General features: G+C 40.0%; 8 protein-coding genes across 14 annotated transcripts in view; 6 read left to right on the forward strand and 2 right to left on the reverse strand.

The window, feature by feature from the left end:
- zgc:110329 (uncharacterized protein LOC550500 homolog) overlaps positions 1-7,044 on the forward strand; it is a 14,060-nt gene extending 7,016 nt beyond the window's left edge. The window contains exons 6-8 of the mRNA XM_053481324.1: positions 3,241-3,291; positions 3,720-3,836; positions 5,667-7,044. Coding sequence (XP_053337299.1) covers positions 3,241-3,291; positions 3,720-3,836; positions 5,667-5,993 — 495 coding nt within the window. The 3' untranslated portion in view covers positions 5,994-7,044. The remainder of the gene's footprint in view (positions 1-3,240; positions 3,292-3,719; positions 3,837-5,666) is intronic.
- A 27,753-nt stretch (positions 7,045-34,797) lies between these two features.
- Positions 34,798-57,863, forward strand: slc4a5a (solute carrier family 4 member 5a). Of its 3 annotated transcripts, none has more exons than XM_053480567.1 (23): positions 34,798-34,865; positions 35,029-35,189; positions 36,185-36,337; positions 36,595-36,690; positions 37,058-37,113; positions 38,558-38,715; positions 39,435-39,522; positions 39,619-39,773; positions 40,198-40,326; positions 40,641-40,815; positions 40,932-41,065; positions 42,259-42,530; positions 44,221-44,282; positions 44,598-44,789; positions 45,791-45,904; positions 46,209-46,370; positions 47,713-47,891; positions 49,116-49,188; positions 50,021-50,089; positions 50,780-50,953; positions 52,722-52,868; positions 53,149-53,204; positions 57,620-57,863. In XM_053480567.1, exons 1-23 carry the CDS (start codon positions 34,813-34,815, stop codon positions 57,861-57,863), a joined length of 3,102 nt encoding a protein of 1,033 aa, XP_053336542.1. In that variant the 5' UTR covers positions 34,798-34,812. The 3 variants fall into 3 exon arrangements, with proteins under 3 accessions (XP_053336542.1, XP_053336540.1, XP_053336541.1); XM_053480565.1 differs by having other exon boundaries at positions 57,701-57,863; XM_053480566.1 differs by having other exon boundaries at positions 44,248-44,282; positions 57,701-57,863.
- Positions 57,864-58,549: 686 nt separating this feature from the next.
- Positions 58,550-63,697, reverse strand: ogfod2 (2-oxoglutarate and iron-dependent oxygenase domain containing 2). Of its 2 annotated transcripts, none has more exons than XM_053481695.1 (7): positions 63,380-63,697; positions 61,032-61,088; positions 60,570-60,680; positions 60,381-60,480; positions 59,935-60,059; positions 59,412-59,669; positions 58,550-59,303 (listed from the first exon to the last, which is right to left on the reverse strand). In XM_053481695.1, the coding sequence occupies exons 1-7, from the start codon at positions 63,491-63,493 to the stop codon at positions 59,049-59,051; spliced, it is 1,020 nt and encodes a 339-aa protein (XP_053337670.1). In that variant the 5' UTR covers positions 63,494-63,697; the 3' UTR covers positions 58,550-59,048. The 2 variants fall into 2 exon arrangements, with proteins under 2 accessions (XP_053337670.1, XP_053337671.1); XM_053481696.1 differs by lacking the exon at positions 63,380-63,697 and adding an exon at positions 62,983-63,358.
- A 366-nt stretch (positions 63,698-64,063) lies between these two features.
- Positions 64,064-66,872, forward strand: zgc:113436 (uncharacterized protein LOC503528 homolog). Of its 2 annotated transcripts, none has more exons than XM_053481693.1 (8): positions 64,064-64,342; positions 64,834-65,027; positions 65,114-65,225; positions 65,309-65,450; positions 65,543-65,597; positions 65,685-65,924; positions 66,032-66,148; positions 66,276-66,872. In XM_053481693.1, exons 1-8 carry the CDS (start codon positions 64,174-64,176, stop codon positions 66,528-66,530), a joined length of 1,284 nt encoding a protein of 427 aa, XP_053337668.1. In that variant the 5' UTR covers positions 64,064-64,173; the 3' UTR covers positions 66,531-66,872. The 2 variants fall into 2 exon arrangements, with proteins under 2 accessions (XP_053337668.1, XP_053337669.1); XM_053481694.1 differs by having other exon boundaries at positions 64,176-64,316.
- Positions 66,873-69,772: 2,900 nt separating this feature from the next.
- abcb9 (ATP-binding cassette, sub-family B (MDR/TAP), member 9) lies at positions 69,773-78,329 on the forward strand. The gene is made up of 11 exons (XM_053481293.1): positions 69,773-70,723; positions 70,975-71,089; positions 71,461-71,591; positions 72,911-73,116; positions 73,248-73,445; positions 73,560-73,688; positions 73,772-73,960; positions 74,084-74,257; positions 74,411-74,570; positions 75,479-75,615; positions 77,071-78,329. Exons 1-11 carry the CDS (start codon positions 70,096-70,098, stop codon positions 77,371-77,373), a joined length of 2,370 nt encoding a protein of 789 aa, XP_053337268.1. The 5' UTR covers positions 69,773-70,095; the 3' UTR covers positions 77,374-78,329.
- A 2,917-nt stretch (positions 78,330-81,246) lies between these two features.
- vps37ba (VPS37B subunit of ESCRT-I a) lies at positions 81,247-95,553 on the forward strand. Its single transcript, XM_053481117.1, has 4 exons — positions 81,247-81,575; positions 88,144-88,315; positions 92,182-92,264; positions 93,463-95,553. Exons 1-4 carry the CDS (start codon positions 81,471-81,473, stop codon positions 93,904-93,906), a joined length of 804 nt encoding a protein of 267 aa, XP_053337092.1. The 5' UTR covers positions 81,247-81,470; the 3' UTR covers positions 93,907-95,553.
- Positions 95,554-99,206: 3,653 nt separating this feature from the next.
- ppp3cca (protein phosphatase 3, catalytic subunit, gamma isozyme, a) lies at positions 99,207-127,905 on the forward strand. 3 transcript variants are annotated; one of them, XM_053481066.1, is made up of 14 exons: positions 99,207-99,793; positions 104,483-104,680; positions 106,012-106,136; positions 111,294-111,405; positions 112,067-112,212; positions 112,756-112,895; positions 113,384-113,461; positions 113,600-113,694; positions 114,139-114,264; positions 116,548-116,625; positions 116,887-116,971; positions 118,083-118,180; positions 120,944-120,970; positions 125,120-127,905. In XM_053481066.1, exons 1-14 carry the CDS (start codon positions 99,739-99,741, stop codon positions 125,272-125,274), a joined length of 1,518 nt encoding a protein of 505 aa, XP_053337041.1. In that variant the 5' UTR covers positions 99,207-99,738; the 3' UTR covers positions 125,275-127,905. The 3 variants fall into 3 exon arrangements, with proteins under 3 accessions (XP_053337041.1, XP_053337042.1, XP_053337043.1); XM_053481067.1 differs by lacking the exon at positions 120,944-120,970; XM_053481068.1 differs by lacking the exon at positions 99,207-99,793 and having other exon boundaries at positions 104,646-104,771.
- A 786-nt stretch (positions 127,906-128,691) lies between these two features.
- The window catches only part of LOC128509811 (zinc metalloproteinase-disintegrin-like batroxstatin-1), a 17,717-nt gene continuing 3,255 nt past the window's right edge, over positions 128,692-143,153 (reverse strand). Inside the window, exons 2-22 of the mRNA XM_053481657.1 lie at positions 142,510-142,592; positions 142,356-142,429; positions 141,534-141,612; positions 141,353-141,429; positions 141,091-141,271; positions 139,695-139,757; positions 139,386-139,457; positions 138,246-138,415; positions 137,856-137,937; positions 137,267-137,397; positions 135,683-135,860; positions 132,952-133,041; positions 131,629-131,824; positions 131,438-131,543; positions 131,138-131,294; positions 130,749-130,829; positions 130,593-130,665; positions 130,382-130,508; positions 130,206-130,290; positions 130,013-130,105; positions 128,692-129,856 (exon numbers count right to left, since the gene is read on the reverse strand). Of these exons, the coding sequence (XP_053337632.1) occupies positions 129,821-129,856; positions 130,013-130,105; positions 130,206-130,290; positions 130,382-130,508; positions 130,593-130,665; positions 130,749-130,829; positions 131,138-131,294; positions 131,438-131,543; positions 131,629-131,824; positions 132,952-133,041; positions 135,683-135,860; positions 137,267-137,397; positions 137,856-137,937; positions 138,246-138,415; positions 139,386-139,457; positions 139,695-139,757; positions 141,091-141,271; positions 141,353-141,429; positions 141,534-141,612; positions 142,356-142,429; positions 142,510-142,592 (2,234 nt within the window). The 3' untranslated portion in view covers positions 128,692-129,820. The remainder of the gene's footprint in view (positions 129,857-130,012; positions 130,106-130,205; positions 130,291-130,381; positions 130,509-130,592; positions 130,666-130,748; positions 130,830-131,137; positions 131,295-131,437; positions 131,544-131,628; positions 131,825-132,951; positions 133,042-135,682; positions 135,861-137,266; positions 137,398-137,855; positions 137,938-138,245; positions 138,416-139,385; positions 139,458-139,694; positions 139,758-141,090; positions 141,272-141,352; positions 141,430-141,533; positions 141,613-142,355; positions 142,430-142,509; positions 142,593-143,153) is intronic.

Genomic DNA, 143,153 nt, shown 5'->3' on the forward strand with positions numbered 1-143,153 from the left:
CCACAACATGGCAGTAACGGTACTATAGTAATGGGGAACTACATCAAGAACTTGACAGTAGACAGGAATGCAGAGAACGTGTCCACGATCCTGAATGATGGACTCCTGAATGAATTTGAGAAAACAGTTTTGGGAAACATTGGGAACAGACCAGAAAAATGCATAGTTTGGTCATTGAGCCCATATTGTAAGAAATAAGTTGTGGACAACAGTAAAGTCTGCAGATGATGTAATGGTTTTTAAAACATAGCGGTACAACAAGGGGCATCTTCTGTACAAGTTTAGCACTTTAGCACAATGGTAGAGAACAGAGGCAAAGAAATAAGCAAATAACCAGAAAACCTATGGTTGAGCAAAAACGGGCGTTTTTCACATTAGCGCCTTAGGATTATTTATGAGAACACTTGACCCCAAAGTCCGGTTCATTTTGATCAGTGAGAACACAATTGCTCCCTACTCAGAAACCGAGTCAGCTTGAAAAGCTTCGGTGATCTCGAATGATACAGCGTACTTGGGCACAGATCTAATCAGCGCTTCGTCGGTCTGCTTCGAAATTGCTGTGCACAATCTCATCTTCTGACCTACACAGCCATAGCTTATAAAGCAGGACGGCACACAAAAGCATTGCTCTTGACATTTTTTGCCCCAAAATATCAATAATATTAGGAAAGGTTAACTTCCTTGTTCTCTTCTTCTCTCGGATTTAATGACTTACAAACCACCTGTGGACACGAGCCCCTTTTCTATATAGCCAGATACAAGTCAGTAAGGGCTTTTTGTCTGCAGACAGAAAAGAGACTGTTCTTTAGCAAAGAACTACTACTTACATGGACTACTATGTCCTGTCTATTTCTACATCGTACAGCTGATGGGGTTGACAGACAGTTTTTCCTACCTTTTAAGATTTTAAGAGCATGGTCCTCTGTTTTAAAGACAAATAAGACAAGGGTGCTTATGGGTGAATCATCCATTCATTTCAGCAGGAACTATGACATTGAAGATGGTTTAAAAGTACTACCTAACCATGCTTGGGGGGCACGGAGGTTCAGGGCTTCTGCACAAGAACCGCAAGACACCACAGCTGACAGAGTTGTATTTAGTTAGTTTGAAAGTCAAGTAAACTCTCTAGTCGGTGTGAAAGAGTGGAGGTTGCTGGACTTGCTAATGCCAGCCACTTTCACACGATGCTGCTGGAGGTCACAGCTAACCTGAGGCCACACACACAAGTACAGTAGATCATATTGATTCCAACGTAGCTACAACTAGACTCACAGTAATGTTCAACACACTAAGAACTTTGATACAGAAGTTTGGTTAAATTCCGACTAAGAACTTTTTCATTTTCGGTCTTAAATATTCAGTTGCACAGAACGAAATGATCTGCATGCTCAGTTTTTACTGCTAGCTTCCTGGGAGGCCTGGGAAACTAAAATGAAACACAGTGGATCACTGAACCCAGTGATGCAAAAAAGGCCAGAATCTAAATAAAATAAATTCTAAATAAGGTCTGCTATGTAAAACAGACTGCAGGATCTCTGTGTGGTTTGCGGGCTGGTTGGAGGTTTATGTTGTGTAGAAAACAAATCATTAATCTTAAGCTTTTTAAAGGATTTTATATTCTGTAGGTGCTACTTATGTTTTTATAAGTTAAGTTAATTTATTTATATAGCACATTTAAAACAACTGATAGTTGACCAAAGTGATTTACATAGCAAAGCCAAAAGAAGTAAAAAAAATAAAATAAATAAAGAAGAAGCTTATTGTACAATTTACTTTTAGACCAAATTATTATAGCGTTTTTAATCGTATTTGCGTATTTATCTATTTTTTATTCGTGCATTTTCCTGTGCATTTATTCAAGTAGGTATTTAAAAAGTTCTGTTTATTTGGAATGAAATGAATGTCACATTATGAATAGTTAAAAAAATTATCTTGCTCTCTCTCTCTCTCTCTCTCTCACGGATAATAAGCCTGTGTCATGCTTTCCGGCTGCTAATGCACTGCTTCTGAGCAGAGAGTGGAAACGGGAGGGCAGGCCGTTAGAAGCGGAGCACTCTGTCGATGTACACGAGGCATGAATGAAGATGAAGAATTGCAGCCCTGTCTCTCAACCTCTCTCTCACTTTCGGCCCATCATCACTTCTCTCCAACAGAGTAGAAACCTGCATCATGGAATTTTAGATAGCACTGCTGATACAGAAATTCTGCTAAAGGAATCAGTAAAACGCTTGATAGTCCAGTACCTGACACACATGCTAACACATCGGTTTACAGATCTAGTAAATCTGTTACACATCACAGAGATGATCTTGGTTTTAGAAAAGTCTTTTTGTGACAGTCGAATCTGTCGTGCTAAGGAGCATGACAGGTTGTCATGTGACCTGATTCCAGCCAAGACATCAGCACATGGTGTAGGAGGTGAAGACAGACCAGGTGGAGGAACGCAGGTGTGATAAGAAGTTCTGGCAGCCATAAAATTAGACACGTTCTTTTCAGATCAGAGATCACCTTCACCTGTCAGAACCGCACCAAAATTGAATCGTCTAAACAAGGAAAAAAAAAGAAAGAAGACACTCTCTCTCTCGAGGGTGTGAGGTGAAGCGGAATCACAAGGCCTGGGGTGTGAAATTGATCCCAGGTGTGAAATGTAGTGACATGAAGTGGAAAGTGTGTGTGTATGTGTGCATGTGTTTGTGCAGTTTTGCTTCTTCCTAAATTATAGATACCAAATTTAGAGTTCAGCAGCCTGAGCTGTTTATACTAGAGTGCAAAGGTTTTTACTCCCATAGATACTGGGTGGAAAATGATTTTATTTAATGTGCACAAAATTAGGGAGGACCCTGTTATTACGAATGAACTGTGTATAGTGTTTCAGTGTCTTTTCTCTATTCTCCATCTATTTATGATTGTGGTAGGTTTAAAATCCACACTTTATACACCTCGCCTTCACTGTGCAGCGAATAACAAACCTAACACAGCTGCATGTGTCTCGTTCTCACTAGCTACAACCTCCTAATTCTAAGAATAATGTGTGCCGAGCATGACGGCGCGTGACGTGAAAAATGTGTAAGTGGGGTCACTTCATTGTTAACCACAAAACCTCACTTTCTTACATACAGACATGAAGAATGTAGAAACTCAGGTCGACTTTCAGGGTTTTGTACTTTGTTGGAGGGGAGGAATTGGCATCCAGGAATAATTCAGTAGTAATGTGTATGTTTGTGTGTGTTTCCTTTTCAGCCTGGAGAAGTGGTTAACACATTGTGCGGCTATAAAGCTCTTACCAAACAGGTACGTACGGTTCTTATTGTCCTGAATCATACATCCGTCTCGGAACAGACGCTTGCTTCATCCGTCAGGAAAAATTGCATTTTTCGGTTCAAAGAGCAAACATCACCACATCAGTAATGATAATCAAGCGGTCTTATTCCTGCACACTTCCCGTGACTCATAGCTTTACGCCCGCCACCTGTTTATTATCTTTCTTTCCAAGGTCTGATAGTTTGCTGGCAAAATCACGGGACGTGTATTTACAATTTCAGCCACAGTTATTCCCGACCCCGAGCTTTGTGAGGTTATTTATTCAGGCAAATTGTAGCATTATTACAGGCAGTGTCTCAATTTTGACATCACGCAGAGCTGTATTGTGTGATACTGTCTAACGAAAGTTGTTCAGTCTGGAATCATTCTGCCATTTTTATCCCCCTCCCCATGCACAGCGTGAAGATTTGGCCGATATCATACACGTGCGTGGATGCATTCATGCTGTGAACCTGTGGATGGGTGACAACATCGGGGCCACGATAGGAATCTGCTGTGCCGTGGGTTTGCCCCAGGTTAACCATCTCTCTTCTGTTATATACTTCTTAATTTTAATTATTTAATTGTATAACAATTTTATGTAATCAATTTCTGTTTTTTTATGCACTATGTATCGTTGGGGTGTGGTCGTTTATAAGAAGTGGGGTTATGTTCAAATATAATTTTTTAGAAACCTGTTGAAAATTTGGAAAAAACTGATTCATTTTGTTTTTCTAATGATAATTAGCTGGGTTAAAAAAAAAACATGGCAACCGTTAGCCAATCAGGAATCTGCTACCATTAACCAATTTTATAGCCACTTAACAGTGTATTTTAGCTACCCTAATGAACACCTGATCATCTTATACTCCCTGTGACTTCAGTGTCCTTAGCCATATTAATCAACTTTACTGTTGCCTCAAAGCTTGCAGGCAGAATTCATCTCGGAAACATGTTGGACTTGAACCAGAACCCTGAGTTCCACCAGCCCCTGTTTGAACACCTTGTTTTGGAACATGCGGTAAAATCTGACATAACTGCACTAAAACTGCACTTCTTTTACATTGGGAAATTTTGTGGTTATGACTATACATGGCAATTTGGGCAGGATGTACCGCTGGAACAGAAACATTCCCTAAGCTGAAGTCTGAGAACATGTTGCCTTGGTCCCTATCAGGAAACACGTTCAAACTGACCTTTTCAAGATGCCACTCTGTCGAGTTAATTTTCTGTTCAGCTGACACGCAGGCCTTTTATTTTAAAACCACAAGACTTCAGCAGCCCTGGGAGCTGGTGGCACATTTTCCCCACTAGAGGTTTCTCAGAAATGTAAAAAACTTTAAGCATGGTTCCACTTTTTAAGTGTTTCAAGCAAAAGAACATTTAAGTAGCTCAGAGACAAGTACCTTCACAATAGCAGCCCAGGAAATTTATTGCAACTTATGAGGTTTGGTGATGTTTTTAACAAGTTGTTTTTACAAGAACAACAGTGGCCCTTCAGGAACCTCTGGGAGATTTTACCTCAGAACTTTTTATTACTTTGGGCATCTCACAAACTTTAAGGTCACTTTTATCACAATAAAAGTGATTGGAACACCAGGAAGCTTTCTAGCAGATGGAAAACTTCATTGCCATAAGAGCTTTCACAGACGATCAGGAACTGTAGGCAAGGTGTTCTCACAAGAACTTTTTAGGCACATTTTCCCCATAAGAACCTTTTAGCGGTTTAAGAACTTTCAATCCCAATTTAACCACAAGAAACAAATAACGACCCATGATTCCAGACAGGAGGTTCTGCACATCTTTTTGTTCCTCTTATCTGTCTGCTTTGCACAAGCTCATTCCTTTCCTCCACTCTCTCTCTCACTGCTTATACAAAGGCAGGTTAGATACCGTCAGGGGCAGCAGCTGGTGCCCTCAGCCCCATTAACGCTCTTATCCACCAGGTGGGTCTATTCAGTGAGCGAGATCCAGTGCTGACATCATCAGCAAGCTGCCTTACCTAAAAGATTGGAGTCATGCAGGCCGCGTTCGTCTGTTTTCTTTATGACGACGATCCTTTGATCTAATAAAGAGATCAAAGGCGCACATTTAAAATATACCAGCCGGGGTTTGAGAAGTCCTGATTTACATAATGGCACAATATATATATATATATATTTTTTTTTTAAATATTTATATACTTTATTTTTTTATTTTATTTTATTTTTTTAGAAAATTTAAAAAATGCAATTTTTTAAAATTTATTTATTCTAACCAGGAACTGTTAGAAGGGTGGAGCTTTCTATATAAGCCGAACTTCACTTCAATGCAAAGTATGCTGAAACTTTTAGATCAGTTCATAACTGCATCCATCTTCCCTTTAGTTTCTGGGCATTGTGCTGAGCTGCGTCTTCTGGAACCTTCTGGTTGAGATGAGCGAATCCGGGGACATGGTCGACTTCAAGGTACTCAAGAAGGCTGGCTACAACTACAGTGAGCTGGACCTGTCCGGTGCCGGCTGGTGCATGTGCCTGCCCCGTGTTGGTGGGTACCTGCCCATACCTCACGCCGAACCTGAACTGGTGCCGGAAGCAGAAGCCCTGAATCTTGATCTCGATTCTGACCCTGTGACCTTTGAGCAGATCCAAGCTGAGATATCCCTCAGCCAGTCGAAACAAGAGCAGCTCGGAATGGACGAGGTAGACAATTAAGTCTAGAGATGCATCTCCTTCACCTGGTCCTTTAATTTAATTGTGATTTGGTATTTATTATTTTTTTCAGGTTGTGTATGAGGAGCAGTAGCTCTTTTATTGCACTGTCTGGTCTTGCACTACACACCCGGTTCAAAAGAGCCTAATTAATTAGACACTGTGTATTTCCTCAACTAAGCTCTCATGTAACATAAAGGATGTGATTTTTTTTTTAAAGATTTTTTTTAAATTCCATTTTAATTGTAAATTTTAAAATTTTTATCTACACAAAATAGATTTTTTTTTTAAATAGACTTGTTGGGTTTAGCGTCTTGTGTTCCTCATGAGCTCGGATTCGTAAAACAAGGTTATTCCTATATGTGGTGACTTTTTGTGTAATGCTTTGTAAATGATGTTGGAAAAATTTGCGGTGGCGAGGTCATTGATTTGGCGCTAAGACTCAAAGTTGATGTTCTCTTTGCTTAAAACATTTACATTCATTGATTTAGGGTGTTTTTTTAATTTGGATTTTAATTCAATTTATTCATTTTGATTAGAGACCTTTTCTAATTAAAACTTATACCAGACAATCGGTTCAAAACCAAGCTTATTTGAAATAGCAAAATCCGGTTCTTCCTACAAAATAAGTCACGTGATAAATCATTTTGAACATAAAACTCAGCACAAAGGGGTCTGCAGCAAACGCTGTCTTCAGGGGAAGGCAGGACAAAATAACAGCTTTTTCTCAGGGTGTCGTTCTTGACAGTCCACTACCACCTTTTGTTAATAATAAGGGTTTGAGTTTGAAACGTTGGTCTAGATCCAAAGTAGCAAACGTCACTATTTTGTGTTTTTTTTTTTTTTTTTTTTTTTGGAAAATGAAAATCTAATTGCTTATGTTGTAAAGAACGTTTTTCATGGTCACTACTTGAACATAAACATTCCTGATTGTTTGACTATCAAATCGGTGCTAATTTCGGGATCAGTATCTGTCATCAAATGCTGGGAATACCGTTTGCGATGCATATTATGTATTATACAACAGTTAGTGCAACCGAGTAGTCTGATTAAACAAGAGATGATGACAGATGGATAAATAGATGAGTATTTTATTGATCCTAATTTTGGAAATTTCCAAAATTAATTGCACTAATAACCATTTTATCAAACGTTTTAATAACTGCTAATTACACTAACTGTTGGTTGCAGCGCAGGTCACAGTAGGTCTGTATGGTCCGCAGAACTGAGGAGAAAGCAGCTGCCTGCCAAAACCTACTATTAAAAAAGGCCCACTTTCAGCAAGGACACACATCTGATAACACTGTTATTTTTAATAATAATTTGTCTACTTTATAACTGCTTCTAAGCTGTTCCGTTTTGTCTCCGTGTTGTTTTATTCATGGTTTAGATAAGTTATAAAGCTCACTACCTTCTAACACTGGGCTAAATCCCAAATCCCTCTGTAACCCCTAAGTACTTAGTGTGTGGAACAAGGGATTATACACCCTACATATTACACTATCTTTTAATTTAACACTATTTGGGAGTTAATCCTGGAAAGAGAAACTTACTAGATTGTCTCTATAGTCTCTTTTGATCGCCATAGTTTATTCTTCTCACCTTTTGTCTACATAGTACCTGTAAGAATTGAAGCCTACTTTCATCTCTGTTAATCACACTAACTGTTGGTTGGCAGCTCCGCCAGACGCGGTTCATTAGTTCTGCCAGTCACTGAAGGCTTCGCGTTGGTGAAGCAGAATAACTAATTAAATAAGCAAACAAAACAATCTGTTAATAGAGAATGCTGTTTGTGGAACTGTTCTATACAAGCAATATCTCCCTCGAGGCTGCGCCCTTGCACCCTAGGATACAGCTGTGCTGATATCCAGCACAACAGCTCTCCTTCTCGTGTTATATTGCTTAATTAGAGCTGTGCCATTTAATTCAGTTTAAGCAGTGTTTGGCTGCTGAGACTTATTTAATAAATCACTTCATTGGTTTTTGATTCAGAGTCGATTCACACTGGAAATAATGTAGGTAAACTTACAGGGATTAAATTGCAGTTTAAGTCCCCTAAAAATATAGCACAGCACTTTCATAAAATACAAACCGTTTTTCTTTATCCACATAGTTGTACAGTGTCCATATGGTTTTGCAGGATTGTCGCTTTGTCTTCTCCTTTTAAGTCTTTGTATTTTAAGGTGGCAGTGTTGCCCCTACCGGACTGTACAGTGGAGCAGAAGATCACAACAATCAACAACACAACCTACACAGCATTTTAAAGTTAATTAGATACTCATAATTTTTAATACTTAGCTGCATGAGACAAACGATACTGTAAACTTTACTGCTATTGAATTAAATTGAATCGAAAAATGCCAAGCCCAAACATGAAATCGAATCAAATTCGACAATTTATAGTAGCGTTTCTTTTTCTTTTATTTTCCCTTTAAGAATGTAGGCCTGCACCAAGTTAGTAGCATGTATGGTCACTTTGGCCAGTAGGTTTACATACAAAGTAGGCGGCACCTACTGTATTATAATGAACGATCAATTTTTATCACACTTATTGCCAAGATTTTCACGTTTGCTAGATGTACCGTAACATCTCATGAAACACCTTGTTTTTGTAAGATCTTAAATTAGGAGTTGGATGTGACACTACTTTTCCTGTCTACAATCTTGCGGATATAAACTGACAGTAATTCAAGGACAACCTTTTGCCTTAGACACTACTCTTTTTTTTCTTTTTTTAATCTTAGGCTATTTTTTAATAGCCCTGATTATTTGCAAGTGTTTTTTTTTACATTATTTAAATTTAGGAGAAAATTTGTTTATATAATATGTCTATATTATATAAATATGTTTATAATTAGTTCATGTTTATAAAAATGCTGTTTGTATTTGTGCTATGTCCGTTAATGTACTGTAACCTCAAGGGCATGTGCTTTTGAAGAATACAAACGAACAAAATAATTGAGACCATAATCGGCTTTGACGACTGTCGTTTGTAGACCTTTAAAACGTTTGAGACATTTCTTTTTTTTTTTTTTTATAAAAACACATGGACAAAAATAATAAAGGAAGTCAGACAAGATGTTTGATTACAAACAAAGTTTTTGTGTCAATTTCTGCTTCAAGACCCTTACGGTTCTTCATTTCCTGAAATCTACAAACATGAACAAACTTTTGCAATGTTCCTTTGCCATCACGTACAAACTTTTATTTTTTTATGGTTTGTTAGACAATGCTCTAAAAAAGAATAAAAAACCAACATGCTGTTTAATGCAAATTTCTAGGTTTGCTGGATAAAACTAATACAGCCATGGGAAGAAACGTTATTACCCAGGAACACTAATTCTGTCCAAATATGGAATACATATACATAAAAAATATAAGATTTTGTTAAATATCAGCCTATATTCCAGGTAGACAGTTTCGTCTCATACTCACTACATTATTCTTGTCATGCAGCCCAAAAACTGAAAAAGCCAAAATAGTTAACGACTGTAAACCATGCCTCAGATGATCGACTGCAGTTGAACAAGGACGGAATTCTACATTAGTTCTCTTTTTTTTTTTTTTTTTACCCATATTGTTGCTTTAAGCTTGTAGCTGAAGACGGATCTATTCTTCACCACTCGGCTTATGAAAATGTCCTTGCCAGTAAGCTCTCGAGCATGTTTATTTCTCATTATGTACAAGACAAACGGATGCCCTCCTAGTAGTTTTCTGCTCTATAACAAAGACCGTAAGGACCCTACAATCCTACTGCTGTGTGCAACGTGTGTGTGAGCTAAATTTAAACAACCACACAATCTAAATATGGCTTTCTTGCAACGTGCATGACGCTGAATTTAAAACAGCACCGGTACGTAAGTCCGACAGAATGAGTGGGTCCCTACATAAAGTGCGGTCGTGCTCGCTGCCTACTTGAACTCAGTTACATTTCAAGTGCACGCTCTCTTGGGCTCGGAGGAATAACAAGTGTTTCAACTGGAATAATTATAGCTACGACTGGGAATGAGACATGCAGCCAAAATGGTACTCTATTCACTGAGAACAAGCCATAATGATGATGAGAAGCATGATTTCACTCTTTTTGGGAGGAATTGGGAAACAGTAACTGCTGGTCATTCACCTGTTTATTCCCGCTCCATCTATGTGATGGTATGAACTGGTTTTAGTCCACTTGAAGTAGATGGAACGTGTATCAGTGTTGCGCAAAGAAAAGCACTTTCAAGCTTGCGTACTCCCTGCTGTTTTGTATCAGCTGTCCTGCTCCAGTACTGCAGGTGGCGCTGTTAAAATTTCATGGCATTTTTCATAAATATAGTAAGAAGACAGACCACGCAAGAAAAAAAAAAACAATGTTTTCCATTGCAGCACCTGATTCTTACAGCTGTTCAGAAACACCTTTAGGAAGATTATTTTGCTCAAAACTGGACATTATTTCTATTTTTATTCCACTATTTTATTTTCATTATAATTTTTGCTTGTACATTTAAAAGTCCTTTACATCTAAAGTTTAGTTCCATATTTCTCTTATATTTCTAATTAGTAAATTCTCTTATTTCTTCTATTACACACTGAAACTCCCTTTTTAAATCTTGAGGTCACATAAGTATTTCACTTCATTGAATTTAAAAATGAATATAAACACACACCTGAAGGAAATCCTTGGAACAAATCGATCAGTGCATGTCTGGTTTAGACTGACCAATCAGGTTTGAATGGTAATTACAAGCTCAGGATTGAACCTTGGAGCTCTGCGGAGGAAATGGTAGCTACTGCACCACCAATGCTGTTCCCTGTTTTAATCCCACTTATACCTGCATTTGAAGCCATTACACGCATGATGTACTGCACTCATCTGCTCTTTCAGGTGCCTCTTGAGTCACGTAATAATGCTGACTTTGCAATTCAGGAAAATGTCACAGACTTCCTGTCTTGCTGGAAAGAGCAGCAATGTTTCCGATGAATCTTCTCATCAGACTGTAATCATCCATGTGGAAGCACAAAAAAATTGCTTTTGGTTGTTTGGTTTTTCACTTTCTGATGATAGAGCTGAAACCAAGACAAGGACAAAGAAGATGTTTAGGAGCAGCCCATGTTTTCCCAGCATATTCTGACATTATAACCGCTGTATACAGTCACTTTCTTACCAGCTTATCTGTTTTCACTCTCTTGAAGTTCATAAACCAAAAACAAGACAAAAAACACAGCTTGTTACCAAGACACTAGTGCTTATTTTTAGGCAATCAGGACAAGAAGTCTGGTTAGAACAAAATAATATCCCCTTTAAACCCAATTATGTTCAGGGCAATACAAGACATTTTCTACTTGTTCGGAGGTTTTACTAGCCTGCATGTCTGACAAACAAATCAAGCAAGACCTTTTTTTTTCTTTTTCTTTTTTTTTTTCAGTTTTCCATTATCAACTGATTTGTTGTGTGTATATTCAAGTTGATACAAAAGTTACAAGAAGCTGAAGAAGGCTAGGTTAGGCGCTATCGATTAGCTGCCTGTCCTCGCCTTCTAAAAAAACAGATGCACTATATCTTCATATTAGTCATGTGTAAAAATTGATATTGCTGAACAGGCTAAAATTGAGGATATCATATGTGAGGTAACACTCTCATATCCACACACAATGGATCTTTTGTTACTTGGCTGAAAAAATGTTGTGCACCAATTCTATAGTACGTTATCATTACTGTCTGGGTATTTGTCCTGCTTCAGCATGCAATACAAGCTAGTTTCAGTCAAATTAGCATCACAATGTGGCTCACTCACTCATCATCTAGAGCATTTTATCCTGTATTCAGGGTCTCGAGGGCCTGGAGTCTATCCTACTGTAGCAGACTCGGGGTATGAGGCAGGGTACACCCTGGAGAGAGTGCCCATCCATCACAGCACACACACAAAATTTGGAAATGCTAAAGAACCTAATCTGCATGTATTTGGACTTTGGAAGGAAACTAGATTACCGAGAAAAAAAACCCAACAAACAACAGGGACAACATGAAAACTCGATGATGGGAATCAAACCCGGGCGGGAATCGAACCTGAAAATAACCAAAGAATAAAGGAACTGAACAAAGAATACATTTTAAAATAGTAATATTTTTTAGTAGCTAGTAACAGCTTCTGGTTTTCGCTTCCTTAAAATATTTCTGAAAGGCGAAAAGAATTTGTAAAACCATGCATGCAGTCTGTAAGAGTTCTCAAACCGGTGCTCAAACTTGCCCATTTCACAGCGGTGATCCAGTGCTAAATAATTCAACTAACTATTAGTTCCTTATCCTACAGAAAGCATTTTTGCTAATTGAGGTTTCTGGAGGACTTTAAATGCCCTGGACCGTACCCCCACTCTGAGTGCCATGTATCTGACACTTAGAGGTGACTTGGAGATATTGCCATGACTGCAGTAACAAAAATAGAAGCAGGTCAGACTAGGTATAAGAAAGGATCCATTGACTGCCCTTGCTTCTGCTGAAAGCTTTTGTAAGCCAAAACACAACTCAGATGTTAGGATTTGTTGTGTCGAGATGTAAAGGAAGGTTCTGCCCTTGGTATGGTGCTTCATTCAGGAAGTGGTGTGTTATTGTTAAGGGATGTGTAAGTGCGATGCAAAGGTACGCTAGGCTAGACCATTTCACAAGTGCATGAATGATTTTAATCAATCTCACAACTAAACATATGTACTGTATGACAATGTGTCTATAATGGCATGCCCTGAAGTGTTTGATTAAGTCCTGACACACTGCCTGGACAAAAAAGCAAAGTCTCACAGTTTAATATTTCACTGGACAAGCTTTTCCTCTGATTAAATCCAATCCATGCATGAAAATGATGTCTCATGCTCCCTGAACCACTTTTTCACAATTTGGGCCCAATAAATCCTGGCATTGGGCGTCAGCTGACCCTAATTTTTGTCACATACTGTAACATTGCTGAACCTAGACCTGGCCAACAGAAGCAACCCTAAATCATAATCCTACCCCAACAGGCTTGTATGGTGGGCACTAAGCATGATGGGTGAATCACTTCATCCGCCTCTCTTCTTACCCTGATGCATGCATCACTCAGGAACAGGGTAAATCTGGACTCATCAGACCACATGACTTTTTCTTCCAATGCTCCACAGTCCATTTTCTATTAGTCTCACTTATTTCACTAAGCATTTCAGTGACCTTCTGTTACGCTCATTCAGGATGTTTTCGCAACCATATTTCATCCTTAAAGAAAATGTGTTTTTCTGTTCTTTACCCAATTTTATTACTTTCATAAATCTCCTTAGTTGTTTTCTTTGCTTGATGCAGGACAATAATTTGACCCTTATGAAACAGAGTAACATTTTTGCCACGATCACAGGATATATCGTCTGACATGGTCGTTTAGGAAATGAGAAGCTCCTTACTGCATCAGTTTAAGTTGAATAACTTGTTACAGTTGAAACATATTAATCACTGCAGTACTTATACAATAGAAGCTTCTTAGCTATTTTCTTAGTTATATCCTATACTGTATAATGACTTTTTAAGGCCAGACAGTGTACAGTATAATGACTTTTTAACCAAAACATCTCACTAATTTAATTTGAAACTTATTACAGTACAAATCATATTACTGCATTAAATCAAGACTAGATCATGTGTAATTAATCTATCTTCATTGAACTTGCACCAGCTGAAGACGAGAGGCTTCTGAAGTAAACATTTCACTCAAGCCAGGGTAATTCCAACATTTAGGAAGCCCAGCATGTGAATCAGGCTACACCCATGCTTGCTTGATTAAAACATCTTTTGCTTGGAGTTCCTGGGCACGCTTCAGAAAGTCCTCTATTTCACGGTCTGCTGGCTGAAGGAGGGCTGTTCTGTGGAGAACACCACACCAGACACCAATATATGAACACTAAACAGCACCAGGCACATGTAAGTAAATAAACAGGATGGGATAATGGGTAGAACTCAGACCAGCAAAATTGCCAGAAAATGGGCCTAAATTGCATGCCTGGTTATGCATCAGTGTGCACTTCATTCCTTTTTTCAGCCTCTTCACCGCAAATTATGCCTGACTTCTTCCGAAATTTCACCCAAGCTTGTTTTGCAATGTGGCTTTGGAGAGGCATCTTCATCTGATTATTCCTGGCTCGAGTTGTTTTAAATACAGTTTTTTGCTGCATTAAAAAAATAGTTACAGTTGTGTTCAAAAAAATAAGGGTTCCAACATTACTAACCAGATCAATTACTGATCGATTTTTGGAAATTACATTTCTACAGTACCTGGCAAATACTTTTACTAGTAGGTGTAGTAGAGTTGTGACATGTACAGTATGCTGCTGATTCTGTATAACTGAATCAATGATTAAAAGTGTTTAAAATAAAGGCAGTGTGGAGTTAAATTAGTGCGGTCATTCACTCACTCACTCAGTCTTTACTCATTGTCTGTACTACTTTATCCTGTATTCAGGGTCGCTGGGGGCCTGGAGCCTATCCCAGGAGACTTAGGGCACAAGGCGGGGTACACACTGGATGGGGTGTCAATCCATCACAGGAAAGGTGGCCGTTCATTCTATGAGATACATTGTTCAGAAAAACAGCGAACTTTGATTAAAAAGTTGACTGGAGAGGGAAAAACATAAAAATGTAAGAAAATGATAGGCTGCTCAGCTAAAATGACATCACTGCTTTGAAATGGTTACCAAAACCAAATGCAAGAAAATAGAAAACTACCGTGCAAATGGATTGAAGACGCAGCCAGTGATCAGGGTGATCAATGAAGGTCTAAAGTTACCTTGCTGCAACAACCCATGGTGACAATTGTGCTATAGAAGAACTCAGTTACTGAAGAACTCAATTACTGGCTGACAGACAAATGACACAACATTTTGTGGACTAATGAGGGCAATATTGTTGGCTAGATCGTTTGTCAGATGGCCCCCAAACACTGAATTCAAGCCACAATACACGTAAAAGAAGACAATGGAGCATGGTGGCACAAGCATCATGATATAGGGATGTTTCTCACACTATGGTGTTGGGCCTATTTATCACACCCCAGGGATCATGGATCAGCTTAAATACATCAAAATACTTAAAGAGGTTTTATGCCTTATGCCGAAGAGAAAATGCCCTTTAAATAGGTGTTAAAACAAGACAACGACCCCAAACACACCAGTAAGCGAGCAGCATCTTGGTTCCAGACCAACAAGTTTGACGTTACAGAGTGGCCAGCTTAATCCCTGGACTTAAATCCAATAGAATACGCGTGGCGCAAGATTTCTGAGGCAAAATCAAGAAATGCATAGGATTTGTAGTATATAGTCCAATCGTCATGGGCTGGAATACCTGATCACAGGTGAGAGAAGTTGGTCGACTCCATACAACACAGATATGAAGAAGTTCTCAGAAACAGTGGGTATAAAACGAAATGTTAGTTCAGTGATTCACAAGAAAGCCAAATCTTCAAACATTTTCAGTTTATACAGTAAATTTTGAGTTTGTAAAGAAAATTGTTAACACTGCTCTTTTTCCAACAGTCTAATATTCCTTTTTGTAAAGTGTATATAGGCTACCATAGTAGTTATATTTTGATTTAGAAAACAACGAGCAGTGTTCTCAAAGCATTTGCATGAATGAAATTAGATGTTATTATAAGAATTTTGAGGTTAACTCACTTTTAAACACACTGCTATTATTTTGAACACATTTGTAAACTTAAGAATCCAGTCTGTGATGTAAAAACAGAAGAAATAAATTGGCACCAACGAGTGGGATGATGATAAATAGATGGATGAACATGAAGGTTAGAGTAAGTGCTGCGCATGCAGACTAGCTCTCAGGTTTTCTGAAAAATATCTTCAAGTCTTATGAGGATTTTAGGTAACTCCATTGTGAGGACATCTGGGCTTGTAGCATTCGTATACTGTATCTTTTCCTATATTTTATGAAGACATCCCCAGTAGGTCTTTAGTTCTGAAGATGTCTTGCAGTTATAACTGTGCCAACAGGGAGATTTACAGTACAAGAGTGCATCAATATACAAAAGAGTGGTTAAATGTACAAGCTAAATATTTGGACTCTCAGCAGCTTGTGGTTTTCGGTTCATTAGATATTTCTGTTAAATACATGGGTGATTAAGCTGCCACTTCTGTACCTCCGTTCCCACTTTCATGTAAGCATTTGGCAGACGCCATTACCCAGAGTGACTTTTATTATGATTTCATTATATATCTGACCAGTTAAGTGTTGAGGGCCTTGCTTAAGGGCCAAACAGTGACAACTTGATGGCCATGTGGTTTGAACCTGGGACCTCTTGAACCATAGTCCTTATAGACCACTGTGCTACTACCACTGACCACTACTTGATGTTTAAGCTGGCATCTGAGACATCAATGATGACAAAGATGTTGCCATAAAAGCTGAAGGGATGACTGAGGTGACACCTGGACCTGAGGAAAGGATATAACTTTAACTTTACAATACCTTCCTGTGAAAAAGCAGACTAATCTGAACTGCTTTATAAAACCACATAGCAGGCACACAGAGCACCAGGCTGTAGAAATTACTCTAATCTGATACATGATGATAAACATGAAGCTCCTTATTTTATTTTTTTTCAGCTCTAATGTGAATTATATCGATTACATCATTTAACAGATATAAGATAATGGCTAGTTTGCTACTTATGATATGAAACCAGATACTGAAGCTAGAGTGCTGTCCATGTACTATGTGGATTTCTGGCCACCATTGGCTCCAGTCATAGGAGATTTTGAACCTTTATGCCACCAGGATCTCTGGGTTCTTCCCAGCTCCCAATAAACTGAGAGGAAAGGATTTGGTGAATGTAAATTGAAGGTGTGAATGTGTATGTGCATGGTGTCCTACAATGGAATGGCATCCTATTTAAGGTGTATTCTCACCTCACACCCAGTCAGTCTTTAAAACTCTTAAGAGATTAAATAAAGAATGATGATGGTCTTTATGCCAAATTACACTCCTGAGCCTCGGTATCATCGGAAATCCAAATGCAAATGATGATTTAGTTATCCAAACCCATGATTAAACCAGGGATATATATTATAGGAGAGCAATATTCCACAATGCACTAATAACACATAATGTATGTGAATCATATATAAAGAGTATATATACATACATATATACAGTTCTGTGCAAAAGTTTTGAGATGAATTAAATTAAAGAAATGGAAACAAATATTAATATTAACAAATAATACTGTAACAGGCTGCAAAGATACGATTTAAAAATTAGTTGTTTTGAGTAACAACCTCAGCAGCAACCTCATTTCCCCTCTCGTCTGTTCCAACCACTCAGCATCCAGCATCACCAGTACACTAATCACTGGTCTGATCATCTGTTATCATCTGCACCTGTTTCTCATTGGTTCATACCTCAAGTTACTGTAGATTTTTTTTCATGTTTGATTGTTTCATAAGTCACTGTGTGGCTTAACAAACAAAAATACATTCCTCTGAAACTCCTCTGAGAATTAAAAAGTTCCCTCAGGAAGCCTGGAGAACTATTCCTTAAAAATACACACAAAAAAAAAAAAAATTGTTTGGGTCTATGTAAAAAAGTTTGAAAGCAAAATATGAGGGAATGAGTGTGGCACAAGACTTTTTCAAACTGCATTATAGTGGGTTTAAATGGTGAAGATTTCCCCGCAGTATGGAACTGATGAAGCCTGTCATATGAAAGTCCATTACCAAGATTTAGAATTCTCTTGGTTTCTCAACAGTTCTTTATACTTTTGAGGACCCAGAAGAGCATTGCTTCTTTTATTTAACAGTTCTATTATTTCTGTGTTAAAGGGTTTTATCCACAATCTTTAAGGCCCACAATAGTAGGACAACGCCTTAAAGTGTGTCACGTGGAACCTCTCTTTCCTCAAGACACTTATGAAAATATGGATGACAGAGCTTTCAGAGTCAGAAGGAACTAGACTCGAGTGAGACCAACCAGTCAGTCTGAGAGTTAAGAAGAACAGGAAGCTATGACCAATTATAAAAGACAGATGGGGTGCCGAGTTTGGGAAGCCAGATGGTTCAGAGCCAGATTGATCATCAAGCAGATGCATTTTATTTGCAGGAAGTGTTCCACTTTCTAAACAATGGAAACAGAAAGCGGGATTACATGTAATAGCTGTGGCGAATTCACAATCAGGAAAAGGAAATGGAGCAGCATGGGATCATTAAGTGTCTTTGTGGCATCACCAGGTCAAATGAGCTTACTCTGTTCCGCAGTTTTTATGCCTTTAACTAATTCCGTCCTGAGCAGAGCCAATGCCGCTTCCTCATTCAGTTTGCTACGGGGGTGTTGAGGTACAATTTAAAAATGACTTATATGATGATGGCTTTGCCTAGTGTGTGAAAACAATGCCTAGTGTATTCAGCGGTTCTCTGCACCATATATCGGTTTAATGAAGAAAAACTCTTGTGCGAGACTGATGGTTTAATATACCATGAAGCCTGTCCTCTTCTCTGTGAATGAGCCGTGCCTGGGAATTAGCACCAGAGAACCTTGTTAAAAATGCAATTTGAAAAACATCGAGAGATGGAGACAGAGAGGATGAGAGGAGAGAGGATGAGATAATGATTAATGCATTGTTATATTCTACACGGAGACCGCTGTTAAAAATTAAACGTCGCCGCGCAGTATTGAATCTGTCCTCACTAGGTTCAATTCGCCTGGAAATATTCAATCTGAAGTCCTCAGCACCGTGTATCCTCATCTGATGATCTTTCACAGCAGTGTCCTAACATCTAACGTCCGAGTCAACAATAAGGAATTGGATTTTGCTCACACCACCAGGTTTTGCCTGCAAACTTTAACAAATTCCACAGTTGATGTTAGTACTGTTAATCACAGACCCTATTAATGAGACGAAAAAATGCACTGAGGTGACAGTTCACTCAAAATGGGATAGCATCACAATTCCTTTGTTTTGGTCCAAATTGAGAGGTGCTAATAATATGAACTAGAAAATCCTGGCAGGCAGAGCGATAGAGAGAAGGGTGAGGGGGTGGCGAGAAAACTCTGGAATATGTCAACCTGTCAAGCAAGAATAAGAAGCAGCTCCGTCTGGAATCTTTTAACCTGGCAAAGTCACCACTGTTCTGATCTCCTGCTTATAGTGGCACTGGCAGTGTTAGCATTGTTGATCAGCAGTATAAAGTAAAAGTATCCTTATGGACAAATAATGGCTTTATATATTGAAATGAAGACAAAAACATTATATTTATACTTTGAATTGTTTTATTGAAACTTTATATATGTTTATGAATTATACATACACTTCTAGTTTGTCGGTGTGCTCTGATCCATTTTGTTTGAACTACATTAACATATAAGCATATTGTAAAAAAAAAAAAAAAGAAGTAGATATATTCAATTAAATTTAATATACAGTTTTATGAAGTGTATTGTATCTTATATATTAAATATAAAATTACAATTTATATTGTAAGGAATTTCAATTCCTAATGTATTTTTCAATATATTGTGATATATTAATACAATATATCGTTCTGTATATTGTGAATATATTTTTGAATATGAATATATTTATTTTTCTGTCAATTGTTAGTTAGTATCAGTTAGTGTTGCCACGAGAAATATTAACATTATAAAATCTTTTCAATTTACCAGTAGATCAGAACCCTAAATCATTTACCATATTGACAGTTCATGCCCTGTGTTCTCTGGAATAGGCTCCATGTTCCTCCTGATCCTACAGAGGCTAAGCGACATAGATAATCTATGGATGTATGGATGGGTGTATGGAGGGATGGATGGATGGATGGATGAAGGGATGGATGGAGGAATGGATGGAGGGATGGTTAATAGAGCAAATTTCTTGCTTGTGGGTTGCCAGAGGTTGGGGGATTGGGCAGTGTAATTTCCGGTACAGCAGTGACCTCTAAAGTGAAGTCATACAGAAGGTCATTGCAGCGAGCCATCTCTTAGTGATGTCAGCTTGAATGGATTGGATAGATCTGATTCTTTGAATGGATAAATCAGCTTCCTGAATGTTTTTTTTTTTTTTTTTTATACAGGGATAGGGATTTTTTAATAGGAATCCACAAGGAGTTTTTAAGAGCTGCCACAAAAGGACTAAATAATTGTTTCTAGGAGACATAAAGCACTGCTAAATAGCTCAACGTTGAAATTCGTCATAAAATTGTTACATCTGATCTGCCATTTTCTAACACAGACTTCGAGTAGAGTGTTTTTTTTTTTACATTATTAATGCATTGTGATTTTTCCAATTGAATATTAATGCACATTATACTGATATCCATCCATTATCTTCCATTATTAACTGGCTTTGTTTGTGTGTGTTTGTGCATGTACGAGCTGTCAAAAACTGGAATTTCGCTCACGCTCGATGACTGCTAACACTCCTATCCCAGCGTGATCCACATTTCCAGGCTGAGGTGTTGATGCGAAATCAGCCCGAGGCTGCCACAATGGATCCGCTCATCGACAAAGCCATATCCATTTGTTTAGATAAATGAGTCCTTGTAGATCAGACGGGAAGTGACCCTCCGAGCTCCATGCAACGTTCTCTCATTAACACCTCCTGGGAGTTCTCAGGATTCATATAGCTGCTGGAAATATTCTTGAAATGTTGCAGCGAATGGGTTTGGTGATAATGAAGTAGGATAAGTGCGGCCATCTGTGACAGGAAACACATGTGCTGATGTAAGCACGAGTCCAAATGACATTTAAAGTGCCATGATAACATTTGTGTGTTAAATATTGACATTTGTACAATAGAATTGTCGAATCTGATTGGCTGTTAACAGCTCACATGGTAGACGCTTTATATAATAGGCCTAACAGTAAATGCTGTTTGATAATCAATAAAAAATGAAACTCTTCATAAAGTCCTATAACTTTGTTGTTGATTGTTTTCCCATAATCGCACATCCTGCTTTAGTCCTTACATACAGAATGTCAAAGAGACACAACATAAACAAGTAAGGCGATGATTTATTTATTAAATATCATAATAGAACTGAAAAGCCTATGGTCACACCACACACACACACACACACACACACACACACACATATATATATATATATATATATATATATATATATATATATATATATATATAAATGTCCCAATGTTCAATTTGCCTGAATCCCAGTTTTCCACCTATTGACTCATTCACTGGTCCATATCATTGACCGAGAGCTTGTTAGCATGTGCAGATGTGTGTGTGTGTGTGTGTGTGTGTGTGTGTGTGTGTGTGTGTGTGTTTGAATGGAACAGAGTGCTCAAGTTTTCCCTATGTGGACTTCTAGCTCTTTTAGTCCCTTTCTCCCAAGCTGCATTCATGAAACCATTTGATTAGTGAGAAATCTCTTTTACTCTGTCGTTCAGGCTCTTCAGGTGTAACCAGGTAAGACGCCTTGCTCGAATTATTTTTCTTGTGTGTGTGTCTGTCTGAGTGTGTATGTGTGTAAATTTAGGAATTTCCAATATCTAATAAATTTCTAGGTAATAAAAATCACCGGTGCCGTCGTTTCACTCCCGGGCGTCTCTGTGATGAGAAAAACAATAAATTTTAAACTTTTTTTTTTTCTTTTTTACGTATGGGAAGAATCGTTTACTGCTTAAAATCCATTAAAAATTGATATAGTTATTGAACGCTGAATTTTTGTACTTATTTTTTCTAAAGCAATAAGTCACTCAATGATATGACTTCCTGACTGAGATCTCAGATTCACAGGACTTTATTAATCCCAGAGAGAAATGGCTTTGCCTTCATACGGTTGCTCACTGTTCAAAAAGAAATGAAAAAAGAAAGCAGATTAACACAATTCCAATTACTGTACAAGAAGGAAAAAAAATTCTGAAAAATAATATGAAAGTGAGGATTAAAGTTTACGGCGGCGTTATACAGCAGAGTGATTGTGAAGTGAAAGAAAATGACGGATATTGTGTATCATCATAGCTGAAGGCTCAGTGTGAGAAAGACAGACTACATTAAGGTTGACAGTGTACTAACAGTGATAAAGTGCAGTAATTGGACATTGAGTCTTGCACGTGAATATTGGTCATAAATAGATTTATTGACAAATGAGGGAAAAGTCAGGATTGTGAGCACTTTCAGTTGTACAGAGTTGTACAGTTTAATGGGCACTGAAAGAAAGGATCTCCTGCGATGCTCGGTAGAACCTCAGCAGTGATCAGTCTTTGGCTGAATTGGCCAGCACGCCGTGTTCTGACCGAGATGTTTTGCCCAGGATTGATTGGAGCTTGGATTGGACAGCATCCTTCTCACGGCCAACACAATGAAGCTTGATGCCACAGCCGGCCCTCCTGATTAATTTGTCCTATTTTATCTACACTACAGACCACATAAAAGATCATACTCGCGCTTATATACAGAAGAAGCCTTTCTGGAGTGGGTTAATTGGGAAACTTTAGACTTCAAACTGTGTATTTGGGTTTTTGGATTTGTCAGGTCGAACAAAAGTTATCACTTTTATAAATGAAGTTGCAAAAATGCAAAAACTCATAAAACAATCCTATTATTATTATTATATTTCTGTCATAGAAACAACCGAAAACAACCATAGAAACTTGTGATTGTGCTTTTTCTTTGCCTTTGTGACAAAGTTTCAAATGTTTGGAAAAATTGGTTAAAATCAACCAACCAATTTTCCAGTTTTTTTTTTTTTTTTTCATTTTAATTAAATTTTCATTATATTGCCTATTTTATGCAAAAAAATTTTTTTACTTTATACTTCACAATACTGGGACATATATATATATATATGTTTATTTATAACAGCAAAACACATAATGGATAAAATGATCTGAGCTTCAAGGGCTACTTACAGAAATACTAATACTCCAGAAAGAAACATATTTTTCTGCATATCTATGTGACAGAGTTACTATTTTAACATAATTGAAGTCTATGTTAATGTATGAGGCTAGAAGAGATTGATACTAACAAGATTTGACATTAATTAAGTGAATAGCGAGCAGCACTGTTAGTCCCTTTAATTACTTCAGTAGTTAAATTAGCTAGTTGCTACGATTGCTACTCTGTATAACACAAGTGAATTAGTCTATACAATTAAACACTTTAGACTTCAAACTGTGCAGGCATGCAGAATATAATAAGGTTAAAACAAGCACCAAAACTTTCTAATTATAAGCGTTTTAAACTAATTAAAAAAAACAACAACAACAAAGAAAACCCAACGTTTTATAGTCCTGAGACTCAAACCAAAAGAGAAGGGTTCACCACTCTTTCGCTCCGTATGTTAGGTAGTTGACGTCTAATCTTAGTTTAACAGGTGTGCCCACTCGAGACGCTTAAAAAAGAAGCCAGAGGAATCTGGCATCTGTTTCACAGGTAACTGTCAATCACTTTGGTGCGCTAATTTTTTTCCTGCTTTTCTGTAAGCAAGGATTAGTGGAAAGGTTTAGTTCCTGTCCTTCCCATGTATGATGGAGATAAGGTTATGGTATGGTGAGCGATGGTGTAAACACTAATGTTTAGATTAGAAAATCAATGCACTTTTGTGTGATCATCATTTGAAAAGTAACAGTTTATTTAAAATATAGAAGTAAAACATAAAAAAGGTAATGGAGTATTTGTAATTTATCACTTTCCACCTCTGGCCAGAAACACCCTTATCTGTGATGAAATCCTACATCCCAAATCCCTCAAGTATGTTTTTTTTTTTACCTTAAAACATTTCTAGAATTCTATTAGAAAAAGACTTAATACGAGGGTGTATTTCAAAAACCAATAAGTTTTTAGTGTCATGTTTGGAAAATGGATTTGAAGGTTTAATACCTGGAGATTGAGTCTATATGAATATTAGATTATAAAACATCCTATATGTTCAAACTATTTGATTAGTTGTAGACTGGCCAAGTACAGCGCAGTAGATTTATATTACCACACTTAGGTCCAAGTGGCCTTTGAAGGCTGTAAATGTCATCGTGTTTCACTGTAGACAACAAAAGCTCCCATGGTACACATTTCCACCTTGAAGTGTACAAGTATAAACTCAGTGCAAACAAGCTGTCATGCTGAAAATAATGCATTGAGCTGTAAGTCAAGGAAAAAGTCGCAGTTCTGTAAGTATGGCTGAAGAAAATGATGGTCATGGAGCTGTTGATGATTAAAAGCCATGTGACAAAGCCACGATGTCATTGCTCTTATTCTAGAAGTCATATCATCCTTGATGGGTGAGCCCATGATTCCCTCCACTGGTTTATTATCCATTTCTAGAGAACATTCGAGAACCTTTCTAGAACTCTTTATAGTCCTGGGGGGGTTGTCATTTTATAATTTTGAATTGAAGTACATTTGGGAAATTATTCTAAAAGAGGAATTAAAGTAAAACCATGAGAATAACAGAACATTCTGTTACGAGAGTAGAAATCTCCCTTTATTTCCCTCTATTATCCGCTGCTACGCTAATGCACTTATCCCAGGGTTTTACTAGTGCTTGGACACCATCAAGGTAGAACCCATGACCAGACTGTCCGCTTTATGTTTAAAACACTGGCCTTCCAAGAAACACCTTTAATGACCCAAACAGGTTGAAATGTCTTGGAGCGATAGGGTTGATGTAGTGTAGGACAAGAATCAACCGTTCCGCTGGCTGAAAGTTAGCATGAACAACTGCGGTGGGCTCCGAAACACCTCAGCCTGGATTATCATTCATGTATGGACCACCTTCACCGTTTAAATGTTTTGCTGCAGCTGTAAGTCTCACCACTGTACTGTGTTTATAAATGTTAATCAGTTTATTGCTTTCATTCACACGCAGTTTATTCACAAGTCCCTTGTTTAATCACAAGTCCCTTGTTTGATCCCGGCCCCACAATGCACTTGGTGCATTTCGCTTTTATGTGCAAACAATTCATCGATGTCAACCACAGGCACGTTTGTGACTTTATTGTTCTCAGCCATTTAAGTAAAAAAAGATAACAGTTCAGGCTCCAAGAAATCTGTCACGCCGTTTGAGAGGAAGTGAGAAATACAAACCGAAGGCTTTATGACTCATTGATTCATGACTATGTAAGAATTCTGATCGATGCTCGCTTCTTCATGGGGGATTGAAAGACGTTCAGGCGTCTGGTGAGAGATGCGAGTGCAGCAGTTTCAAACAGGAACATCATCAATTAGGCCCCTCTCGGCACCTCCGTATCTCTTTCTCTTTGTGTGGCGCTCTCTGTGGCAGCGGGACGCTGATCGATGATGTGACAGTATGAATTACAGGCCAGGAAACTGACAAAGCAAACCCGACCCAGTGCCAGAGCCAAGCTGTTGATGCCTCAGCACAGCTGCCAACATGCCTACATCCCCAGTGTAGGGTCAATGAAGTCCATCTCTCTATCTATCTATCTATCTATCTATCTATCTATCTATCTATCTATCTATCTATCCAACCATCCATCCATCCATCCGCCTTCCTAATCTCTGAAACTATAGCTACAGTACACACTAGCTGAATGCTAATAGCTAGATGTCACAGTACAAACCACAAATGAGATCTGGCATGTGTCCCGAGCTGCACAAGGTTCTCACGGGGAGTTTAATCACATGTGTTTCCTCCGAGCCTCAGCAAGTTTAATTATTTTAAGTATTGATAAGAGATACGACAGGAAGCCATGAGGCAGATCAATACCACACACTCACACACACATCATAAAAAAAATAATGATTCTCTTTCTTTCATTCTTTCAGTCAGTAAATTGTTATATATTGTGATCTGAATAAAAATTTCGAGTTGTATTCAAAACACCATCTTTTAAATGGATTTCTGTCTAACGGAAACAAACCGTGATGGAATAATGAAAGAATCATTAAAAAATGGGAAATGATATTTAGCCTAAAACAATGCACGACATTTTGATCAATGAACTATTTATTTATTTATTTATTTATTTATTTACTTACTTACTTATTTTACTTGCTTCTCTCTCTCTCTCTCTCTCTCTCACGCACTCTCTCTCTCTCTCTCTCTCAGAATGGACCATGATAGAGGGATGAGGAACGGTCCTTCCCGCTATGATGAAGAAGGTGATGGTTTTTGGTTTTTGCTACACACATTCATGAACACTTTTGGGGCCCGCAGTTAATCTTACGATTAGGATTAGCTCGTACACACATCCACAAGCCTTATGTTGTCTGTGTGAAGGTTTAGACACTGATAACACACACTCACATAATATCTGATTACGCAATAAACCTGAATAGTAAAACCGATGATGTTATTTTGTCTACTCATGTGTATGATGACGTCGTGGGGACCCTCTAGATTTCTCGGCACCATAATCACCCTGAACAGGGTTCCAATCCATCACATGGCACACACTTACTGTACACACACTTACTGTACACACACTTACTGTACACACACCTACTGTACATTCTCATTTACACACAATGGGCAATTTGGGAGCGCCAATTAGCATGATCTGTACATCTTTGGACTGTGGGAGGAGACTGGAGTACCAGGAGGAAACCCTCCAAGCATGGGGAGAACATGCTAACTCCATGCACACATACTAGAGGTGGGAATCGAACCCAGACCCTGCAGGTGCAAGGCAACAGTGCGAACCACTGAGCCATTGTGAGGCAGAGTTTTGTTTACATAACAACAAAATCAATCAAGAGGATTTATATGGGAGGATAAAAACAATTAAAATCAAATAAGAACATAAACATTGTTGACCACATAGGCTTAGTTTAGAGTTTTACCGATGTATAATAAAACACACTAAGCTCAGTGATCGATATCCAGTTTCTTAAAGGCTAATTATTTTAGTGTGTAAAAAATCCATTTAAGAGCAGAATCATAATTCTTTCACAGCCGAGAGGACGCGTTAACCTTCGTGCCGATCTGTTTATTCATCTAAGCGATACCTGCCGCATGCACACAGTTTAATGAGATGGGTTTTGCTCGAGGCAGTCCCGTACAGCTGTCCCCTGGATCTGATACCAGGTCTCTCCCTCACGCCGTGCATCATGTTTCAGGCACAAGTTTGATGAGAGTTAATTAGACAGTGAGAACCTGTCTTCATGGAGGAGAGAGACCACACTGGGTTGTGAAGAGCTCCTTATCAAAAGAGAATTCCTTCATCTGGTCATGACGTGAAGTGATGAAAAAAACATCACTGTAGCTGGAGCATGAAATTACCAGTCATGGTCGATGTCTGGGTGCTAATCACTGGCGACAGTTACCAAGCCAGAGACCTTTATGAAATATTGATACATAAATTGTGCTGTGGATTATTAGTCATGTTGCAGAGCCATTATGTTTGCTATTTGTTTGTCTTTTATCTGGTGTTTGTTCACACTGGCTTTTTTTCTGTGATGTTTATTTGTCAACTCTTAGTATATTGTTTTTTTTTTTTTTATTATTTTTTTTTTTTTACATTTGTTTGGTCGGAGCATCTTGACGTTTGTTTGTTATATCAGAAATCAATGCGCCTCTTTTTGGGGATCGGAAACTTTAATCTAAGTTTTCTGTTTATTCTTTGTTAGACCTGGCAGTCATTTGTTTATTATTTTAAGAATGTACTTTGATAGCCTGATCAAAGTCCATTCTTACTTATAATGATGTAAACGTAATTTTTTGTTGTTGTTAGATCTTAGTGCCTTTACGGTGGTTGTGTTTATTAGATCCACGTGTCATTTGTTTTGTCTGTATGTTAGTTTGTTTGTATGTGTTTCTTGAGTCTGTATCTTTTTTGTTTGTTTGTTTTGTGCTTATTAGATCTTAATGTCTTTTGATTATTACACCTTGTGTAACATTTTTTTGTGTGTGTCTATTATATCTTAATGTCATTTGTTTGCTTGTTTGTGTTTATTAGATTTGTGTTTCTTTTGCTTGTTTGTTTTGTTTTTTATTAGATTTTATGTATTTTGTTTGTGTTTATTAGATCTCAAACTTTTTTGTTTGTTTTTTTGATTTTGTCTTGTTGGATTTTTTTCTTTTATTATTGTTGGGTCTGAGTGGATTTTATTCAGTTTTTTTTTTATCCTAGTCTTTTGTTTGTTATTGTTGTTAAGCATTCTGATGTTTTTGTCCTAAATGTGCACTTTAAATGTCTTTATCCTTGATTATGGGCGTTTCTGTGTCCTATATCTGCTTTTGCTTGCTGTCCCGCTGGGTGTTATTTGTTAGCAATTTTTTTTTGTGTTTAAGTTGCGTTGTTTGTTCTCAACATCTCTCCTTGTTGTTTCTACTTAATCTTTACTGATTTCTATCTGCAGATCATCAGTCCATTTATATCGGTGTACCGGTGCCACATGGCTACAGGCGCAAACGTCGCCGGAGGCACTCGTCCATCTCCAGTCATGACATCACGGACATGGAGAGAGGCGTGCAGCATGATCAGCGGCGTCACGAACGCTATGAGTCAGAGGACACTGAGCGCTACGATCCAGAACAAACAGAGCACAGCCTTCATCCACCTGACGTCAGCCGCACTAGTAAGTGGCTTATTGTGGGGAAAAAATCTAAAACATGTTGAGTTCTATAGTAGATAACACACACTCACACACTCAGACGTTGCTATATTATATGTACGACGGTGAATCAAAATATTATCTTCACTCTGGCTTTAGAAGAATTTATTCAATAATAAAAATTTAGTCAAATACATCATTTTCTTCGACATAATCTCCTTGTTTTTTCAATACACTTTGTCAGTCTGTTAACAATCTTTTGTATTCCCTCATTTAAAAAAAAACCTTTAGGCTGAGCTGTGAGCCACGAATCCAACGCTGTCTTCATTTCTTTATCACAAGTAAATCTTAATCCTTGTATAGCTGCTTTCAGGGGACTATCAGGACTATAGGGAGGATGCTTTAACACCTCAAACTCAAAAAAGCTTTTGCGAAGTGTTGACAGTGAGTGCGGAAGTATGCAGACATGCATCATTGTGCAAGATCACACCGGCCTTAGATAGTAGTTCTCTGTGTTTAATCTGATGTTTAGGCTTCAGCTCTTCAATAAGCGTCTCACTGTAATAAGGACTGTTGATTGTTGAACCTTTTTCCTGATTATGTTCCAGTACTGGCACTTGAGAATCCCAGAAAACTGTAAACATTTACTCTTGAACGGAAAGCATTGAGAAGACAGAACAGAAGTTTTAATATGACCGGAGTGCAGATTATTTTTGACTTATGCTCGTCTATACTTTGCTATTAGCCTGGTATACATTCCAAGGAGACAGCATGTATGGTTGCTAAGTAGCGAGCTGTGATGATTCATTATATGAACCCGGAATGGACGGTAAATTAAAAATATAAGGTTAATTACCAAGGTGTATTTTGTGCACAGCGGATATTGATGACATTTCCGTGGTGCTGTACAGGCTCATAAAACAAAACTGTTACCTACTGTGAGCCTCAATGGGGTCTGTCTGAGGCCATTATTTCTAATCAATTCAACTAATAAGAATATATTTAGAAAGGAACTAATAATTATATTTTTCTCATTCTGTCCCTCAGGAATTTTAAAATAAAACTAGGAATGGTTCATTCTTGTCTTATTATTGCGTGTCACGTAGACCCACTGATTCTGTATTGAAATTACTAACCATGTCTCATTTCTTAGCAATATAAATCATATTCATGTAGACACAGGCTTTAAATGTAAAAGAATAAAAACAATCTATTCTAGAAGACTATGTTTAGCCATGCTGGGAGGAAAAGTAGCGTTTATTGTAAAATCCACCACGTCACATTTTTAATGTTTATACCTACATTTAATGTTGTGGAGAATTGGTGAGTTGAATTAGGTCCTGTTCTTTCTTTTGGTACAGCAGCTTTAGACCCGCACTCGTTCCCTCACCAGGCTCTCTAATTCTTTTCTTTTTTAAGTTGAAAAGGCAGAAAAGCACAGCTTGTCACGTCACTAAGAAACCACAAAGCATAAACTCCACTGGCCTGAAAACTTGCCCCAAACTTCTAATCCTAGTACTTACTGTCAGAGCTGCTGTTCTGGAAGGTTTATCATTACCTCCTGATCAATCAGAAACCATTCAGTTTTGTTTTAAAAGAATTAAATCCAAACCAATTTCATGATGTTAATATATATGTTGTTATCATCCATTATACCATTATACAGTTTTGTTGCGTGTATCATCAGTATTTTAATAATTTTAGACTGTCTGGCAAGAAAAGTGATTGAAGATTTGAGGTTTAATAATTTTAGATTTGAAATGAGTGCAACTTGGTTTAGAAATATCTGTGTGTTCATAAGAAAACTCTCTGTTTGTGATGCTCATTAGTTTGCTAGGGAGCATAAAGATTAGACTTTTAGGTGATGGAATAAGGTCATGTGATCTGATGAGTTCAGATTGTCCCTATACCAGAGTGATAGGCGTGTCAGGGTGAGAAGGGAAGTACATGAGGTGATGCACCCATCATGCATAGTGTCCACTGTACAAGCCTCTGGAGACAGGGTTATGATCTGGGGTTGCTTCAGTTCTTCACATCTAGACACAGTAACGTTATGTGGCAATAAAATTTGCGTCAGCTGACGACCTGAATGTACTGAATGACCTGGTTATATATGGAAAATCTATGGAGTTTTTCCTTCCTGATGGCAGGGGAATATTCCAGGACTCAGAGTGTGAAAGTTTGGTTCTGGGATCATGAGGAATGATTTTCACACATAAACTGGCCACCACATTGTGTGTGTAAATAAAACTAAAGATGAGTTTTCTATTGCCCAGGCAGTGTATAACATGTAGACAAAACTTTTACATTTCGAACTAAATTAGTAAATTTTTCATTTTTTTTTTTACCACATTTAAAAAAAATTAATTAGGCCTAATTAACTATAAAGCCTTAAAAAAGTGCAAATTGTATTCTGTGAAACTTTTTTTCGAGTATTTTGTCCTACGTTTAAAAATCAAACACTTTACCTTTATACTGTATTTACAATAACATGTTCTATAGTTTATACTTTATAGATAAATAATAGTTTTGTTAAAATAATTCCAAAAGTGTAAGAACTTCACTCTTTCAAGTCTTAACAGCAATATTGTGATAAGCATAAACTCTAACATAGTGCACTGTTATACACATTTGTACTGTAGAGTTGCTCAAATTGAAGTGGAAGACAAATATAACTTTAATACGCTCTAATGCATTTGAATGTGTTCCTGCTTTGGGCTTCGGCTGATTTCTTCCCATGCCACTGCATGCTGTACACTTAGCTGGAGTTAAACTTCCCACCTGATCTGAGCAGATTAACGGCGTTCATTCATAGGTCGCACTCATAGCGTCTGATTCTCAGGGATATTACGCCGACACTCGGTTCTTCATGTGCGAGTAATCTCTTTAACAGCATGGACAATGGAAAACAGAACGATCACGGATATGAATCACGAATGCGAAACCAATCCGGATAAAGAGCCCGAATCAGACAGCAGGGCATGGATGAGGAAAAGACTTTTTAAAAACACGAGCATGGATTTGTCCAACACATGTATAATTCAAATTGAACTATTGTCGCGCTGACGTGTATTAAAGTATAAAATATTTACCGTACAATTAGTTTCAATCCGATCCTGTTCTAAGCGCCAAGAGCTGTTATGTTATGACTGGAGGTTTTCTACCTGCCTTGTCGTGACTTCATCGCTGGACATTTTGAGAAGATGTCCCAATCGTTTTCTTAAACACACAGTCATGCTGGTAATCGATGACATGATGACGAACGCCACACACTCATGCAATACATACGGACGGATTTACAGTTTTTCTGTCACAAGAAATAATGATGGGGTTAAGTAGCTGAAGAAAACAGACTGGCTCCTTAATCTTCTAGCAAATTAGCACTTATTCCTTTGGTAACAGGAAACAAAGACAGTAATGGCTTGGTGTTTTTTTTTTTTGTTTTTTTTTTTCATTTAGGTTCTCATCAATGCAGCACTCGATGCCATTGATCCCCTCAGGCGTGCTCTTACAGCAGCACAAACCTAATTAGAGTTCACTTTGGATTGGAATCAGTACATTATGACCTAAATAGAACAAAACCCTCAACAAGCAGGTTATTAACGTTCCAGATTCAAGAATGAAGCAAATTTACATTTAAGTAGACAGTCTTTTTAGTCTAACTAAACCAGACGTCTTTCCTTTCTGTTTGTGTTTGTATAGTTGAATGTGAAGGAATTATTTTATCTTCCTCTCTGACTAACCACCCACTCGGGGAAAAAAAAGGAAAAATAAATAAATAAATAAATAAAAATAAATCTCCTATTTTAATTTCAAATTCCAATATTACATCTCTGCTTGATATTTACATTAAGGTTCTGTTTTTCTATGATTCTAAAGGTTGAGCCCATGAGCTTGGCTCTTTACCCTTTGGTTGCTTTGCTCTGTGTTTGGACTGGATTTTAGATTAAATTCTGTAACTTGTGAAAAGGCGAGACCTTCTTCTCCATGGTCTTCCCTAATTTTTATTTCTTTACACTTTAAATTCTGAAGGTGTCCAATATATGTAATAATCTCCTTTGACCAGTTGATATTGAGATGTATCTGCTACTCTATAAATCCTTCATAACAGCTCTAATCTGATGTGCTGGTTGTTAATTGGTCATTTCTGAGGCTGGTGACTCTAAATGAACGTTTTGGTCTTGCTTTCCTGGGAAGGTCTTCATGAGAGACATGAGACAAGTCATCATGGAGCTTGATGGGTTTTGCAAATGGACTTGACACAATACCGTTCTTCCAAGAACTGTTCCAGAACAGCCAACCTTCATATCTTAAAATAACAACTGACTCTTGTTGTTGTTACATAATAACCTAATTCCATGTGTGATATTTCATAGTTTTAAAATCCCCAGTATTGTTCTAGAATGTAGAAAATAAATCCATATAGTGTAATGTACTGTAAACAACCTTGGACACTCTGATCATTTTGGACAAGAACTTGCAGCTTGCTGTCAGCCGTCCCCATAGTGACCCTCAGGTTTGTCTAAAATGTCTGTGTCTTCCTGGCGCCGGGTTTGCTCTTTGCTCAGCAGAGCTCTCTGAACGTTTTCAGTCGTAATCCCTTCCTAACGGTTTGCTTGGCTCTGAGCTTTGAGGTACAGGAGGTTCATTTCTTTCTGCCTATGAATACAATCAGTGTGTGTTTTACCATAATAACAATCTGTCATGAAATTTACCGATGATATATTTGTGAGTGATATTTCTCACTACAATTTTAGTATAAATAAAATAAAGGGGGAGGGGGAGGGGTTCTGGATTATCAGACCCGTGTGTGGGTGGGTCAAGTTGCAAGGTGATTGACAGCGGCAGTTATCTGCTAACCTTCTACTGCAAGAGGAAAAGAGTGTTGGATTGACAAAGTCTGCTTCCAAAGTGCATTTTATTGATAGACTGATTGATTTTTACACAAAACTCATAAATTATTTTGAGGGGATATATTGTGTGTGTGTGTGTGTGTGTGTGTGTGTGTGTGTGTGTGTGAATGGGTGTGTGAGTGTGTGTGTGTGCTCTGCGATGGTTCGGAACCCTGTCCAGGGTGTACCCCATCTTTCCAAAGCTATTTCCCGTTCCAGCCAGTTTCAAAAGGAACACTGGTGTGGATGCAGCGCTCATATCAACAAAAGTAAAAAAAACGTAATAAAATAAAAAGTTTGTCTTGATAGTTTACTTGACAGCATAGTGTTGTATCAAAGTACAGGTGTCCTAAATTAGTACTCTAGCACAATATTTCCCAATCCTGCAAGTCTCAACCCCCTCTTTAGGCATTTCTAAAGAAAGCGCAGAGACATTTGGAACCAGACGTGAAAACTTGGCAGCAAAAGCGAATGTGTAATTGTTCAACAAGCGAAAGTTTCCCTACAAATCACAGGGTGCACTTCAGGCAAACAAGCGATGCAGCTGAGGGAATAAAAAAACTTTCTCTCTGCCTCGTTATATAAATAGAGTAACAGAAAAAGAAATGCAGAGCAAAAAGATGTGAACCGTATTGGAAACTACTCGTTTTCCTGTCACGCTAAGTGTCACAAAAAAATCCAATAACTGCAGAGTCTTTGTTCTAAAAATAAAATCAAATAAAAAAAGAACCTGCTTGTTTTCTGTCTCACACACAGTAACGCGTAAGAACCAAAGTTAGTGTATAAAAATCGGGCATCATGATGTCATTTTGTGAAATTCACGACGATCTGCTCGGCTGATAAGAAAACACATCTGGTGTGTTTAGCGGTAACGTTAGCTAGTGAACGCTGTTGTTTCATGATGTGTAGCGTATGGTAATGGATAAACAGCAGCAGAAGTATTTTAAATATTTTCACTGACAAATTAGAGAAAGACAAATAACAAATGTTGATTTATGTATTTAATCAGATTGTGTAATTACGCATACAAATGAAACAAAATAAGAGTAATTAAAAGGGAAGACAAAGCAAATCGACTATGTGCACCTGACCGCCAGCGCTGATGAAGTACGGGCTGGGTAAAGCAAAGCCTGCAGGTGTGACGTCACAATCCCAAGAACTGTAGGCAGCTTTCACGCACCTTGTCCATGAGCAGGACGCTAATTTAAAGTCTTACTTCACCAGAGTCAAAATATCAGAAACGTCTGTGAAACTGTGCTGACTCCTCCCACTAAATCATAAACAGACGAAATAAAATAAAAAAATTCCTAACAGCATGTGTTTCCCTGCTGCACGTCCATTATTCTCGGTGTGTGTTTGTCTCGTCTCTAAGTGTCCCCGGCTGCAGAGCGTCTGAGGTACATTTTAGGAGACGATGAAGACACCATGCCAACGCCCACCCTCTTCACCGAGATGGACACTCTCCAACACGAGGGGGACGAGCTAGAGTGGAGGGAATCAGCCAGGTTGCAACACACACACACACATAGAATACAAAGGCAGTGGCAGGAATTCTCCACTTCACAAACACCAGGTTCCCACTGATGATAAATATAGATAAAGTGCAGCATGCTGCCCCTTGTCTCCTGTCATCGAGTCGTGTGTGTGTTTGTGTGTGTACGTTCTTAGGTGGGTAAAGTTCGAGGAGAAGGTAGAGGAGGGCGGCGAGCGCTGGAGCAAACCGCACGTCTCCACGTTGTCTCTACACAGCCTGTTCGAGCTGCGCACGTGTCTGCAAACCGGTGTCGTGCTGCTGGACCTGGACGGATACTCGCTGCCGCAGATCGTCGGTGAGGACGACAGTGTCAGGGAGCGCTTATAAGAAAAGAAATGACCAATAATCTAGACTAGAAGATACTGTGCCTTGCATAAGTATTCATCCCCCTCTTGAAGGATTCTGTATTTTGTAGTGAACAAGAAAAGGGATTAAACTGAGATGTCTTGAATCTACACACAAGAATAGTATTGATTGCATAAGTATTTACACCCCCCTGACCCCTACCACACCCCTCTTTGGGAGTCCAAGAGAGCAAAACTGGCTAGGCTCTCTGGGTGGGAGGGGCATACTTGTCAATCACAGTAATACATGCCAGTTCCTGGTGTCACTATATTGCCGAAATATTCGGTTGCATAACATCCAATTCTTAATCCATAGGGTTTTAGTATGATGTTGGCCCCGTCCCCTTTGCAGCTATAACAGCGTCAACTCCTCTGGGAAGGCTTTCCACAAGGTTAAGGAGTGTGTATATGAGAATGTTTCACCATTCTTCCAGAAGTACATTTGTGAAAGGTGTTCACACAGGAGGTCAGGGCTCTGTGCAGGACAGTAAAGTTCTCCCACACCAAACTCGCTCAGCCATGTCTTTATGGACCTCACTTCATGTTGGAACAGGAAGAAGCTGTCCCCAAATTGTTCCCATGAAGCTGGGAGCATGAAATGTCCGAAATGTCTTGGTATGCTGTAGCATCAAGAGTTCCTTTCACTGAGGTAAAGGGGCCGCACCCAACTTCTGTAAAACAACCTTACATCATAATCCCCCCTCCACCAAACTTTACACTTGGCACAACGCAGTCAGACAAGTAACATTCTCCTGGACTCATCCATTGAATAGCCATCAGTGATTAATCACTCCAGAGAACACGTCATCACTGCTCTAGAGTCTAGTGGCACCGTGCTTTACACCACTGCATCCCATGCTTTGTATTGCACTCAGTGATGTAAGGCTTGGATGCAGCTGTTTTCATCATCTGTTTCTCCGACTTTATTTTCTACCTTTAATTTTAGACGACATCATCGAGCGGCACATCGAGGAGGGCATGGTCAGTCCCGAGCTGAGGGACAAAATCAGCTTTGTGCTGTTGAGAAAGCATCGACACCAGACCAAGAAACCCATCCACCGCTCGCTGGCTGACATCGGCAAGGGCAACTCCACCCCCAGTGAGTTGTCTCCACCTCCTTTTGTTTACCTTCTGCCCATCACACACCCCAAAAAAGGCTTGAATTTAGTAAGATAAAACATTCTTATGTCTGTAAGTGTACAAAAACCTTTAAGGATTGTGCAGGATGTGTAACTAGACAGTAAATAGGTTCTCAAGAGTCTATTCACATTCTCTTCAGTACCATATTAGATAATCAGATTGCATATTAGATTAAACCTAGAACACTTTCTTAAAGAATATGTGTGTGTGTATCAGGTCGTAGTCCAGCTCGGAGTCCAGCAGCCGGTGCCAGCTTCAATCGCTCCATAGAGGATCTGCACAGCAAACATGGAGGCAGCTACGGACGTCTTGGTACATCTGCGTTCATTCATCAAGACCAATTAAAAGGGGGGAAAAGAAACGTGACCCGGTCAAGCCCTTATATAGTTAGAAATTGATTTTAAGTTTCGGTAGCAACTGATGAGTCTAGCTTGTGTTTTGTCCATGAAATGTTAATTAAGCATACGTTCAGCAAATTAAATCATGAGTGTAATTCCTTGCAAATTAGAAAATGCATGCTTGTTTGGGTTTAAGATCAGTGATTTGACTGTTTATTCTTAGTGTTCTTTAATTCTGCATCAGTATTACAAACCATACTGTAGGAATATTAATAAGTGGTACATTTGTTGGCTATGTAAATTTTAATTATGTTAACGCCGAAGCGTTTTGTGTGTCGCAGGTCACGCCCAGAGCAGAAGTATGAACGACATCGCGGACACGCCAAGCACTGACCAGGTACATAGAGTCTTATTCATCAGCTGTGTGTATGCTGGATGGGGAGTGTCTCACACTTTGACATTTACACACACACACACTGTTTGAACAGGGACACAGGAGTTACTGCACGATTGCCATGGCAACTAGACTATTTCCTTTTTTATTTCAGTTTTCACTAGCAAACGGTTGTAAAAATTATTTATATACAGTAAAAACATATAAATAAACATTTAGTCGTCTTTTTCCCTCTATTAATTTTCATCTGCCGTTATAGCTTTAGTTACTATTGTGTCCAAAGGCAGAGGCGCCTTTCAGACTTTCGGTGCTGAATTGATTTCCAGAGGGGCGTTAAGCTTTTGATTGAATAAAACCTTGCAGCTGAAATATATACACACGGACAGGTGACAAATTAAAGGGAAAGCGGTATTTGTGTTACGAGCCAGCAGGATGGCTTTGATGCTCCTTGGCATTGAAAGCACCGCTCCTCCATATTTGCTCAGATAGTGTTTTGATGATATTGGTGAAAAGAGGGGTTGGAGGGCACGGGGTGCGAGTTGCATCATTTTCATCCACTTCAAACTGGTCAGTGTGCCATCATGCCATGTGGATGGGGTGGGCGGAGTCCTCCATGGAAAAGACCAAATATATATCTTTTTTTTTTTAAATAACTGTGTCAAATATTAATATATCATAACTCAGGTTAGACTGAAGCATTTAGTTCATAATTTAAAATGACGTAAATGTGTTTTTCAAATTCAGTTCTAATGAAATTGGTGTAACAGTCCAAAGACTTTGGAATTATGCAATAATTATGCATTTCCAAATTGCGCGTAGAATGTGTGTGTGTGTGTGTGTGTGTGTGTGTGTGTGTGTGTGTGTGTGTGTGTGAGTGTGTGGTTGCTTGTGTGCCCTGCGACTGATTGGCACCCTATTCAGAATGTATCCTGCCTCATGCCCCGAGTCCTGTGGGACAGACTCCAGGCTTCCCCGCGGCCCTGAACGGGATAAGCGCTTGACAAAATGAGCAAGTGAACGACTTTTTAAACTGATAGACAAATCACTTTCCTGAATAAATTCAATTACAATCACCTTCTTTTAGAAGCTGATAAAGCCCAGGAGAAAGCATTAGACAAAACTGGAGTACATTTGTCAACCTTTTTTTGGAGTGCGGTCAAGCAGTTATAATTAGATTCTGTGTAATTAAAATTATAATAGAAACGATTATAGGAAAAAAAGGGGTCTGTGAGCAAGATCTCCTTTTTAATTTCTAGAATTAACAAAAGAATTGAATTTATACCAAAGACCATTAATTAATTCAATCCAAAAATGAGGTGTAGTCTGTCATATCTGAAAAAAAAACAAATATGTGATATACCTGATAAAAAAAAACAAGGACAAGATGCATGAGTCATTAATACTGACGTTAATATCTGACATTATATTTGATTAATTATGACTGCAGCTAAAGAACAAGTTTATAAAGAAGATCCCCAGAGATGCAGAGGCTTCCAATGTTCTTGTTGGTGAGGTGGACTTCCTCGACAAACCCTTCGTGGCCTTTGTACGACTCGCACAAGCCACAACACTAGGAGGCCTGACTGAGGTTCCAGTACCCACCAGGTACAAATATTGACAAACCTTATCAAGATTGCACTTCCTACCAAGAACCAAATCTCGAATACCTTTAAGCACCACATTCTGTATGGTTCCAGTGCCAATGAAGTACCAAACATACCACATTTGCCACTGCATGAAGTATATAGGTAACGAGACCTGAGTAATAAATAATAAATGTGATATTTGCTAGCCAAAACCGTCTCAGAACTGGTTCTGAAGTTCTACATTCACCATTCTAAATCAAGGTCTCAGTTTCCACCATGCACCACATTTACCACTCTTTGTCAAGTCCCATTCCCCACCAAGCACTATATTCACCATTCCAGAGCAAGGTCCTGTAAGGTTCTACTTTTTCAAGGTCCAAATATCTGCCAATATACCACATTTACATTGTATACCAAGGACCAGGTACACAGTAATTACTAAGGGCATTTTCACATTAGGGACCCTTGATTGTTTTTATGTACACTTATCCCCAAAGTCTGGATCTTTATGATCAGTAAGGAAAACTTCAACGGTACAGTACACTGCTGCCCAAAATGTAATATCATAAGAATTGCTTACTATTATTAATTCTTTTCTACCAGGTACCATCATGAATTTCCTGTGACTTTTCTATTCAGAAGATTTCCTGAATATTTGGCAACAAGGAAATAAAGACCTTCAGATATTTAATAATGTATAATGTAAGTTTGGTTTTGAAATCAGTTTTCCTATCACAGGTTTTTGTTTGTGCTTCTGGGCCCTCCTGGCAAAGCCAAGTCCTACAATGAAATTGGCCGTGCTATTGCTACACTGATGGTCGACGATGTAAGCATGAATATAATCTTCTTCTACTCTAAATCAAACTCAGGGACACTACAAAATCCAGTCTTGTGTGTGTAACTCTGCAAATGCTATTTCTAGCTCTTTAGTGATGTGGCGTATAAGGCCCGGGACCGAGAAGACCTGATAGCTGGAATCGATGAGTTCCTGGATGAAGTAACTGTCCTTCCACCTGGCGAGTGGGACCCCAAAATTCGCATTGAGCCACCCAAAAAAGTGCCATCTGCTGACAAGAGGTAAAGCCAGAATACTCAGGAAAATGGATAGTAACAGGATGTAGGCTTTTAGAAATAACTGTAGTTTCATAGAAATAAAGTGTTAGCTTTCTAACTTTAAAAGTAAGCTTTACTTTTGTTGTGCTTTTGTGTTGTTTAAGAATAAACCCTCAGATATAATTTTTTTTTACAGCTTTTATTTAGACATTATACACTCTATGTAGTATTCAGAAGCAATAAAGGCAGAAAAAAAAAAACAATGCCACCTCATGCTCATTCCTGCATAGTCTAGTGCATACATTAAACCTTTCACGGTAATGACTTACTAATTGCCACTGGCATGCTTGAGCTACAAATGAGAAAGTCTGTAGTTAATGATTATCCATTTGCTGCACCATTTATCCTTCAGCTACGTCAAGTCCTCACTCCTTTTTCCCTGATTCAGGAAGTCAGTGTTCTCTCTGAACGAGCTGAGCCAGATGAACGGCGCTGCAGGACCTGGGGGCGGTACTCCTGAGGACGAGGAGATGCCCGTGCCGCATGAGCTCGGTGAAGAGCTGGCATACACCGGCAGGCGAGTTCCAATTATCACTCAGGAGTGTCATGGCAGTTAGCAGGCTTATGATGGACTGGAGGGTGCTTCAGTCTCCTTGAAACACTAAAAGATTTTGCTTGCCGATGGCATGGCTAGTCTGGAAAGTGCAGATAATTGGCGATCGCTCCAAAATGCCCAGTGAGGACAATTGTGGGCTGATAAATATAGCCATAAAAATTGAGTGAAAGCAGAATTAGAGCAAACAGAAGGCCAACATACTGTGCTGTCCTTAACTACTGCGACTACGATGATTTCCCTTCCTCTCTCTATTTGTGTGTGTGTGTGCTTGACAGATTTTGCGGAGGTCTGTTCCTGGACATCAAGAGAAAACTTCCCTGGTATCCCAGCGACTTTTATGAGGGTTTTCACATCCAGTCAGTCTCAGCCGTGCTCTTTATATACCTGGGCTGCATCACCAACGCAATTACATTTGGCGGCCTGCTAGGAGACGCAACAGACAATTACCAGGTAAACTTTCCAGAGCGTAGTAAAGTCGCTCTCCTTTTCTTTCTTATTTTGTATTATTGTGAGTCTGGTTTGTTCTAGAAGATCTTTTTCACTCTGTCTTTCTTTCTGTCTCTCAGGGAGTAATGGAGAGTTTCCTGGGTACAGCCTTAGCAGGCACAGTCTTCTGCCTTTTTGCCGGTCAGCCCCTGATTATCCTCAGCTCCACTGGACCCATACTCATCTTTGAGAAACTGCTCTACGATTTCAGCAAGTAAGCGACTCCTGAGCGACTCCTGTTTTCCTTCACTCACTTGTGTCTGGCTCTGGTCTTACCACTCGTACTATGGTATCATGAGGCTCAAAGGGAAGTGAAAATAACAAAATATTAACCGAATTATTAAATAATGGTACCTTTCCATGACATCATCTAACCCGTCCAATAACGCAGTGAAAACTCTAGTGAAAACCCACACTAACTCCGCCTCTTTTAAATGCTGTTGTTACTTTTAATGTCATAGCCTTCCCACACATATAACCAGCATCAGTTTCATATCATAAAGACTTAAAACAGAAAAACATAAACTTGCAGTGATAGACTGTATACACGCTTCGAACCCTGCGCTATAGTTTCCGACTAGGATTATTCCAAGACGTCTTTTTTTTTCCTAAGAATGAGTGTATATCCATCAGACCAGCAGGCATTCATCATTCGTCTGTCGTTGACACAGTGTGTGATGCCAGCAGCGTTCCTTCAGCCATGACTAATTCGCATCCTGATTCAATGCATTTGTTACCTGTGTGAATAACAGCGGTTCATCAGGCAAATCCACGATCTGAAGCCACTCTTGACCCGCTGAGGCGGTTTTGCTTCAAGATTCATAAATTTCACTTTGAAATGGGTTCCCTGTGGTTGTGCCACAGTATTGTTTTCACATTCGGTATAATTAATGATAAATGAGATAAATGAGCAAACTGTGAAACTATTAATATTCATTTAATGAGCTGAGACTGCCAGTCAAAAGTTTGTAAATCTCTACGATATTAGTATTGTTTTCCGCCCTGACTTTAAATGGAAGAAAAGTTTCTTTTAGTCTTTAGCTTTATTTGTCTTTAACTTAATTGTGTCATATAAGTGAAACCTATGGGTTTTAACAGCTTTATACAGGAGCTTGAAAAAATAGAAAAAATTGCCAGATTTCTATTAATATCTGAAATATCAGGCATTAACGAAAAGCTTTATATTGTCAGGAATGCAGTTATTTAATGCTATTGCATATTTAATTGTCTTTCTGTTTATTTCGTTTACTCCGCTGACAATAATTAAACCTTTAGGGTTGTTACTTGTTGCTTGGTAACTGTTGCAGCTTACATCGGCTATGACTTTTTTTTATTTTTTTATTTTGCAAACAGCATTAATTTAACTCCTAAACCGTCCTTGAGCATGTCACTACTCTCCCTTCCCAGGAGCAGCAGTATAGACTACATGGAGCTGAGGCTGTGGATCGGCCTGCACTCGTGTCTTCAGTGCTTCTTTTTGGTCGCCACTGACGCCAGCTACATCATCCAATACATGACGCGCTTCACCGAGGAGGGCTTCTCCAGCCTCATCTCCTTCATCTTTATCTCAGACGCCCTCAAGAAGATGGCCGGGTCGTTCAGTTACTATCCCATCAACACCGACTTCCAACCCGACTTCATCACTTCTTACAAGTGCGAATGTCTCGCGCCAGACACGAGTGAGTCCATTCTAGGTGCAGGGTTACAAGCATGGTACAAGTTAATCTTGAAGCTTTGACTCACAATATTCAGCCTGGAATTCAATTTATTAGGATAGAGTGTTACAGTATATGAGGTCTACTGTATATACTGTACACTATAAGGACACAAGTTTATGGCAAAATTAGACATTCTATTCAAATACATATAATTTACTTTAAAACTCAAAGTTTAGGAGTGTGTTTATGGGAATTGTGGTTGAGGTCAGATGTTGGAGGGGAAGGCCTGGCTCGCAATCTCCGATCCTGTTCATCCCAATGGTGGGGGTTGAGATCAGGGCTCTGTGTTAAGGCCAGTCAAGTTCTTCCACACCGAACTCATCAAACCATGACTTTATAGTCCTTGCTGGAATAGAAAAGGGCCTTCCCCAAACTGTTGCCACAAAGTTGGAAGCCAAAGATGTCTTGGTATGCTGAAAGCATTAAGATTGCCCTTCAATGGAGATAAGAGGCCTGACTGAAACATCTGGATTGAATAATTAGCAGGTCTAGCCAGATGCTTTTGTCCTTACAGTATAGTGTATTTTGGATCATTGAAGAACAGGGTAGAACGATGGATACCAAAGGTACCAAAGGTAGCAAATGTGTTTAAAACATATTAAATGTAATATTAAAACATATTAAATGAAATAGCTTTGCTGTTGTCATTTATTTTTATGTTAAATATGAAAAGTTAAACATGAAAAATTCGAATAAACAGTTTTTCCATATCATATTCCCAAGATTTCACTGTGAAATGTGATATCAGAATTACCAATAAGAATAAATACTGATGAATAATGCTGTTCCTGTTTGATTAGAATTACCCGTAGGTTTATAATCATTGTAACTGATTTGCATTGTTCTTGTTTTTTTGCTGCAAACATGGCCGCCGCTTTGCATGTGTGAGTATCCACATTGATGTCGTTGCTCAGCTAACGTGCTCCGAATGAAGACCGTGATCTTAAACCTTTCCCAGAATTCTCAGCTAAAATCCAAACCACTGTACAAACCCTCATTCTAGTCCTTTAGATTTCTAACCACATCCATTGGATCCTGATCAGCACTTTTCACCCTGTCTGTTTGTTTATTGGGTTCTGCCTATAGTGGGGATAAAATACTCTGGGTCATGCTGTTTGGGGAAAATAATCAATGCAGGTAACTTTTAAAACCAAAGTTTTATATTAACCATAGGTGTTACAATCAGTTTCTCAGTAAGTATGGATTTTCGTGCACTAAATGATGACGTGATACTTTTTATAAACTCCAGATGGCTAAGACTTTTGTCACTTCTGAGACTTTACCTATAGACTTTATCCTTTATTCAAAGTTTAACCTTTTGGATTTTTCAATGCCTGAAATGTATTTTTAATTAAACATAAACTCTGCCTTGAGTTGATATCTGCCTTGTGCTGACACAAATGAAATTCCAAGTTTTGTTCTTTCTTCCTTTCTTTCTTTCTCTCTCACTCGCTTGGGCATTTTACAGCGTACAATTCAAATTCCCTGATTGTATTTTCTATTCCAAGCCCATCTGTTGGCTTTTGTAGCGCACAGATGTGATGCTTTTAAACAAACACAAACGCAATTCCCATCTCAAATTTGTTTCTTTCCTCCACTCTGTTAATTCTTATCATTTTCTCTCTCTCCTTCCCTCCTCTTGTTTCTTTAGTGGCTCCAATGCTCTTCGGTGTTGTAGTTCCTGTGCTCGATAACACGTCTGCTCTCTTTGGTGTAAGTGCTTCTCTGTCTGTTTAAAAAAGCTTAAGACTTTTAATGCATGAAGGGATCGAGCCTTGCAAACTTTCAGTTCATGACTTTAAACGACTCTCATTTATATTCAAATGTAGCGAGTCTCAGGCGGTCCTGAAAGGTGACACGATGAAAGTACATCGAACTATCCTTGTGTTTTTTTGGAGTTTAATCTACTTTTTATTAATGGACCTCACGCTCACTGTCACCCCACCACCCCTCTTTCCTGTCTCATTGTCTCTCTCTCTCTCTCTCTCTCTCTCTCTCTCTTTCTATCTGTCTGTCATGTTCTTCCAGATGAATATAACAGCTCTTGACTGGAGTCAGCTCAGCAAGAAGGAGTGCCTGAAATATGGCGGCCAGCTGGTGGGAAGCTCCTGCAAGTTCGTCCCAGATTTAGCGCTCATGTCCTTCATCTTGTTCTTCGGCACCTACTCCATGACTGTGTCGCTGAAGAAGTTCAAATTTAGTCGCTACTTTCCTACAAAGGTACCAGACAAGCAGGAACGAAAAAATAAAGAGTGCATTCATCCATATGCCAAAAAGGGAAATAATAAACAATATGAATCCCATAAACCTAGAAGCCAGGACTACAAGACCAGAAGTGCAATCATCTGACATAAGCTTAACCCAAGACTAGTCCCGCCCACTTTTATTAGCAATTCTGTTCATGTATATGGAGGCACTGGAAACCTGCCAGTTGTTCATACCATGTAGATGAACACGATGGGCCACAAGAGCAACATTAAGCTGATTAGAAACCAATTACGGCTTTGCGTTCTCTAGAGGTTTCATTCTGGTGCATGGCTCAGAGTTGTCGTTTGAGCAACAAAATGCAATTATGAATTCAGAGGGTAAATGTGTACCAACATACTGAAAGTTCAGTTAGCTTCAAATGGGATGGTAGCTTCAAATGAGTCCAAAATTAAATATACTGTAATATAAAATATGGTGCCATTACTTTTGGTAAGTTCGGCAAAAGAAAAAAATTAAGACCTTTTTTTTTTTGCTTGTTTTTAAGTTTTGCCAGTTTTTGATATAAGTTTATATACAGTATGTTTGTGAATATGAATATGATTGGTCGGAAGGTCTTATTTGAAAAGTTCTCCTGCAGCTTTTAGTACAAGAGACATCCACCTTGAAAATACAAATATGATTGTGACCCACTATGTAGATGCACTTTGTCTCTGCCATAAGATGCAAATCAAAATTTATCTCTAGACCAAATAATTCCTAAATTCGTAAGCAGTGTGTAAAAAATGATCTTTCCTTTCAGACTTAAGGCCTACAGCAGAATATCGGTTTATTTATCCATGCACATGTTGGTTGCTATAGTTACAGGGATGGATAAAGTCAGATATTTGTTCGCTGAGCAGCAGGAAACACAACAATATGATAAAGAATATTTGGGCAAATGCATCTACAAGGTAACAGATTACTGAAGTGTCCTTCTATGTCTCGCTCGCTCTCTCTTTTTTTTTTTTCTTTAGTTAAGGAAGCTTATCAGCGACTTCTCCATCTTCATGTCCATCATGACGTTTGTGGGTTTGGACATGCTCATGGGACTCAAGACTCCTAAATTGATTGTGCCCACTGAGTTCAAGGTGAAAGTGGACACACACACACACACACACACACACATTATATCTTACATTCTTATAGACTGCAAAAAGAACTGCTACATCACATGTAATTATATTTAATATAACTATAGATGTATAAAATGTTGATGCTATTTCTTACTTAATATAAAAATCCAAATGTTGGCAAATTGCTTAAAAAATAAAACATATAACGTAATTTAATCAAACACTGATCGCCTTTTCTTTTGATTTCTTGTACATTGTCTGTTGACTCTCTTCATTAATAAAGGGATTCTCTGACTGTGATTTGTTTTCCGTCACGTAGCCCACACGCCCAGACCGTGGCTGGATCGTCATGCCCTTTGGGAAGAACCCATGGTGGGTTTATCTGGCTAGCTTCATACCTGCTCTCCTCGTCACCATCCTTATCTTCATGGACCAACAGATCAGCGCCGTCATCGTTAACAGGAAGGAGAACAAACTGAAGGTAAATTATTATGTTTTCCCTAAACCACACTGAAGTAAAATTTTAAAGCTTTTTTTTATGTAAATATCAGGTGAAAATAATGGACGTGATAGTAATTGCTTAATGCAAATAAAAGAGTTTTACCTCGAAAGTGAGACCATTATACACGTATATGAGAGTGGACTATATGATCGTAGAAACTTTTATGTCAATACAAGAGTGTTTTATGTGAATAAGAGAGTGTATTATATGAGTTCATGTAAATGCGAGAGTGTATTATATGAATGTGACAGTGTATTATGTGATTGCAAGAAAGTATTATATGAATGTGAGTTTTTTGTGAATTTAAATGTGTTGAATTTGAATGTAAGAGTGTATTTTATGGATGTGAGAACATTTTAGATGACTTACAGCACTGTAGCCTTGCTGTAGCCTCCAGATCCTGGGTTCGATTTAAGCATTGGGTCTGTGTGCATGAAGTTTTCATGCTCTCCCCATGCTTGATGAGTTTCCTCCATGTTGCCTGGTTTCCTATCACAGTCAAAAGACATGTAGATTAGGCTAATTGGCATTCCCCAAATTGCCCATATTGTGTGAATGCTCACTGGAAGTCCTACCATGGTAGAATAAATAGAGGTGATCCCCGACTTACAAACAAGTTCTGTTTCAGGGTCATGTTTGTAAGTCCGATTTGTTCTTAAATCTGACAAAGTGGGTCTTATATGCTTTTGACATGAGTATACAATGTAAAGTATCTATTTAAATCTGTCCCCTTTCCCCACACTGCCATCATGTGGCCAAAACCTGTAATCACGCCTGAGAAATGAATCTCACACAAATCTTACAGTGTTGTTTCTGCGCCTTTAAATCATGAGGGGAAGCTGTTTTTCACTGTATTGGACTGTGAACTCTGTTTTGTTAAGGATTTTCCAAAATTATAATTATTCACCCACATGACAGCTTTACAGAACATATTGTATATAATTGTAAATATTGGTATCTGGTGCACTGCATTTTTTGGACAATACAAGTAAAATACTTCTGTGTTTGAACCGGAAAGTCCGTTCGTATCTGCAGAAATTCATAACTTGAATGTTTGATGATTACCTGAAGTAGTCCGTGGCCTCCTTTAGTTGGACTGCAGAGGTTATTAGATGGATAACGATGAGAGTGTGTTATTTGAAAGTGAGAGTTAGTTATGTAATTGTAAGTTTATTACGTAAAAATGAGAAATTTTAAATGATGAGTACAAGCATTTTACATGAATAAAAGAGAAGATTAAGGAAGATTAAGGAGGAATAATAAATGTTTTTTATTCCAGGGATCATAACTGAATATTATTTTTTGTTCTCCTCTTGAACAGAAAGGGTGCGGGTACCATTTGGACCTGTTCTGGGTGGGTGTCCTGATGGCCGCCTGCTCTTTTATTGGCTTGCCGTGGTATGTGGCGGCTACAGTCATCTCTATCGCTCACATTGACTCACTTAAAATGGAGAGCGAGTCCAACGCCCCAGGGGAACAGCCGCAGTTTCTGGGAGTAAGGTACACACAGTCGTAATGCTTTTCTTTCAAAGTGTGTATTCAGGGTTTGGTTGGGAAAACTATGAAATAATGGATGTTGTTATTCAGCTTCAGTGGTTTTAGAAAGTATTTATTTATTTAAAAACTGAAAAAAATCATCTTTTTGGAGATTTTAATGAAATTTAAATCATAGGAGCTGATTTTTTTTTTTTTTACAGTAGTTGCGACACCAAATATTCCATTCCATCTGCTTCCAGGGAATAACAACAGATCTGACAAAACTGAACATCAGAAAATAAAAAAAAACTGGAGTAGTTTTTGAAGGACTAAAATAACGCGGATGGCGCAGTGGTGTAGTGGTTAGCACCTCCATGGTCCGGGTTCGATTCCCGGCCAGGCTCGATTCCTGTCTCTGGGTGCATGGAGTTTGCGTGTTCTCCTTGTGCTTGGTGGGTTTCCTCCGGGTACTCCGGTTTCCTCTCACGGTCCAAAGACATGTAGGTTAGGCTAATTGGTGTTCCCAAATTGCCCGTAGTGTGTGTGTGTGTGTGTGTGTGTGTGTGTGTGTCCTGCGATGGATTGGCACCCTGTCAGGGTGTACCCTGCCTCGTGCCCTAAGTCTCCTGGGATAGATTCCAGGCCCCCACAGGTTAAAGCAGTGAGAGAGTGAGTGAGAGTAAAATAACGCGGCTTGGTAGTGGACTAACAGGCAGAAAATGAAGACGTTTCTTTACTGGGTTTTTGAAAGTTGTTTGATTCTTTTTTTTAAAGGTTTCTTCTATCTATTTTTTCTCTGTTTTAAGGACATTTTCTTGCACTCAATAGAAAAGGTTAACTCTGGTCCCCTAAAGAGAGCCTCCATTTATCTCTCTGTAGGAAAAACCAAAGAACTATTCATGTCCTGTTTTTCTTTAAATAAGATTTTCTAATATATTCCGCATGCTGTTATTGTAAGATGTTCAACAGTGGTTGGTGTGATGAAGCAGAATTATTGTTAACACTCTGTACCAATGCATATTTACCAATGATCTCCATTTTTACTTGAAGTAAAAAAAAAAGTATTTATGGGTAACAAGTGCATTAATGTAATCCTGTGACTCTCAGCGCTAGTATAGAAAATGAATGCTGCACCATCTGACGAACCACAATCCCGAATTCCGCTGTGGGGTTAAGTCAGACTAAACAGTAACCTGCAGCTAGAGTTTCTTTTAGACTTTGTCTACATACTGTATCTCTGCTCTAAAGGGAACAGCGGCTGACAGGAATCCTGGTTTTCGTCCTAACCGGAGTCTCCATCTTTCTCGCCCCGATTCTGCAGGTAAGCATCCAGTATGATGTGTGTGTCTGAAACCAAAAGCAACTTTATATCAGATACATTTTCGGATAATTAATCATTTTTCATATCATTAATTTTCAAGCTTGAATTTCAAATTATTCCTTTTTATATAATTTTATATTTTTTATTAATTATATAATTATATTTTTATATAATTTTTTATTATAAATGTTCCATTTATTTTAAATGCTTTAGGTATTTTCATGTTATTTTTTTAATTATTCAATAATTTTCACTGTAATCTTTATTTATTTAATGTCAATTTTCACAAAGATTCATACTTTTTTTGCATCTGACTTTCAAACGATTTCTTTTTACATGTAACTTTTCAAATGATTAATTTCTTTTTACATGTATTTTTTTCAAATAATTACCTGAATATTAACTTGCCTGTCTCAAATAATGCTTTTTTTCGGATGACAATTCTTCAAATGATGCATTTAAACATGATCCTTTTAAATGATTTTTTATTTAATCATTTTTTAACAATAGAACTTAACGGTCTCACTCCTGGAATAACTCAAACTCTGGTAGGTTTCCATATTCATAACCTCGAATCAAATAAAGGAGTAAGTCCAGCTGGCACAACTGGGAATTAAGTGTCTCTAATCACTTTAAACTGGAAAGGTCAGCCTGCCTTTACCTGTCCAGGATGGCACGAGAGCGGATTTGGCCATGAAGACTGACGTCGGTCGATGTAGCCTGCGTTCCATTCAAGTGCAAATGTGCCATTTTATAAAACAGAGCTTTTTTTGGTCTAAAAATCAGCGTTATTGATGTGCCATATTTAGTGCAGTGGTTTTCTGTTCCTCAGTTCATCCCGATGCCTGTGCTCTACGGTGTGTTTCTCTACATGGGCGTCGCTTCTCTTGGGGGCATCCAGGTAAACAAGATGCTTTCCCTTATCATTAAAGTTGTAAAAAAAAAAAAAGATCCAAACAGAACACAGTCTGTGAACATGCACACACGTAGCTAACACTGACTTAGCCAGCTGGTGGCTAATTAATTTCCCATGATTCATCTGATTAATTTCAAATGATTAGTTAATGTTATTTTCAAATGACTTTTTTAAATACTTCAGGTAACGTAAATTTTCAACAATTTATTTTCAAAGCTGACTTTTTTAAAGGATTAGTTTTCATATTTTTTTCCCCAAATGATTAATTAACCTTCAAATGACCTTTGCAAATGATTCACTTCTACTGACTTTTTTAACAGATTTTTTTCAATTATTAATTTCCTGTCGCATCTGTTTCCTAAATGATTGCTTTTAACATGTCTTTTTTAAATGATTCATTTAAGCACAAGAAAATTTTTAAGCGATTCTTTTCCATGTGTTACTTTTTCAAATGATTCTTCAGCCAGCTAGATACTGTAAGTCCAAGATACAGTACATTAGCATCATTAATGTACATTATAATCCTGTCCGCCCAACATAATTGGTAATGAATCACGGACGTGAGTTAGCCGCTCTCACCACCTCAATGCTAGCAATGTCAAGTCCTGTAAAGTTCCGTCCCATTGGTAGCTTTTTTTGGTGAATATTTGACACATTTTTGCGTTCGTGCCGCAGTTCTGGGACAGGATCAAGCTGTTCCTGATGCCAGCGAAGCACCAGCCGGACTACACCTACCTGCGGCATGTCCCGCTCAGGAGAGTCCACCTCTTCACGCTGCTGCAGGTCGTCTGTCTCTCCGTCCTCTGGATCCTCAAATCCACCTTCCTCGCCATCATCTTCCCCGTCATGGTCCGGGTTTACTGATTTCTTCTTCCTTGTTATTTTAACATGTGCGGCTCTGTGTCAAAGTCTAATAATTAATGAGCCGCTTGTTGAGCAGGACCAGTTGAACCAGAAAGTCAGAAGAAGAATTATTCAAAATGTTGTAATATACAGTACAAGTCTATTTTCAGCAAATACTGAATCTTTTTTTTTTTTTTAATCAATTGAAAATAAATGAATCATGTTCAAGAGGAATCATGTTGACAGGTTAATCGTTTACATTCAGCACAAAAGTTTTTATGAATTTTTATTATTAAATGGTTTTCAGTTAATAAAAAAAAAAAAACACAAGGGTTTTTAAAAGATTTACATTTTTAATGTGACCTTTTAAAAAAAAAATTTGACCTCATTAATTTAACCTGTCAGTTTTTCCCATCTGACTTTTAAATGATTGCGTTTTACATGTGGCTTTTTCAAAAGCTTCATTTACTTTCACATGACATTTTCAAGTCATTTATTTCTTTATGTGGATATATATAGATTTTTTTAAATGACTTTTTTCCACGTGTGACATTTTTACATAATTCAGGTAAATGTTAATGTGACTGTTTCAACGGTTAGCACTGTCGCCTTGCACCAGCAGGGTCCGGGTTCGAATCCCGCCTCGGGTCTGTGTGCATGGAGTTTGCATGTTCTCCTCATGGTGGCTTGGTGGGTTTCCTCCCACAGTCCAAAGACAGTTAGCTTAACTGGCGTTCCCAAAAAGCCTGTTGTGTGTGGATGAGTGTGTGTGTGCCCTGTGGTGCATTCCTCGCCCAGGGTGTAAGGCTCCAGCCCCCCAAAACCCTGCATACATGATAAGTGTTATAGATGATGAGTCAGTGATTCATTTATATTCTCACGTGACTTTTTCAAGAGATTCATTTCGGCAAATTTGCCGTGGACATTGGTGGATCAGTGGTAGGGTTCTGAGTCAACGCCCAAATCCCAGCCACTGGTCGGGTCCCAAGGGGTAAAATGGGAGGGTTGTGATAGGAAGAGCATCCGGCATAAAACCTGTGCCAAGGTGTTGTGTGGATCAGTTGGTCCGCTGTAGTGACCCCTCGACTGGAGCAGCTGAAAGAACAACAATTTTGGAATTTCAATGATTTAATTATTTTTTGCATCTGACTTTCAAATAAGTCATAATGCATTCAATTCCACATGCCAGCTTTTCAAATGATTCGTTTCCACATGTTGTTTTATCAACTGAGTCAACTAATGTTAATGTGACATTTTCAAATTATTCAGGTATCGTAAATGTGACTGTAATACAATAACAATTTATTTTCAAAGCTGAATTTTTTTTAAAGGATTCATTTTCATAAATTTTTTACTCAAATGATTCATTTATTTTTAATGCAATTGATTCACTTTTACATGTGACTTTTTTAAATGATTCATTAATTTTCACAAGTACATTTTTCAAGTGATTCTTTTCCATTTTTCAAATGACTCAAGTTCAAGCTCATACATTTTCACATTGTGAATTTTACACATAACTTAGTTTTCACAGGTGATTTACAGTCATTGTCTCTTTATTTGATCATATTGACGTCTAGTTTACGTGATATAACACGTGCGATTAAATATTATGATGTAAAATGCATCATCACACAATATCACATAAATGTGAATTGTTGGTGACTCTGTTGAGTGAGAGCTGACACGCATCGTACTGTAAGTGATGTGAAATCATGGTGACGCGTTGACCCTCACCGTGTGTCCGTTGATCGAGTGTGTGTTCGTGTCTCAGATTCTGGGCCTGATGCTGGTGCGCAAGATGCTCGATGTGGTGTTCTCTCAGCACGACCTAGCCTGGGTCGACGATCTGCTGCCCGGGAAAGAGGAGAAGAAGAAGGAAAAGAAGAAGGTCAGGGGAGGAGAGGAGAGTGAGGATGAGGTAGGTTGTGTGTAGCTGCCTTTATATGTGTGTGTGTGTGTGTGTGTGTAGCAGCGTCCGTCACTTCATTCTGTTTGTTCCATCACAGCTCATGGTGTGCCCAACAGTAATAGTCCTTCAGTATACATTATGTACCGCTGCTGTCCCCTACTGGCCTGAAACACTTGTAACATTCAGAGAGCCGTGGAGCTGCCACTTTATTAGGTACACCTCATCATCAGAAGCTGTGCATCTCGACTGTTACCGTTTTTGTTTTTTGTTTTTTTGTCTCATCCTGCAGGAAAAGTTCCACCCGTACTCCGACTGCGCTCCTGCTGATGTGGACGTGGACCGCAGGTACTGTGTCCTCAAACTGCACGTCCCATACCGAGACCTCTTAGATCCCCCCGACTCGAGCTCGGAGTGGGCCGCGCGCTGTCAGCCGGGCACCTTTTACCACTGATGTGCACACACACACACACACACACACACACACACTTTTTTTCTGTTGATTTACAATATGCTTTTATATAGATTCTATATAGATTATAAGGATTGAAATGTTAGGTAAAGTGAAATATCTTCATTTTAAATATATATGTCCATATTTATTCCACAAGATGATTAAACATTAGAAATTCTTTCCATGCGCTAGTGAGCAATGCAGATAGATTCATCCAGTAAAGCATTTAAAATAATTTAACATTGCGGCATTGTTGTTTTTTATAATATAGCTATGACACCCTTGTAATGAAGTCAATCAAATCATGATTATCAAATTAATCTTATAATTAAAGAGACGATAAAGCTGATTTAGGAACCATTTACCCAGTGCGCAGGTTTTCCCAGCAGGTCTTGGTTGTTTCTTTTCTCCTCCGTCTGCCGTGTTCACTTTAAAGTCCGCTGTGTGCTTTTAGCCCGAGTCATACTGTGCAGTGTTTTTTTTAAAGGCCGACTTTCCTGACGGAGATGAATAAAAATCCCCAGCGAGAGCGACAGGGATTCTCCATTTAGACCAAGATCAAGAAGAACTTCCCATTTGCTTTAGTTAGTCTTCCTTTAAAGTGTGTTTTTGTAATGGAAATGAAGTGGGGCTAAACGGTCCGAGTCCACCACTGGAAACCGCTCATCAACCAGAAACGCCTGGCGCAGTGCAATGGTTTAATAGTAATCTGTGAAAAACACATATATGTCCTGATTTTTGGGGCTGGACTTAAAAACAAGTACATGTTATTCTGTGGCATGGGGCATTTAAAAAAAAAAAAAAAAAAAAAAAAAATTTCCAAAAAATCCAATCTTCTGATCGCTGTGCAAAAATTTTACTGGCCAAAAGTCCAATCTTGGTCATTCACTCACTCACCGTCTGTACTGCTGTATCTTGTGCTGTATATGGGTCGAGGGTTGGCTGGAGCCTGGACAGGGTGCCAATACTTTTTCTTTTTTTTTTCTCCCTAATTTAGTGATATTCAATTCCTCCCCGTCACTAGGGCGCTCCCACATTAAGGCTACTACTACCACTTAGTCTGAAGGTCTGAAGACTACCACGTGTTTCCTCCGAAGGAAACGCTATCCGCTCTTTCCGCTTGCGTGAGCTCACAGACGCCCCTGATTGGCTGTAGAGCCGTGATTAATGCTGGAGCACTAAGTACCTTTCATCCCTCCCCTCTGAGAGAGCTCGGCCAATCAGCTCTCTCTAGACCTCCGGCTGTAAAAGGTTACAGCATCACCTGGGAATCGAACTTGCGATCTCCGGATGATAGGGCGAGTGCTTTACCACTGCGCTAGTGATGTGCGGGTCATCTGGTAACCCGCGCACCCCGCGGGTCGTGTTGGGGCGGGTAAAGCAATTGTCACTTTTTTTGCGGGGCGGGTTGGGGCGGGTCATTAAAACAAAATTAAATAAAAAAATCCATGTATGTTGCGTGCAATTCCCTTATAGCCTATATTAAATATTTAGGAATATATATATAAGTTCTTTGATAAGGTTACGTCACGTGACAAGTCACGAAAGCGCCAAGCAGCTACCGCTGCCAGTCTCAACAAAAACAAAAAAATAAAAGTGAAGATGGAAGACGAGGCGCGGGAAAAATTGAGGTCAGGAATTACCATCATTAAAAGTAATGAAAAAGAAAAGTCAGTGGTTATTTAGCATAGGCTGTAAACGCTAAAGTAGAAATACCTGCCCTGCCCTATACAAATCTAAAATAAAAACTTGTTTAGCTCAGATTACAAACGCTGCTTTGTAAATGTTTAAAATGTGTATCATTATCCTGTTATTAATATGACCTGATTTATCGTTTATATCCATAATCATCTGTTGTTGCCAGTTTACAGGGCGATGTTTCCAAGCACTTTCAGGCTGAAATAAGGCTGTTCTCATTTAAATTACAATGCCTAGCATGTCTATTTCATGGTCGCGGGTGCGGGGCGGGGCAAGTTGTAAAAATAGATACAGTGGTGCGGGGCGGGCTGGGGCGGGCCAAATAATTTCATAAAAGCGGGAACCGCGGGTTGGAAAAATACCCGACCCGCGCATCACTACACTGCACACACTGCGGGCAATTTGGGAACGCCAATCAGTCTAATTTGCATGTCTTTGTATTATGGAAGGAAACTGTAGTCCCTGAAGGAAACCCACGAGGAGAACATGCACACAGACCCAAAGCAGAAATTAAACCCAGGCCCTAGAGGTGGAAAGCGAAAGTGCTAACATTACGCCACTGTGCCGGCTGTGTGGCCCAGCCAGAAGACATTTATTCAGCTCATGTAGATTCTAGGAGCACTTTGTTTTAGTGAGTGCTACCTGATATAGCTAGATCTCTCTCTCTCTCTCTTTCTCTCTCTCTCTCCACCCAGACAGCAAATGAATAATGGTCTGAAACTATTTATCTGGCACCATTTAAAAACAAATACATTAACTTTTGCAAAGTTAGCTTCCAACTCAACTCTGATGAGATCATGTCTAAAACTTGACACTTTGGCCAAATATTTAAACACCACCTAATTAATTGTGCCTCTTCTGGCGCACAGTGCACTTCCCATCGGCATGACCGGCTCCCCATGTGAGCTTTAACTCAAGCACATTTGGCTCTCCTCATTCCAGGTGGTGAATTCTGACTTTAGCCTCACAAATCCGCTCCCAGCATCTGGCTGGTGTGAAGTGGTCATCATATCTGCATTGCTGATAAACGTGCATGGTCTGGATGATAATGATGATGATGATGATAAAGTTTTTCGAGCAGGACTATAATTACTGCTAGAAAGCTGAGAAGCCGATTTTGGCCCACACCTAGGACTTCCATCTGGTGATGACCTCATCCCAAACTGGATTCCTCGTTAAGCTTAATCAAACCAAATTTCAGGCAAGATATGAACCAGAACTTTTAGGCTGGGCCACTTCTGGGCCATTTTCAGCATTTCTGCTAAATGGCTCCTGATGTATATTTCTGCTGGAGGATTTAGATTGGGAGAGACGTCATTCATTACGGCTGCCAAAGCACCAATTCCCTTCTTTAGCCTTCTTGATTATCCTTAAAACAGAAACTGCTTTTTGTTCAGCTTCCTTCGCCTCTTGACCATTTCATTTACACTGATTTGGTGTAGCAGTCGTTTGTTGCCATGGTGACCCTTGCTGGGACAGTAAAGCTCTATTTAAAGTGTCTCACAAAAGTAAGTACACCCCTCACACTTTAGCAACCACTTGATTATACAATACTTGGATATACTGTAAAGTATTAGATTTTCCGTCCTCTACATAACTCAACATACAGACAAATAGCTCAAAATAGCTGGCAACAAAAATGAGTACATCCTAAGTGAACATGTCAAAACTGTGTCCAAAGTGTCAATATCTGGTGTGAGCACTATCGTTATCTAGCACGGCCTTAATCCTCCTGGGCCTGGAATTCACCAGAGCTGCACATTGTTGCTGGGGTCCTCTTCCACTCCTCCATAATGATATCACGGAGCTGCTGGATGTCATACACGTGGCGCTTCACCACCTTCCGCTTGAGGACGTCCCACAGGTGCTCAATAGGGTTCAAGTCTGGAGACGTACTTGGCCGCTGACAAACACATGAACATGATGAATAGGTCATGTGACTTTGCATGGTTTAGGATGTACAGCTGGTATCACTTATGGTGCACTCACTTTTGTTGCCGGCTATTGGGACCATAATGACTGTACAGTATGTTGAGTTATTTTCAAAGGACAGTAAATCTACACTGTTATACAAGCTGCACATTGACGACTCTAAAATATATCCAAGGTTCATTTCTAGGGTTAGTATTCTCCTTTGAGAAGAAATGTTTGCCGAAATTAGAGGGGTGTACTTACTTTTGTGACTGAGTGTATACAATTACAGATGCAAAACACACTGAAAAATAAATGATCATTGGAGTAACGTTGATTTTTTTTAAGATAATAATGAGTAATCAGTACAAAATTCACCAACACCATTCAAGAGTTTGTCTCAATCCTACACACAATTCAAGCACAAGACGACATCGCTGTCAGTCATCATACACTAGCACACGACTCTAATACGAATCCTTTCATTTCAATGAATTCCAGTATTTTTTTTAGCTACTGTTGTTACATGCTTATTTAATGACTCCAACAGCCCCAGTTCATGACTTTTGATGTGATGATCGGACGTCACTTATAATTTAAACACTAGCGTGTTCCCTTAAACACTAAACATCCCACAAGTGTCAACAGGGGCGAGTATTAAAAACCCGTATCAGGACGCAGGGCTATTCTTCGCCTGCAGAGTTGCCGCCACACCGCTGACCCTTGACCTTTTGCCATTACCTCATTCTTCCTCTCATAACGGGGCCTCGCCGCTGCGCAGCATCACCCTGCATTTGAAGATCTCGTGCCCGGTGACGCCCATCGACCGAGGCGTCTCGTGTCCGGTGCCGCAGGTCAAGATCGAGGTGGAGTCCGAGTACGATGACACAGACACAGAGCTCAGGCACAGGAGTCACGACATGAGCAGCGAGACCACGCTCTGAGTTCGGGCGGTGGACAACGTGTGCAATTTTATGACTTTTTATGATCAAGCGCAAGAACTTTTGCGATTCGAATGTGTTCGTATTTTGTAATATCTGAGATGAATGCGTTTATATTTGTATGTGAACAATGCTATACATTCGACATGGTGATGATGTTTGTGGATGAATCTGTTCCGATTCTAATTCTTGCGGCATTATTTCTGTTTTGCTTTTCCCTCCTCAAATGAAACAATCAGATTCCACTTTAAGACTAACATGATGTACTTTGTAAATTTTCTATACATTGCTTTTGTACATAAACCCTAATATTAGTATAGTATTTTTAGCAGTAATGGACATGTGCAGGCTTTGCGGTTAAATGTATTTACTGAGAAACATTTGATTTTAATGATTCACATCAGATCGCATTTGGTCTTTAAACGACATGTACAGTTTAAAGACCAAAAGAAACATCTGTTGTTGTTGTTTTCCCCAAAACCATATGTAATGTGACAACTGTGGTTAAAAAAAATAAAAAGTGAAAAGCTGTTCTAATTCTAAGACTCCGATGAATATGAAGCCAAGCTGAGATACTTTTATTATTATTATTTTTTTTTAAACGTCACACTGCCATGCAGGATGTGTCAAGGAGTTTACATGACAATGTATAAATCCTATTATTTCCATAACAATTGCATTTAATTCAGTTTTATTTATATATCACATTTAACAAACGGTCATCGTCACAAAGCAGCTTTACAGAATGAAATATACTGTATAACGAGTGAGGAAACGATATGGTCTGATGATGATCATTATGTCCCTGAGGGCGATGGTGCTGAAGGAAAAACATCCTGAAGTGACACGTCAGAAGATTCAGAAGATTTAAGCCTTAAAGCTGTAGGAATGCGATTGTTGACTTGTTTAATGAACAAACTAAAGGAAGTTGGCAGATTTTACAAATACAATGTGATCCGAGGATTTTTGTGTTTCATTTGTTTTTGACGCAGAACCCTTTTCATTAACACATAAGAAGGTGTATACAGGATGTGACAGTTCAAATTCGAATTCAAATTTTATTTGTCACATACACAGTCATACACAGTACGATATGCAGTGCAATGCTTGCATAAAATGCAGTTTGCTTTCATTCATTGCAACTCCCACTTAATAAAGCCAAACCGCTCCTTTAAACTTTACAAACACTCAAGTTAAAGCGCACAGCCCAGCGTCCTCCTGGGTGAAACCGTCCCCGTAGCCGTCGCTAGGCTGCAGTCGTGGCGTTCGGTCGCACATGGGGCAGAGGCGGTTCCTCTGGCGCGACGCCCGCATCCAAATCACCAGGTTCCAGCGGCACCCAGATGTGATGGGCAGAGCGCCGTGCATCTGCTGTCCACGGTGGAGCAAGGCCTCTGTCACGTGGTGCTCCACTTCCACACACTCCGTCTCGCTCAAGGGCACCTGCATCATCACACACACACGTTAACTCCTTTGTAACTCGTCTTTGTAAAGTGTGTCAACACTATACTTAAAAATGTGCCTAGTGCTTTCTTGCATTTCTTTTTTTACCTGTCTCATGTCCCCGAAGTAGAGGTTGCCTTCAGTGAAGTGTTTTCCGAGTGAGAGGTTTAGAGTGACCTCAGCGTTATCGTAGTGGTAGCTGAGGTCCAGGTCTTCACCCAGCGCGTATTTCACGATAAAGGCCTTGTGGCTGTCCAGCCATTTCCCTCCGCAGTCCGGGTACAGCAGCGCGCACAGGGGCTTCAGGTACAGCTCTCTCAGCGGAGCAATCAAACCCTCGTCGAACCCGAGCTCGTTCAGGAGGATCTGCGAGTGTAAAGCTCATAAGTCCTGTGGGTTTTTTTTTATTATTATTATTTATACAGTGAATTGCTGGTCTATTATCTACAGGGAGATTCGACACTATACAGAGAAACACACAGATGACAATTAGAAACAATTATAGTAAAACCTGGGATTGTGAGTAACTTAAACGTAAGCGTTTTGCAAGATGAGCAAAATCTTTTAATGAATCTTAACTTGATAAACGAGCGAGGTCTTGAAATAAAAGCAGTATGTATAAGAAAAATACCCCGTAGTTGTTCATGGTGTTCGGTCGACCCTTTGGAGCCTCGGAGTGCTCGAAATGCTCCAGCTCTTCTAGCAGATCATTGCAGAACTCCTGTGTGAACACCGGGAAACGATACACCCTGGGTGCTGCAAACAACACGTACACAAACACACACACACATCTGCACCGTTGGTGTATTCGTAGAATATTTTTTGTTGTATGTGTTACAGTATACAATATGCACACCAATAAATCAGTGTGCACACACATTCACAGTAAACTGTATTCAAGAAAACAAAGGTGTGTACATCCTTTGGGCAACATGTACAGTGTTTCATATTTCACAGATACGCATGTTTAAGACAGTAACCGTAAACAATGTAAATAATTTTAGCATTTTTGGTTGAATTTATGGGGATGCAAACATTTGCACTCAAACTTCTTCACACCAAGACCTAAAGACATACCAGCCTCTATGGTGATGAGCTCCAGCATGCCGTCTGTGCTAGCGCCGTCTCCACGACTGTACTTCACGATTTCTACAAACTCAGGAGCCAAGTAGGATTCCTGCACAGGAAAAACGACATGTAGCATCACATGACTGTAGCCAACGCTGATTACTACATACTGCAGAGCTCCTGGTTTTAAATCTCTACCTGTAAGCTATATACGTGCTGATGAAGGGGTTTGTAAGTCTCCCTGATAATTGATTTTCTCTTTGCTGACTGTGCGGAGAGATCCCGGCGCCTCTCGACTTCAGCGCGGATCTGTGAGGTGATGCGACAATGTTAAGATCAATTTAATTCACAGCCATGTGTTCTGTCAATCCTCAAATCTGATTGGTATGGATTAAATTTTATTTTAAAAAACTGCTTTCACAATCAGATTCAAGTGATGAGAGAACAGCTCTCTTCTACGCTAGCTGGCATTTCGTAAAAAAAGAAACTTGTGTTTTTCTGTATAAATGAATAAAAAAAATACATGCTTGTAATGACAAAAAAAATTTGCTTTTTGTCATTTATAGAAAAATTATTAAGTTTGCTTTGGCAAATTAACTTTACATGCATATAATTAAACATTTCATTATTTGGGGACAAACACTTCCAGAATTGACTCACTTTTTCGAGAACAGCATTGTACTGGGTGTCAGTGGTACAACCCAGCGACTGGAGGATCTAGTATGGGATTAAAACCAGAGACAGTAAGCATTAGAAGTGTTCGCTGTTAGAAGCTTGTACAGACTGTACTTACTGTAGTTAATTTGAAATACACTGGATCTATATCATGAATTATTAACCACACAATTTCAAATATTAAATCTAGATTGTGAATCATTAGAAGCTTCCAGAATGTAAATTTTCATGGATCATGAAAGGATCCAGCAAATGAACTATCAAATGACTCCAGATAAATCCAGATGTGAGCTTTGGAAGATTCAGGATCCAGAATGTGAATTACTATGAGCTAAGGATCCAGAATAAAAATTACTGTAAGACCCGGATGTAGAATTTGAATTATTATATAAACTCATGACTGAAACAAGTGAGCAGGGAAATCTGGAATGTGAATTATTAATAACTTGAAATCTATGTGACTGGCTAAATTATTAAAAAAGCAGAGCCTGTTATGTCAACAGAACCAGAAAACAAATAATTCGAAATGATTTGATTAATAATTAGGAACGCAAAAAGCTTTAAATAGAACACCTGACGTGAGGATTTAGAATGTGAATTATATTTGAGAACATAAGAATCTGATTCATACAATAAGCCCAAATACATGTCTAGAAGCTGGCTAGAAGCTTGAGCGTATGCATTATTAGTTACCCAAAAAATCTGAAATGAAGGTAGAACACATGACACTAAGAATTAAACATTAGGATGTTCAAAATGTTCAAAAAGACCTAGAATATGAAAATCTGTTAGCCTGAGGCTCTAGAATAGATGCAGAACAAGATGTCCAGTGTATTATGTACTGTGTATGAGCAAGTACATGAATTTTAAATGACATGAGAATCAGAACTATTTCACCCGGTGATCTAGAATAGGGATAAAACCAAAAACCTAGTTATGTAAATATCTGGAATGAAAGTTATTACAAACACAAAAATAAGCAGAAATGAAACAATAGAGAAAGATGAGGAACCTGTAATCACTGGAATGTGAATTAGCAGTGACGGAAGTATGTAAAATAAGAAAAGAAAACGCAACCTAAATCTAAGGATTTAAGGATCTAGAATATAAATCGTAAGTGTCAACGGTGAGGGAAGTAGGGCTGTGTATTGGCAAGGGCCTCACGATGCGATACGTATCACGATACATGGGTCACGATACGATAAATCACGATATATTGCGATACAATACATATTGTGATATATTGCAATAGTTTGTATTAGTATGTGTGTCACATTATATTGACAACTTGATAAAGTAGGCAGACGAATTAAAATTCCAATTCCAATTTATTTTCCATCCATTCCAATTCGTTAGAACGGCACAGTGTGATTGAAGTCCATATTGTTATAAAACACAACACTTAAACATTCAACTAAAATGTATATGCCACTAAAGTTACATATAAATTAAATAAACAATTTATAAACTAAAATAAATTTAAGCAAAAAAATTTAAGTTCATCAAGTAAACATAAAACTGGAACATAATGCTCTAATATGAGGTATTCATTGTCACCAAACTGTTAGACCAAAAACACTCTTGCCTCCAAACTATTAGAAACTTAAGTGTAGTATCGATACTTGAGGTTTGACTATCGATACACTATCGTAAAAGAAATTATCGCGATAGTTAGATGTATCGATATTTTTGCACAGCCCTAGAGGGAAGTATTTTAAGTGGAACAAAAGATGCACACAAATGATCTTTAATACAACTTAATATAAACCTTAAATTATTATTATAAGAATTATGAATTATTATAAGACTCGGAATCCAAAATGTGAATTATTATAAGACTAAAAATCCATAATGTAAACTATTGTAAGACTAAGGATCCAGAATATAAAGTAAATTATTATAAAGCTAAGGATCCAGAATGTAAATAATTATAAACCTCAGTATCCAAAACGTGACCGATCATACGACTCCAGATGGATCCAGATGTGAGTTTTGGAAGCTTCAGCAATGTCACTTATTATACAGTAGATGTGAGTTATTAGAAGACTGAGGTGGCAGAGTGTGAATTATAGAACGTAAGACCCAGATGTAATTTTTATTAAAGATTCAGGTTCCAGAATGCGAATTATTATATTATTATAAACTATATATATTATAACTCCAGATTAATAAAAATTCCAGAATTACAAACGACCCAAACCAAGAGAGAGAACCTAACAGATGACTGGAGGATCTGGAATAAAGGCCCATCATATCCAGATCTTTTACAATGTTTACGTCACTGTGTTGAGATACAGAACGTTCCAGAACGCTGAGACTCCGCTCTCACTCACGTGCTGATACTCCGTGTTAAACTGCTCCTCTGAGGTGAACCGCACGTGCAGCTTGTACTGCTCTAGAAAAATGTTATCAGTGTAATAACAGCTGCACGTGCAGAATCTCTGCATTGTCGCAGCAGTGATGAGCCAGCGCGTGACACTAACCAAGTCTATTTAATACCTACATCATTATAATTATTTAACTTTTCGGCGCATATTATACGCAATAACTAAACTGTATTCACAGATTAGTAAACGTGTTTGTTTAAATAATAAGATTAAAATGTCCGGATCTAAAAACAGCTGCAGCTAAATTCACATGAAGTTGATTTGTTTTGGTCCGACATTTTAATATGTCCGAGCGGAAACATAATCACAATAATTATTATTGTCTTTTTATTCTTACACGTTATTATTTATTATTATTATAAACGTTGATAAAATGATATAGAAATAGAAAAGAGATTTCGTACAATGTGTCAATAGAATTTTCTCTCATTTATTTAAGTTACAGTAGCGTTTTAGTTAATTTTTTAGTTTATTGCAGAATCCCAAATATGTTATTATTAAGTGCACTAGTTAGTGCGCTAGGTAACAGCATTCACACGCCCTCACTCACACTTCTATAACCGTAATGCTGTGATTAGGGATCGAGCCGCCGCACTTCCTGGTCCGTCCCTCTATCTGGTCCGGGTGAAACGGTTCTGTCGTGAGGGGGAACGTAGCGGATGGTATCCGGTACTGTGTGTTTGTGTGTGTGTTGTGTGTATGTGAGTGTGTGTTGTGTGTGTGTGTGATGCGGAGGCGCGATGCTGAGTGTGGAGTCGCTGCAGGTGGCGGAGGAGGAGGTGGTGGAGTCGAGCTCCAGCCGTCTCGGTGATATCTACACACTGGTGGCTGAGGGCTGCTACCCGCGCGCCATGAACCCCGTGCGCAAGAAGAACCTGAAGCGGTACGCGCGCAAATTCACCCTGGACGGTGAGCGCGCGCGCGACTCACTCACTTAATCACTTGTAGACCTTTATTTATAGACACTGTGTCTCACTATCTGCCTGTGTGTCTATCTGATTATCTATGTCTCACTTCCTGTCTGTCTGTCTATCTTTGTGTCCCCCTATCTACCTGTCTGTCTGTCTGTCTGTCCATCTTTGTGTCCCCCTATCTACCTGTCTGTCTGTCTATCTTTGTGTCCCCCTATCTACCTGTCTGTCTGTCTATCTTTGTGTCCCCCAATCTACCTGTCTGTCTGTCTATCTTTGTGTCCCCAATCTACCTGTCTGTTTGTCTATCTTTGTGTCCCCCTATCTACCTGTCTGTCTGTCTGTCTGTCTATTTGTGTGTCCCCCTATCTACCTGTCTGTCTGTCTGTGTCCCCCCATCTTCCTGTTTGTCTGTTTACCCTCCTGTCTCTGATTATTATCCTCATTGGCTGCTTATCTCTGTCTTTGTCTCTCTCTCCCTCCCTGCAGACGGGCGTTTGTACTATGTGGGGATGAAGAAGGAGGAGAAGCGCGAGGTGGTGATCGACGCCGAGCGGAAGCGCCAGATCTTCCTCGAGTGTCACTTCAACGAGCTCGGCCACCACCTGGGACAGAAGAAGACAGTGCACCGCATCCAGAGCAAGTACTACTGGCTGGGCATCGTCAAGGATGTAGTGGACTGGGTGAGCGCATGCATGTGTTTGTGTGTGCCTGTATGTTTGTGTGTGTGTATGTTCCTGTCCCTGTAGTAACCGATGTCTTCTTTTAGATCAAAGTGTGTGAGACATGTCGGCACGCAGAGCGGAACAAAAACATGGCGCAGACGCCGAGGCCACTGAAGGTCGACGGCCCCTGGGACACCGTTACCCTGGACATAATGGGTACGAACCCAGTCAACCTTCCTGCGTGACACACAAGTCTGCACTTTGTAACTGTGTGTGTTTGTGTGTGTGTTTGAACACAGGCCCGTTCCCTTGCACTACACATGGAGGAAACACACACCTAGTCATCGTTACAGATTACTACAGTAAGTGGCTGGAGGCGTTTCCTGTCCAGAAGAGAGACTTCCTGTGTGTGGCGCGATGCATTTCGTCAACTGTTTATCGGTAAATGATAATTGTTAACTGTTAGACAAACTCTCATAATGAAATGTTCCTGTGTATCATCATTACAGTGTGTGTGTGTCTGTGGGTTGCAGGTACGGTTCAGTAAAAACCATTCTCTGCTCTCTGAACGCTGATTTCTGCGAACAGGTTTGTCTTTTTTTTTTGTGAGTAATACTTATCAACTCTCAGCATCTAGAGTTCTTTCCTGAACCATCCAGAGGTGTCGTGTCGTAGGTGAGCAGGCAGCTGAGCGAGCGCTGGGGTTTGCAGCTGAAGCTCCAGCACAACGCCCTCCTGGAGCGCTCCAACCCTCTGCTGAAGGACACCGTCAAGCAGGTGGTGGCAGAGAAGCAGGCAGAGTGGGACGATTTCATAGATCCCGTTCTGGCGCTGTTTAGGATGTCGGTGAACCCCGAGACCAGGTTCACGCCCTACTGCCTGATGTTCAACCGCAAAGCCAGCGCGCCCGGTCAGGTAGGAGGATGAGATCTGAGATCTGGATACGAGAGCGTATCATGACGGTTAAATCTAAACTGATAACATCGATAACGCTAATCCTGCCGTATCACTTTGTCTGCCAGATGAAACTGGATTTACTAAGTTATGAGCACGATGCAGCAAACGATTCCCTCAGCGAGGAGCCGGATAACAGCTTCGTCTCGTCCATCAAGGAGCAGCAAAATCAACTCCAACAGATGGTACGTACTGAGATACAGTATCTCGAATGACATGTATGTGGTGATACTTGAACAAGAGGTCCATGCAACAGGGTTTTTAGGAGTAACATGTAGTAATAGACATGAACTCGAATTCGTCTCCTTTCAGGTCTTTTCAAACATGAACTCCGCGTACAAGCAGGAAAAGAAAAGTGCCAAACGGCGAGGCAGGAACGTCTCCTCCATAACCCTGACCGTCACCGAGCCCTTGTGCCCCGCTGACGACTCGCCCTCACCCAAAAGACTGAAGGACGACCTGTTCCTTACGTTCCCTGTCGAGACGGTGATCAGCGCAGTTCAGGTGGTCACGGAGGAGGGAAAGGACGCTCTGGAGTACGTGCTGCCAGGACCTGATGTCCACTGACGGCAGCGATTAATAACTCATTAGGTCAAAGGATACAAGTGTCAGTGTATGAGAGACTGATTGTAACGGCCCGTCTCATAAGGTTCAGCTGTTTGTGACAGCATCGGCGCTTATAAAACAGGGCAGGATGTTATTTGTTACAGTCTTTTTGTATATAATGCATCGCTTCAGTAATGGCTGAAGGATTTATTTTTTTTTTGGTGGCTGAATTTTCCCAGAATCTTTTTTTTCATCATGTTGGCTTTTAGGATAATAAACACTAATGTATCAGCACTGTTTCTGTTTGCACCTTCTTTATATTTTTCTTGTGTTATTTGAAATTAAAAAGTAAAATTATGTGTCCTAATGCTCCTGTTTAATATATATACTTGTATGTATATATGCCCTGCAATAATTATACTCACTGTCCACTTTATTAGGAACAGCAGAGAAAATTTTTATCTTTTGTCACTTTGACTGTCAGATGGGTTGATATATGTATATAAAGTACAGAGTCAGCCAATAAATGTATACACACTTCAGGAAAAGAAAACTTTGTATAACTATTTTAATCCAATCTTTATTGCTATATGTTATGTGTGTTTATATTTTGTATATATGACATGATTATAATATATTATATACTATGATATTAATATAATATACAGAATCAATCCATCATAGTATTTTTTTCCTGAAGTGTCTCTCTCTCTCTCTCTCTCTCTCTCTCTCTATATATATATATATATATATATATATATATATATATATATAAAACAGGAAGATCCCATAGGAGCTGCAGTTTTGGAGTTGCTCTGAGCTGGCAATAGTGGCCAAGGCTCACTGATGCACATGAGGAGTAAAGGCTGGCGTGTATAGCCCGATCCAATAGAAGCGCTAGTGTAGATCAAACTGATGAAATGATTAATGTTGGTTGTAGTAGACAGGTGTCGGAACACACAGCACATTGGTTAATAATGATTAATTAAGTATTATGTTTATATAATATGTATTAAATAAGTATTGTTAAGTATAATTTACATTTGGACATTTGGCAGACGCTCTTATCCAGAGCGACTTACATTTTTATCTCATTATACATCTGAGCAGTTGAGGGTTAAGGGCCTTGCTTAAGGGCCCAACAGTGGCAACTTGGTGGTTGTGGGGTTTGAACCTGGGATCTTCCGAACCGTAGTCCAATGCCTTAACCACTGAGCTACCCCTGGCTAATGAAGTATTGACCTACTCAGTTCTGTTATGGGGGCAAAAGGAGGCCACACTCAATATTAGGAAGGTGGTCATAATGTTATGGATGAATTACTGTAGATTTAACACGTCTGATTGTTCCCATCAGTATAATGGTATGACCTCTGTCTTTGTCTCTCTCACTGTGTATAAATACACAGTGCTGGTCAATATTATTGGCACCCTTGGTTAAGATGTGTTCTTAGGCTTCTAATAAATGCATTTTTTATTTTTAATGTTCGCCTGACCCAGACAAACATTGTCTGGGTCAGGCATAAAAACAAAAGATGAGTATGCGGAAAAGCACCCCATGCCCACTGTGAAGTATGGTGGAGGATCTGTGATGCTGTGGCATTGTTTCACTTCCAAAGGCCCTGGGAACCTTGTTAGGGTGCATGGCATCATGACCCAAAACATGTGGCAAAATCTACACAAAAGTGGTTCAGCAGACACTAAATCAAGCTTCTATCATAGTCATCTCAGTCCTCAGTCCTTAACCCAACTGAAAACCTGTGAGGTAAGCTGAAGAGGAGAGTGCATAAGAGAGGACCCAGGACTTTGGATGATCTAGAAAGAGTGTGCAAAGAGGAAGATCAAAGATCCCTCTATCTCAGTGGCGGCCGGCCCATAGGGGGCGCTGGGGCACCGCCCTCCCTGATAAGAGGGGCTAAAAATGTAAAATATATATTTTTTACAAATTAAGTTTTTAAATTCGGTTTACCCACCAGTATGTGCCTACATGCGATATGAATAACATATACAACATTTCCCACCTAGTGACATTCATTCACCAGTGAATTTCCACAGACAGACTTGTATCGTTTCTGTCATGGGGCGCTGAGAAAAAGCGCCCCTGAGTGCAGCCAAATAGCCCGTCATGTAGCTGTTGCTAGGGCAAATTAATAAATATGCGGCCAATCAGTTTCTCAGAATTTTATGGTCTTGGGGCGCTGGAAATTCTGCCCCAAGCCGCAGAAAATACCGCGAGATTTAAGTTTTTTTTTCTTTTGAGGCGTGGCCAATCAGAGAGAGGCGCGGTCAATCAGAGTAATGATGGCGAACTTAACGAGTGAAGAGCAGTTTCCACCAAATTCGGTGAGATCCTTATTAATATACCCGTTTTAGACTGTTGTGTTACATTGCATTTTTAAAACTGTTTTTCTTTGTGTGAACCACTTTGAGATGCAACTTTGCTTGAAAGGTGATCCAGCTGATCATACCCTTTGATGTTGATTATTGTATTTGATACTCTCTTAAGCATGCATGGCGTATTATACAATGGAAATTTGTTCATTTACTTTATCTGTGAAACTGGTGATTTTGAGGAGGAGATTAAATCATTACTGTTAATTGTAATCATCGTCTGATTTTAATTCTTATATTGGACTAAGCAAAGAAATATTTTGTCACATCAGCCCCACCAGGAAAAATTTTCACCAGCCGCCACTGCATCTGTATTCTACAATCTTGTGAAATGTTATAGGAGGTGGTGCTGTACAAAGAAGCCTGTACAAAGTATTAACATCAGGGGTGCCAATAATTGTGGCACACAGGATTTCATGAAAAAAAAAATCTTAATGTAGGATTATATGATTAATGAATATATTAATGTATATTAATATAATGAATTATATTAATGAATAATTGTACTTCACACACACACATACATGTACAGCATATTGGCATATCACAATATTTTATTCTTTATATAATAAAATATGTTTTTTTTAGTTTTATAAGGATTACATAGTAATAACATACTATTACGAATATATTACAAATATAATAATAATAATAATAATAATAATAATAATAATTTCGCAATATTGTTTATTATTTCATATAATCTAATAATAACTTTAATTCCTACTTGTAATGAGTTTGGTCCTGAAAGAGCTCCTCGTGCGCGCGTGGGCGTGTCCGTTAAACGCGGAAAACGTTCTTATTGGTCAGGCTGAGCGCCGTGGGCGGAGCTTCACCACCACATTCATTTTCACTTCCGCGTTACCAAACTGCAGCCCGGAGACTCCGGAGAAGCGGCGGAGTGTGAACACAGACAGAGAGGCGCTTCTGTAAAACACCTTCCTCATAGTAACATTATTTATATTAGTACATCAGAGTCCGTGTTTGTGCGGATTAAAGGGAAGTTTGAGCATTGCGGGTTATTTCCTGGTTGTGTTGTTGTGTCTTGTCTCCAGAGAATGATCTCACACCAGATAATGACCTTGTGTGTTGTTTATTACCTGTCTGATCGCTTCGGTCTCAGCACAGGCTGATCTGATCTGATCTGATCTGATCTGACTTCCTGTCACGTGTCTTCACTCTCACGTCACACTACATCATGAGGCTGGCTGCGCTTGTTGGCTGCATCTTTACTTTTGTCCTGGTGGACATCGTGGTCTCCACCGTCCTCTACATCCAGTTTTCTGGTCCAGTTATGTTCTCGGATGACGTCCTCGACTTTGACGTCCGTCGCTCAGTGCTGGATCTCTGGGTGGTGACCCTGGGGCGTTCCTGCCTCCTCGTCGGCGCCTCTCTTGGCGTCCTGATAAACCATCAAGATGGCTCGAGACGGGTCGGGTTCCTGGACACGCCGATGGTGCTCCTCAGTCTCACCATGCTCTCGTATGCCCTCGCCAAGCTCCTGATATTCTCCGAGATGGGGGCTCTGATGCACGATCCTTGGTTCCTCAGCTTGTTCTCATGGACTTGCATCTCCGTCATAGGGTCTGTGTTCTTCTGGAAGCTATTGAGCAGGCCAAATGTTCCAGACTCTGATGTTGGGGAAGAGAGGGAGAGGTTGGTGGATGGAGGAGAAGACGAAGAGGAACATGAAGAACCGGGCGAGTTGGGTGGGAACGGGGTGAAGACAAATTCTGGGGCCACACTGGGACGTCTGCTGTCGTACTGTAAGGAGGACACAGGGCTTCTGTCCCTCGCCTTCTTCTTCCTCCTCCTCTCAGCTGTGTGTGAGTTTATACACCATGTTCTGACACCGTAGACTCCACTGAAAATTCCTCACTACCATGCATATTATATTTAATTACAGTATATTTACTGAATGAATGATGTGATGGGGTCTAATTTGCTGTAAGAAATGCTGTTATAAACAATGAATACCTTCTTTATACCCTCAAACCTCAAACAGTGCTGTGTTGTAAATAATAGATGTTACCTGATGTGAATAATTATTTGTTTAAATGTTTCTGTCTCTCTCTAGGCGAGGCCTTTATCCCCTATTACACTGGGAAAGCCATCGATGGTATAGTAATCAACAAGAGTATGGAGCATTTCATCAAACCAATGACTATTCTCACTGTATTGGCTTTCGTCAGGTGAGTTGGTATCATCAGGTATACACTTATACGGATACGTGTAGATACAGTAATTACTAATATCTAGTCTGATTTTATATCTTATATGACTAATAACTTATATAATACAACATTTCATAAGTGCATGCCCAAATATATAAACCTATTCTTAAAAATCTAAGAATTTACAAATTTCACTTTATTGCAATATTCCAAACTTTAGTAAATTTTATTTAAACGTCCCTAGATGAGACCTAGGTGACTAAATGACTCCGACTTTTACAGCTATTGTGTGACACCATGCATGATATTTAGAGAAAGTATTGGATGAGGTTCTTGGATTGAATTTTATGTGCTGTACTGTAATTATAACACCAAGTCTCTAATTCTAGTTCCGTGGCTGTTGGGTTTCGTGGTGGTGTGTTCTCATTGACATTCGCCCGGCTTAGCATTCGACTGCGGAATCTCCTTTTCCGCTCGTTGATGCATCAGGAGATCAGCTTCTTCGATGCTAATCATACAGGTTGAGTTGTGTCTTACGAGTTAAAAGCTAAGATCATGTGCTATCGTATATTGTTGTTGTTGTTGTTGGTCTTTCGGCTGCTTCCGGCAAGGGGTTGCCACAGCGGAATACCCAGTCCGCACTACAACTTGGCACATGTTTTACGCCAGATGCCCTTCCTGACGCAACCCTCCTATTTTATCCGTGCGTAATGCTCGGTAATTGTAAGAGTCAATAACCATTGAGAAACATAACAGTCAGTAGTCATATCATCACAGTCAGTAGTATCATTACAGTCACTACCAATAAGAGTAAGTATTGATAAAAGTCAGTAATCATAACAGTCAGTAAACACAGGCACCAGTAATCATAATAGTCAATTATCAATAGTGGTAACAGTCGCACTTTAAACAGTCAGTATTAATAACAGTTAGTAGTCAAAAGATTCAATAGTCATTACAGTCAGTAACTTTAACAAGCAGTAAGCATAAACACCAGTAATTATAACAGTTAGTTGTTAAAAGATTCAGTAGTCATGATTGTCAGTAGCAGTGTAAGCATCAGTAATCATAATAGTCAATCAGCATCAGAAATCCTAACAGTCAGGAGTCATAACAGTCATTAATCATTAATGTCAGTGGCAGCATAATAATCAGTTATCAAATGTTAGTATCTATAACAGTCAGTACTTATAACAGTATTCATAACAGCCAGTAGTCAAAGCAGTCAGTATTCATTAATGCCAATAGCAGCATAACAGTCAGTAATAAAAAGTCAGTAGTCATAACAATCAGTAGTCATAACAATTAGTAATAACCATCAGTAGTCATAACAATCAATAATCATCATTGTCAGATGCAGCGTAACAATCAGTAATCAAAGATCAGTAGTATAACATTTAGTATTCGTGACAGGCATTAGTCATAACAGTCAGTAGTCGATAGTGTCAGTGGCAGCATAACAATCATTAAACAAATTTCATTATTTATAGTCATTAGTCATAATTGTCAGTAGCTGAATAAGCACTAGTAATAACAACAGCTCATAGTCATTGATGTTATTGGCAGCGTAAAAGTCAGTAATTAAGTCAGTAGTCATCACATTCAGTAATAACCGTCAGTAGTCATAACAATCAGTAATTATTATTGTCAGTAGCAGCGTAACAGTCAGTAAACAAAAGTGAGTAGTCATAAGAGTCATTAATCCTAATAGTCAATAATCATAACAGTCAGTAATTATAACAGGATTCTGGAATTGTTCTAACAGGTGATATAACAGGAGCATTTTTAAGGACAACCAAATTGAAATTAGACTCAGACACAGATGTGTAATCGATACAGGTAACATCACGTCACGGCTGACCTCAGACACCACGCAGGTGAGTGACCTCATCTCGCAGAATGTCAATCTGTTCCTGCGCAGCTTCGTCAAGGCAGTCGGATTCTTCATCTTCATGTTCGGCATGTCTTGGAAGCTGTCGCTCGTCACCATCATGGGCTTCCCGTACCTCGCCGTGCTCTCCAAGCTTTACGGCGAGTATTACAAGGCAAGCGAGCAAACTTTTCACAACCTCAAGAAAAATCACAGAGCCTAAAATCCTGTGGAATCAAGGTACTACTGATCTTCCCTCTACTGTACATGTGATTTTTAAACTTTTACACAAATGTTTTCCTGCAGAAACTTACTAAGAAAGTGCAGACGTCTCTGGCTCAGGCCAACAAAGTGGCAGAGGAAACGATTTCAGCCATGCGGACGGTGCGCAGCTTCGCCGGAGAGGATCACGAGGCTGAGTCTTATTACTCCAAACTATTGGAGGTGTTCGCACTGAACAAGAAACAGGCCATAGCCTACGCCTGCTTTATGTGGTCCAGCTGTGTGAGTATCGGATATCAAGAAGCCGGATTCATCTAAAGGAATCATGAAATAATGATTTGTCAAACAACCTGGCAGACCGTACAGGTGACGTTAAACATATGGGTGTTGTTTTAGATCTCGGAGCTGGCGTTGCAGGTGGCCATCCTGTTTTATGGAGGTCACTTGGTGGTGACAGACCAGATAAGCGGGGGAACTCTCGTTGCTTTCATCCTCTATGAGCTTGAACTTGGGGAATGTCTGGATGTGAGGCACTTTACAATAACATCAGTAAATTTTTAATGTGAGAGCTGTGCTTGTTTTTGTCTCAAACTTGCTCTGCCCCTCAGAACATCGCGTCAGTCTACACAGGTCTGATGCAGGGTGTGGGAGCCGCAGAAAAGGTCTTCGAGTACATTGACAGGAAGCCCAAGCACACTTTCGATGGCCAAGTAGCTCCAGATGTGCTGCAAGGCCTGGTTGAGTTCAAGAACGTGACGTTTGCGTATCCTACACGGCCAGAGACCAGTGTTCTCAAGGTATCACATCATGTCCTACCTAGTTAAGGTCTGTTCATTGACCTAGTCAAAGTATTTAAATTTTACAGCAATACAATTAAACATTGTTGTATTGCTTCAGCCTACCTAACATTTTATTCGCAGAACGTGTCCTTCACTATCCAGCCACGGGCAGTGACAGCTCTGGTGGGTCCCTCAGGCAGCGGTAAAAGCTCCTGCGTTTCTCTGATCAAGAACTTTTATACACCTCAGGAGGGCCAAGTGTTACTGGATGGATGTCCTATTGAGAAGTACCAGCATAGCTACCTCCACTCCAAGGTGAACTCCTGTCAGAGGGGAAAAACCTTAAATGTGCACACAAAGTGGTGAAACAATATGTGGCACAAAGCCGTACTGAATCACCAAACACAAATCTGACTTTAGAATAAATACTCGTTGTATCAAACTGCAGTAATTCACTTCTTCACTCAGGTCGCGCTGGTTGGACAAGAGCCGGTCCTTTTCGCCCGCTCTGTACAGAAGAACATCGCCTATACCCTTCCAAGTGCTCCTGTAGAGGTTGTAGTCACGGCTGCCAAAAAGGCCAACGCTCATGACTTCGTTTCCAGCCTTCCCAAAGGCTACGATACGGGTGAGACCGGAGGTTTAGAACGCCGTTCAGGAACACACCAGCCTCATTTACATTTAGGCATTTGGCAGACGCTCTTATCCAGAGCAACTTACAAAAAGTGCTTTAAAGTTTACATCATTGGATACATACTTACACTGGGTTAACTAGGTTAATAACTAAGTGCCATTTATCTAAATAAAAGTTGACATTTAGGAAGTACTGTTAATAACTGAGAGGCGGCACAGAGGTGTAGTGGTTAGCACTGTCGCCTTGCACCGCCATGGTCTGGGTTTAATTTCCGGCCAGGCTTGATTCCGGTCTCCGTGTGCATGGAGTTTGCATGTTTTCCCTGTGGTTGGTGGGTTTCCTCCCACTTTCCAAAAACATCTAGTTTAGGTTAATTGGCGTTTCCAAATTGCTCATAGTGTGTGAGTGTGTGCCCTGTGATGGATTGGCACACTGTCCAGGGTGTACCCCACCTCGCACCCTAAGTCTCCTGGGATAGACTCCAGGCCCCCTGCGACCCTGAATAGAAGATAAAGCGGTATAGATGATGAGTAAGTGAGTGATAATAAAATAAAATAAAATATAAAATAAGCATTAACACTTTAGGGTGTGTTTTAATAGGGAAAACACACCAGGATCACAGGCCGCATCACAGATTTGCACATTAATAAGAAATGTGCTACAATAAGGGTACCTGTTTTAATAATAATAATCTTAGCATGGGTTCTGGCTTTAAAAATAGCTGTTGCTTGGACCCTTTTTCTGTTGTCTCAGATGGACCACTAGATCCATGTGAGACAGCTCCTAGATCCCCAGACATGCTAGAGTTACGCTGTGTTTTTTTTTGTCTTTACCAAATATCCAGTATCCTATCTGACTCCTCATCTAACGCAGTGTTAAGTCACATGTGTGCCACATTGCAGGTGTCGGTGAAAAGGGGACTCAGCTCTCAGGAGGGCAGAAGCAGAGAGTGGCGATCGCTCGCGCCCTGATCCGGAACCCAAGCGTGCTCATTCTGGACGAGGCCACCAGCGCACTGGATGCTGAGAGCGAGCACATGGTATGGATTAAGACTTTTATTCTTGTCTTTGATGTAGACATCCTGTTTGTAACAGGGTTTTAGCATTATGAAGATTTTGGGCCATTAATTTGTGAGTACTAGTGTGAGTGTCTTCAGACTACGTTTGTTTCTTTGTTTGGAGATGAAAGGAAATTCCAAAAGCTGTAAATTTTAGAATTATGGAATATATTTTTTTTTCTTTTGACAAAGACGTTATGGCCTTTGAAGACAGGAGGTGGTGGTGATGGCCACCCTTGAAAAGATTCATACGGTGAATTCAGAAAGTATTCGGACCGACTTGACTTTTTTTCAGTTTTATGTTGCACATAACTGCACAGTTGTTCAAATAGTTTTTTTCTCATTAACGTAGACTCAGTACTCCATAATGACAAAGTGAAAACATAATTTTAAAAATATCTGTAAATGTATTAAAGAATCACACGTACTGTATATGTACCACTCCTATGTTGTCTTGGATATGTACCTCATCTTGGCTGTATCACTAGAATGTTGGAAGGTGAACCTTTGGCCCATTCCTGAGTGCTGTGGAACAAGTTTTCATTTAGGACATCTCTGTACTTTGCCCTCCACCCTGTCTCCCAGTCCCTGAAAGCCACCCCCGGAGCACAATGTTGCCACCACCATGCTTCACTGTTGGGATGGTATTGGGCAGCTGATGAGTAGTGCCTGGCTTCCTAATCTTTCCTCATTGTTTCATCAGACCAGAGAATCTTGTTCCTCACAGTCTGAGAGTCCTTAACATACTTTTTTTTGCAAACTCTGAATGATCTTTCATGTGTAATAAACTGAGGAGACGCTTCCGTCTAGCCACTCGTCCAAAAGCCGAAATTGTTGGAGAGCATTAGTGATGGTTGTCACATCTCTTACTGGGGCCCTTTTCTTTTGTGATTCTTCAGTTTTTCTATTTAAGAATTATGGAAGCCACTGTGCTTATCCTAAGTTTCAGTGCAGCAGATTTTTTTGTAGCCTTGCCCAGATCTGTGTCTTGCAACAATCCTGTCTCTGAGCTCTGCAGGCGGCTCCTTTGACTTCATGGACTTTGCTCTAATACCTTATGCATTATCAGCTGTGAGTCCTTTTATAGAGAGGTGTGTGCCTTTCCAAATCTTGTCCACAGGTGGACTCAAGGTGTAGAAACATCTTAGCAAAAATCAGCCTAAATTTAAATTCTCGTTGCCAAGGTCTGAATGCTTAAAAATGCTTTTTTTTTTTTTTTTTTAAACAAAATTTACAGACATTTCTAAAATTCTGTCATTATGAGGTACTGAGTGTAAATTAATGAGAAAAAAAAAAATTTAAACAACTGTAATATCAAGCAGCAATATAAAAAAATAAAATAAAAGTGAAGGGAGTCTAAATACTTTCTGAATGCAGTATATAAAACAAATTTGTGTCCAGACTTTTGACTGGTACTGTCTGCATGCATTCTGTCAGGTTCAGCAGGCCCTGAATGCTGTGATGGAGAACTACACAGTCCTGGTTATCGCTCATCGCTTGAGCACGGTGCAGCGCGCAGACGCAATTGTGGTTCTGGACAACGGCACTGTGGTGGAGCAGGGCAGACACGATGAGCTAATGGACCTCCGTGGCCTCTACTATAGACTGATCCAGAGGCAAATGATGGGGACTGATATCACAGACGAGCCCTCGCGTCCATTTTTAGAGCCGTCTCGGCCCCGGGAACAGGAAGAGAAAGAAAACGAAAGCAGCGGAGATGAAAATGTCCCAAGATATTGATCTATTTATTCTGATTCAGCACTGAATTTGATACATGCTAACATGAAACCTACCTCAATTCTGTAAAACACTATTAGTTTGCCGCAGGTAGAAAGTAGCCCAGGTAGGCAGATTTTGCAATCAGTATCGGTTTCAAGTAAAGAACAAGCACCAGGAGATATCTGCTCTTAGATTCATGCTGCTATGAAGTAAAAGCTGTCTGTATGCACAATTACGTTAACATATTGGACAAGGCGCCATTGATTATAAGCTGTCTCAACATCCTCACAATAAACCTTGAGTATTGTCATGCTGGAATAGGTTTGGGCCTTGTAGTACCAGTAAAGTGGAACTGTAATTATAAAGCACTCCGAGACATTCTCTACAATTCTGTACTCCGAACTCATTATAGAACCACACAAGGGTATGATGGCCAGGGGTGCACATGCTTTTGCACATCTCAAAAAAAAATTGTGATCATGAGATAAAGTTGATAAAAACACTAGAAAACATTAAAAGGTTGGGGATCAGCTTTAATGTAATCTGTGATATTATAATTTCAGGTTGAAGTCCAGATATATGTCTGGCTGTAACAAAGATGAACCACTTCATTTTTTTGAACTGGAACTTTACAAAGTTTTCTTTGGTGTGACATTATATGGTAATAAATTCCACTTGATTGGTGGCTAAAGATTAGGAAATTAGTTTTTTTGTAAAGAAAACTTCTCCACCGTGTTAAAATTCAAGTGAAATAAGTATACCACTTCAGCGGTGTTATTTTAGTGGTGAAAATATGAACTAATCCCAATAAAGTTGTCCCAGTTTAACTATTGGTGAAGGTGTTTATTTACACTGAGCAAGTAGTAACGTATTTTGAAAGTAGATAATTAAATCTGGCACAGAAACAGTTCATAATATCGCTTTTACTTAACATTTTGGTAAATTTTGGTTTCATTTATGTCACAGGTAAAAATTCAGGCAGATATTTAAGTACTTGCAAATTTTTATTTAATTCGGTTCAGCCAGTTTTGCGTGAGACTGTGACAAAATCTGTCTGAATCTGTCATACATACATACAGACATAAGGACATCAAGACAGACAGACATAAAGACATACAGACTGAGATAGACATGCATGCAGACAAACATAAAGACATAAAGCATACATGCATGCAGACATAAGAACATACAGTGGTGTGAAAAACTATTTGCCCCCTTCCTGATTTCTTATTCTTTTGCATGTTTGTCACACAAAATGTTTCTGATCATCAAACACATTTAACTATTAGTCAAAGATAACACGAGTAAACACAAAATGCAGTTTTTAAATGATGGTTTTTATTATTTAGGGAGAAAAAAATCCAAACCTACATGGCCCTGTGTGAAAAAGTAATTGCCCCCTGAACCTAATAACTGGTTGGGCCACCCTTAGCAGCAATAACTGCAATCAAGCATTTGCGATAACTTGCAACGAGTTTTCTAGCATAAACCGCCTTTTTAAGGTCATGCCACAACATCTCAATAGGATTCAGGTCAGGACTTTGACTAGGCCACTCCAAAGTCTTCATTTTGTTCTTCTTCAGTGTTCAGAGGTGGATTTGCTGGTGTGTTTTGGGTCATTGTCCTGCTGCAGCACCCAAGATCGCTTCAGCTTGAGTTGACGAACAGATGGCCGGACATTCTCTTTCAGGATTTTTTGGTAGACAGTAGAATTCATGGTTCCATCTATCACAGCAAACCTTCCAGGTCCTGAAGCAGCAAAACAACCCCAGACCATCACACTACCACCACCATATTTTACTGTTGGTATGATGTTCTTTTTCTGAAATGCTGTGTTACTTTTACGCCAGATGTAACGGGACACGCACCTTCCAAAAAGTTCAACTTTTGTCTCGTCGGTCCACAAGGTATTTTCCCAAAAGTCTTGGCAATCATTGAGATGTTTTTTTAGCAAAATTGAGACGAGCCTTAATGTTCTTTATGCTTAAAAGTGGTTTGCGCTTTCGAAATATGCAGGCCGTTTTTGCCCAGTCTCTTTCTTATGGTGGAGTCGTGAACACTGACCTTAATTGAGGCAAGTGAGGCCTGCAGTTCTGCAGATGTTGTCCTGGGGTCTTTTGTGGCCTCTCGGATGAGTTGTCTCTGTGCTCTTGGGGTAATTTTGGTCGGCCGGCCACTCCTGGGAAGGTTCACCACTGTTCCATGTTTTGGCCATTTGTGGATAATGGCTCTCACTGTGGTTCGCTGGAGTCCCAAAGCTTTAGAAATGGCTTTATAACCTTTACCAGACTAATAGATCTCAATTACTTTTGTTCTCATTTGTTCCTGGATTTCTTTGGATCTTGGCATGATGTCTAGCTTTTGAGGTGCTTTTGGTCTATCTCTCTGTGTCAGGTAGCTCCTATTTAAGTGATTTCTTGATTGAAACAGGTGTGGCAGTAATCAGGCGGGGGGGGGGGTGACTACAGAAATTGAACTCAGGTGTGATAAACCACGGTTAAGTTATTTTTTAGATTTGGAGTTTTTTTTCTCACTTAATCACGTAAACCTTCATTTAAAAACTGCATTTTGTGTTCAATTATGTTATCTTTGACTAATAGTTAACGGTTTTTGATGAGCAGAAACATTTAAGTGTGACAAACATGCAAAAGAATAAGAAATCAGGAAGGGGGCAAATAGTTGTTCATACCACTGTAGAGACAGACATGAAGACATACAGACTAAGACAGACATAAGAACTTAGAGACAGACATACAGACAGACAAAAAGACATACAGACTGAGACAGACATGAATACAGACAGACAGACTGAGATAGAGAACCATAAAGACAGACAGCCATAGAGATAGACATATTGACAGAAATAATACAGACATACCAATAAATTTAGACATACAGAAATGAAGACATATAAACTTGCATACAGACAGACATAAAGACATGAAGACATGCATACATACATGTGTAGACAGAGACGGGCATACAGTCTGACAGCCAGACATGCATAAAAAAGACATAAAGACAGAGACAGACCTGCATACATACAGACAGACATACAGTACATACAGAAAGACATAAAGACATTGAGACAGACATACAGACTGATACAGACATGCATACATACATGAATACAGAATGAAAGACTGAGACAGATGCATACAGAAAGAAATAAAGACGGACATGCACACATACAGACATAAAGACATAGACAGACATAAAAAATGAGACAGACATGCATACAGACAGACATAAAGACATACATGCAGACATAAAGACAGAGACAAATATGCAGAAAGACAGACATAAACACATAGAGACCGACATACAGACAGACACCGAAACATACAGACTGGGACAGAGATGCAGAAAGACAGACATAAACACATAGAGACCGACATACAGACAGACACCGAAACATACAGACTGGGACAGAGATGCATACAGACAGACATAAAGACAGACTTGACTTAAAGAGACAGACGTATAGGCAGAAATACAGACAGACATAAAGACATATAAACATGCATACAGACAGACATAAAGACATGGAGACATATATACTGTACTTGAAGACAGAGACAGACATGCAGACTTACAGTCAGACATACATACATACAGACAAAGAAACAAAGACCTGCATACAGACATAAAGACATAAAAACATACATACAGACAGACATACAGTAGAGACAGAGACTGGTTTCCGGTCCTCCAACGTATAAAAGATAAAAAGATATGATTGATAGAGCGAGTTCTGATTGATGTACAGACGAGACCGCGCTCGTTGCTGTGAGAGCTTCAGTGTGAAACTGTTACGCACAACTTTTGGCACGCTGGTGACATCCGGGCATTTCCCCGTGTTGTTCAGGCTGAGCTCGCGGGTGTGTGCACTTTCTTTTACTGACACACACACACACACACACACACACACCCTGACACAACCACACACACTCTGTAGTGCGGAAGCGCGCGGTTTGGGACGCAGCCCGAAACCAGGACCGTGCTCTTCCGGTTGGAGAAACGCAGGCGTGTGCTCGTGTGTGTGCTCGTGTGTGTGTGTACGTTTGTGAACTTCTGAAGGCTAAGAGGGGGGACGAAGACACCCGGTCGCGCCAGAAATGGCTCGCTTCGGTACCCAGCTGAGCTCCTACTCCCTCCTTCAGCTGTCCGAACTGCTCGAGGACGACGAGAAGCTCAGCAGCATCGTGCTGGACCTGGACGAGGTGAGAGTTTGTGGGGTTTGGTTTCTCCGCTTTGCTTTGAAGCTGCGAAAACAAAGCGACAGATGAAAGACTTCCATGGTTACATTAGAGTTACTAAGTTGCGAGTTACATAAAGTCAGAACGCTGCACGCGCGTCAGCCGTTTATTCTCGTTTAATTCTTTTGTAGCACGCGCTGGTTGTCCCGGGACACATCCTGGTTGTGTTCGCTTTAACCAGCGGCTTCACTCAGGACTCTCACTCTTACTGACCCGGTCTGCACTTCTCTTTATTCCGATTTTCTTCCTTTGGGGAATTTAGTCGATTGTGCTGTGATATTATGACGTCACTTCACCCCTACAATACAAATCAAATCCGAGAAGTCAAAGCTGATGGGGGGGAAAAACACGTTTATTGAATCATCGGATGGTTGAGTGAAAAGTTTTCTAACTTAAAGATGAAAATATTTGTGAGAAACATCGCCCACATTTTTGAAATAAATATTACTACTCCTGTAGAGAGTTTCAGGTTTCGAGCCGGTAATTCCTGTTGATATTACTTCCTTAAAAACTGCTTAAGTGGTAATGTTTCAGGGAAATAAAAAAAACAACAACAACAAAACACAACAACAACAAATGGCTTCCTTAAATATATTATTTGTAGTGATATTATTTTTGGAAAATATAATTACTAGGGACGGGAATCACCAGGGAGCACTCGATACGATACCATCACGATACCTGGATGCAGCGCGAGTCATAAGCCCGGATAAAATGGGAAGATTGTGTCAGGAAGGGCGTCCGGCGTAAACCCTGTGCCAAGTTGTGGGTGCGGATGGGATAGTCCGCTGTGGCGAAGCCTTGCTTGACAAGAGCAGCCGAAAGACCAGCAACATTCTGTGTGGTAACTTTCATTTGCTTTGCGATTCTGTTAGTATCGTGATTTTGTAAACATCACGATTGTATATAATTATTTATTTATTTTTTGTTATAATTCTTAACAAACTAAGCAAAAAATTTGCTCCTCCTGCACAGGATGCTGTCTTCCCTGCCTAAATGTGAATAGGTTCAAGTGTAGTTTAGATTACACAGGAACTGCAACATTTTAACCACCTTAAATCCAAACATAAATAAATAAATAAACTTTTTTGCAATACATGAATTCATGTGAACGTCATTTCTCTAACTATGACTTTTGTACATACAGCCTCAGTAGATGTAACTCTTGTACTTTTACTTCGGTATGTATTATTTCCCTTAATATAACTCCTGTACATATCATTCACATAAATATTACTTCAGTAACTATTATAAATATTATGACTATTACCACTTTGATGTAAATATTTTTGTTTTCTTTTTGTGACTAAGGAGTCAAAACCCCTCAATTTAGGATTGATAACTGTCTAGAATTTCTTTCTGGCCATAATGCAGCGTCATTGTGGCGAAGTGTTTAGTTTCATTCGGCTGCACCGCATTTGCTTACCAAATTCATGACCCGGTCAAACCAAGCGCTCGTATGACTATCAAGACTAAAGACCCACGATTGTTCAACTGAAACTAGTTATTAGTAACAATTTCTGAGCGACGGTTGTGATTAACGTGTTTCATTTGTGCTAGTTTGCGAGGGGAATCTGCGTGCCACGGTGTGTTTGATAAGTGCTCTAGTTTTGCTTTCAGTTCTCAGGAAACATGCATGTGACACGGCCTCACACCGGGATGAGTCAATAGGTTGCTAGGTTCCGCTCGCTCCTAGACAGATGCAGATGCAGACACGAATTGCAGGGCGGATCTCGGGAGGCGTCGCCCAGGATCCCATATTTCACATTCCTGTTTTGACGTAATGTTTAACCATGAGTTCTTGACTTGTTACAACCTTATAACCACAGAACCCATAAATATGTTTACTCAACTTCCAGCCTGCAGTTTCTCAAGACAGCATGTAAACCTTGCAGCCTGACAGTCGTGCTTTGCACACCGATGCCCGGGTTTACACTTGGTTTTCGTCCAAACAGGTTCCAACTGCTCTCCAACCAACTCAGCTGTGTGTGTTTTAGGAGGGGCTTGCCTTTTTAAATAGATGTCGCACTGCAGCCAGGAGTCGGAGACTTAAGTCAGCCTAATACAGCTAATACTACATGTACAGCTTCCCTCACTAAATATAGCAAAGGCTGAGATGTGCAAAATCATGGTACATGTTACAGCCTGAACAGATGCTGAATCTTTGACCCTGAAAAGTGTGTACCTTGCACGGGATGGCGTTATCAAAGCAGAGCAAATGAAAACAAATGTGACTTATCCCAGCGTCCGGGAAGGAATTTCTGGTTTCACAGCGAGACAGCGACAAGGTGCCCTTATTCACATTTACTCTGTTTGCCCAAAGGGCTCTGATGTAAATAAAACCAACAGAAGACTAAACAAAATCTGTACATATATAGTTGATAATGTCATTATGTCACCAGTCTAGCCCCTGTGTTAGAGGTTAACACCTTAGCCAATCATGTAAACCAAAAAAAAAAAAAAAACATTGCTATGTGTTGTATTACGTAAGCGAGTCAGTTTAAAATGCGGTACTGACTTTACTACTTTTGGTTTGGAAGCGCGTCATACGCTCATCTGTCCCTGCTGAAACCCTTAAGTGACCAGTTGTGTCTTTGAGCAGCTGACACACTTGAGACATGAGGCGTAAAAGCACAGGGAAGGGAGCCAACTACGACGACAGCTCTTGCATAATAACCACTCCAGAAGAGCTGAAGCCTCAGAAAACAGAATTGTTTGCTTACGGGAAGCAGAGCCTAATGTGGAGGAAGTGTGTGTGGCTCTTTACTTATCTAACATTCCCATTTGTGCCTAGGCGTGTTCATACTGTAGCGCACTTGTTCAGTAGAACTCGTCTCAAAATTGCTTAACGCCATATTAAAGCACTTCTTTTAAGCGTGATGGTTATTTCTGTGTTACATGTGTGGGTAGATTTGTATGTAGCACAGAAATAGCCCTTGCCTTCCATGAGACCTTGTGTCTGCTCCCTCGCTTTGATTCTAGCACCTGTTTCTGAGTGGCACTAGGGTGGGTGACACCAGGATATTGTTACTGTGAAAAGTTATGTCATAAGTGTCAATACCGCAAATGCATGACTTTTTTTTATCCCCTGCGTTATGTTATGCTGTCTCATTGTGAAGGATCCTGTAAATGTAGCTACATATCCCAAGTCTGGGTCAGACTGAGAGGTCCGAGTCAGACCGCAGATTCTCTCGGGTAAGTGTCCGAGTCAGCTTGAGAGTCTCTCGGGTTACGGGTCTGAGTCAGGCCGCAGAGTCTCTCGGGTGTGTGTCCAAGTCAGCTTGAGAGTCTCTCAGTTACAGGTCTGAGTCAGGCCGCAGAGTTTCTCGGGTATGAGTTCAAGTCAGCTTGAGAGTCTCTCAGTTACAGGTCTGAGTCAGGCCGCAGAGTCTCTCGGATATGTGTCCGAGTCAGCTTGAGAGTCTCTCGGGTTACGGGTCTGAGTCAGCTTAAGAGTCTCTCGGGTATGTGTCCGAGTCAGCTTGAGAGTCTCTCGGGTATGTGTCCAAGTCAGCTTGAGAGTTTCTCAGTTACAGGTCTGAGTCAGGCCGCAGAGTCTCTCGGATATGTGTCCGAGTCAGCTTGAGAGTCTCTCGGGTTACGGGTCTGAGTCAGCTTAAGAGTCTCTCGGGTATGTGTCCGAGTCAGCTTGAGAGTCTCTCGGGTATGTGTCCGAGTCAGCTTGAGAGTTTCTCAGTTACAGGTCTGAGTCAGGCCGCAGAGTCTCTCGGATATGGGTCCGAGTCAGCTTGAGAGTCTCTCGGGTTACAGGTCTGAGTCAGGCCGCAGAGTCTCTCGGATATGGGTCAGAGTCAGCTTGAGAGTCTCTCAGTTACAGGTCTGAGTCAGGCCCCATAGTCTCTTTGCTACGGGTCTGAGCCGCTATGGGTCCGAGTCAGCTAGAGAGTCACTCGGCTATGGGTTCAAGCCAGGCTGCAGAGTTATCAAGTTGTAAATACTGTGTACTGTAATAACATATCTGTATGTTTTATCAGTGTGTTAAAGAGGTCACCTAATTCATTAGATAACAAAGATATCTTTGTTAGGTGTAGCTGTACTATCATCTTATATACTGTGACTCCTCTGTCTATATTTCAAAGAAAAACTTGAATAAATTGGATGATTTTGCTAAGTTTTTCTTTAACCCTTTTCATTACCTCTCCTTGGGTTAATGCTTGGATTGCGTCCTGCCTCACTTATACTGTAGTACGTTCCAGAAGTGTATTTTTCCAATGAATAAATGTAACCAGTTTTCTTGCAAGTCATCCAGAAACTTTCAGCCTACTAGTATCTGTCTCTAAATCCCTAGACCTAAATATACAACAAGCATTTTTGTTTCCTTTTTCTACCACACCTGACCCGGCCTATTACTCATCGGGGCATGGATGAGCTGTCTCAGGTGTGTTAGCACAGAACAAACAATGACGTAGCTGTTTTTGCTCAGGGCCGTCTAAATCTAGGCTGTCAGTCCTCATTCCTGGAAATCTGCCACCATGAGGAGTTTTGTTTCAGCCTAGCTGAGTCCACAGGATGTTGTAACTGCACTACGGAAGGTCTTGATTAGCCGGATCAGGTGTGACTCGGGTATGACTTTTACCCAAAGTAAGTTATAATTGTGACAGGATTCGACTGAGCAGGTGAAGGTTAGGGGTTTTCCTCAAAGGCTGGGATTTAAACACGTAACACCTATTATGCACCCTAAGTATGAAACCCCCCCCCCCCCCAAATAATCCCATCAGCTGTCCAGTATTACAGGCACATCACAAAGATGCAGTGTAAAAAAATCCATTACTACATCATGATATGTGTGTAAATTTCTGAATGTGCACACACATATGATGATCTATGGATTTTTGTCACACGTGATTTTTGTAATATACACACTGGTTCCTGTCTTGAGGTTTGAGTGGGAGGTGATTTGTGGAAAGCTTAAAGCTCTTATCAGAAGTACAGAGCGGTCTTGGTTCCTCTTTTTGCTCCCCACATGCATGACTTACCCGCTATTTCGCAATGTAAAAAAAAAAAAGGGGTCAATTATGAACTTGTCCTTATGGTGTCTTTGGTTTCATGCATCAATTCGTATCGAATGCACAGAGAATCCGAAACTCTGCATTTGTTTATGGATGTAAAATTTGTGTTTATCTGTTCTGCATCTGTGAACATGTGTAGGTGTGATTCGTGATTTATGGAATGTTTAGATTTCAAATGGAATGCTGGAACAAGGACATAAGGTGAAAGGTCATCTTTAAGACAAAATAAAAAGAAATTCTTATTAAATTCCTGAGAGAACTTTACAAGTGATGCGACGAGTATAAAATACAGACTTATCTTTGTTTTGCATCCTTATGCAAAGTTAAGCAGGCAGTATTTGCCTATGGCAGCGCAGTGCACCTCATGGTCGTTCCGCTATATGCAGGTCGTCTCCCAAATCCACCCGCACCTGGTGGACAGCCTGGTTGTAAGTGAAACCAAATAAATGAAATTTTATAACTTTTTTTTTATTCATTTCTTTTAGTTTTTCAGGTGATCTACATAAATCAAAAGAGTATATTTATCATGTATGGAATCTGTACATGGCCTGGGAAAAAAAAAAAAAAAAGTCCCACACTCCAAGATTTCATTTAGTCACCTTTAGCTTTGGTTACACACACACACATACACACTGTTATGACCAGTTCATGTGAAAAAATGATCCCTGATGCACCCGCTATCAGACCCGCTCTATGACAGTGTGAGTCCTGGAATATCTCCCATGCCATCAGAGAAGAAAACCTCCATAGATGTGATAATCTGGTCATTCGGTACATTCAGGTCGTCAGCTGACTTCATTTTATTGCCACATAATGTTGCTGAGTTTAGACCTGACCAACTCCAGATCATAACACTGTCTCCAGAGTGTACAGTGGACGCTATGCATGATGGGTACATCGCTTCATTTCACACTCATTTTGGCTCAATTTGGACTCAGCAGGTCACATGACCCTTTTCCATCACTCCAAAGTCCAGTCTTTATGCTCCCTAGCAAACCGAAGTTTTTTTTCTGATCATTCTCACCTAACAGGTGGGTTTCTTGTGGACACACTGCTGGTTAGTCTCGATCCTGCATTGTGTGTGTGTGTGTGTGTGTGTATAAAAATGCACTTGCTTTTATTATTAAACATGGCCCTCTCTGGTTTTTACTGTTGATATTTTTTTCCATGCAACTTCACCACATGTTTAAGTGACCTTGATTCATGATGGGGTTTTTTTTTCCGACCACATCTTCCACAAAGTTGCCGATTCAGCAATATCGTTTTAGGTTTTGTTGATGCGCTAAATGGTTCTTAAGCCAGTTATAGTCGTTTGAAATCTCCCTAGTTGTTTTCTTCGCTTGATGCACCCCAATAAATGAATCCTTTTAAAATGGCAACTTTTTTATTTGTTTTGCTTTGGGTTCAGTGTATTAACTATGTTAAAAAGTGCTATTTTTATGTGGTGCATTAAGATTACTGGGATTAGATTGCATTGTAATGTGGTGTGTGTGTGTGTTTAGGTGCAAGAGGTTCAGAAGAATAAGGAAATGATCCTAGCCAGCAACCGGAGCCTGGCTGAGCAGAACCTCCAGCTGCAGCCCAGATTAGAACTTCAGAAGAATGAGTTGACGAAGCGCTACCACAGCCTTCAGGAACAGTTCGAGGCCTTCCAGCTTCACAAGTCCACGCTAGGTGATGTTACACTCCCCGGTTACCAAAAACAAACAAACAAAGAAACAATCCCCTGGTTTCCTGCTCTCATCTGCTCAGTGTCCTCGCCAGTGTTCATCTCCGCATTGATTACTCATGCTATTCATCTTTTTAAATCTCGTGCCATCTCATGGTTCCCATGGTGTCTCTTTTCAAATGAAGTCCAAAAGTCTGAATGACGTCCATTGTTAAAACTTGTCACAGGTTCTCAAGGCTCAACCTGTGCATTAAAAAAAGTAAACAATGGGATCAAATTTTGTGTAATAATAAATGAATAATTCATGAAAAAATTGTGAAAACAGGATAGTCTTTGATATGACGCTGATGTGTTTGTAAGAGGTAAAGCCGTAATTAAATTTCCTGCCAGTGCGAACAGTTGACAAGCACTTGTACTTTTTGTAAAATAATAAGCTGCATTTTTATTTCCCTAGTTTCCCTAATTAAGAGGCTAGTGAGTTAAAGACTGTAATAAGCTTATTAATAAGTTTTATTGCCTCTGCAGCCCATACAACTGATATAAAGCCTTATCTTAGACGTATTGTATAAGAATAATTAGAGACACAGTCCAGAGAAACTAACACCAGAAACTTGATTAAGTGATACTTTGAGAAGGTGGTAACTACCATTCAGCTTAAAACTATTAGAGACAGGAATAATTATATATGATGTAATATCCCCCCCCCGACCCCAAATTGATTTATTTATTTTTTGCCCGTCCCAAGTCACCGGTCAAGTAGAAATCTTTTCATTTCTTCTCAACTCGTTCATATCAGTAATAAAATATCAGTCAGTCGAACTGGTTCTTCTGGCTTTTAGAGCTCTAAAGTATGAAAGCACTAAACCGCAAGAACCTCTCGTCCTCACTGCCTTTGTGTTTTCAAATCCTGGAGCATTTACAGGCGTTCGAGAGCGATCCGACTCAGGATCCGGGATTTCCAAGATGTCCGAGATCAGGGAGTCGTATTGAGCTCTGCACCACACCCCGGTATACCGTGTATGTATTATGAATTAGGGGAAAAAAAAAACCTACACTGATTAGCCGCGTGACGCAGCCGTTGCTAGGCAACTCGCTCTAAAACAGTTTGCTGAAACACTGTCCTCTTTTTTTTATTAGCCTTGCGTCTAATCGCAGATCCAGATAGAACAAGGATTTGTTTTCAGCTGAAGCACAAATCATAAAAAATGTTCCATGTCTTTTTCTATCCTTTTCTCTTGGGGTAAGGGATAGCTTTTAGGATGTTGAAAATGTTTTCTTCTGGATTATTTATTGCATGATATGGGAGAATCTGCTGTATACGTTATGTTGTATAATAATTAGATTTCACATGTACAGAGTTTCCAAATCATTATACCGCATATCCTCTTTGTGTGTGTTTTATTTTTTAGCGCTTCTATAACGCAGGATCAGATGACTGCCGGTATTGTAGCTTTACCACATAAACAGATTTCTCAAAGGAGATTGAATTTATTAGAAGGAGTCTTCAGTGTCAGTGCTTTGTGACAATCAGAGGAAAAGCTGTATGTTTTATAATAAAAGGGTCGGGGTCAGGACAGAGTTTGTGATTTGCAGTTTCGCTGTAACATGTGCGCTTCAAGACAGAGACACAGAGAGAGAGAGAGGGAGAGACACAAACAAAGAGCTTGTGAGCAACTAAAGCCACGTGTTTATAGCGCTATTATGATACACAAATTATGGTAAAAAAAAAAAAAAAAGTCTTTTCTACACTGAACTCAAATCTGGCCCTGGGCCTACATGGTAAAGGTACTTGCACTTACACTTTTTGGCCCTTTTATAAGATATACCCCATAAAGGATAGTGTGCATGTACCAAAAATAAAAAGTTAGGGCTGTCAATATTAACATGTTAATGCTTGTGAATTATTTCGATTTTTTTTTACGCAAGTTTGACCCAAATGGCTTCCCATAATCACAGCATGGTTACCTGACTATGTGTAATAATGGCACGTTTAACATGCTGTCTAAGATGACTGGAGAGGACATCACCAAGTGTTTGGAATAAAACTAAAGTTGTGTGCTTGAGCTACCTTCAAGGGGAACTATACGTACAAGAATACATTAAATATATGATGTGGGAGTGGTGGCTCAGGCGGCTGAGACTCTGAGCTGTTGATTTGAGAATGCAGGCTCAAGCCCTGCCGGTGGTGGGTTGCATCTGCAGTGTTGGTCCCATTCTAGAGATTTTAGTTTAAAATTTGTTAAATGTAAATGTTTGAAAAAGTATAAAACAGCATAATCTGTTTCCTCTCACCAGTTTCTCTGGTGAAGTGTGGTGGAGTGGATGCTCCGCTGTAGCTCATTTACATAAACACTAAAATGGCGCGTCTGCTGGTTCAATTCCCAGCCAATTCTCAAGTCCAGCCACAAAATGTAGGGCATCTGGCATAAAACTTAAAACTATGTGGATTGGATTGGTCCAATCTGGCACCCTGAAGGTCTCTGTGTGTTTCTGAGAACCGTGTTAACTTGTTAGACCCCTCGTTAAACTTGTAAAGGAAACCAGCCCACTCTTTCTGCGAGAGAGTCAATAAGAGATGGGTGAGTTTTTTTCGCCGGAGACTTCACACACTTTAAACCAGTGCTGGTTTGCTTACAGGCAAATCTCCCTCGAACCTGCTTTTCCGAGGAAATATTTTGAATATTCAGTCATTAACTGGGTCTATAGAAGTGTGCGCATACGTTGGGAAATGTCAGCTGAACTTTACCAGTAGTGACTCATCTGTTCATTCTGATTTCAGTCAGCGAGAGCACTGGCAGTTGGACTTGTATCCCTCCCTCACAGACCTCATTGTTAACAGATCTTCATGTGCTCGGAGTAAAATTAATAAATAAATAAATAAGAGTCTCGTACTTGATGTGCTCTGACATTCTGTATGTTATAATTTTACATACCTCGTTATCTGATGTTAAAGTCTAAATGAGTTAAAGTCTTTGCCTAGTAAATTATCACTTCTCTATCCAAAAAGGGGAAATCCGTCCACCTTGTAGACTTGCCTTCTCTGTCCCCTGCTCATTAAAACTGGGTCATGTTTGTTTGTTCGATTGTTCAGCAGTGGATTATATCCAGCGACCCGAGCAGCTGCGAGTGGGAAATCCCTTTCCCAATATCCAGGGAAATTCACAAATTCTTCTGTTAGCCTGGAAGGAGAAAGATTTCGGTCCACCCTAATTTGTTTTTCAGAAAACACTGTCCCGGTCAATTCCAGCTGGTCCATCTGAGCATTTTAAGTTAAATAGTTTTGTAGGGAGATGTGGAAACCTGATCTTGGGAACAATATGACTACATATAGTGCAACACTGTTCCTTTTATCCACTAACGGACAAAGATATTCACTGTCTTATGCTCTATTAAACATCATTTCCTTTTTTTTGGTTCTGGGTTAAGTGAACAAGAATACCAGGCTTTTAAATTTCTAATTAAGCGATGAACAAGGTCACAGATGAATATCCGACTGGCTATTATTTAAGCGCTGCTTCTTTCAGGCTTTTATTCCATTAAGTTGTCTGCAGACGTGTATGAGAAACTCAGCTGTGCTGTATCGCTGACCTGTGGTGTAGATGTTACAGTCTACACGGAAACCTGAGCACAACAACCTTGGGCTTTGTTGCTAGTCCATTACTCTGGGAATAGCACACACCTCTCACTCACTCGCTCACTCACTCACTCACTCACTTACTCACTATGTGTTAAACCACATTATAAACCTTGTTCCTGGTTTCGGGCAGATGATATTGTAGTCTCCTTTGTGGGGTGTTCAACAGTTAATTATGGTTCATAACTGCTCTCGTTGTTAATGATGGTAAATATCATTTGTTTCCTCTGCTTACAGACCACAAGTCTGGCGAAACATCCTTGGACACGTTACTCGCATTGCTGCAGGCAGAAGGAGCCAAAATTGAGGAAGAAACCGAGGTAGCCACTTCCACCCACCACTTACCACACAAGCCTTGAGGGTTTTCATCAACAGTTCTAAATCGTTTTCTTATGATTTAGGGTTTGGTCGTAGAGCTATCACAGGAATAGTCCAAGACATTTTTTTCAGCCATTAGATTCTTCTAAAAGGCAAGGGATTAATGCTGTTTTAGATAGATAGAAAATCAACGAACATGTATTTACTGCAATGTATTTCCCCTGGAGTACATTTCCACAGCTGCATGGAAAGCTTATTCTGATCACTGAGGTTATTTATGCTCATGTATGATCCTGGCGTGATGCTTGCAAGAACAACTGAGAATTAAATAAATAAATAAGCTGATATTGGAATTGGTGGCTTATTGTTTGCCACATGGAAAGCTTGGGTTAGATTCCCAGCCAATGGCCCAAACCCAGTCACTGGATGAAGGGTATCCCTTGTTTTGCTTCCAGGCCTGGGGGGGTTGCGCCAGAAAGGCCATTTTTCTGTGCCGAATTTAAATAATGCGGATCTGCCGTGGCACACCCTTAACAGCAGCACCAGAAATAACAAGAATTTGTTAGCTAAGGAAAAGTACCTTAGCTAAAACAGTATAGGGCGGCACGGTGGCTTGGCGGTTAGCACTTTCGCCTAGCACCTCTAGTGTCAGGGTCTGATTCCTGTGTCGGGTCTATATGCATGGAGTTTGCGTGTTCTCCTCGTGCTTGGTGGGTTTCCTCTGAGTACTCTGGTTTCCTCCCACAGTCCAAAGACATGCAGATTAGGCTAATTGATGTTTTCAAATTGCCCGTATTGTGTGAATGTGTGTGCCCTGCGATCGATTGGTACCCTGTCCAGGGTGTACCCTGCCTCATGCCCCATGTCTCCTGAGATAGGCTCCAGGCCCCCCACCCAAGAATACAGGATAAAGCGGTATAGACAGTGAGTAAGCGTGAATGTGTGTGAGTGTTGACCAGAGGTTCTACCACGGTCCTACAAAATTGGAATAAATACCAGGCTTACCACTGGCCTCCACGGTCCCTAGGTGGACTACAGAGGTTCCTAGATGGATGGATGTATGAATGGATGGAAAACAGTATATACTCACTTAGATTTTCAGATTTTTTTTTATAAAATTCTGACTTGACCATGATCAATAAAAAAAAAACTAACTAGTGACGTATTGACCTTTACCTAATACCCTTCCTCTTTAAACAGAACATGGCCGACTCTTTTCTTGATGGCGCTGTAACCCTGGATGGCTTCATTGACGAGTATCAGAGCAAGCGCAAACTGGCTCACCTGCGGAGGGTGAAGATTGAGAAGCTCCAGGAACTGGTGATGAAATCGCCGGCAGTTGTCCAGGTTCCTCGTTACGCTGAACCGGTCTCCACACCCGCTCCCATGCAGAGAGAGCCCGACAGCGCCCCAGTCCCGCAGCCCAGACGTGCCCCTCCGCTTCCCCCAATCGCAAATGCTCAGCCTCTGCCTCAACCAGCTCCAGTGTTGGGCAACCCTGCTGCCCCTTACCCACCAATCCCACCCCGGGTGAATCAACCCCAGCCCGGGTACCCCTCTCTTTACATGCCAGAGTACGCCCCGCCAGTGCCACAGAGAGCTGCCCCTCGCCTGGCTCCTCAACCAGGCTTCATCCTGCAGTGATCTTTCGTCCACTCGAAAAAGAAACAATCTATGCACTGGATGTCCGGCTGTGCCTTTTTGGAGGTCCTTCTGCCTGGGAATATAACGAGCAGACATGCTGAATCTCTGTGTAACTGGGGATTGTTAAACAAAGATCGTCTAGACATTTCTACAGTTTAAAAAATATATAGCGTCAGCAATGGTACCTTTGTTTTAAGTCGCACTTTAGACTTTTTTTCCTTCTGGCATTGAGATCTTATACAAGATGTCTGGCTACTCTCTCCTACGTGACTGTGTGCTTCCCTCGGCTGTGTTGGGTGTAAATTCGTCTCCTGTTGTTGTCATCGTCGTCAACTCCAGTGTGATAAGGAGCTTGCTGGAAATCAGACGGTCGAAGCTAAAAGCTGATTTGTGTATCCTGGCAATTTTATGTAACCTTTCATCTTTTTGTATCTTTAAACATTTCATACCTGGAAAAAAAACAACTGATTTATCACTGGTAATAGTGATGAAGATGTTAATGTTTAATCTTTCTAAAAATGAAAAAGAAAAACCGTTAACGCCACTAATTAACCAGCTTCTTTACATCTCAAGAGAATTTAGAAGAATCCCATCTGCTTCTGTAGGTTTTTTTTTTAAACTTGCCTGCAATATTTCCTCAATTCAGTTCCAGTCAAAGGGAAATTAGTAACGTAACAACAGTTAACCTGAAACCGAACTGGGAACTGCATTCTGTTATGTAAATTAACATGACGTTTCTTTGTCCTGTGACCTCAACTTCCTACCAGTCGGTGGAGCTGGACCTCACTGTGGTCTCTTTAACCTTTACTCCATAACTCAAGATATTTAAGTGAATTGCCTCTGCATGCAACCTGTAAGATTACAAGTGTCCTTATATACGTACTCATCCCACTCACTGCTGGTTTTGGTCGTGTCCACATTCACATGACAGATTGGTCCTGTTTGCAAATTTCAGTGTTTTCCCTCCTCTTAACACGCTCGCTTTAACATATAAGGTGCTGTTAATTAGCTCATGAGCTGAATCAGGTTTAGCGGGAGTAGGAAAACACTAAACCGTGCCCAGGGTGGGAAACCTGTGCTATATGCAATACAGCGCTGAAGCATCTTAATGTGAATCCTGATCGGCTGTCTTGCCCGACAGCGTAGGAACCTGTAGCCAGTTGAGTGCTGGATTTAAAGTGCCTATCGGTCTTAAATGTTTAAGATGTTAAACAGCACAATGTTTCATACCTACGTAGAGAGAAGAGAGAGAGAGAGCAGCTCTCGGTTCATTTGTGATCATTCAGTTACTCCAGAGCAACCTGGCTTAAGGTTTACGTATCAGAACTTATGGGAATGTTGTTTAAGGTTGTCTGTTATACTTCATGCTTGGGAAGGATTGTTCAGTGGTGTCGAGTGCTGACAGAGCCACCTCACCAGCAGCCAGCATTTCCCCAGCATGTGTATTTTTGTACATGGTTATTTTTGATTAATCTCTCAGTGTGTAGAACTAACATATGGCTGTTAGACCACAGTACACTTCTAATGTAAAATATACTGATCATTTTATTGTATTAGAATGTTGTTGTATCGATCATTTGGTCAAAGATCCTGGACTGACACATGTCTGTTTTAAGGATAATAAAGTATGTGGTTAAAAAAATTGAACATGCCTCTTTAGATTTATAAACATTATCAGATCTTTTTCATACGTCACTTTTATCACAGTCACTCAAAACAATGGCGTGCTAAAAATATCCAACTCGGCTCTGACCACCTGCCCAAACGGGCTAAGCTGGTCAAACTGGTTAGTCCATCTGTGCCAAAAAAAAAAAAATATATATATATATATATATATATATATATATATGTTTATCGACTAGGAGAAGCAATTAATCATTTCATTCTTACTATCTGGCAAAGATGGTCTAACAGTTTGATGAGATCAGCCTGGCTGATGAATCTGAACCCAGGGGAGGGAATATGGCGCCCCCTTCTGGACACAAATTCTATCTATCTATCTATCTATCTATCTATCTATCTATCTATCTATCTAAACAATAAGTTCCATCTTAATGTTAAATCACACAGGGATTATAACATGTCGGGTTACATCCATCACATTTCTAAAGGTTGCAAAAATTATAACTATATGCTACTACACTTCCCTGAATTACACAAATAATATATGAATTAAAAGGTAAATATGTTATACTTATCTATATATGGTTTTGTATTAATTGTACTGTTTGTCTTATAAATAAATAAAAATAGGTGTTTACTGAACTGTAATAAGCTATAGTAAGCACTATCTGGGTGGATCCTCGGGACACTCGGGTAATTATTTAGCACAGTATTGCCATTGCATTTCCCAGGTGCATTTCTAAATAATCCATACATAAACGCCCACACGTAGGATTACTGCCTGAACGTGTAAGCATTACACGTTCCATGCTAGACGTAGGGTTAGATTAAGCTTCTTGATTGGATAGACACTTGGATAGAACATTTCTGGTAAAGTTTTGGCTTTTATTTAGGCAAAATCACACAAACGAGACAGTTGTTCAGTCTAGAGCTGTGAATCGTAGAAAGGCTGTCGAGTTTCAGGGGTTTGAATTGAGTTTTTGGTACAGAGATTTTCTAGTCAATTCAAAGGCTGATCAAGCTAAAAAAAAGGCCAATTCCGTCCACTTGCTGATCAACTGGTCCATCTCTATTATGAATGTAATAAATAATTGTAACATTTTTAAGTCAATGTGGTGAAACTATTCATAAGTGGGTCAACACATCTTTACTATACACTGATGAGCCACATTATGGCCTAACTTTTGCCCCAAAACAGCTGTGCCTTTTCGAGGCCTGGACTTAACTAGAGCTCTGAAGGTGTGTGTGGTATCTAACACCAAGCCATCAGTAGCAGATCCTTTAAGTGCTTAAGTTGCAAGGTGGAGCCTCCATAGATCGCACTTGTGGAGTCAACACCTTGAACTCGTTATTGTGTTCCTCAAACACACTCTGTCAGGGTGCACCATCCTGCAGAAAGGAACTGCTCCCATCAGGGAATACCTTAACCATGAACGTTGTACAGCTACAATGTTTAGATTTGTGGCACGTGTCAAAGTCCAGAGCGTCACTGTCCTCCTTCGGCTCGTCTTCTTCCCATAGTGCATCCGGTTGCTATGTCTTCCCCGGGTAAGTGACACACACACCAGGCCACCCACATGATGTAAAAAAAAAAAAAAGTGCTTTATCAGACCAGACCAGCTACAGTAGTTCTACTATTGCCTCGGACTGGATGGGCCAGTCTTAGCAGTGAGCCTTGGCTGCCCATGACCCTATTGATTGTTCACTGGTTTTCCTTCCTTGGACCACTTTAGAGCTGATATTTTGGCGTTGCTCTGATCCAGTTGTCAAGACATCACAATTTGGCCCAAAGTCGCTCAAAATCCTTATGCATTTCTACATCCAACACATCGGATTGGTTGACCAAACAAGTAAAGAAAAAGCAAGTTATTGTGTGGTGCTTTGTTCTCATGTTAGAAATCAAACAGAATAAAAGAGCCAAACAGCACCAGGGGGACTTAAGCTCACAACCTTCTGATCAGTAGCCTGATGAATTAACCACAATGCTAGCTATTTTTTTTAATCTTCTCCATAAACCTGGCCTCTGTGCTGTTGAAAAAAAAAAACTGTTTCTCCCACAGTCCAAAGACATGCAGAGTGTGTGAATGTTGATCGGAGGTCTAACCACAGTCGTGAAAAGGAAATAAGTACAATGTTGATTACCACTGGTCTCCACGGTCCCAAGTTGGTCCATAGAGGTTCCTAGATAAATGGATAGAAGCACAAATTATAAGCGCTAGCCAAAAAACTACCACTATAAAATTTCAGGAAATACACATACAAATTGTACACAGGCTTTTTTTTTCTTTTTTTTTTTTTAAAGAAAGCACTTTTCTCGAAGTAACTAGTTTGAGTACTTTTCCATTGCAGAAAATGAAAACTCCTTTGTGATTCCTCATGCTTTTTTTAATCAAGACTTTTATAAATATTCTACCATCATCACTCAGCGAAGTTTGGCCTATAATCTGTTAACTACTAATACCCCTATCTCATCTACGTGGTTTTGCGCGGTGGCCGTAAGTATGGTTCATCATGTTTTACCGCAAGTTTTGACGCTGTGATTGGGTTTCCATCTTTCCGCACGTCGGTCCTCGCATAGTCAAACCGCATAGGTGAGATAGGGTTATAACAGCAGAAATAACAGAGAGGAACGGGTTATCAGGGACGGGGCTTTCGTAGGACAACTTTCACACACACACACACACACACACAAACGGATTGGGAATGACTGCTGTCTGGCTCACAGTTTACATAAATTGTCTGAATAACAGATTACATTTTTGTGGCGGACCCAACGGGTTAGATTACTCATTACATCGAAAAAGTAATTCAAGTTACTTTGTAACGCGTTGCACCCAACACTGTTGATAAGTTTGGTGTGGAAGAACTTGACTGGCCCGCACAACTCCATCGAGCACCTTTGAGATGAACTGGAACGGAGATCGCGAGCCAGGCCTTCTCGTCTAACATCAGTGCCTGACCTCATAAATGCTTTACAGAATAAATGGACATGAATTCCCACAAATATCTTGTGGACCACCATCCAAGAAGAGTGGAAGCTGTTATAGCTCACTTCCCGTCACACATATACATACACTGACACGCTCATTCACACTAAGGCCAATTTGGGAACGCCATTTTACCTGGTAGGCATGTCTTTGGACTGTTGGAGGAAACCGGAGTACCCAGAGGAAACCCGAACCGTGGGGTTGCAAGGCGACATTGCTGCTAACCACCAAACCACCTTCTGCAACTCCATATTAAATTGTAACCTGACAAATACTTTTTTAAAAATCCATATAGTGTATATACAAAAGCTTTCGCCTGTTGTTTTTCTTTTCTTTCAGAAATAAAGGATCATATTTTTTTCTGTAAGGAGAATCCCCTCTGCGGCTCAGGATTCACCTCAGGATTGTCTGTGGTTAAACAACACACAGTGTGTGTACGGAGTGCACTAGGCTGCGGGCTGTCCTGCTCTCAATAGTGCGCATGTGTAGTTTACAGAGACGCTCGAGAGAGCTCGGCGCGCGACAGGAAGGTTTGACGCGGTGACGTCATGACGTCGGGAGCTCCGACTCCGCCATGTTGAAGGAAATCTCAGAGATAAGCGTTTTTTTTTTTTTTTTTTCAGAGCTGGGAGGGACGAGCGAGCAGACGGACGGACGGCCAGCGCAGAGAGGGTAGTGTGGGTGGGAGGGTAGATAGAGCTGGAGACTGACAAGCCGAGAGGAACGCGCAGGAGTTGGACGTTCTGAAAAAAAGTGCGGAACCGGATTAACCGCCCAGAACCGCGAACCGAACCGAACCGAACCGTCTCCGTCCTGCTGGAGCTGGAGTTTAATACAGAATAACGCCGTCTCGTCCTGTCCTGTCTCGTCTCGACTTGTCTTTGCAGAGAACTGTACACGCATGACATCTCTGGACTCGGCTTCCAGGGAGACCAGGTTTCCCGCGGGAACGCGACTCGTTACCATAGCAATAAGATCGCCAATTAATCTGTCTCCTAATTACAATGCTCCTGTCACTGGGGTTCTGGACTCGGTCGCCTTTCTGACTCGATAACCTTTTTTTTTTCTTTTCTTTTTTTTCTGGGGGGACAATCAGAGCACATCTGGATACCTGAGCTCTCCTCACTTCGTGGGATAATTAATTTAATTAACAATTTCTTTATTAATTATCAATATCTCTGAGGGGAAAAATACATATACATATCTATATATACAAGCGAAGATGTCGACCAAAGAAATGAAAGAAAAACAGTCAACCACTGAACGTATCGTTAAAAGTAAGTTTATTTGCCTTAAGATTAAAATGAAAATAATAATAATAATAATAATAATAATAAACATTTTTCTCAGTTTAACCTGTTGGATTGTCTGGCTCTACTAAAATACTTCAGATTTAACTTTACTACCTGCATTAAAATATCGATATGTATATATTTTATCTAACATTTTGTGATACAGTAAAACCCATCATGTTCCACCTGCATTACTTTTTTTTCTTGATTTGTTATCTCGTTCTATAATGACACCGACTCGCCGTTTGGCACGCTTCTAGACACTCGGTGGACACCCCCTCAGACCTAACCTAGATTTCAGTTCGGTTGGGTACGCATCTTGCCTCAGAGCTGCCGGAGCAAATCCAGGGAACGAGACGATCCGTGCTTCCTCTCTCTCTCTCTCTCTCTCTCGCTCTCTCTCTCTCTCTCTGTGCCTCTTTGAGAAACCCGAATTTAAAATCAACCCCTCTGTATATCTTGTGTGGACGTCCATCGTGTCTGATTAGATGAGTTGGGGTCTTGATCTTAAACTCTGGTTCCCGTCTGTCTATAGTTTCACATTTTCTCCTTGTGTCTCCAGCTTTGTCCAGCTGCCTTAAAAAAACTTCTCAGGAGCTGGACTGGATTTGCTGAATTTCCCCAGGGTGTGAATGTATACTATTATATTCATGGTGCTCTATGATAAGTTGTACTTTTACTTTAATATTTAGATCTATTCCTAAAAAGAACATAAGGGATCTACAAAAGCCTTCACCATGCTGATGAATTACCTAAATAGCATATTCTTTATACCAAAGCCATATTCCCAATATGCAGCCGTTAACGTCAAGCATTTGGCATTGCAGTTTATGACGTGCTATCCTTATATTAAGAAAAAAATCTAGAGAGGTAAAAACATTTAAAGTTATTTTTTTAAACACCCATATCCGACATCCTGAGTGAACGGTAAGTATTTCTGCCTGGTCCCGTGGGGCGGATGCCAGCTCTTACTCGGACCTCATTAAGCCCAGCTGGCTCCCAGGAGAACGGTTCCCAGAGCTCTCCTGGCTTCCTGGAAGATTTTCACCCTTTTGGTGCTTTGAAAACCAGAGGGCTGAGTATTTCAATTACCAATAAAAGTAGAGAGAGAGGTAAGAAAAGGTGAGCAAAGAGACAGATTTGGAAAGTCAGCCAAAGGAGCCTGGCACGGTGGGTACTCGCAGGAAAGAAAGAAAGAAGTGGAATTTATTTATTACTGCTGTTTCACAAGCCAGATCCACACACTCCAAATGTAGCATTCTTGGCTTATGGTTATCAGATGCCGCTAAAGGCGTAAGCTACATGAATGTTAGATTAACTGTCTGGATTTTTTTTTTTTTTTTTTTTGTGGCTAAGCAGAAACCGTGCATGCCTCAATTAACAGGTGAAATTAAGCACTTTGTATTACACACACATCTGAGACAACACCCCACCCCCACCACCATTAAGTGTGGTTCTGCTCTTGTTTTGCCCTCCTAGCCTTTTGTGACCTCGGTTTACATTCACACTGTTCTTGTGCTGGTAGGGTGGGATTTAATATCTGAATTGTTTATGGATTTGTCTTACCAGATGGGTTTGGAGTTTAGCTTATTTGCTTATTATAAACAGTCAGTGTTGTGGTGCGACGTGCCAGTGTTCAGTTTGCCCTTTGGGCTAAAGCTTGTCCGACAGCTGAAGTCGTTGCAGGACGTCAGTTAAGAAGGACGGATTGCTGCTGAAAGAGTCGCTGTCCCCCAACCACGAGTGTTTGGACTAATAACAGACCACAGTTAAACCCAGGTGACTGTTTCTCTTTAAAATATCCAGAATTCAGGCTGGTTCTCCGAGCACATTGCCAGAAACTGGATCTGTGTAATGTACATAAACGGTTATATGCTGGCAAGACAAAGCGTTCATGCAGAACCGTCTGCTTTGGATTTTTTCTAACGCATGCATATTCATGGCCAGACTTGTTCTTCCAGCCTTAGTGCATCTATTCTTGTGAACCTCAGCATGAGAATCCTGTTCACACAATGCGAGCCCTTAAATAAACACACTGTACCTGGAATCCCCAGCTAATTGAGGCTTTGCCTAATCCCTGCTTAGAGTCCCTTTTTTCCCAGCCTGCTTTGTGGACCGAGGAGTGCTTAGTGTTTATTTTTTGCTCTCGTGCTCTCTGTGGAAGTTGAGGAGGTGGTGTGTTGGGGCAACTTTTATTTAGGCCACTTCCTGTTTAGGACGGATCGACTGATGCAGAGTGTGTGTGTGTGATAAATGGAATAAAGCTCCATGTGCTGGCTCGAGCGGTCATCTCTGTGTCCGTGCCCTTAGAGGCGCACTTGGACGACGTGCTAAGCTGTGGGTATTTATGGAGCTTGGGACTAGGCCAGTGGATACACTTCCTGTTTACAGATTTATCCTGGTGTCAGAAAGTGTTTAAAAAGTGCAATAAGGGTACTGCCCTTTGCTTTTTTTTTTTTCAGCAATAGCTGACATTATGAACTTTTTGTTGCTAATACTGTATATTGACTCCAAGGTTAGTGCTTTTTAACAGCTAAGATTTAGTTTTTAGTTTTGCAGTGAAGGCACGCACTATCTGATTTACGTTCCCCCAATATTTTCCCCCTCCTCTCTTTGGGTTTGATCTTTCCTCAAACATTCCCGGGTCAGATAACAAGAGTCTGCCGATGAACAGTTGTGAAATGTACATTGTTTCCGTAGTTAGTCACTTCATAAAAACAGCTGTAGAGAATTAAGAATTTGGGTCGAACCGGAGAACCGAATGTCACGAAACAGTGATGAATTGGTTGATAAGTGTGTATCGGTGAGCTGTGAAGCTTGAACATGGTTTGTTGGGATGCAGTGGCATTTAGAAGATGACCTTAGCCTTGGGTTGTGACCTCGGTTTCAGATTCTGGCAACAAGTGTACACTTTGGTCAGTTGCTGACTGTTTTGGAAAGATCTACATGCAAGTACTTTGGCCTTCACTCATGCTTGAAATTATTAGTGTTATTATTATTATTATTGTCTATGGTTCTCCGGTTTTTGGTAAGTTCCAGTACTAGTCCCTACCAAAAAAAAAATAAATAAAAAACTAGCATTATTATATGCCAGTCTGGAATATCTGACCTCATATAGCAGCCCAATCAGATTTGACCTGCTAACAACTCTTTTTAGATTTCAAATTTAGCATTTTATCTTTTCAGACTTAACATGCACACTGATATTCAGGAAAATCCCTGTTAAATCTCGAAACATAAACAGATATTAGACCGTCTGGGTTTAATTTGTTTAGTCTGGATCGGTGTGGAACACAAAGCCTGTTGTCGCTTCCACACGGCTCGCTGATTGACTGATTCACCAGATCGATCTTGCCTTGATTGAGACGGGAAGTACCGAGGAGTCTGACAGCGCTCAGGCGGCTTCTCGCTCGACCACGACTTCCCCTGTAATTTCCATCACGCTAGTGGAGACGGCTGACGGATCGAGGGAGTAGCTGTCAAGTGCCGTCTCCTGCGCGACTCTTGGGCATTACAAAGCCTACAAGGACGCCCTACAAATGTCAGCTGCTTCTAAAAGTCATCGGAAGAATGTCTGTAACTCTGGCACTCGTTACATCAAGCGGTCAGGATGCACAGTGCATCATTTACATTTACTAAAAATATTAAAGTCAGGTTTTGGCACAAGATTCTCTCGTTATAAAATTGGCTAGGAAGACGGGAATGTTTGTGCTGTTTATTTTTATCCATTTTTTTAATCCAAATGAATCTTAAAGTTTGCCATGCATGTTGATTTTTGGGTATGGTTCAGGTAAGAGGTTTAGGCAGAAACCTCAGAGAGAGACCGTAACAGATAGCAAAACAATTTAGAAGGTAATAAAATATAGCATTATGGATTCTACATCAGAATCCTATGCAGGAGCTTGTCTGGCTGATGCTGCACATATTTTGCTTCCAAAAGCCTGTAATACTTATTGGTTATGACAATTATTTCCAAGTGGTGGGCCAAACTAATCCAGCCAACATTTCTCCTGGCGATCTGCCTGCGGGTTTACAACGGCAGACAGGTGTTGTGTGTGGGAATCGCAAAAATATGAGACCAAACGAGTCTGGAAAACAGTTTTATCTTTTTCCCACTAACAAAATGAAAAGAGATTTGTGTTTGTCGGCCATCCGGGGGGTGAGAGATGTTTAAAAATGAGGCATTTTATCTCTGTATTAATCCTAAAATAAATATTAAGTAAATTTACAAGATACATATCTAATATACATTAAATACGTTGGCCAATTTAGAGTACTAATGCCCCATAATACAATTTTTACATTTAAATATTGCAGTTTGTCTTTAATCCTACAGGTGGCGCTCTAAACTATTCGCAGATTGGCAGGCAGCACAGCGTCCTGTGTGGTGGGAGTGAATTATGTGCTAAGTTTGTTACAAAATCCAAAAAGCAACAACAAAATCCCAATTAGTATGGAATTGGATATTCCTACAATCGTCATGTAGGTATCGTGATAATATCGTATCAGGTAGTCCATGGTGATTTGCATCCTTGATTTTAATGTCAGATTATTGTTTCCTTAAGGCTTGAAATTGGTAGAAAGTTTGCTAAATGCACACAGCCTTTATTTTGTGCCCAGTTTTTCTTCATGTATAAAGCAGCGGTTTATACAGCTTCTCTGTTCCCGCCGCAGGCGTGCCCCTCCCGCCTCACCAGCGGCTCACCATGAAGGAGCTGTTCGTGAACGGCAAGCCCAGCACCGAGCTGCTGAAGAGCCACCTGGTGAAAGAGGGCCGCTTGGAGGAAGAAGTCGCCTTGCGCATCATCAACGAGGGCGCCGGCATCCTGCGGCAGGAGAAGTGCATGCTGGAGGTGGAGGCGCCCATCACCGGTGAGAACGACCTCGACTTGTGGAAACTTCCAGTTGAATTAGAAATGAAATGAGTGACAAAGTTCTGATCAGGTTCCTTCAGACCTGTAAGGTAATTAAAGTACATCTGAGATATCTTTTAGTTATGTACAGTGAGAGTGTTTTTTGTTTTTGCCTACTAACCAATCAGGTCACAAGCTGGAACCTGTGGGAGAAAAATGACCATGGATGAGGAAGTTTAGAACGTTATAATAGTGTATATACTTTGTTATTATTCAATTTTCTTTTTTTTTTTTTGGGGGGGGTATATTTACTGTTTGATGTCTCACATGTATGTTGCATCACACTAAATCCTGTGGATTTTCAGATTTTCTGCCTTTAAAGCTACAGTGAAGTCAAGCAGCCTAATTTTTTAAAACGTAATTATGGATAATCAATCGTATTTAGGTTTTCATGTTTTTTTTGGAGACACTCTGGCCAGTGCTTTTTCTTACAGAAAAATGAAAAACAACATTGTTAGTTCCTAGAAGTGAGCTGTGATCTCAGAAGTACCACAATTTTCTGTTACTATTATTATTGTGTGGGATTGAGGTTACTTGGCAACCAGGATCAGTGTTTTAAATTGACATCAGTTATGAGTCCCCTGTTTGGTGTGCCTCTGAGCTCCCTTGCGTGCATGACTAAAATTTTTTTTATTTTTTATTTTTTATTTTTTTTACTGGATAAAGTTAAAAGCAATCTAGGATGTTCGCATGCTGCACAGTACCGCGATCCCGTCGACGCCGAGATATGACACGACATGTCACAGAGAAGCAGACAGCTCTGGAGTCTCAGAAACATAACTGAGGTGTGGGTATTTTTAACACCTAGCAGGTTCTTTACAATCCTGTTATGCGTGTTCTCCCCCCGCCATACGATGTGCTGAGATTTCTCACTGACGTGCCACACGCTGGAATGTGAGACGCTTCAGATGTGATGCGCGTTCGCCCCCGGTACCTTTTGTTGCTAAGTGACAGCAGCCTCGTCAGTCTAGCCCTGATGTAAGAAGGTGTGCGGAGGTGTGAGTCTTCACCGATTTCTTTCGACGAGCGCTTCTGTTTTTAATGCGCGCCTCAATTGACCTGTCTCGGTGATTTTTATTATTTCCCCCCACACACTGATCAGTGCAGATCTTCCCCCGATTTCTGGGAGTTTTGCTATAACAAAGGCGCCATTATGTACCATTGTTAAAAAATAAACAGCTTGATTGATGTGTGGTGTGTGTAGTTTATGAGTGTATATATTTATACCACAATATAATCCGTATATTCAGTCTTGTTTTTTTCTTTTATCATTTTATATTTGTTTTTTAGTATGCGGTGATGTCCACGGCCAGTTCTTTGACCTGATGAAGCTTTTCGAGGTGGGAGGGTCACCAGACAACACGCGCTACCTCTTCCTCGGCGACTACGTTGACCGAGGCTACTTCAGCATCGAGGTGAGCGTCAGGCGCTGTTGTGATTTCCTCGCACTGTTATTTGTTAACCTGAATGAAACTACAAAATCAATTATCGAGATTGTGTTTAATCTCATACAAGATAGAGTGCTGTTGTGATGGTTATCAGTTGTAGGCACGAGGGCACGGCTAGAGTACTGAAGATATCACAGCCGTGCTGATATCCAGCACTACAGCACGACCTCGAGTGTGATACAACAGTTCCACAAACACCATTTAGTTTTCACAAGTTTATGCATTGTTTGTTTATTTAACCTGTTATTTTGCTCCGCCAACACACATCCTTCCGCGACTCGCAGAACTACCTTACCTAGCAGAACTGGCGACTGACAGTTAGTTTAATTAACATGGGTGTAAGCAGTTTATTATATAATAAAACTGTAAAATTGGCATGTCTGTACATTGAAGTTATTTGCAAAAAAATAATTTGGGAGATGTAAGATGAGCAATCTTACATCTGTCTGTTCATCTAAAAACTACTGAACGAATTTTAATTGGGTTTTCACAGGTGTATTCGGCGGGGCTTAAGGTAACATAGAGGCTATACATCGCAATCGACACTCGGGAGGGAAAGATATGCTAGCTTGAAATTTAAATGGAAAACACACTTTAAGTTTAATGTTCATTTATTCATTAATCATAAAACAAATGAACCTGGAAAAAAATATTAGTTCATCTCAAAATTCAACAGATGAACATTTGTACATGTTTTTTTTTATACATGCTTATTAGTGTGAAATTAAATTCCACGTGAAAGAAGTTGCGGGAACAGCTAGTAATGATAATAAAAACTTTGATCAGTTGGCAACACTGTAACCATGACAATGCTTTCATTACCAGTTCTAGCTAGTCTGAGCTTCCGCCGTATCTTCTAAGATGACCACAGATGCAGGATCGTGAAACTCTAGAGATACAGATGTTGTCCATCCTTGCTGGAACCTTCTAGTACTCAGATGGAGAAAAATGGTTCTCCATGAGAAAATTGTTAGAAATTGATTGTATTGTAAATGAATGGAATTTTTGTGAAAAAAAAAAAAAAACAAGTATGGAATTATCATTTTTAAAAGACTATGTGATGATGAAACATTTCGGTAGAAAATTGATTCCTGAGCTCTGGCTGTGTTGTACACCCTTGTCTTTTTGAACCATGTATTAAAGACCAATCAATAAAGATCAGCTTAGCTGAACCATATTAAAACCATATAAACTAGGTGTTCTTTTACATGGACCCTAATATTCTACTAATAACCAGAATAATAATCAGCCAGACTATAAGCGATCAGAACAGCCTGACCTGATTCTGCCCAATGATTATGGGAGGGATGGCATGTAAACCTTTGATAATCTGTTTATTAGGTTAATATTAGCCATATAAAAACCTGATCTGATAGATTTTCTATTATTGGAATAAATATATTATTCTTCTTCCACAAATCCTGATTAATAACTCAGTGAGAACTCTCCCCCACCTGTCTGTACTTCTGAAATTCATCCACTGGCTGAGGAGGGAGCACTGATTGGTTCATTTTTCATACATAGTAAAGCATCTAACCAATCATAGACGAGACTGAACCAATCATAATGCAGAATTTGATGTTTATTTCAATTCATTTTAATTTTATTTGTATAGAGCTTTACTATAATCAAAAGAAAATTATGGAAAGGAGTATGAAACATAAGAAAATGTGAATGTGTATGAATTGTAATGGTCAGATAGTCCCTAATGAGCAAGCCGAGAGTGACGGTGGCAAGGAAAAACTTCCTAAGATGGCAATCTGAAGAAACCTTGAGAGGAACCAGACTCAACAGGGAACCCATCCTCATTTGGGTGAAACAGTGTCATACTGTGTGTTAGGAGGCTAGAAGTTACAACAATATAACAGGAGAAGTCTTTAAGTTAATATGGTGGTTATTGGAGGTTCTGGTACAAAACTGAAGGAAATTCCAGTCCTGACTATTGAGTGACTACAGTCACAAGTCCTCTGAGAGCAGCTGTCTGCATCAGTCGAGTCCAGGACCGTCTGGATCTTGCAGCAGTCAGACGACTAGGTGGACCTCCGCCTTCAAACCGCTTCATCAACCCCAAGCACTCAGTAATACAGCATGGACAAAGTGGCTGTAGATCACAATTAATGGGGGAGTATAATCCTGAAACTGGACTGGGAAATGGAGTATAATTTATAAAAATGGATTTGCCAGGAACAGCGCGGGGGTGAGGTGGTGGGCGTTCCTTGTAATTTTGGAACGGGTTCGGGTGTGAAGAAGAGGAACGACGCGTACACCTGCACAAGTCTAATCCTGTAGAACGGCTTCCGCACTCGGGCCTCGTTATCACAGCTATTTATGATCGTTTAGTGGTGTTGTGTAAGTTTGGAGAAGCGTTCGTATCCTACTCAAGTGTTAATCTATCTACATTTAAGAAGTAGCAACTGATCAGCTTTAATCACGTAACGACATCCATTTTTGACGTGCATTTCTGAAACGTTCCAATAATTTTAAAGTTACAAAAATCTGTGCTGAGATTTTAGTCTGGGAGTTCTTCGGAATCCTTCTTAATACACAGATAAACTTGGCGTTCCTGCTTGTCTTTCGTTTCCCCCTCCTGTGCTCCTCCTCACACCGGGGGTCACACCTACACACTCGTACCGAGCTTCTAGTTCCAGGAGTTCTGTTTCTTCCTCGACTGACGCACTGGGGTTTCGATCTTCCTCCTACACTTGAGGAAGATGGAGAGATGTACAGACGGATAGACAGATGTTTAAATCTCCTTCTCTTCCTCTTGCCTGGCTTTTTCGTTACCTTCCCGTCAGTCACATGAGATGAGGGGCCGGCTTACGGCCGACGTTACCTGCAATTTTCCGCTCATTCTTCTTCATGCGTAGGCTGAAGTAGCTGCTCTCCATCCAGCCCCCCCACACACACACACACTTATTCTGTCTCTCTCAGTAGCCTTGTCGTCTATTATTTCAGATGGCATTTGAATCTGCACCTGCCGTCCTTGGTTACCTCGGCAGCGCGACCTCGTCGCTTTAAGTGCAGCGCAGGAAGCTGCATGTTAATAGGATGACGAGAGGATGCTAAACAGGAGTCTAATGAGACTCCCAGAGTGTGTGTGTGTATGTATATATATATATGTGCGTTTGTCCCTGCTGTCCTGAAGAAAAGCATCCCTCGGTCCCTCTTCTTCTCCACGGCCATTTGCATTGCCAGTATTTTGTCAGCAATCTGTGAAGCTTAGATGTGTAAATTAAGCAAAGTGCTCTCTTGGGATTGGATTGTCATGTGGGTATTTTATTATTATTGTGATTTTTTTTTTCTTTCTTTCTCACACACACAATGACCATCTGGGCTATTTTAATGAAAAGAATGAGAAGATAATAGCCAAAGGAACAGAATAGTTGGACAGCAAACGTGTAACGATGGTAAATGTTCTGAAGAAGAAAAGAGAAAAGAATGATAATAAAAAAAAAAAAACTAAATAGGACAGGCGAACACAATTTGGCAGTAAAACAGGAACAGCTACATGAGAGGTGGAGAAAATAAAAAAAAAATGACAGGAACGATTGACGCTTTATCCCAAATAATTACTAGGAGCTGCCTAAAGAAGTAAGGAATCAGATTCGGTGTATTATCTGTTCTAATCCGTTGCACTGATTTATTTATTTATTTATTTATTTATTTAACACTATGGTGTTAAGTTTGCTCGTACCATAATCGTGCCTTTACTGCCAAGAGCTGGCGTGTTTACCAAAAAGACCTGGTTAACGAGTCGCTATGATGAGAATTAGCCGATACTCAGAGCCCTTAAATCCCTAAAATAAAGTCAGCGAGTCTGTAACTTCATCATGAAATCGCTCAACATTCTTAGCCTAGATAAGATTGGGGTTTGGAAGAGAGATTCTCCTATGTACAGTATAAGTGCTGCTCAGATCAACCCAGGACTTTTGATTGACACTGGCCTCCCAGGAACTCCTTTAATGGACCAAACATGTGGAAATGGTTTGAAGCGAGGTCAGGACTGTACTCTACGGGGGATGAGTTCCTAGCCGAGTTCCTATAAAGTGCAAGTGTTATTGGTGAACAACTGTTTGTACATTTACATTTAGGCATTTGGAAGATGCTCCTTTCCAAAAGTGACTTATAAAAGTTAGTCGTGAACAGTTCCCACAGAAAGATGCCTTTCTTCAACAAGTCAGCGCTGTCGCGTTTTTTTCGAACCACCTGAGCCGAGTTTGTCATTCACAGACGTACAACTTTCTTGAAAACGTTTGCACCATTCAGATGTTTTACTGCAGCAAAGAGTCTCATCACTGTACTGTGATCGAAGTCTTTTGTAAATGTCAAACGATTTTACACCTTAAGTCCTGGTTTGATTTGACCAGCCTTTGTAGATTAAGGTACACCCTGCCAATTAAGGTTTTCTTTTTTTTTGTTTTGGAGAACTAGAACCCCATTGGGTTCACTTGCCATATATTTACAGACCTACCGTGTGTCCTTTTGTATCCTTTTTGATATTTGTATCCTTAAGATAGCACAGCCAGGCCTCCGAGTGGCGCAGTGGTTAAGTGCTCGCCCTATCATCCAGAGAACGCAAGTTCGATTCCTGGGTGATGCTGTAACCTTTCGCAGCCGGAGGTTTAGAGAGAGCTGATTGGCCAATCAGTGTGCGTTACACCGCCCCCAACAGTGCGAGAGGGAGCAGGTCGAAAAAGATGCGGTCGGCAGCATCATCGGATACGGAGGAGACATGTGATAGCCGTTGGCCCTCCCGAATGAGTGGTAGTAGTAGCCTTAATGTGGGTTCCCCTTAGTGACGGAGGAATTGGACACAAATAAATTAGGGAGAAAATCCCTAGTGGGGGGGATGATAGCACAGCTGTCCAGGAGAGCAACACTGGAACTGGTCTCTCTCTTTTCTTCACAACAACACTAGTCAATCTGCGACTTAAAACTAGATAGTACTTGACTTCAGGGTGTTACCCCACCCTGCGTTGAGACGAGGTTGGTTGGCTGTACGTGTCTCTACGGAAGCAGGTGCACTGTCGCTCGACAGAATGGTCCAGGTTGTTTATCTGTGCTTGGGCCGCGTTCCCTCACGTCACAGTCTCTAACCGGTTCTATTTCTCGTCCTTTCCGCAGTGCGTGCTCTACCTGTGGGCGCTGAAGATCAACCACCCGACCACGCTGTTCCTGCTCAGAGGCAACCACGAGTGCCGGCACCTCACCGAGTACTTCACCTTCAAACAAGAGTGTGAGTGATCGCACCACACACAGAGTGATGGATGAGCCTAGACATGCTGGACACTTTAATAGGAACACCTGTCCAGGCAACCAATCATGATCCGGCATACACATGCCCATGGCACGACTTCTCTATGGGTGGAAGGGGGTTCAAGGTTAATCGAGGAAGCCACGAGTTGTAGGGTTCACACCACAGGGTTGGAGTAGATTTAAAAGAATGGGGGAAAAGCAGCAGTGGTTTGCAAGCTTGACCCATGGGCATAAAAAAGAAGAAGATCTTGTTGTTTTGTTTCTGTTATAACAAAGCGGATGATTCTGAAAGCAAGAGCAGACTCAGCATCGATAATAAGCTTAATAAAGTGCCACACATAAACGATAATGCGTCCTAATTAAGCTCGTCTAAGCCAAATTGATTACTAGTGTTACCTCCTGTCTTCCAGAGTGATAATATGAACAGTGTTGTGTAGGGAATTGCGAATAAGCTTCAGAGCAGATGAGATTTCTTAAAAAGCCTCGTGTTCTCTAGAAAGAGTCCTCGTTGTCGCATGTGTGTTGTAAACCCTGATTATACCTCTGAGAGAGACGGAGCGTCTCACGACTTTGCCTTATATAACCTCTGCGTTCTCGCGCCCGCCGGCGCTGTCCTCCCACGCCTTCTTTTGTCTTGGCAGGTAAAATAAAGTACTCGGAGCGCGTGTACGACGCGTGCATGGAAGCGTTCGACTGTCTGCCCCTCGCCGCGCTCCTCAACCAGCAGTTCCTCTGCGTTCACGGAGGCCTTTCACCCGAAATCAACTGCTTAGACGACATCAGGAAGGTAAGGCATGAAAACCGAAGGTGGACACCTGGTTCACCGTAAAGCCGTAGGAGGGAACGGGATGTTAGAAGGGAGGCGACAACAAGAATATGTTAAGCTCATGACAGACGGCGGCTGTTTGATCGATCGGTTTAATAAAGTGCAGGTCTGTGTTTATCACAGCCGTCTGAGCCTGGATAAAATGAATCACATCCAGGAAGATACATTTCCCCTCAGACGCAGATTGTTGTTGTTTTTTTTATTTTAAGTGAGCATATTTACAAGATGATTCAAAAGCTGTCTGAGCTGCCGCGTCGATGATCAAGAGTGAAGCATGAACCATGTTTAAAAATAGATTTTCTTAGCGAAATCTTGAAGCGATTTAAAGACCTACATTTTGTCCTGCGGATATTTTAAAAAAATTAAGAAAGAAATAGATCACGTTGAAGGTCTCTATTCAGAAAATGGGACTTTAATGGCTGTAGCGGAAAAAGTGAATTTTGTGCCCACGGTAAAATCTAATGGTGTGTCTATTGGTGTGTGTGTGTGTGTGTGTGTGTGCAGTTAGACAGGTTTAAGGAGCCGCCGGCGTTCGGGCCGATGTGCGATCTGATCTGGGCCGACCCGGGCGAGGATTACGGCAGCGAAAAGACCTCGGAGCACTTTAACCACAACTCGGTGCGCGGCTGCTCGTACTTTTTCAGGTGAAGACGGTGTGATGATGTGTCTGTGTCTGGGAAAGTTTATACCTCAGAACAAAAACAGAAATGATGAGCGACTTTGGAGATGTTTTTTTTTTTTTTTTAAGGTCTGTATTGACCGTGTGTCATTACGTCCTTCTAAACAACCTCAAGAGGAAATCTCAGATTCGAGCCGGGCTCCTGGAAACAAAGTGCTGACCCACAGCTGGCCTTGCCTTTTTTTTTTCCTCCTTTTTTTTCTTTTTAAATAAGTGTGTGTGTGTGTGTGTGTGTCTCACTCCCACAGCACTAACTAAATCCCTGAAGGATTCAAACCAAAAAAAAAACCCTTAAAGCCACGCTACAGGACTTTCCGTTGGATTTGTTTTTGGCATGAGACACATGTTTGGAAACCTGGTGGCGTGTGTGTGTGTGTGTTTAGTGCCAGAACCTTCATTTCAGATTAGTGTGAAGGATAGACATGACCATGTGATGTTTCTCCTCCCTGCCAGTTACCCTGCTGTCTGTGACTTCCTGGCAAACAACAACCTGCTGTCAGTGATAAGAGCGCACGAAGCCCAGGACGCGGGGTGAGAGCCTGTCTTTCTGTCTGACACTCGGGACGGTTAAGCATAATTGACATAACTGAGCTCATTTCTGTCAGCCATGTGAAACGTGTGTGTGTGTGGGGATATGTGTGTGAACATCTCTCTGGTTTCCCTTTATAGGTACAGGATGTACAGGAAGAGCCAGACCACCGGCTTTCCCTCGTTAATCACCATTTTCTCCGCTCCTAATTACCTCGACGTGTACAACAACAAAGGTAGAGCACACAGCGCTTGCAGAAACTCACATGTCTTAGCTAAACCTGGCTCGGGCTTGTTCAGGCGCTCACACTGGGCTAGGATGTTCATTTGTTTACACCGCCAGCTAGACTTGGGATTATATATATATATTGCTCTGTGCAGCAAGGTTACATCATGTACCGTTGTCATGAAGAACTAGAACTGAGGGAAACAAGATACAGTGTGTATGAATAGAAATAAGTGAATACAAATCAAGTTGGAGATGCTGGGTCGAGCTGAGCGCAAAAGTTCGGTGCACATGTTTGGACAAAATAAAAAAAAATACAACGTGGCATAATTTCTCAGAACGGAAGTTGAGTTTAAGGTTGTCAGATTTTTATTTTTTTGTTTGTTTTTTTGGTACTGATTTACTTTCTTCCGCTTTGACCCACATTGCTAACGTACCCCCACCGACCGCCCAGCTGCTGTCCTGAAGTACGAAAACAACGTCATGAACATCCGTCAGTTCAACTGCTCACCTCATCCCTACTGGCTGCCCAACTTCATGGACGTCTTCACGTGGTCGCTGCCCTTCGTCGGCGAGAAAGGTACCAACATGTTTTTGATCTACTGTAAGTACGAGGGTGAGTCCAAAATGATCCGAACTCTAATCCGCAAGTCAAATTTTTGACATGATCTCCTTGCTTTGTCCACCCGCCAGCAAGCTTTCGTATTCCCACATTAAAAAATGTTTAAGGCTAAGAGGCGAGCCGCGAATGCATCACTGTCTTCATCTTTTTACTCCCTAATTTAGTCGTATCCAATTCCTCCTCATCACTAGAGGGCTTCCACATTTAAGCTACTACTACCACTCAGTCGGGACGGCCGAAGGCTATCACGTGTTTCCTTCGAAACTATGTGACGTCAGGAGACCGCATCTTTTCGAACTGCTTGTTTACGCACTGTTTTTGCAGAGTGTCGAAGGTGTGGGAAGAAGTGGATGGGCGTGCATCATTGTGCAAGATCAAGACGCCCTTGCATAGCAGCCCTTTGAGTTTAATCCAAAGTTTAGGCTTCAGCTCTTCAATAAGGAACACTAAGGCCACTGGTAAAACCCTCCCTGGACCCACTACAATTTGCCTACCAGTCTCATTTTGGAGTGGATGATGCAGTCATATACCTATTGCAGCGTGCCCACTCTTTCCTGGATGGATGTAATGGTACAGTGAGAATCATGTCTTTTGATTTCTCCAGTACCTTTAATACAATACAACCATTTCTACTAAGTGAGAAGCTGCTCAGGATGGGGGTCAGCATATCCCCATGTGTCCTGGATAGCTGACTTTCTGTTACAGAGGCCCCAGTTTGTAGGGTTGGGGAATTCCCTGTCTGATGTGGTGGTCAATACAACAGGAGCACCTCAGGGGACTGTTGTCTCTCCATTTTTGTTCACTCTTTCCAATACAACTCTGAGTTCTGCCACCTACAGAAGTTGACTCTGCAGTGGTGGGGTGTATCAGGGATGGACAAGAGTCAGAGTATAGAGGACTTCTAGACAGCTTTGTGGCGTGGTGCACCAAAAAGCATCTGCTGCTAAACATCATAAAAACCAAGGAGATGGTAGTGGTCTTTAGGAAGTGTAAAAGTATAATTAAACCATCATGGGTGAGGAGGTTAGGGTTGTGGACAACTACAAGTACTTGGGTGTTCACTTGAACAGCAGATTGGACTGGAGGACCAACACAGACGCTGTGTATAAGAAGGGGTTGAGCAGACTTTATTTCCTGAGGAAGCTCAGATCCTTCAATGTTTGCAGGATGCTGGAAATGTTTTACCGGTTTATTGTGGCATAGTGCTGTGGTCTGCTGGGGGAGCAGCATCAGTGCCAGGCAAGATAAATAAAATCGTCCACAAGGCTGAACACATAATTGGACACAAACTTGACAGGTTGGAGACGGTGAGGGACAACTGAACACTAACCAAACTCCTGTCAATCATGGAAAATCCATCGTGCTTACTACATGATCCCAGTTCATTCTTTAAAAGACTGATCCAGCTTCAGGAAATCATTCCTACCTTTCGCCATCGCCCTGTGCAACCACTCACCATGTAACAGATGACAATAATAACAATACTTACTGTCACTTTACACACACACACACACACACACATACACTGACAATTTCCTAATTTCTTCTCGTTTTCTTATTTCCAATTTTGCACTTTTTTTTAAAATGTATAATAATTTATATAAGGTACAATTACATACTCCCCCTCTCCCTCCGTCTCCCCTTATTTGTGTAACGTTCTACAACACAATAATTTTCCTATCTATCTATCTATCTATCTATCTATCTATCTATCTATCTATCTATCTATCTGTCTGTCTGTCTGGCTATAAGCATCTCACTGTAACGAGCACTGTTGATTATTGGATCTTTTTTTGATAATGTTCCAATACTTCTGGTCCTTAAGAATCCCAGAAAACAGACAAATTTTCCAGCTGATGGTCGACTTTTGAACTTTTTCTCGATCGATAATTGAGGATGTTTCCGTTTCATACGTGCAAATCTCAAGCAGGACATCCATTTTTGCTCACACCGCAGTTCCAAATGAAATGATGTAACACGTTCACACCTGCACCGCAGTACTGGGGGGAAGACAAGAGCCTTGAACAGAAAGAGCTTATGAGACAGAGCGGACAACAGGAGTTTTAATGTAACCGGAGTGCGGATCATTTTTTACTCAACCTTGTGTGTGGAGAGTTCAATATGAATTAGCTGTTACTACGGAAACGCAAACAACCTATCGACGTGCCGAGTCAGATTCGAGAACGTGTGATGTGTTTTAAACATTCTGCACCGAGTGACTCCTGGTCTTTGTGCCCTCAGTGACCGAGATGCTGGTCAACGTGCTGAACATCTGCTCGGATGACGAGCTCATGTCAGAGGCAGACGACCTGTACGAAGGTATCTGAGACACGTATACATATTCATACACACCCATGTTCAGACACTCTGGGCAGTTTAGAAGCAGCAATCGGACTACAATGCATGTCTTAGGACTGTGGACGGAAGTCCATCAAGCACTGGGAGAACATGCAAACTCCATACACACAAACCTGGTCACGCCCACTTTGAGTTTAAATCTAAATACAGATATAGTTACACCACTGTGTGTGTGTGTGTGTGTGTGTGTGTGTGTGTGTGTGTGTGTGTGTGTGATTTCAGGTGGAGCCCCAGCAGCTCGTAAGGAGGTGATCAGAAATAAAATCCGTGCCATCGGCAAGATGGCCAGAGTTTTCTCCGTGCTCAGGTTGGTCGCTAGTTTACAAAAAAGCTTTCTTTTTGGCGAGATATGAATCGCCGTGAGAGTTTCCTATGATAACGGAATAAACTGGCTTTTAAAGGTCCTGTGTTTTAGCAAGCAACGTTTCTTAAGCAAGGTCTCAACCATCAGACTCGTTTATTTCAATCCTCCTCCAAGCGTGGCGTTTCAGTGTTTATGAAAGTACAGCAGGAGGGCTGTTCCTGTATGAGGTCACACAGGGGGGAGGGGGGTGTAATTGGCCCTGATCAATACAAAAATAAAAAAAAAAGGACAACATTTAAAAAAATATATATTTTTAATTCATTTTGGCCCAAATGTCAACATAAAAGTGCAATTTTGCATGAGAGGTTCCCTTTAATTTTCACTAGTGTGTCCCGTTTAAAGATCGTCTGTAGTTTCAGGATTACAGCCGCTCGTCCTGACATCTGCCTTAACAGTCACATCCTGGACATTGGGTTATTCCCCCCCCCTCGCTCTATCTGCTTCCCAAGGCGTAACTGTGCTGTGTTTGCGATTTTGACCATCGTCTGGCGTCTGGACATCGTTCCCTCTCACTCAGCCATCTGAGACGGGGCAGGCCTCGTTACCAAAATGGGACACGAAGTCGAAAATAGAATTTACTGTTTATAAAAGAAGAGAGCAACATAGATATATACATATACATGCACGCGCACACACACACACACACACACACACACACACACACACTCTGACATACACGGTTCTATTAGGAATAATGAAGCAGCATCAGTGAGTCATGACTGAAAGTAGGTGTATAATTAATTGCATTAGAATTTCGCTGCAGCCAGAAAAGAGGGGAGGAGTAGGTAGGAGAGGAGAGGAGAGGAGAGGAGCGGGGCGCCGGCCGCATTGCCAAACCTTTTGTCTCGTTTTTCGTCAACGATATTCAGGGTGTTCAGATTACCATTTAACCCCCCCTCCCCTTTTACTCCCATCATGCTAATTGATTCTGTTGGATTCTGTGAATGTAGTGCTAATGAGGCTCGTGTGTGCATTGGTGCGCATGTGTGTGTGTGTGTGTGTGTGTGTGTGTGTGTGTGTGTGTGTGTGTGTGTGTGTGTGTGTGATCTCTCAGAGAGGAAAGCGAGAGCGTTCTGACCCTTAAAGGACTGACCCCGACCGGGACGCTACCACTGGGAGTGCTGTCTGGAGGCAAACAGACTTTACAGAATGGTGAGTGTGTGTGTGTGTGTGTGTGTGTGTTCATTGGTAAAATATAAATTCATCAAAGCCTCGCATAATCTTGTGTTTAAACACTTGAACCATCGATGTTGTACAAAAATAAGCAATGTATAAGCAATTTCATCATATTTTTTATGATGATTATTATTATTAGTTAATATTAAGAAAATAAAAAACTCTCCAATAATATAAAGCTCACTGTAGAAATCATCCTGCTTGGGTTTTAGTCCCAAGCAGCATTGATGTTCTACTGGTAATCTGCTTGATATACCTCATGCATCCACTAGAGGGCAGATTCGAGTCGGACATTTTCAGATCATCAGTAATTCGTGATAAACGCTGAGTGATTTGGGTTTGGTTCTGGGACGCGTGCCGAGACTTCCACACATCAACTACACTTCCGGCATTTCCAAGATTGTTATTATCACGACAGTAACTCGCCATTTATGACCTCAAAAGTATTCCTCAAAATTAGTGTTTGTTTATTTTGTTTATTTTTATATTTTTAAGCACTGTTGGTATCAATGTCATAATTTTCTGCACATGTGACCGAGCATTTCTTTCTTTTTTTTTTCTACACAAAGTGGCACATGGTTATGAAGTGGACGGAATGGTTTTCTAAATGTTTTACAATTAATATCTGAAAAGCGTGGCATGCATTTTTTTTCTCAGGCCCCCTGAGTCAGTACTGTAGTTAAAGCTGAGGTTTCTCTCTACCAGATCTAGAGAGTAAAATTTTGCCCATTCTTTTTTGCAAAATGCCTCAAGCTCAGTCAGATTGGATGGAGAGCGTTGGTGAACAGCAACAGCCATCTTGCAGCAGATTTCCATTGATTTAGATCCGGACTTTGACTCGACCATTCTAACACATGAGTATGCTTTGATCTACACCATTCCGTTGTAGCCCATTATAGCTCTGCTGGAAGGTGAACCTTCATCCCAGTCTCAAGTCTTTGTAAAAGATTTTTCTTCTAATATTACCCCGTATTTGGCTCGATCCATCTTTCCATCAACTCTGACCAGCTTTCCTGCCTCTGCTGAGGAAAAGCATCTCCACAACATGATGCTGCCACCACCATGCACACTGGTAGTTTTCAGCCACACACAGTGTTGTGCATTTAGGCCATCAAAGTTCAAGTCTCATCTGACCAGAGCAGCTTCTTGCACGTTTGCTGTGTCCACCACATGGCTTGTCGCCAACAACAAACAGGACATCTTATGGCTTTCTTTCAACAATGGCTTTCTTCCTGCCACTCTTTCATAAAGACCAGATTGTGGAGAATAATAGTTGTCCTGTGGACAGATTTTTCCACCTGTGAATCTCTGCAGCTTCACCAGAGTTACTACAGGCCTCTTGGCTGATTCTCTGATAAATGCTTGATTAGGTGGACATCCATGTCTTGGTAGGTTTGCAATTGTGCCAGACTCACAATTGAACAGTGCTCTGTGAGATGTTCAAAGCTTGGGATATTTTTTTTTTACAACCTAAACTGCTTTAAACTTCTCCTCAACTTCCTTGGGCTTCATGATGCTGTTTCTTCACTAACGTTCTCTAAGAAACCTCTGAGGGTGTCACAGAACAGCTGCATTTATACTGAGATTTAATTACACATAGCTGGAATCTATTTACTTGGGGGGCTGAATACAAATGCACACAACACTTTTCAGATTTTTATTTTAATTTTTTTAAAACTATTTATTATTTTCCTTCCACTTTATAATTATGTTCCACTTTGTGTTGATCTATCACATAAAATCCCTATAGAATACATAATTGTGTGGTAACATGACAAAATGTGGGAAAGTTTAGTGAATACTTTTGCAAGGCGCTGTACTTGTTGTTGTCAAGTTATAGTGTATGAGATTTGAGTATGTTTAAGTTATATCTAAACCGCCACGTTTCCTCATATAATGTGAGTCTTGCTCTTGCACACGAACCCAACACACACTGGCTTTGTTTTCCAACTACCAGCCGCTGTTGCAGTAACCTGGCTGTTTCTGAGTGACTAAATGTTCTGCTTTGTGCACCGAATGAATCTGCAGGACCTTCTGCATGTCTGATGTAATGTCGTGTGCATGCGTGTGTGTGTGTGTGCAATCAGGCCGATTATTTTATGTTAGTGTTGTAAAATTATGATGCGAGACCTGTGTTAAAAACAGTTTGTTCAGGAAGAAAAGAACAGATTAGTGACGGTGACAGATTTTGTCCGAGCGTATACTGTAGTTTGTGTGCAAGAGGGGAAAGACACAGACTGAGACTACTTCTGGGAGTCGGATTCCATCTTTTGCTGATTACAAAAATGTCTTCTTTTTTTTCCATATGCAATATTAAACACTGTTAAATATCATAAATGTGCACAGATTAGACCAGGATCAAATAATTTATCACCAACATGAAGCTGAAATTATCCGTTTTATATTTCATACAATGACATTGGTGTTTATTTTATGTGTGTGTGTGTGTGTGTGTGTTCTTCCTGATATTTATACTATAGAAATATGACTACTTTATGCATAAAGTATTTCCTGATTTAATTGTACGCAGACAGCCCTGGTGTGAAACAAAACACCATGGAGAGAGAAATGAATGACATGTAGTGATGTACTGTATGATACTGATCTGCTTATCTACGCCATGTTCCTGTAACCTTTTTCATTTCCTCAATTGAAATCTTTTGCTTTGGCTTCGTGCTGAGATCTAACCTCAACCACTCGCTCTTTCTCCCGTCCGCTCCGGGCTTGTCGCTAACGCAGCCACGCTGTTGGCGAAGGAGGGCAAAGGTAACCTCTCCGTCCGTGGACTCGCCTGTGGTGTTTCATGTTCCCGTGTGTTTGCATGTCGTGCTGTTTTTGTCGCCTTTCCTTGTGCTGTGTGTTTTCTGTTCATGCACATAAACATACATTTTTAAAAAAGAAAGGAAGACTAAAATGGATAGTTTTTCTAGTCGGAGCTTTGCCATCTCATAATGAATGCCAGGAAAAGAAAATTAATTTGCCCATCTTTGTATTTCAGTACTGTTTTAACTCCTCCACATCTACACAAAGTCATAAATCTAACAATGATTGTTACTGCTGTTGTAACTTACAGTAATAACTGAGTGCCATATGTGTTATTATTTTATAGTATTGAAAAAATAGAAAATGCATCACAAAACAAAAGACGTGGAATTAGAAGATTTGTCCAAACAGTTGCGTCAGTCCCAACGAACAAGAACATGTCCCAACGAACAACTCCTTTCACTGTGTTGGTATTTACTAAACCAAAATGATGCCAAAAAAGAATAAAAAAATGCAGGCAATACTACTGTAAGTATGTCCTTAATGCTTTCACAAGAATTTACGAAAGTATTTGTTTTGCAGTCTGCTGGCCTGAAGCTTCCAGGTCTGTTTAAACGCAATGCCCAGCGGGAAAGACATAACCAATGGTCTTAGATAAGTAACTGTTGCTGCATGTCAATATGGAAATTGTTCTATAAGCATTTTCAAACTATTTGCAGTTCAGCATTCTACAATGTGAAAGACTTTTCACAAGTAAAAAGCACTGAAGAGCATTGCCAGTCTTCCTATTAATAGACGTCCCAGCACATTCACCCCAAAGTCAGACTGTACAATGCTCAGAGAAATAATAATAATAAAAAAAAACAACGAGCTACATCTCAGACCCTACAGGCCTGACTGAGCATGTTAAATGTTCAAGTCCATGACAGCACAATTAGAAGAAGACTGAACAAGTACAGCTTGTGTGGAAGGGTTGTCAGGAGAAAGTCTCCTCTGTCTAAAATGAACACAGAAGCGCGAGAGGACAATGATCTGAAGCAGACCAGTAACTCTACATCAGTATGGCTGAAAAATAAAAAGATTCAAGGTTTTGGATTGGCCTAGTCAAAGTCCAGACCTCAACCCACTTAGAATGCTCTGGCGGGACCTTAACCCCATTGCTGCTGAAGGTTGATGTACAAGCTATTGAATCACGGGGGGACTGTATTGCATTGTATTTGCCCAATACTGATACCTGCTACAGGGTGGCATGGTAATGTAGTGGTAAGCACTGTAGCCTTGCACTTTGCATGTTCCTCCCTGTGCTTGATGGGTTTCCTCCGGGTTCTTCGGTTTTCTCCCACAGTCCAAAGATTTGCAGATTAGATCTTCAGAAAGTACCCGTAGTGTGTGAGTGAGTGTGTGTGTGCCCTGCGAGGGATTGTCAGTCTGTCCAGGGTGTACCCCGCCTTGTGCCTCCAGGCCCCCCGCAACCGTCAATACAGAATAAAGCGTTATAGACGATGAGTGAGTGATACCTGCTATGATCAGATGATTATTCTAATTAAAGAAAACCAGTTATAGTATGAAATTTTCAGAAAAAAATTAAATCTGTATTGTGACTTCACAGTATAAACATTGCCTAGCCCTCTTAGTCAGTTCGTCTTTACCCAGTCGGGAATGTGGGATTTACATTACAGGAAATGACTTTGGTGTGTTAGGACAGTACTGAGATGGAGGGAGTGTTTGGCTCTCTTTTACATCCTCTTCAGACTTATTCACCATATGCAACCGCCTGCTCGAGCCAGCTAATTCCCACGCTGCGCGCGGATTGGTCGAAGTGCGGCGTCCTCTCTGCGCTGGTTATTTTCAGCCCGTAATCTCGTTACGTCAGCAATCCACCAGAACATGCACACACTTATCACCCATATCACACACACTGCAGACACGGAGTGTTAAGAGTGCCGCAGCAGGAAGCTCCTGACTCATCGAGCTTCTTTCTGCTTGCGCAAACTGTCTGTGTGTGTCTGTGTGTGTGTCTGTGTGTGAGTGAAGATTGAAGCCACTCGTTTACATCTCCTTTTTATATTGGACTGCATATCATTCTTCTCAGCTGTAGTCCAGAGTATTTTTTATTTATTTATCAATTCATTATTATTTTCACAGAAATAGGGCATGGACTTCCTGCTGGCTGTGCAAGAATCTTTCTGTTTTCTAAGATTTGCACTCTGATAACAACTCTGATCAGAGTTGACAGATCTGTAACCTAGGTCAAGCAGCAACAATGATCTTCGTTTTGTTTAATTTTTGAAAGGCAGACACGAAATAATAAACAAATTAAATTTAATCACACTTCTTTTGTTTGGAAATTTGGGGATCAACTCACTGTCTCCTAAAACTCAAAAACGATTCAGATATTGGCAGCACATCCTGTGTGGTAGGAGAAAATAATTTACTAGGTTTGTTTGAGATTATAACAAAATTGAAAAAAAAAATATATTATTGAATCGGGATATTTATAAAATACAAATCGTAATACAAATCAAATTGGCACCGCGATAATACAGCGCATCCGGAAAGTATTTACAGCGCTTTACTTTTTTCACATTTTGCTATGTTACAGCCAAATTTCAGGATGGATTAAATTCATTATTTTCCTCAAAATTCTACAAACAATATACCATTACAACAACGTGAAAGAAGTTTGTTTGAAATCTTTAAAAATTTATTAAAAACAAAAAACATTAAACAAAAAATCTCATGTACCTAAGTATACACAGCCTTTGCCATGACACTCAATAAATGAGCTCAGGTGCATCCTCTTCCCACTGATCATTTTTGAGATGTTTAGAGAACCAGATTGGAGTCCATCTGTAGTGAATACAGTTGATCGGTCATGATTTCAAAAGAAACACACCTGTCTATATACAGTCCAACAGTTAACTGTGCATGTCAGAGCACAAACCAAGCCATGAAGTCAGAGGATTTGTCTGTCGACCTCCAAGACAGTATCGAGCCACAGATCTGGGGAAAGGTAAATTTCTGGAGCGTTGAAGGTCCAGATAAGCACAGTGGCCTCCATCATCAGTAAATGGAAGAAGTTAGGAACCACCAGGACTCCTCCTGCAGTGGACCACCTGGCCAAACTGAGGGATTGGGGGAGAAGGGCATTAGTCAAGGATGTGACCAGGAACCCGATGGTTAGTTTGAAAGAGCTTCAGTGTTTCTTTGTGGAGAGAGATGAACCTTCCAGAAGAAAAAACATCTTGTAGCATCATGCTCAGAAAGACTTGAGGATATAATTGATGCCCAAGTTGCTACAAAAAAAAAAAACGCCTGTCATGTGCCTTCAGTCTGGCCGTGAATACTTACTGTATGTATATGTGATAAATTTGCAAAGGTTTTAAACAAACTTTTTTTCACGTTGTCCTTATGGTGTATTGTTTGTAGAATCTTAAGGAAAATAATGAATTAAATCCATTTTGAAATAAGGCTGTAACATAGCAAAATGTGGAAAAAGTGAAGCGCTGTTTTGTATCAGCTGGTCATTCCTGTCCATGCTAATTATAAACTTTTGCAAAGTAGACCTTTTTATTACAAATACTTAAAGTTAATATATTATTTAAGTTATATTAATTATAAGTTAGACTTATTTACATATATGTTTATAATAAAATAAATTTATATTAACTTTATTAATTCACAATCATGCAGGCCTACTCGCTAATATGATCTATAAAACATAGCACTGGGTGGCACTGAAGGTTTAACTTGCTAAGAAATGCTAATAAGTTAATTAAGTGATGTGTCCACCATGCTGCTTTGTTTTTGTGCTTTGTGTAAGCTGTTGTTGCATGCTCCTTTTAAAACAGGTAGTTGATGAAGTCAAATTAGTTTTTTGAGGTTATACAATGCTCTTATCTAGTAGTTAATGTTTTTAACATGTTAATGTGTCCTAGCTACTGCTATAAAGTTACAAACATTTTATGAACGTTTAGAAAATGTCAGGAACTGTCGAATTCTAGCTGAATAATACTGCAGCCGTTACAAAAGGTTTGTCAGATATCAGTATTGGAACATTGTCAGTACATCATGCAGCGATATCTCCTTCTTTAATTATGCAGGACGCGTCTTAAACATCTTTCTTGTCGTTTGTCCCCTTCCTCCTTTCAGCTATCCAAGGCTTCTCCCCGACACGGAAGATCCGCAACTTCGAGGAGGCGCGTGGCCTCGACCGGATAAATGAGCGAATGCCGCCACGGAAGGACGGCCAGCGCGGTCCAGGCACGCTCGTGACGGAAAAGAACGGCACAGACGTGACGGTGTAAGGAACGCTGCGCTCCACCTCCTTCTCCGTCACAGTGTTCAATCTCTCTCTGTTAAGCTTTACTGTAGAGAAAAAAAACAGGACACCTCCTATCGTATCGGAGAAGCCAGGACTCCTGACATGAGTCCAGAGAGTGAGGACAATTCACTCACCACTACGAGATTTCATTGTTCAAACGACATGTATTGAATATTATGTGTACGTGCTAGCAGTGTTTTCAACCATGGACGAGTCTTCGAGACGCCTCCGGATCTCTTTCCGTTCCCCCATCCCCCCCAGGGGCGAGACATTTACAGGGTCGCCTGTTTAACCCCAAATACCTTTTCTTTTTATAATTATTTTTTTTTACCTTGGTCATGTAGAAAGGGTGGAAACGATGACGGCTTTCAAAGTGTCTCATGTTTACAGTTGCTTGACCAGAGGTCATGGGAGTCCAAACTGATAAAGTCATCTTAAAATCAAGCCGGGTTCTGTTTAATTAACAGTTTACAAATTTTAATATTAATTCTTTTCACCCACACTTGACCACAAACGAACTATGTTTTTAACTACGAAGCTACAAAACATAGATTGATGACAACGTCTTTACGGCATAAGATTTTAAGTAACACGATTGTTTCTATGTATTAATATAAAAACTCTAATTGTTTTGCTATGTATTAAAGGAAGTACCTGTCGTGTTCCATATTGTGTTATTGGAAAGTAAAGCCCAAAACCAAAGATTGCAGATAAGACATGTTTGGATGGCTTTGCATTGGGTGAAGCTTTGTAACCAAGTGGACTGTGCTAAACATTGACCATGGCTGAGGCGTCCCTTTAAGGAGAAAAAAATATATATAGGAGTATCCCCAGAGCCAAAACCTTTCCTTGAAGTATTTTACATTGTGGGGTAGTAAGCAGTTACAATCTTGTGTGTTTGTGTAAAACTTTAAGAAAGCCGGTTCGTTTTTAACTCTACACAAGGCTCGCCGTGCGGTGTCGAGCCTAACCGTGTCCTCTCTTTAACACTTGCTTTCAAAGATTGTGATATTTTATACGTGTTTGTTGATTGTAATTCTGGAAAACGTTTGTAAATCGAAGGAGAAATGGGAAATGCTCCCAAGCGTTTATTCTTCACAGGGATAATATATACAGTATATATCCTGGAGGATTTTTTTGAGATATTATATACTTAATTAACGTTGATGGTACTGTATCTTAAAATATTCACATATTTGTGATACCTGCTTTCGTGCTGTACTGAAGAGAATTGTGTATGTTTTGAATTTGATCCGATTTACCAGAACGGTCTTTAAGCAGGGGCGCGCCAATCAGCACACTATACCTCCATGTTCCCAAGTGTCTGATGGGAAACCGTGTGATTTTATTCAAGCTTGGAGATGTTGTCTAGCTTTTATCGGAGTATCGTCAGCTTTTATAGTGAACTTTTTAACTTTGCTACATGAATTTCTGAAAAGCTGTGTACCTCTTGTGTCTGAATGAAGGAAACGGCTTTGTAGATTAAAAAAAAAAAAACATGAGGGAAAATTCCAGCTGGAGTTAAAACCCGGATTAGTTCCCCTTTTTGATTATTTGGTTTATATATAGAAATCAGCAAAATCTAAATTCTAACGCGTCCTAGAACTATATACTGTAGATGTTTGTCAGTACATTTGTACGGTATAACATACGATTAGATACTACTTTTCAGGTTTACAACAAACAAGCAAACAGACGGAAAAAAAATGGCTGTGGGCGGGAACACACTCACTCAGTCATTTTCTATACCGCTTTATCCTGTATTCAGGGTCGCGGGAACCTGAAGCCTATCCTGGGAGGCTTAGGGCACGAGGCAGAGTACACCCTGGACAGGGTGCCAATCTATCGCAGGGCACACACACATGATGCTGGCAGAGATAATGTCAGGGTGTGGTGTGCACCTTGTTGTTCAGAAATGGTACCTTGTCTGAGCAGCGGCTTTCTAACTCTTAGTTAGTAGCGCCTTTGTTTGCTTAAGGAATGCCCTCAATTCTCCACCGGTGCATAATGAAGCAGCTTTGGGTTTTAATCGCAGCTTTTAATTTTAATTCTTAACAAGGAAAGAAAGTAAATATATGAATTGCGGTGGAGTACCTCAGGGTTCACTTCGTGGCCCTTTAAAGATTCACGCACATCCACTTATAAGTCCAGAGCAGCCATGCCACTACAGTATGTAACTTATTGGTTTTGTTTAGTTTTTTCTTTGCTTACACCTCGCTTTTTTATGAAGGAAATGATAGACCTGTGCACTGCTTTACCCGAACTATACAGATTAAAGCGTCAGGGCCCGAGTCTCAGTGGCCCTGATTTCACTCGTGATACGTGCAATGTAGAGAATCTGTTTTTAAAGTAGATGAGGGAAATGAGTCACGTTGTGAAGGACATATTGCACACAACGACAACAGGTCATTAAAGGATGAGCGGTAACTTTGCTCAAATATTTATAAGGTGGCGGCATCAGTTTATTCTTGATTTTATCTAGATGTTCCACTGAAGAGAGAAAAAAAGAGAAATAAAATGTGTTACACTGTGTAAGTGTTATCATATTTGGTTTGTTTCATTTTGTTCTGGGTTTAAACTGGGTTTTCATCATTTGAAGTGAATATAATTTAAATTGTGCTTAAAATAAAACAATTTATAAAAAAAACATAAACCATTAAAATTGTCTTTAATTTTTTAGTACTTTTGTATCATCACTTTGACACACTTGGTGCTTCGGTGATTGACATTTCATTCAGAACATATATATAATATGTAGCACCTAAGGAAAAAATTTAGGCACCCCATTTTTTTTATTATTTTCTTTTAAGAAATCATTTTTTCGGCCTAAGTGCTTGTATTCTATATGCTTAACATATTTTACTTAATATTTTTTAAATGTGGAGTTCAGCAAAACTATATGCACCCCAGCAACAAATAATAATTTTAGTGTTTTTCTTTATTTAGTTTTTTAATGAGTACCATTTTTCCAATTCTTTCATAATGTTATTTATATGTTTTCTGTAATGGAATTAAAAAAAAAACAAAAAACAAACATTGTGCATCAATGTTTAAAAAAAATATATATATTTTTTTTATTTTTTAAATTTATTTTACTTTGACACTGCTTGGGTGTTGTTGAACATCTTATAATGCTATTTTGCTCAACAAATGTTCAAGCACCCCAGTCACCTGACCCCAGTACCCCTGCTGAAAGGACAGTGTAATGTTAAGAGCTTTATCATCCTCTTTGAGAATGAATCTGGTCAGAATCATCAAGCCAGCCAAACAAGAAATGGATTTATTTATTACCCATACTTAGTTCCCAGATTTGTGACCGGCATTTTGGCTTGACGTTATAGTGGTAAATCCAAAAGCAGTCATATTACAGCTGAGAATAGAAAAGTAGAATGCTTAGAAATGGCTTTTTAATATAAAATATACATTTTATTTAGAAAGTATTAATATCATTAGGCAGCAAATATAAATGTTTTATTCAGTAAACACTTTAGTTACTGCTACATTTTCTTTTTTAAATAAATTGGTAAAAAAAAAAAAGATTATTGAATACAGCCTCATTTGTTGCACATGTACAGTGTTTTATAACAGTATATCTCCAGTGACTCCTATTCACAGTCATGGCACTCTAGTAGGAAAATAAATAATTTGTTTATAAAGTATTTACAAGAAACAATTTGATTGAAGTTACTGTGCTATTAAAAGTGGTTTTGTTTGCCCTGAGTAAAAGTATCAGAAAATGATGGGCGATTGACCCTGGACATGCCGTGTCAAAACCTTATTCAGCTCCAGGGGTTTCATCCACAAACGTTCCAAAAGGACTGCAGTGAAGGCACATGAAACTTAAAACAGAGACCTATTAAAAAATGGTTTCCCAGTGGAGAGATGTTATCCTCTTTCTTTTGGTTTATCACATGCTTGCCATGGGTGAGATTTTTTTGCAGTGGGATTCTTGGAGCTCCTGAAATATTAATTATTACACATTAAATAGTCTCCAAAAAAAAAAAGACAGATAGAACACCTGCTTGTAACTAATAATCGAATGCTGGGGTGCCCAAAATAGTAACACTTGGTTGTTGTTGGACTTGGTGTGAAATTTGACGCAAACAGTTGTACGGCGTGAAACCAGGATTACAGGCAAAATTCCTCCAAAATATTCCTCGAACACAATCAGTCCTTGAAAAACAATCATTAGTTTTGCTAATTTTCCAGCTATTGGGTGTAGAACCAAGGTGCAAGGTGTCAGATTTCAGTAACGGATTTGTGGAAGGATCCATACTTCCTGTGTTGGCCTCTAGAGGGTGCAACTAAGTCCCATTTGGACATCTTCCATGCACTACAAGATTTAGGTCATGTGTAAACCAGATATTTCTGGTAAAAGGCAGAACTCCGGGGTATTGGCCAATCACTTTGCTCAATCAGTTATTTTCGGTAGTTATGGTCTGGTGGAAACCACACCCAAATCATACTCTAGTGCTGGATTTGTTCCGTATAACCATCTCAAGTTGGGTTGATTTCTTTTCTTTTCTTTTTTACACCCTCGGTGGAGGTGGAACTGGTCGAAGAGCCTGGAAAGGAAGAATGAAGGTTCTTCAGGTGCTTATCTTACAACCAAAAGTCAACAACTTATGTTAAGCATATTTCCACATGTTAGATGTTTATCAAGTTAATAGCTTAGTGACACCTGTTTTAATCATGGAAATCATTAACGAACTGCCTTGTACCTTTTGTGCCGCTCTGAAGTCAGTGTGCAGGATCAAGGGTGGAGCAGATGGCTTAGTTGGAGGGGGTGGTGGAGGGCCTTTTGGACGGATTGCCTAAAATTAAACATGCAAATACATACTTATGCATCACAATCATATTTTGCCTAAATGCTAGGGTGCATAATAAAAATTAAAGTGAGATGTTACACACTACCGTGGATTGGAGCTGATGAGGAAAGGGCGCTCTTGGTTGGTTTGAGTACATATTGTCTGCCCTGTTGGTCACTACGACCTGCGCACTAGTGGAAGATGACGACTATCATTTAGATACATATAGACACATACAAATACATTTATGTAAATTTATGGTTTGGACAGATTCCTACTCACCCTGTCTGACGTAGACAACTATTTCTGTGTTTCACAAATCCTATACCCAGCCCAATTAAAATGGCCACCACCACGATACAGACTATCAAGGCGATGGCAATACGCATGCCTGTTTGTCCCTTTTTATCTAAAATAGGACAAAGGGTATAGGTTTATCCATTTCAGCTTTGTTTTCAAGGACACTATTTATATTATAAAATGTAGGACATACCATCACTGGTCTTGTTGCAGTTGGGTGGCAGCCACCCGGGGTCACAGCTGCATTCTCGCTTGTGATTACAAACCTGTAGGACACACATTTATTCTTATTATAACAGTATCTTTTTTTTTTATGTATGTACGTTATCACATATTTGACCAAACTTACCCCATGGCCTAGGCATTTGTCTGAGCAGTTGGTTGCCATGTAGGCGACTTCTAAGCTCACGCACTGATTCTGGCTACACACCTGGTACACAGAAATGGGTAAAAGGAAATGTTCATTATTAAAATCTTTATATTTTTGTGACTTACATCATGTTTTCAAAAACATTGTTTCAAAAAAATTTTTAACATTAAAAAAATCTGTCACTTTTTAACCGCTTACCAAGAATAGATTAAAAAAATTGCTGAATTGCATTTAAACTTTTGGAAGTGTGGACTTATCAAACAGTATAATGTTTAGCCGTGGTATGTCTTCCATAGATCTTTTATAAAACATTGTTACAACCGATAACAATCAATGACTCCATATATTTGAGGTTTTTCTATTGTTACCTTCTCATCATCGCATTTTGTCCCAGTGTCCACTTGGCCAAAGTCACTGTCACGGTCACCGTAGAAAGTAGCTTTGCAGGAGTTGAACTGGACCAACCGGCCATAGTTTGGGTTGCCCTGGCCTTGTTCACAAAAAAGCTTTCCACACTTGATATCTCTAGAAGCACAAATGTTTGCAGGCGTGAGCTTTTTAGGACAAAATTTAACCAGGTTAAGCAAATGTGGGGCAGAGATTCTTTTATTAAATCTGTTAAAACTAGCAAACATGCAAGAGTGTAAACATATGCTTCTTGCACTCACTGTTTCTGGCATCCTATATACTGGTCGTTGGCAGGCCGTGTACAGTAAGCATAGTATATTCCCCTTGTGTTCTGATTGTAGCAGAAATCCCCTCCTACCACAGCACCTAAGAAAGGATAAAACTATAACATGGAGCAAAAATATCATAATCTTCTTAATTTGCTATGCTTTGTAATAAGCAAACTACTTACTTGACCCCCACATTTTGATGCACTGGTTTTCCCGTTGCGGGCACTGCCCGTTGTAGCAATAGCCATTGTCGTTGTTGCATGGAAGACCATTTACAGCAAAGTCATCCTCAGGGCATAAGCTCGAATCACCCGTGCAATATTCAGGAAGGTCACACTCATCACGCTTGGCACGACAGATTCGATGGTCATCCACAATCTGCTCATTGTGAATAAACAAAGGATTTTATGACGTGATTTTGTAATGATTTGAAAAGTAAATAATTCCAGCACAAGACAGGTAGCTAATTTTTGCCCAGGTGGCATAGCCAATTTCCTCCCAAGACAGAAAGCCAATTATTGCATAGCAAGTTCCCCTAATTGTTGGTTGCTAATTATTTGCCTTGACAGTTATCCAATTCCCATGTACTGTATATGTACATGCTAAAGAAGGCGCTCGCAGGCTACAGCTACGACGTCAAGAAGAACAAGCCGTACGTCTGCTCGCCAGATGTAGTTCTACAGTACCCCACCCACCTCTACAAGTAACTAGTTTCATTCCAATACAGGTAGACTAGTCCTGCCCAGGACACTTTTTACAATGCAGCCCAAGACAGTGGTCTATTCCCTTCCTAAACAGGTAGGCAATACATAGGATACTTCTCTTAGGACAAGTTACCAATTCCAGCTCGAAACAGGTAGCTAAGACTGGTAGAGCATTTCCTGCTATGATTGGTAGGACATTTCCTGCAAATATGGGTGGGCCATTCTCTGCCAAAAGGCATAGGTCATTTCCCACCAAGACGGGTAGGCTATTCCCTGCTCAGACGGGTAGGCTATTCCCTGCCAAGACTGGTAGAACACTCCCTGCTCAAGACTGGTAGGGCACTCCCCGCCATGATGGGTGGCCATTTACTCCCAGAACATACAGGCAACATTCGCCTAACAAATGACTTGTTGCCACAAGTCTTGAAGCCACATGACTGTGGCTGTGACTTGGACTCTGCGAAATTATTCACCATGAAATACTCCCCATGGTGTGTTAAGCTTTTAAGTGTTTCCCCCTAAACCTACACACTATTTTTGAATTCTGTTCTGAAAATCTACACATATTATTAACATATTATAATAAGGATCTAAAGTTTCATTTAATAATTCTGTCAAATATTATAAAACACAACACATTTTAGTTATGACTATTACCCAGGGGGTTAAATCAGAGAGTACAAATCAGAGAGCTGGGGGAAAAATTGGTTTATACAACCTCACACCCCTCGCTAAGTGGCAGTATGCTGGTTTAAAACACACTAACAGTATTTTTCACACGGCTTTGGTTAATATTCTTACCTTACAGTCATTACAGCACTCTCCATCGGCACACATGGATCCCGCCGTAAGTTTACATGAGGTGGCATTGCAGCACGGGTTTTTGCACTCCTGCACACACAAACACACATATACACTTGGATTTGGAGACAACATGTAATAAACTATCAAGCTCCTATTGTTGGGCCTTTTACATTTGTCTGCTTAAATGAACAAATGTAATAACACTCTAATAAGCTTGTCTGGTGAGTCAGATAGTAACCTGAGCTATTCAAGCTAGACTAACCAGTTGAACTGTATTTTTCTTATCTAAAATGAATAAGAACAGATTTAAAGCATGCCCTATCAAATTTTACTAGTAAGAACCTGTTTATAAAGTATTAGTAATAAAAAAAAGTATAATTAGTGTTTAAAAAACGATCATTTACTACACATAATGGTCTGTAGGGGTCATGCACTAAGGTGTTACGACATTCCAGCAACATCCAGCAGACCTTATAGATCAATGGAGAATGGCCGAATTGGTTTAAGCTGACAGAAAAATTATGGGAAATGAAATAGCCACTTGTCACAACCATGGTAAGCAGATCATCAACACATCAAAGCTTGAGGTGGATGGAAACTCCCAATTATGTTTTTCAAAAATGCAAAAATGTAGCCTACAAAAATGCACAGAAGATTAACATGTATAGGAAAATGTATACAGTACACAGTACCAGTCAAAAGTTTGGACACAAGTACATCTTATACAGTATATTATTATATCTTATATATTTTCTACTGTCTAGAACAATACTGGATTTTTTTTTCAAAACTATGAAATTATACATATGGAATTAGGTAATTAAGTTACAGCAACAGTCAGTGTTGCTTTAAGACATGAAGCTCAGCTGTTCTGGAACAGTTCCTGCAAGAACAGTATTGTGTCGAGTGCATTTCCAAAACCCATCAAGCACCATGATGAACCTGTCTCTCATGAAGACCTTCCCAGGAGAGCAAGACCAAAACTCACCTCTGCTGCAGAGGAGAAGTTGATTTAGGGTCACCAGCCTGAGAAATCACCAATTAACAACCAGCACATCAGATTAAAGCCGTTATGAAGGATTTATAGATCATAAGTAGCAGATACGTCTCAATATCAACTGTTCAAAAGAAGATTATTGTAGATTCTGGATGCCTTCAGCATTGTTTTACAGTGTAGAAAGAAATACAAATTAAGGAACAACCATGGATTAAGAAGGTGTGTCCAAACCTGGACTGGTAATGTTACATGAGATAATGCATGAGAATTGGGTGTTACATTCTATACATATCTATTTAAGATAAAATAACTAATTTTTTAGAAATAAAAAAAAATCCTAATCAGTCATATAAAAAAGAAAGCTGAATAAGTTGCATTTTTTTTCAGCCTTCTACTTACTGTACCCAGGGTCCTTTTCCAGCATGACCACACTGTCTGAAGGTAAATGTGTATTGCCCATGCAAAGAAACACATAGACCATCCAATGTTTGCATTCTTTCAGAGAAAAGAACAGCCAACACGCTACAACCTCTTACCCCATGGGAAATTCGGACAGTCTAAAATAAATTGTTTGTGCAAAGCCAAATAAGCCTCAGCTTATTGTACATGGACACTGAAAAGAAACTTGGATCCTTTAAGCAGCAGTTGGTCATAATGTCTGTCTTGGCGGCTGTGTGCACAACCTTCAGATTCATTTATTTCATGCTCTGTTATAAAGTAAAAAGCTTGCATCATTGGGTGCATCAGTTTGCATTGTTAGCATCAGTTACATTTCTGTAAAGTAAGCGCTTCAGCAAACGGTTGTTGCCTACAACGTGTGCATCCTTATGTAATGCCTGTAATGTATGTAGTGCATGGAATAAAATGCAACCATCACAATAAACACTAAAATTATACTAATGTTAAAATGTAAAAAAAAATGTTCCACATGCCTGAGCATGCTATTTGCATGCTTAGCATACACCATCCTTCAGTTTAGTCATTTCAGCAGTGCTGACCATCCCTGAAGTTTTACGCACTTACTCAGCACACCGTGAGCTGTCTGATTTTTAAGCTGAGTTCCAGCTAGAAACCGAAGCGTCTGAGATGGGCCTGATCTTGTTCAAAGCAATTGTCAGTCAGAGAAGCTATTTTTTCACCCTGGAGGAATGCAGTTTTAAACTTGCCCACACATAAGTGTCTGATTTGTTTTAATAGCATGCATATTCTGCGCTTTATTGCTACGTGTGTTTACAACATCCCAAGCAAATGGTAACGTCTAGGTGCTTCGTAAGTTGTAAAAATTTGGCTAACATTTTATTGACACAACAACCAACTTGAAGATCAAAGTTGGTTTTAGCATCATTCATTAGCATCCCTTTTTCCTTTCTCTCTTGTAGTTGATACAGAAAATTAAACAAACTGACAAAACACGCGAGCCATGTTACCAAGAAACATGGAACACCATTCTGAAGAATTTCCTGTTAAAACATACATAAATATATAAACCTCCGCTATAAAGCTTCACCTTGCTTCACATTTACAAAGTTAAAACTTTGCAAACTGTTAATTATTAGATTTAGATTACATGGTCCGTCCACCATATTAGTTCCAGAGAATGAGCAACAGAATTGCTATAGAAACATTATTGTATTAGAACAAGTGCATTAATAAAAAAAACATCCACTGCTCTCATAAATCATAAATGATCAACAATGACAATAAATGTATTATAAACGAGTTCTGTTTTACCGTCACAGATCCACAGTCACACTCCTCTCCAGTCTCCTTAAAGCCATTGCCACAAACCGAAGGTTGGACCAGGTCTTTGGCTTGCGGTTTGTTGAAAAGACACTCAGGGTTACGCGAGTTCAGGAACTGCTCATAGCTGCTGATGCTGCAGCTACTGAAGAGCTCGGGGATGTTGTAGCTGCAAATGACAGGAATATAAAGAGGAGGGAAAGGTCTATTCACGTGCATTGTGTTTATACTTGATTGTTTTTTTTTTTTTACATTTAGGCATTTGGCAGACCCTCTTATCCAGAGCGACTTACATTATTATCTCATACATCTGAGGGCCTTGCTCAAGGGCTTAACAGTGGCAACTTGGTGGGTGTGGGGTTTGAACCTGAGATCTTCCGAACCGTAGTCCAATGCCTTAACCACTGAGCTATCCCTGGCCCCCTTTTACTTTCTTTATTAGATAGAAATTTGAAATAAATAGAAATATGCTTGAAATTAGCAGAACTTGCGCTAAGATTCTAATTCTGCCTATAACAAGGTTCCAGATTTGGTAGTTGCCTCTTCAGTGAAACCAGAATTGTTTACATGATGTTAAAAAAATAGTTTTTTCTTTTTTTTTTTTTTTTTTAGAAAATCCCAGCCTAAACATCAAGTCATGTCCCTACAAGCAAATACCTTGGCTTCCATGGATACCTGTTAAGATAAAATCTACAAACCGTTCTTGCGCATACCTTGCTTAGCATGCATGAAGTTTTACACAAATTAGCTTTGGCTTTGGAGAAATCGCTGTTGCTATTGTAGTCATTGTTCTGAAGATGTTTAGAAATGTAAGTTTGTCTGACGTGGGTTGTCCTGGTACAAGCACACAATCTTCAAGGACAGTGTGAAATACAAGTAAATGCAGGAAGTGGCGTGGAAGAATGATCTTTTGTCACCTCGTTGAAAAAGAATTTCTAAATAATTTCCAGCTTGAATACGCATGTGGGAACACATTGTCTCCAAATTAAGGTTAAGTTCTCAGCTCACACCTCATTGTTCAAAGTTGTACTGGAGTTTGAAACCCTTCTTGAATAAACATAAACGTTAAGGGCTATGATCAGTCAGTTTCTTTGGTATTATATTCACAAAATCAAGTATAAAAAGATCTACAAAAAAGAATCCATAAATCCTTAATGCTTTTTTTTTTGTATAAATAGGTTTAAGCTTATTAGAAATGTACAGTACAGTAATAGAAATGTTGTACAGTAGGTTGCAACCTTTCTAATTGTGCCGAAGGATTGAACAAAGAACCAATAAGTGTTTCCCAGAGACGCAACTTCGGAGCCTAAAAAGTGCAGTATCTTATATTATATTAGGTTAAATTGTAGACCAATTTTTTTTTTTTTTGATTGAAATAAACTATACAGTATTTTGTAAAATTATTTACTGTGCATTGAGGATTGTGTTTCGTGGGTTAAGGATCCTCAGTACTGAATTAGAAATATTACTGTAATAATTTAAATATACTTAATAATAATAGTTACTATAATAATAATAATAATAATAATAATAATAATAATAATAATAATAATAAATATTGATTTATTTATTTACGTGAGAGCAGCAGTCATGATGCAGCTGGACTGGGTGCAAACACACGAGCTAGTGTCATGGTTCATTCCCAGGTTATGTCCCATCTCATGTGCCAAGGTGGCAGCAACAGCTATGACACGTGGATTATGATCCTGAGGGAGCCAACAGAGGACCGGCGTTAGTTTTCATCCTCAGATGTCACACATAATAGCATTATGTTTTAGATTCCTTACAGAAATGTAATACGGAGAAAGAATTTTAAATATTTTACATAAACAGTATGTTAAACACATATATTACTGATTTCGATATGATGATGGATGTATGCCATACAAATGTCAAAGTTATATGTCAACCATACATGGGCAAAACAACATATACTGCTTATACTTACCACATTTTTTCAAATTCGTAAATGGCAAAATATTACTTATATTACATGAATTGCTCTACTGGAAGAGTGATTCAGTTGGACTTTATTACAACATTGGATGTTATCACCATGGCAGGATCATACAGGATGTTTCGAAAGGAAATTAGCAAAGACACGATGGTCTAAACATCTCCTGCACTTGTGAAATCAGATGATGGCAACAAGGCTTTTCAGTACCTGGATGACGCCGGTGGAATGACCCGTACACAGAGTGCCAATGAACGCCAGTCCCACTGTCGTACCTTCAAAGTCAATCCCACTAAGATGTAACACAATCGTTTTATTTTATAGAATAATAATATAAATACAATATCTATAATAATTACATAACAATTTTTTTATGCATGATTATTCAGTCAATTTAAAACAACCTGAAACCTGCAACAGGAAGTTTTGCGACATGTTTGAGTTTATGCATTTGATTTTTTACTGATACTGTATCTTTTGAGCTTTTTTCATTAAATGAGAAAAATTAGAAAGAACTACTGGCTCTGCAATGGTAGTGTGTACTAACAATGAAAAGCTTCGCTTCTGTCAATCAATAACGTTTCATAGATTAACACTGACGTGATCAGATGAGCGTTGTCATGCTTCATGTTTTTCATTAGGACACTGTTCCTCCACGAGGTAAACTTATCCAGCGTCTCGCCAGCCGGGGCCGTCACTACAATCTTGTCCGCGTCTGTCCACACTTCAAGACTGATCAGAGCAATAAAAGTGTTCACCTCTTTATACACCTGACAACAGACACACAAGCAGTTACAGATTTACAGAAGTTATAGAACAACATTATAGTAACTACTCAAGCAGCTATCAAGTTTGGGAGACTTTGCATATGGTTATAGACTTAAGTCATACAAGAATTTTAAGAAGAGATTTAGAAATGGTTCTATTTATTTCTTGGCTTAAATATAGTTGTTTAACAGTCGATAACCAAACCAAACAGAAAATTCCCAACAGATTAACAAATGTTTTTAACGTTGACTCAGTCCTACTGACTCATACTCAGGTATCTTACTGAAAAAGCCCAATCGATCATAAATTACTGTACGTAGTCAGGTCGAAGCTAATTTAAAGTTAGTCCTACACACCAAGTTCCATAAAAGGGCAAAGTTCCCAGGGAGCTCTACAGGACAAAATAGTGACTAAACGAGTTAAGTTTCACCAATGTTTTATTACTCTGGTGTATAATTAAACGAGAAAAGTCACTTATAAATGACACTATCATTTATATAAATAAAAGGATTATCTGAAGGTCTACTGAATTTATTAAAGCACTATCCAAATAAAAGTGGAACTAAAATAGTGAGGTTCTTAAAGTTCTCCTATAGATTTTTTTTTAAGTTCTATTGAAGTTGTTCAGAAATGCACACTGAAAGTGCCATAAGGTTCAAATAAAATCAAATCAAATTTTATTTATTACATGCACAGTCATACACAGTACGATATGTAGTGAAATGCTTACACGACCACCTGTGACCTTAAATTTTAAAAGGTTACAGTAAGATTCATACATTCCACCTGACCACGAAGCTCAATCAAAGCACTGTTTTTTTTTTCACTGTTGTAATATGCCCCTATTTTAGGCATTTTCCAAACAAGTCTTAAAAAATTCCACCCCGAATTCTTTGCCGAAATATTTTGTCACATCAGTCTTTTATAGCAAGTGCGCCAGCTCATACGAGACAACCAAGATCTGTGACTCACAGCATTAACGAAGTTGACCATCTCGAAGATCCTCTTTCTCACACTGTTGACATCACTGTTCATCTTCTTGAACTACGGACGCAGAGATCAACCGTATGGTTAGTCATAGGAACGTCTATGCACAGAGATTAAATTGATATTACATGAGCTTGAATAGGCACTATTTTGTGATCACGAGTTTGCTAAGTCATCACATGAGGTTAATTGTATATAGACATTGTTTTAAATGACCTTTATCAAGCTCATAAGCACCAGCATTAGCAAAATCTTGGAAACAAAGCAGGGCTCATGTTTCTACCTCTTACGTACCATTCTGTTGTCAGCCACAAGAATGATTTCATTGTACTTTTGTTGCTGGAGCAATGTTGGCCCCTAACAAAGAGGAAAAAGAAAAAGCAGAACGGTCTTTCATAAGAAGGTAAACGGGTTATTTTTTTCAACCAGCATTAGGTCAAATCTAGTGCAGGTTCACTTGATCCTGAATGAAACTTCATGTACTGTAATGTTTCACCACTTATGTACTGTAAAGGACCTAATAATTTATTCATACATTCATCTTCAGTAAGCGCTAGTCATCCTACCGGTGTGTTTTGGGGAGGTCATAGGAAACCAGAGAAGTTGGAACTCCATACAGACAGCAACGTGAGCTCTGGATTACACTGGGGACCTGGAGCTGTGAGGCAGCGGCCCTACACTACCTGCTCCATTAGAGCTCCACTATGGCGCCATTTCAATAACAAGTAGATAAAATGAAAATGAAAAGGATTTCCTGTGTCCTGCCATTCAAGCCTAAAAGCCCTTCCCTCCCACACTTTACACTCACACTAGCATGGGACAAATTGCTTGTTTGTCTAGCGGATAACTGAAAAAATTATTATATTTACACTAGAGGCACCAGCCACTTCCTTTTGAGCTTCACAATGTTTTTTGACATTAACGAGAGGACTGTGGTTTAACATTTTGCCGTGTGACACTAAATGGGAACTAACTGCCATTAGGCACCAAGTTAGACCACATTTTATAGGTTTTATCTGAGGAATGACTCAAACCAGAAGTGCAGGATGATACACCATGTACTTGTGCCATGATTGTACTGTACCAAAAGTGGGAAGCACAAATAAATGCTGGTGGAATAGGAAGATTAAGAGAAGTTTGTTGTGCTGTTAAGCTCTTTCAGTGGCCATGCTACTGTATTGTGGTGCAGATTCGGAAACCCTGAAAGCAACTACAGTAAACCCGAAAAAATAACTTGTTAGAAGATGTTTGGCAATTCCAAAAATGTATTAAATCACAAGAGCCATAGTAATTCTCCCAAGACTATTAGCATGTTCTAGAGAGAGTCTATTACTACCATGTTTGTCTTTTGTAACCGAACTTCCTTTTATTTAGTCCCGAGTTTTTATACGGCACTGTGGTTGACCATATCCATCAATTTTATTTATTTCCATCAGCATTTTTGCAATGCAGTAGCCACTTCCAGGTATGGATTGTGTAAAGAGCTACGCAAGCATTCTGAGGCTCCATCAGACTTTCTTCTGCTAATTGAAGATTAATACTGAAGCCCTTTGAATGAGTGGTGAAACATTTCCAGTTGCACTTATACACCGTCAGTAGAAAAAGAGTCAGGCATTCAGGTTTTGTCCTTGGTTAAAACTGATAAAAAATTAAAAGAATTAGGAAAGGACCAAGAGCTTAGCAGGCTTACAAAAGAGCGTGATTTGAACATTCTGGTGGAAGGGGGAAGCACAGCATCCTCCCAGGTGGTATTTGTGACGCCACACACAGCTGGAGTATTGGTCACTTCCTCATACTTGAACACTGCATGATCACCGTCCTCGGACAAAGGCTCGATAAGATACCTCTGTTCTGCCATTTGGAAATACCCTCTTTAATGCAATATACAAAAGATTAGAACAAAATGTCAAAAATACATTCACAATTTTTTTTTTCCAGTAAATGAGACGCACCGCAGCCCGTCACATGTGCTCAGGCTAACCACTGAATTGCTTTCGTTCACGATCTTCCCATGATAGTAGCAGAGATCCTAAAATATTTGGATGCATACAGAAGGTGCTCATTAGCAGGGCATAAGCATGGATTGAGATAAATATTAAGTTAAATTAAGGAGTCCTGCTGCAGGGCACCTACCAGCTCCTGGGGTTTGGTTGTCACAGGAGTCCCGTCGTCTGCGTAATACGTTTCTGTGTAGTCTCCGGTTAAAAAGTCACTGCAAAACCCAACACAAATTATAATAATAACTATAAACCTGATAACAAGCCGACAATCAACAGGTATTGACAAATCAGGTAGGTGTTTAATCGGGATTGAACAGAACCTGCATTCTAAACACTTTTTCATAGTTTTGAGGCAAAAATAGACAATTTTTGATTCAACTGGAAGGTGCTTGAGACAGGTTTCGAAGGATCAGTAAGATTTCGTAGAGATGAACCATTTACAGCGTACAGGATCATATATCATATATCATATATCTATACAAATCAGAATATGACCTGACATTGCTTTCTGGTTAAGGATGTCAGCTGCACCACTCCGAACTTATTTAACAGATAGTCAGCGGAACAATTATTCATTTATTGATGTATCGAATTTTATTTGAGAGTCGTGTTTATCTAAAGTTAGTACTAATGAAGAAGTAATGAAGATAATTTCCAACCAATAAATCATTTACTGTAGCATCAGGTTTAAGAAATATTTAGGATATTTCTTAAATTCCATTTTTTTCAATATTTACTATGTTGACCCAGGCAGTTATGTTGGCATGAAGCCATATTCAGTATGAATAAAATTTACAAGAGAGTTCACTAAAGGAGCACTGTCGCCTTGCACCTCCAGGGTCCGGGTTCGATTCCCGTCTCTGTGTGCTTTGAGTTTGCAGGTTCTGGAACTGTATGGCTGATTAGCCAGTGTTTCTAGATGATATATGGGGTAAAATAAAAAGATCAGTCTTACTCATTTCTCTGCAGATGCATTTCGACAGGTTTTCCGCCCAGAGCCATGGCATATCTCACCGTTGCAGGTCTGGCCTGAGATTTGAGGAAATATTTGCATCAACTAAGTAGTAGACACATGCAAGGACTGAAAGGATGCTGGCTCTAATTCTTACCTCTAAATCTCGCTTATGAAGGGCATGCAGTTGGATTGGCTTGACTACTTCGTAGACCTGGACCCCGTCTAGTGTAAAACAACCTGTGTTGAAAAAAAATTAAAAAATAATTAACAACATGTGCATTTGTGTGTGAGAATTTTTTTTTTATTGCAAGTAGCGTAACCGTTGATATACTAACAGCGGGAATAAAAATGAAACATAATTGAAAGTTGCTGTCAAAAAGTTTTTGGGGGGCTGTCTGGCTACATTTTGTGAAAAAAATTGATTTAATGGTTCATTTTTGTAGGAAGATTGTCTCCTAGTGTTAGAGTGCTTTGTTAGGGGAAAGGTTTACTGCAAAAATGACAAGTTAGCAAGTAAAATTATCCTAAATATAGAATAAATATCTACTATTTCAAGTTAGTTGCAAGCAACAGTGAGCGGGCCCAAGCACCTGTGCCTTCGCCACCCGGGCACACCACACAACCTGTGTGCCTTCTGAGCATGTTAAGACCTCTAAAAAGCCCCAGATGCTGATGTCACTCAGTGAGATATGATGTCACCTAGGAGGATATTAGCCACTCCCATTGCCTGTGTTTTGCAAACAACCAAAAAACTAACTGTCTTCCTGCTGAATAAAGTCCATGATATGCACTGTTCCA

Source organism: Clarias gariepinus, chromosome 21 (assembly GCF_024256425.1).
Source record: "Clarias gariepinus isolate MV-2021 ecotype Netherlands chromosome 21, CGAR_prim_01v2, whole genome shotgun sequence".
Lineage (NCBI taxonomy): Eukaryota > Metazoa > Chordata > Actinopteri > Siluriformes > Clariidae > Clarias > Clarias gariepinus.

What these genes read in the sequence shown, in the direction of transcription:
- slc4a5a (XM_053480567.1), top strand. Translation starts at nt 34,813, where the DNA reads ATGGACACTCTCCAACACGAGGGGGACGAGCTAGAGTGGAGGGAATCA. An exon ending in CCATCATCTTCCCCGTCATG is followed by an intron (nt 50,954 to 52,721) that starts GTCCGGGTTTAC and finishes TTCGTGTCTCAG; the next exon opens with ATTCTGGGCCTGATGCTGGT. An exon ending in GAGAGGAGAGTGAGGATGAG is followed by an intron (nt 52,869 to 53,148) that starts GTAGGTTGTGTG and finishes CTCATCCTGCAG; the next exon opens with GAAAAGTTCCACCCGTACTC.
- vps37ba (XM_053481117.1), top strand. Translation starts at nt 81,471, where the DNA reads ATGGCTCGCTTCGGTACCCAGCTGAGCTCCTACTCCCTCCTTCAGCTG. An exon ending in TCGTGCTGGACCTGGACGAG is followed by an intron (nt 81,576 to 88,143) that starts GTGAGAGTTTGT and finishes GTGTGTGTTTAG; the next exon opens with GTGCAAGAGGTTCAGAAGAA. An exon ending in GCTTCACAAGTCCACGCTAG is followed by an intron (nt 88,316 to 92,181) that starts GTGATGTTACAC and finishes CTCTGCTTACAG; the next exon opens with ACCACAAGTCTGGCGAAACA.
- ogfod2 (XM_053481695.1), bottom strand. Translation starts at nt 63,493, where the DNA reads ATGCAGAGATTCTGCACGTGCAGCTGTTATTACACTGATAACATTTTT. An exon ending in TTAACACGGAGTATCAGCAC is followed by an intron (nt 61,089 to 63,379) that starts GTGAGTGAGAGC and finishes ATCCCATACTAG; the next exon opens with ATCCTCCAGTCGCTGGGTTG. An exon ending in GCTCATCACCATAGAGGCTG is followed by an intron (nt 60,060 to 60,380) that starts GTATGTCTTTAG and finishes TGTTGTTTGCAG; the next exon opens with CACCCAGGGTGTATCGTTTC.
- zgc:113436 (XM_053481693.1), top strand. Translation starts at nt 64,174, where the DNA reads ATGCTGAGTGTGGAGTCGCTGCAGGTGGCGGAGGAGGAGGTGGTGGAG. An exon ending in CGTTACCCTGGACATAATGG is followed by an intron (nt 65,226 to 65,308) that starts GTACGAACCCAG and finishes GTTTGAACACAG; the next exon opens with GCCCGTTCCCTTGCACTACA. An exon ending in ATTTCGTCAACTGTTTATCG is followed by an intron (nt 65,451 to 65,542) that starts GTAAATGATAAT and finishes TGTGGGTTGCAG; the next exon opens with GTACGGTTCAGTAAAAACCA.
- ppp3cca (XM_053481066.1), top strand. Translation starts at nt 99,739, where the DNA reads ATGTCGACCAAAGAAATGAAAGAAAAACAGTCAACCACTGAACGTATC. An exon ending in CACTGAACGTATCGTTAAAA is followed by an intron (nt 99,794 to 104,482) that starts GTAAGTTTATTT and finishes TTCCCGCCGCAG; the next exon opens with GCGTGCCCCTCCCGCCTCAC. An exon ending in GCCCTTCGTCGGCGAGAAAG is followed by an intron (nt 114,265 to 116,547) that starts GTACCAACATGT and finishes TTGTGCCCTCAG; the next exon opens with TGACCGAGATGCTGGTCAAC.
- abcb9 (XM_053481293.1), top strand. Translation starts at nt 70,096, where the DNA reads ATGAGGCTGGCTGCGCTTGTTGGCTGCATCTTTACTTTTGTCCTGGTG. An exon ending in CCTCCTCCTCTCAGCTGTGT is followed by an intron (nt 70,724 to 70,974) that starts GTGAGTTTATAC and finishes GTCTCTCTCTAG; the next exon opens with GCGAGGCCTTTATCCCCTAT. An exon ending in CAGAGACCAGTGTTCTCAAG is followed by an intron (nt 73,961 to 74,083) that starts GTATCACATCAT and finishes TTTTATTCGCAG; the next exon opens with AACGTGTCCTTCACTATCCA.